This window comes from Homarus americanus, unplaced genomic scaffold, assembly GCF_018991925.1.
Source record: "Homarus americanus isolate GMGI-L3 unplaced genomic scaffold, GMGI_Hamer_2.0 scaffold6317, whole genome shotgun sequence".
NCBI lineage: Eukaryota > Metazoa > Arthropoda > Malacostraca > Decapoda > Nephropidae > Homarus > Homarus americanus.
In genome coordinates this window covers 5593997-5738175 of record NW_024730668.1, presented here as the reverse complement: position 1 = coordinate 5738175, position 144179 = coordinate 5593997, and positions in this window count along the sequence as shown.

Below are 144179 nucleotides of genomic sequence, written 5' to 3'. Positions count from 1 at the left end.
TTTACATGTACAGTATATTGCCACTAAATAGTTATTATCATAAATACCAATATTATTTTCATAATTCATATTCCTATTATCATCACTGTTATAACTGCACACATCATTATCATTCTCTGCATTGTCATTATTTTTACACTATTATAACTATCATCATCATTACACGATATCCAATGAAGTAATTGTCTTAGACCCACAGGAACACAATATGGTCGAAACTCTCCTTAGTAACCCCTCTGACCATCTTCAAACCCCAATCAAGGCTTGGTGACCTTGGACCAACCTCCCCCTTTCACCTCCTTTCCAGTCTCCACCCCTCCTCGCCTTCCTCTACCACTCTGATAAATTGATTACCTAGTTTCATTGGTGGCTGCATCCCCAAAAAGTTGATTTGCTCACCGACGGGAGGAAGAATGTGGTGTAATCCGATTGAGGGAGGAAACCATGGCGGCTAGGAAGACACTGGAGTGTAATGCCGAAAAAAAAACTGAAGAATTTTCACGTTGGATAAAAAAAAATATTGGACAAAAATTCCTCTTGGGTAAGATTTCTTTGGATTAACTTTTCCTCGACAAAACCCTATTAAACAAAATATCCACTGGATGAATAGGAACTTTGAAGGATTCAAAGGTCTAATTTTAGTGGTGGGGCGTAGCTATTGTGCAGTTTCTGCGCTTTGAGGTCCTTTTAGGAGAAGAAATGGGAACCACTTGAAGATTTTACCTTACTGAAGCAAGAGAATATAAATAAAAAAAGTAACTAATACAGGAACTTTATTGGTCATCCCTCACTCCATTTTCTGCAGTTGTCTCCAACACCCGACGAACAAACTACCACAACTGATCCATCCTCAGTATTTCAAGAGTAGATGACCTGATGCAGTTACAGAAAGGGGAGGGAAGAGGGAGACAACGATGGTACACTAGCTCCCCCCCCCCCCTAAATATAGACTTTTCAATACCTTCAAAGTCCCTATTTTTGTGGCTTTGGAACGTTCGCTAGTGTACCTGGACTTCACGGCAAGTGGAGGAGAACGGGTAGCTTTAGGACAAACAACAAAAGCAAGTCTACTTTGCCACTTTACCACTTATCCAGTTAGAAATGGTGGAGAGGTGCCCATAGCCATACACAATGTGTTATCGTGGTGCAGTGCTTGGCACCTCTCGCAAAAAGAATCTATGGATCCACACTGTCCCACTTCCATCACTCGTGCCAATGATCTTGTGCGTAGAAATGTAAGTAAATGCAACCCAGGATCGGCCGTATTGATGACCTCCTGTATAATGAAGGCAATATGAGCTGGAGAACTTAAGAACATAAGAATGAAGGAAACTGCAGCGGGCCTATTGACCATACTGGGCAATCCCGTTTACTCCCAACCCCTATCCCTCATATAACCATCCAACCTATGTTTGAAGCTATCCAGCGTATTCGAGTTAATGACGATGTTTGGGAACTTGTTCCACTCACCCACCACTCTATTTCAAAACCAATGTTTACCTATCTCGCCCCTAAATCACTCTACGCGACTCGAGGGAGTGCAAATTAAGGTATTTTAACCTGTCTCTGTACTCAAGGTTCCTAATGCCCGGAATAAGTCTTTTCATTTTCCTCTAAATTCTTTCTAGGGATCCTATATCCATTCTGTACTACGGTTACCAGAACTGAACCGCGTAATCCAAGTGAGATCTCACAAGAGCAAGGTATAGTTTTAGGATAACCTCGCTAGTCTTGTAACTATCGCTCCTTTATATGAACCCAAGTACTTTGTTAGCCTTGTTTCGAGCAAACACATTGTTGACTAGGTTTAAGATTCCTACTTATCATTACTCCTAAAGCTTTCATGTCATTACTCCTAATTAGGCAGTTAAGTGTCGTGCCAGACACACAGTGAGGATAAAATAGTTTCCTATAGTAGCTTGGATGTAAGCTCATAGTGCAGCCACTCTCTCGTTCTTAGCAAGTGAGGTTTAAGAGAGAGCTAGGGAGACGTGACATGGTCCGGGGCAAAGGATTTCCAGTTTCCATGGCGTTTCAGCGCCTTGAGCCGAGATGCATGAAGGCCCGATGCCAACGCAACTAGGAACAAGATTTTCTATTGACCATGTCATGGTCACCGTCGCACTGATAATATATTAACTCCCATACTTATTCATATTATGCTCTGTCGTCTATAAAACATGTGTGAAACGAGCTAATTACCCTGTGAGAGAAACTTGTTTTATGTAATAAAAGGTACAGTCTATTTCTATAAATTTCTGTATTTCTTCCCTGTATTGTAAATTTAAAATTATAATGCAAGATGAATGAGTAGCAGTTAATGATTTATACCTACCAGTAACTGAAACAGTCAATATGTTTATGTTGAAAGTTCAACTATGCAGAAATGTAGTGAAAATTGTACTGAGATGATGTTTGTGAATGCCCAGCCAAATCTATAATAAGAGTTTTTGGCCTCCTGTGAAGTTACGAGATATCCATTCAACACTGAAGCTAAAGGTCTTTGATTCACAGCCATCAGAGAATCTGATGACTGTATTGAAGTGATTATCATTTTTGTATTAAAGAAAGTCATTAATCATAAGAGAGAACCGGCCACAGCCTCCAGTCCTGAAGTCTAATGGCTATGGCTAATTCATTCCATATGTCTTTAACGCTGACTTCACAAGAAATGAGTATGCCAATCTGAGTATTTTGACCATTTTAATTGATGTATTTCATGTTTAAACACGAATTAGATTATAAGCATTTGCCGTAAGAATTTATGTAAACCCATACTACTAACTTGCATAAGTCAGTGTGTCCCATAACTGAGACCAATAAATGTCTGTAAAAAAATCCCCCAAATTTAACCTTGGGGTATAAAACAGAAGGAGCAAACCAAGAGAGCTCATTCACACTCGCCAGCCAGCCTTTGCCGTGATAGGACATCTCTCCAGACTCTTCACCACCAAAGCCAGCCAGCTTTGTCTCAAACTGTTGACGACCGAAACGTAAACAACCACCTCACTAACCATCACTTGACTCCACTCACCACCACTTAAACACTTGTGAAGCTTGTTCCAGACAACGCCTTTTCTGTGTCTCCTGACCAGATTGATTGATTGATTGATTCGTTTATTGATGTAAAAAAAAAATACATCTCAAAGGGATGAAGTGACATAAGTCATCCTCACCCCAGTCCAGGAATGTCCCTCTCAGAACTCACATAAATCCCTAATACAGGTTTATTTCATATAATCCATAATAGTACATAGTTATATTATAGATGCAAAATTTCTATATTTCTTTAATATTTCATCTATTTTCCTATTTTTAAACATCCACTCTATTTGCATGGGGACATTATTTATATGGGCATTTCTATATACATTAAGCAATGGGCATTCCAGTATATAATGTGGCAGGGTATGGGATCTGGATGTTCTACAAACTCTACATTCTTTATCCTGTTCACTTCTCTCATCTCCAAGTTCCTAGTAATATTTATATCCTTATCTTAACCTCATATACACTGAATCTTTCCACCTGCTCCTATCTTACCCAAATGTAAAATTTGTGTTCATGAGAACATGATGGTAATGTTTCACTTTTCTCATATATTTCATTCCTTTTTAAATTATCTTCTATTGGTTGTATTTTCCCTAATTTGCTCGGTAATTGTTTCAAAGTTTTAATACACATTAAGTCGATCTCGGCCGTTTCCGTGGCTCTTTTTGCTATTATATCTACGGCTTTATTAAGACCAATGCCCACATGTGAAGGGACTCATATGAATCGAACACTACAGGTATGACCTTTTTTCCTTATTGTATTTACTAATTTTCTATGTGAACCAATAATGTGTTCAAAGACTGGACTCCCGCTGCTCAAAGAATCCAAAGCTGCCCTACTATCAACAAAAAAATATGCATCTTTATTCCTCTTTACAACATTTTCCAATCCAACAAACATTGCATATAACTCAGCTTGTGTTGATATAAAATTGCTCAGCCCGAGTCAAATTTTGGTGTCATCAGTACCTTGTTCTGTGCACTGTCCTAAGCCCCGTCCACACGATCGAGCAGTGCCCGGCGGGCACGCGCTAAATGCCCGTTATCGGGCAAAATTGGCGGGCAAACCAGCGGATTGCCCGTGCCTGTCGTTGAGCGAAATCATGGTCTTCCTGCCTGGTGGTTTGCTGCCGGATATGGAGCGCCGACTTTAAGTACTGTATATGTTCCCCGCGCGGTTCAGATGTCCAGTGTATAACCAAATAAGCTTATGCAATGTACATTATTGGCGTGACAATAAACGGGAGATTGTTTATGTATTATGTGTGTGTTCTTCGTTCTTGCTGCTCTCCTCATTCTAGTCCCATAGCTTCCTGTCTATGTATATCATAATTCTAACATTATTCAATGAATTTTTATGTACTACAAATCTCACCTGCAAGTAATCTTCCTTGAGTACTTCATACATGGCTTGACAAGTTGCAGGTATTATGCGAGACAAACTTTGTTTTGATATCCTCGTTCTATACTGAAGTGACGTGTAGGTGCACCCAGTTGAAAGATATATGAGCGTTGCCTCTAGACGAGCCTCTGCAGATATACTCTCCCTCATATTGGTATCCTGTTTTTTTATATATGGTTCCACTTTCGCTAGAAGTTTGTAAAAGGTGTTGGGGTCCATTCTCATGTAATTGGTGAAGTCTTGCTCATGTCCATCTTGCAGTTCACGTAAAATCGTGGCATGACTTCCCAATACTTTTCTTCGATTTAACCACTCTTTGCACCATTCCCTTTTCTGCATTTGGTTCTTCTTTTTGCACATAGCAGCAATTATTATAGTACACAGCGCTATGCTCTTCACTTTAACTGTCCGGCGATTATTCCTGCGACACACCATGGTGATCGTACCGCACCGCTTTGCCCGGTAAACGGGCAAAGCCCGCCAGGCACTGCTCGATCGTTTGGACGGGGCTTAACGGACAGTGACCGTCGGGCTCGAGTGATGAGACCGTCATAGCACACTTTGTGGCAACTTTGACGGGCAAACTAGCTCACAGCCCGTGCCCATAGTTGGGAGAAATCAGCAGACTGCCCCATGGTTTGGCGCCAGGCATAGACCGACGACGCTGCCAGCCACAAAAAAGTTACACCTGGCTGTCAGTCTCTCACGGTCTCTGTCCTTACTTTTCTTTTTTACAAATACGGCAATTAATATGCTATACAGAACTATTTTCTTCTTTCCAACTGTGTTGCGCATGGTAATACCGCATTCAGGGGCTGTCGACCACCTACTGGCTACTGCCCGACTTTACTGCCTAACCGCCTACTCAGCAGTGTGGACAACATCACAGTCATGCCCGACAGACTGTGCCCGGTGAGAGCACAGTCTGCCAGTTACTGTCCGTTATTGTGGACGGGGCTTTATAAGGATCCCACACCCTGCCCTGCCACAACTGAAGCGTAACAATATACATGCAATGTGTTTATTTTAGGCAAATTACAAATCTAATTAACATATAAAGCCCTTAACTGTCCTGGTTTAGGTAATGATTTCTTCATTGTGAGAGACACTATGTCTAACTCTACTTCTCGTTCTTCCCAGGGTGGATCCTTACAACTTTGCTCAACAGCTGTACACCAGTCTGTCAGATTACATTTCTGAATAATATTTACTAATCCATTAATGTATCCTCTCTTGCCTTGCCTCCAGAAGGTCCTTTTATTTATTAAGCCATCATTTATATCTTGTACAAATTTACCCCCACTGTTCCCTCTCATTAATCGAACTGCTGCAAATGTCTTATTTCATTGACCCTCTGTGAAATGATCTGTAACCCTAGTTCCATTTTCATTATCTCAATCATTGCATTCTTTTAACATCCTAAAATTATTCTCATTGCTTCCCATTTTACATGACCTGAAGCTTCCGTAGCCTTCCTTCACCAGTACAAAAGCCTACAGGTGCTGCATAGTCTATAAGTGATCTTATGGTAGAAATATACCTCATTCTCAGTATGGGTATCCTAGCTCCTTTACCACAACAAGCTAGAGCCTTCAAGGGCTGTAATCTTGCTCTACATTGAGTGAGGACATGATATATTTCTGCCTCTTTACTCTCACTAGTAAAGCCAATATGCATTACGAATATTTATATTGACACTTTCTCAATATTTTTTTTTCCATTTAGGAAAAAGAGATTCAGTTTCTCTTCCTTTACATTCACACTTGTTTTTTTTCTTCAATGATAACTAAGCCCATCTTTTGAGAAAGAACACTAAAATTATCTAAAGCGATCTACAAATTGTTGACAGTTTCCTTGAAATAAGATGTCATCTGCATTAATGATGGTTACAACCCCTTTAGGACATTTGTGTGAGGCTATCTTGTTCATTAATACATTAAGTAACATTGGACTAAATACTACCCCTTGGGGGGTGCCTAGTTCAAGTGCTCTTTCCTCAGACAAACATCCCTGATACCATACTCAGGCTCTCCTTCCATGCAAGTAGTCACCTATCCAGTTTAACATCTTTCCTGATACCTCTAGTGCAGCCAGTTCATTCATTGTGAGCTTTATCAAACGCTCCTTGTAAAACCACAAAAACTCAACATCTGTCTGCATCATTTGATAAAAATGTTTTGACACAGTCTGAAGTACTTCCCCCCCCCCCAAAAAAATACAAATACATTACAAGTTAGATTATCCCCCACAATATATAGAAAGACTGTTTAATAATAATCTCTCCATCATCTTGGAAAAACAAGATGTTAAAGACACTGGCCTGTATCCAAAGGTTGCCTTAGGGATAGGAATGACTATAGCTTCCCTCCAGTCTGTTGGTAATCTACCCTCTGTATAGCTCATATTGAATAAATCTAAAAATTGACTATTTTCCATACCAACTAAACAGTTCAAAATTTTGTCACACCATCTTCGCCTGGCGCTGTAGATTTTCCTTTTTTTAACAGCATTTAGCAACTCATCTTGAGTAATATCTACACATGTTACATCACAAATATTTAGAGCTGATGAAATAAATCATCTTTCATTTTGCCGCTCAGCTAATACTTCTATTGTCCTGCTAGGCAGTGAGGCAACACCAGCAGCTTTAGCCCATTTGTCTACCAGTTTATTAGCTTCTTCCTCTGGGTGAGGATGATTCATAAAATTACTTTTTTTTCCTCTAATTTTGTTAATATCCTGTCATATATCTTTGAGATTTTTACTCTCCCCAATGTTCTGTGCAAAGCCTTGCCAATATTTCTCCCTTGTCTCCTTCCTTGCCTGCCCACATATTTTGGCTATATCCATGAAGGTTTCCCTATCTTCTTCTCTTCTACCATTCTTTACCCACTCTTTAAGTGCTGCCCTTAACATGTGTCCATCCCTTCAACATTTTGTTATTTGTATAGCAGTGTTTCCTAGCCCCATGTCTCTTATAATTTTTCTTTGTTGACTTGGTTAAATATCTTTCTATCTCCCCATCTAAGTCATAATAAAAGCTATCCATACAGACTGGTGTATAATTTCTGTACCATTTCCCTATATTTTGGTAAACGCTTTTGTGTCATCCTTGTTTAGTTCCAACCTCTTCCTCCTATATCTCACCTGTCTCTTCTTCCCTAATGGTAACTGAACATACACAACAAAATGATCACGGACTATATAGCTCCCTTATTATCTCACATTCTCCCTGGACTCCATGACTGCTTATCATGCAAGCATAATCTAATCTTCTTCTTTTAATGAGTCACTTCCCTATTTCCTAACAAGTATGCATCTGGGTGATCTTGTAAAAAATGCAAAAGTTTTATACCGTTTCCAGTCTTGATTTCAAGACAAATTCCAACAGTTGAGTCCAAACATGCAACCTGGTAGGGGTTGAGGTCAAACGGCCCAGAAATATATACAAATTTATGTTCAATTCTCCTTCCAAATATATCTTTATACATACACTTATTCCTTTGGTAATTTACCTGCTTCCAACTAGTTCCGCTGGTATGGAATTCTTAATGTATGTTGAGACCCCTCTTATACCTTCACCCGAATAGAGATGAAATCCCTTATATCCAGACAGTTTAAGCAGGTCGCCTTTCCTGTCCCCAGTCTCTTGAAGGGTAATTATATCAATATTATTTTTAAGGGTAAAGTAATGTACATCTGTCACTCTATTTCGTAGACCATTAACATTCCAGGACATTATCTTAAGGCTAGCTAGATCCACGATTAATATTTACACATTTTATATCCTTTCCAATCAGATTCTTTAAGAAGGTCCAATCCTCCTGCACAGATTCCCATTTCCTCAAAAGCTTTTCTTTATCAGCATCTTTAGCAACACCTTTAACAACGCCTTTTTAAAATGTTAAGTTGTTACTCCTTGATCTACACCAGTGGTTCTTAACCTTTTTACTACCACGCCCCCTCTAGGAATTGGTCCTTCCCTCCACGCCCCCCTTGCATCTATGAATAAAATTCCCTCCCAGATTTTAAAGAAAAATGAAAAATATTGTGTTTTTAGTCTTTTTATTGAGTATAAATTAGTGAGATACTTGACACTGCTTCTTAGCTACTAGATCTTGAATGCGTGGTTGAATGCCAGAGTGTGCACAACGTAAATCCCCTTCAACATTCAGCCTGTTTCTGTACTTGGTCTTGACAGCAACGAGCGTGGAAAATGCAGCTTTACAAAGATAAGTGGATCCGAACACAGTTAGAATCCGAAGAGCCTGATGTGAGATCAGAGGGTAAACAGGAAGGTACTTGACCCAGAACGTCTCAAGATCCAGTTCTTTGAAGTCTTCCTTAGCTGTGGAGTTGAACTTCAACTCAAGAAACTCCTCTTGCACTTCATCCGAAACATCAGCTACTTCACATTGAAATGGGTTCCTGATGAATTTCCAGGCTTCACGCTTCTCATCTATCTCTGGGAAGTGTCTGATGAATTCTGTTTTCAAGTCAGTTAGAGGAGTGATTATTTGTTTCTTTAACTCAGAATCAAGGTTACCGTGAATGAGAGCAGAATCCAAGTTACTAAAACTGGCTGTATTTCCCTGCTGAATTCGACACTTCCAGAGGTCGAGTTTGGCCTTGAAGGTTCGAATGGTGTCGTGGTGCATGATGATGTTGATGTTTTTCCCTTGTAGTTTAAGGGTGAGAGCATTCAACGCTTCGAAGATGTCCACCAGGTAAGCTAGAGATAGCTGAAAGCCTTCAGCCGTGCAAGCATGTTCCCCTTTGATAGCCATCGTACGTTCGTGTGAAAAAGCAAGGTTTCATGATCAGATTCCATATCCTTACACAGCAGTTTGAAGAGACGACTGCTTAAAGCTCCAGTTTTTATAAAGTTGACTACCTTGATAGCCACGTTCAGGACATCCCTCATTTCAGCAGGTAAGGTTCTGGATACTAAGGATTCACGATGAAGTATGCAGTGTATACCTACAACAGACGGATTTTTTTCTTTCACCATTGTAATGAATCCAGTCTACAGACCAAGCATGGCTGGAGCTCCATCAGTGCACACCCCTAACAGCGAGTCCCACGAAAGGTGGTTTTCCTGAAAGAAGTTTGATACATCATGAAAAATAGCTGCTGCTGTTGTACAAATTTCCATGGGGTGACAGAAGAGCATTTCCTCTTTTACACTGTTGCTTGACACGAAACGAAAATACATCAGTAGCTGAGAACAATGAGCGATGTCAGTCGTTTCGTCACACTGGATGGCAAAAACAGGAGAATCTCTTACTTGGTCGACAATTTGATCTTTGATGTCTTGAGACAATTCATCGATCCTTCCCTTGACTGTATTGTTTGATAGTGAAATTTGGGAACGCTTGTTTGCACTATCTTTCCCCAGAACAAGTTCTGCTGCACGGAGTATGCTTGGTTTTATGAGAAACTCTCCAATGTTATGGCTCTTCTTGCTTTTTGCAATCAACATGGCGATCTCATAGGAAGCCTCAACAACCTTTGAAGTTTGTTGCCGAAATGCCCCACTGCCATTCAACTTAACTTGCTTCAAGGAGTGTCTTTTTGTTTCAAAGAATGCCTTGGGCTTGTCAGCTAGAGCAGGATGTGTTGTCCTCAAGTGGCGTTCCAAGCGTGAGGGCTGCATTCCATCATTGCTCAGAGTCTTGTAACATATCACACACTGGGGGACATCTGTGTCACCCCTTTTGGAGAGACACGAATCCAAATCGAATATATTCGGCAAGATACTTCCGCTTCTTTGCACTCATTGCGAATTATTTTATGTGCAGTGGACAACACAAATCTGTGAGTAAGACATAAGGCACGTGTAAGGTAAGATAAACATCACCACGTGTAAGGTAAGATAAACATCACCACGTGCTCATGAACACCAAAACATCATGATAATCACAACCACCTGATCAATAACAAACATATGATCGTAAAGTTCGTAAACACTACAAGTGACTACAATCATACATGATCATAAACACCACCATATCATTAACAAACATCACATGATCATAAACACTACATGATTATCTACAAACATCAATGATCACATCATGATCATACGCACCACTACATGATCATAAACACCACCAAATAATTATTAAGTAAATATTAACAAACACCACAACATTATATTAAACACATCATGATCATAAACAATGCAGCCTCAGTCTGACTCCGTGGGTCATGCATGGCACTTCATACGCACGCGGCTCACTACTTGTATCTCTCCTATCCGTTAATAAATAGACTTCAGTGTTACCGGTGTTTCCCTACCCATCACTGCCTTCTTCAGGGAACACTTGGAACCTTCATGGCGCAGAGAATATGATTTGTGGACTTACAAGTGTTGTAAACAATGACGACACTCACGTCTGCCGGTAATGCGCGTGTCGACTCTAGTGTGTTGTGTTGTGTTGCGTTGTGTTTCGCCGCGACGTGCAGTGTTGCGCCGTCACAGTGCGTTTTAGTGACGGTGGCAGTGTTAGTGTCAGTGTATTAGTGTGTCTAGAGCTGAGAGTTGAGCATTGGCCTGTTTTTTGTGGTACCCACGAAGCACGCAGGCGTACACCCTTCTCGTGTGACATCCGGGGAGACACTAACGTTCTTACCTCCGTGGCGGCTCTAGCCACCCACATTAAGGCCACTGCGATTTGCTCTCTCCCTTACACACACACACACACACACACACACACTCACGGACAGAACAGTGGACCCTATGCGTTATTTCTGCCCTGTTTACGTCATATATATGTGATTCGAGCTGATGAGGCGCCACTTTATATACTAAACAGCGCAGTTCAAGCATACTAAGATGGGTGGTAAGAAGGGACAGTGTCAAGATGGGAGACAAGACTCCCCCACCTTCCCCTCTACCGGGCGCAGATGGAGCTTCTGCGCCCACTGCCTCTCATCCTCCACCTCCAGCGACGGACATTGCCACAATTCTGAGGTGGATGGACGACAGGTACGAGAGACGCAGAGAGATGGAATTTCAGAGGGAGAAGATATGAAGAGGAGGAATTTCAGAGGGAAGAGATACGAAGAGAGGAGGAAAAGGCGTGCTTTGATGCAATATTGGCGACCCTGGCGCTAACCCACCCTCCCTCACTCGCAGGTTTCGCGCACCAAGGCACCAGTACCCTCCCTCCTCCACCACACCAGCGTCCTCCAGGTACTCTTGCTACTCCAACAGCTCCCAAGGCATCTGTTCAACGCCCACCCGCCCTCTCACCAGACGTCACGTTTCAGCTTTTTCGTGAGTGGAGGCGGCGGTGGACAGATTACTCCACGATGGTGGACCTTGATAGCATGCCTCCAAACAAACAGCTCATCCAACTGCGGATGTGTTTGTCGCTGGAGACCCAGAGAGTTTTGGAGCACACGTTGCAAGTGAATCCCGATTCAACGTCTTCAGTGATGGATGTGCTCGACCTTTTACCGGAATAACAAGGCTTTCCATCGCTGCGCCTTCTCCAGCTGCAAGCAGGCGGAGAATGAATCCTTTGACGACTTTTTTGTACGTTTAAAGAGTCTGCAAGGCGCACAGCCAGGAATGTGAGGAAGCCTGGATCAAGCACGGGATCTTGACAGGTGTCAGGCAAGAAGAGTTGGTGCAGCGACTCATCCCCCTGGACGCTTCCTCTACACTCCAGGTGATAGTGACTGAATGTCGGTCATACGAGGCCACCAAGTCCGCCACCTCTGCCTTACGGGTCCCACCTGCTGTGAGAGCTATCTCACAGTACAAGAAGGGTAAAAAGGCGGCCAACAACGTGAACGCTGCCGCACGTTCTTCCACGCCTCCGCCTAGTGCTTCCTGTGGCAGCTGTGGAAAGCAGCATGGCCCCAAGACATGCCCGGCAGCCGACGCACTGTGTCGTGGATGTGACCGTAAGGGCCACTGGTCTAACACAGACAGGTGCCCTGCACGAGGCACAGGTGTTAGGCCTGTTGTCGCTATGGACACTACGACAAGTGCTGCCGCCAACCCAAGCCCAAAAGCCCGAGACGAGGAGGAAAGCAGCGCACTTCCCTCTCGGTGGTTCGCACACAGAAACCTTCAGATGGCCCACGCAGCCCCAAGCAGCAGCTGAGTCACATCAGGAGGATGGAATCGACCACACGCCCCAGGGCTACCCCTTCCCCTACCATCCCCGTCACACTCGGTGATGTGTCGGGTCACATCGAGGTGATACCTGACACCGGCGCTGATGCTACGGTGATAGGCCTGAAACACCTCCAGAAACTGGGCCTCACCAAACGCGACCTGGGACCACCGCCGCAGATGCTGTACTACAATGCGGACGGTTCCCAGATGCCGGACGCTGTGGGCTCCTTTCAAGCGTAGATCACCTACGGCGAGAGGTCGGGTCACGGATGGATGGACGTGCAGCCTCTCACTACACCCTGGTTGTCGTGGGAGCACTGCAAGGAATTAGGCGTGGTGCCCAGAGACTTTGCCGAGCAGATCCCAGCTGCTCAGTACATCGCCAGCAGGGTGCGCGAGTCAACGAGCGACTCGCCTAGCGCTGCCGCACAGAGCTGCCCAGAACCCGCGTCCACTCCTGCCCCGCTTCCACCCAAGTCACGGCTGCTTCCTCTTCACAGCGCGACGTCTCCTTCAGCCGCAAGGGCCTACTTCCTGAAGGAGTACTCGGATGTGCTGGTGACAAAGGAGGCCCTATGGACCGCGCCACTGAAGGCTATGGCAGGTCCGCCTATGAGGATACACCTGCGGGAAGATGGGCAGTCGTTTGCCATACACACTCCCCGGTTGATCCCTCTCGCCTTCAGGGATTCAGTCAAGAAGGAACTGGATTCCATGGTGGCCCAGGGTGTCATTGTACCCGTTGGTGACGACCCGTCCCCTTGGTGCCACCCTCTAGTCGCTGTGGCTAAGACTAACGGTGGAGTGCGGATTACTACCGACTTGTCTAAGCTTAACAGCCAGGTGACCCGTCCCGCCCACCGCTCACCCACACCTTTTGCAGCTATACGGAGTGTGGACCCGAAGGTACAGCACTTCTCGACAATGGACGCCCTCTGTGGTTACTGGCAGATCACACTGAAGAAGGAGGATCAGCCACTGACCACTTTCATCATGCCTTACGGACGCTTCCGCTACTGCCGTGGCCCTATGGGATTCGCTGCTACGGGGGACGCCTTCTGTCTTCGTGGTGACATGGCATTTCAAGGCATGACCAACTGCGTGAAGGTAGTGGATGACGTCCTCCTCTACGATGAGGACTACCTGACGCATCTTCGCCGCATCGACGAGGTACTGACCAGGTGTAGGACGTACGGCATCACTCTGAATGCCGAGAAGTTCGTCTTGGCCGAACCTGCAGTGTCTTTCTGCGGCTACCGACTCTCAAGGGATGGCATTGCTGCAGACCCGGAGAAAGTTTGCACCATAACGGACTTTGCAAAACCTGCCAACCTTACGGATCTCAGGTCTTTCATGGGCCTGGTGAACCAGCTGGAAGAATTTTCTCCTGACGTCTCCGACGCTGCCGGGCCTCTCCGCCCCCTGACGAGCCCCAAGAGGACTTTCACGTGGACCCCTGACCACGACCTCGCCTTTCATAAAGTGAAGGAGGCCCTGTCAAGTCCACCTATCCTCGCTACTTTCGACCCTGCGCTCCCCACCGTCCTCCAGACAGATGTCTCGCGCCTGTACTGGGTTGGTTACGCCCTTCTCCAGGATCACGGTGGAGGAAAGTACCTGTTCTTACTGTGTGGCTCTCGCTTCCTCACCGATGCCGAGTGTCGCTACGCTACCATCGAGCTGGAGCTGCTGGCAGTGGTATGGGCCTTATCGAAGTGCAAGTTTTACTTGAATGGCCTACAGCACTTCGACCTCATCACAGACCACAAGCCCTTGGTCCCCATTCTTAACCACTATTCGCTGGACGCCAACGAGAATCCCCGCCTCCAGCGCCTCAAAGAGAAGATTTTGGCCTTCGTCTTCACCGTGGCTTGGCGCCCAAGTAAGGAGTTGTGCATCCCGGATGCCCTCTCCCGCTCCCCAGTCAGCCGCCCGACACCTGAAGACGAGATGCTCAGCACCGAGGCCGGTTTCTCCGTCAGCAACATCGTCACTTTACAGGCCGTACAGTCCCTCGCCAGCACCCAGGCCTCAGTGTCGCCACCCGACAGCGATCTGGCCCTTGAGGAACTATGGACCGCGGCACGCGACGACTCCTCCTACACTCAGCTCTCGGAGAGTGAGGACTGGGTTCCCTCGCGACCGTTTTGACCTCCACAACGCCCTACGCCTGTATTGGAAGATACGTGAGGACCTCTACGCAGATGGGGACCTCGTCCTGTACGGTGGCCGTGTGGTCATCCCTGCAGCTCTCCGTCGTCGGGTTCTGGCCCGCTTACACGACAGCCATCGTGGAGCAGAGGCCACCAAGCGCCGCGCAAGGCAGGCTGTGTACTGGCCTGACATTGACGTGGATATCGTCAATACGGTCTGTGCCTGTGAGCCGTGCCAGATCATAAAGACCAGTCAACAGCAGGAGCCCCTCTTGGGCGATGACGAACCCACCAGGCCCTTCGAGTCCGTGTCGGCTGATTTCTTCAGCACAGCTGGGAAACATTTCCTAGTTGTCGCCGACCGACTCTCTGGCTGGCCTGTGGTGGTAATCTGTGGCTCGGACACGACGTCCGCGGCCACCATTAGCCACTTCCGGCACCTGTTTCGTGACCTGGGCGTCCTCGTACGTCTGCGGACGGACGGTGGGCCACAGTTCACCAGCCGGGACTTCACAGGATTCCTGTTGCGTCGGGGAGTCCGCCACATCGTGTCAACACCCCACTACCCACAGTTAAACGGCCACGCTGAGGCTGCGGTCAAGACAGTCAAGCACCTCATCTTCAAGGTGGCCCCTTCAGGCAACATAGACTGTGAGGCGTTTGACAAAGGACTCCTGGAGTTACGTAATACTCCCACCCACACATGACGCTCCCCTGCCTAGATCCTGTATGGTCACCCTCTCCGCTCTTACGTTCCTGCACACGCCAAGGCCTTTGCGAAGGAGTGGCAGACCAAAGCCGAGAGCTGCGACCGCCGCGCCGCTACACATGCCCAGGACGCCAAGGCTCAGTATGACTTCCGTGCCCACCCTCTTCAGCCGCTGGAGATTGGTGCCCTTGTCCGTGTTCAGGACCCGACGACGACAAGTTAGGACAACGTGGGCATAGTAATGGGCGTCGGCCGGTCGCGGGACTACAAGGTCAGGATGCCGAGCGGCCGTGTCTAAGACCTGATTCTTTTGCTGCATGTTTGAGTCTGCAACTTTGTTGTGATAAGACACTCAATCCTAGTGATTGTACTTACTCAACATAGTGACGGTGTAATTACCATCACAGATTGTACGGGAAATTCCAACTTTGGAAAAAACAAATATTTGGCCTACCCAAATTTTGACTACTACCCGTGCGTCTACGTCCTGGATTGGCCAATCAGTGGTGCCCCACGGTGGCGTGATACATGCACGTTTACTGCGGTGCTCTGATTGGCTAACCGAACGTGGCGTGGTAGGTAGGCTGTTTCTACTCTCTAAGTCCTCTTCTTTCCTTTTTTCATCCCCCTCATGCACTCCGTTCTTTGAACGGGAGGCGGACTTAGCGATACGGTCGATCCGGCAAGGGAACCAGTGATAGTGCAGGGCACCCCTTGTCCGGGGGTCACCGGTAGGTGGCAACTTTCTTAGACATAACTATAGTCACAGGTAACCTGGGTGCAGAACCCTACGAGCCCGACGCCCGTCCAAGAGGGGGGGGCGGGGTCACTGCTCCCAGGCAGGAGCCCTGTGTTATAGGTAGGATTAGATGTAATCAAGAAGATGACAACTAGCATTAGAATAAAACATAGAGATAAGGGACACTCTATTGGAAGGGGAAAAGTGGCAGAAATCACTTACAACAAACTGCAAGTCCCACTAACTAGAATATTCAGCACCAATGAAGGTTTTAAAGTAATCTGTAAAGATGACTTTGATTCAGATAAAATCCTTTCAAAAGAAGCAAGAGATATATTTTACAATGAAGGCCTTATTATTGTCATGCCACCAGAACAAAAAGCAAAAAGATCAGTTTTTGTTCGTCAAGTCGATCAAGAGATCGGGAGGAAGACATCGGAAGACCTGAAAGAAGAACTGGAACGCCAAAATAGGTGGATGAAGATTGAAGAAGTCATTAAGATAAAGGACTATACTCATGTTTTTAAGATTACTTTTGAAGAAGTGTCAATGGCTGAGAAAGTTTTACAACAGGGCTTTCTAATATTCAACATGTCAGTCACACCACATCAAATAAAGAAGGAGACATTCATCAGTCTGCAAACTTGCTTCTCCTGCTACAAATATGAAGAACACACAACGAGAGACTGTCCGGAAAAAGAAAAAAAGTACTGCTCAGATTGTGCAGGCGACGACCATACCTACACTGAATGTAAGAATACACATGTTGGCTGTCTCAACTGTAAGAGAAACGGGAATGTATACATAGGACATAGGACGTTAGCAATGGCATGCCCAATAAAAAAACACATGATAAAGTACAAGGAACAAGAAACAAGGAAAAAGGAACAAGACAAGAAGGATACGACATACGTCGAAATAGCAAAGAGAGCGGTCCAAGAGGCTCATAGACCAGAATCCACAGTATTAAACCTAAGTGAGCCAATACATGATAAGGTAATGATTAGTATGATCCATGCACATTTGCACAATATCATTGCACCCGGATCATACAACGAGGAATTAAGGAAAATGTTTAAATTGAATAACCTACCAGAGATGATATTTCCAGAGAATCCACAATCCGAAAAACTATTTCAGACAACATATGCAAGCGAACTGAGAGAAAAACTACATCAAGACGAACAAAGGTTTGAGCAAGGAGCAACAGCTGATACACAAGGAACACAAGCGACTGATAGAGATCCCAGACAAATGACTAGAAGTGACAAAGAGAAGATAGAAATAACAAAAGGACAGACTATAAGACAAAGGAGTAGGAGGAGAGAAGATAAGATGGAAACTGATCACAATATACAACCTGAATCTGCTGAAGAAATTGGATTAAAAGTTATCACTACAACAAAACATGGAATCCCAACATCGAGACCAACAGGAGGGACAATAGTAAAAAACTGTGAAGGAGGGATATACAAGTGGACATATCAAGAAAAATCCCTAAGTGAAGATTATGTCTGGTCACTAATTACTACAGACAAACTAAAGATTACGGCCAAAGACTTTAAAATAGTAGACCCGTCAGAGTATAGAAGAATCAGAAGCGGGAAACAGGATGATAGGTCTCCACTCCAACTGCCACAATCCAAGTATAAGAAATAATGGACAATAGACAAACAGTAAGAACTTTAAGAATAATACAACACAACGTAAGAAACTGGAAGACCGAGAGAATTAACCTAAGTAATATATATCGCGAAATTGACCCTGACATTATACTAATAAACAGTCACGGTGAGACAGAAAACAACAACATAAAACTCTTTAACTATTATGTAAACCAAAGAAATAAATCGGGCGAGAAAAATGACGGAGTAGCGATAGCGGTTAAAAGAAACTTAAAATTTAAACTAATTGATGACTTCCAGGATGAATTTCTAGCAATAAAAATAAATACAACTCAAGGAGACGTAATTATTGCTACTACTTATCTCCCACCGAGACGACCCTACTTACCTATAGAAGACCTATTAAAATTGGCTAACAATAGTCATCCGATGTACATCTTAGGAGACTTTAACGCCAGACATAGGATTTTTGACAATACAAATAATAACGTCGTGGGAAACGCCCTTAATCAATTAATAAATTTAGGGAAAATCAATCATCTGGGACCTAACTTTCCAACCTGGAGAAATCACAATACACAATCGACACCAGACAAAATTTTTACCAACAACAAAGCCTTTTTCAATTACCATATAATACAGGAACCTCTTACAGGCAGTGACCATCTGCCAATTATACTAACACTCTCAACAAGCCCCATACAGATACCAATAAAAAAGAGACTGAAAATGAGTAAAACAGACTGGGACAGCTTCAAAGATGACTTAAGTAATCACCACTCGATTAACCTACAAGGGAAAACAACAGAAGATATAGACTCAGAAATGGACAGACTGCACTCAGCAATAAAAACATCTATAACCAAACACACTCCTACTTCACACTTTAGAACATTACCCAACAACAGACTACCAGAAGAAGTTAAATTAATCCAGACCTATTACAATGAAATAAACAGGTATATGGAAAGACACGGCAGTAACAGATGGCTATATACGACACAGATAGCACTACAGATAAAATTAAGAGACGCATGTAAGGAAGCAAACAATAAAAAATGGAATGATATTATAATGGCGGCTGACATGACTAAAGACACAAAAACATTTTGGACTTCCATAAACAAGATGATGGGGCACAACAAGCAAAAAACACCATACATTAAAGACCAAAATGGAACAAAATTGTACGAGGAAAATGAACAAGAGTCAGCATTCAAAAGGGAATGGGTAAAAGTTTTTAAAATATCAGATGAGGAAAATGAAGATTTTGATAGTGAACACGAAGAAAGGATAGAAGAAGAAATGGGAAGACAATACATAGAATCACCCCAAGGCAATATATAGACTATAACTTATTACCTAATAATCAAATAATAACCATGGGAGAAATGATGCACTGTCTGAGGAAATTTAAGGAAAAAAGCCCTGGGCTCACAGGTATTACACGAAATATGATCATGAATCTACCTGAAAACATTTTAAATACACTATTAAACATTTATAACGCATGCTTAATAACTGGTTACTTTCAGACAAACTAAAATATGCTAAAATGATATTTATTCCTAAAGAGAGTAAGGACAATGAAATATTAAACTACAGGCCAATATCTTTATTAGAAATTACCGGGAAACTATTGGAAAAAAATATTAAATTCAAGACTTATAGCCTTTTTAACACAACATGGGAAAACTAACAACAGACAACATGGATTTATGCCCAATAGAAATACCCTAACTGCAATAGCTACAATAACGGAAATAATTGCAATAGAAAAAAGCAAGGGGAACCAGATCAATATAATTTTAAGGGACGTTTCTAAGGCTTTTGATAAAGTTTGGCATTTAGGCTTAAAATATAAAATATTAAAACTGGGACTTAACGAATACTTGCTAAGAATATTGTGTAACTATTTAGATGATAGGAGAGCACAAATTCAAATTGGAAACTTTTAGGAACTATGTTTAATCTTGAGGAGTGGAGTACCTCAAGGGAGGATACCTTTCTCAACACTATATACAATTTATACTACTTCAGACACACCTCAGCCTACCTTTAGTGAATATGCTTAATGTTTGCTGATGATATTACTCAAATATTATCATACCCAGGAAAATCAACTCAATTTATGGCACTCTACACGGTAAGAGCGATAAAAACATAAATGATTTTGAGAAAAATGGAAAATCAGGACAAATAAGAACAAATTCAAGATAATACCAATAGCCAAGATTAAAAACAAGTCCAGTAATAGTCGACCAGGAACTATACCCATACGACACTGAAGGTAGGATGCTTGGATTAAAACTAACAAAAAGGGATATATAACATACTTAAAAGATAAAGAACGACAGGCAAGAATAAGATTATCAAAAATAAAACGCTTTAAGAACCTTAGCATTAATAACAAAAGAAAGATTTATATTGCCCTTGTCAAATCAATTATGGACTACCCACCCATTCCATTGAACACCCTTAGTAAAACGTGCATTAAAAGGTTACAAACAGTACAAAATATAGCCCTCAGATTTATATATAACATAAAATATACAGACCACATTAATAATGAACAGCTACACAAGAGAGCAAACCTCTTAGCAATCAATGTAGATATACACAACAAAGCTGTAAATATTTGGAAAAAAGTGACTGAACTTAACACAGAAACATATCAAAACTGGATAAATAATATAGACAACGAAGAATTCCAAGAACACAGTTGGTTTAAATCAGCCAGGAAGAAAGTAATTGAACCATCTCCTGCCCCAATATACATATAAAACATTAATAGAGAGAATAAAAGATGAGAGTGACCTACCAGCTCCACAAGAACCTGGCAGGCCTCTCCATACAGTGTACCTTTAGACTAACATAACTAATATTTAACATTTAACATTTAACATTTAACATTGAACTAACATCTTAGTAAGAGAAAAAAAAAATGTGACTACCCTCCCAGCTACACAAGGACCTGGGCGGGCTCACTAACTCAAAAAAAAATAAATAAATAAAAATAATAATAATAATAATAATAATGTGATTACCCTCCCAGCTACATTAGCCAGGAAGAAGTAATTGAACCACCTCCTGCCCCAATATACACATTCACACATAAAACATTAATAGAGGAATAAAGATGAGAGTGACCTACCAGCTCCACTAAGAACCTGGCAGGCCTCTCCATACAGTGTACCTTTAGACTAACACAACTAACACTTAACTAACACCAAAAAAAAAAATGTGACTACCCTCCCAGTTACACAAGGACCTGGGCGGGCTCACTAACTCCAACAATAACAAAAATAATAATAATAAGCAGCATTATATAAATAAACCAATATTAATACAAAGGTCTGACGACCCAAGGGAGCAGAACAAAGACAAAACACCAATAAGAAAGATGAAGCGATCTGGTTGAGCCCAGATTCTTTCTACTCCTCCTGTATTTCAGTTTCACCACTTTTTCTTCAATTCCTAATAATCTTCTTTCACCTCTTAACTAATGACTTCGTATCATGTCGTATCGTGTCTGGTGGAGGAACCGCCGCTTCCTCCGGCCAGTCCCACCCCCTGCTGCTGGCCCCCTGACCGAGTACGAGTCCCCTACACCTCACGAGGATCCGCCCCACAGTGCACCTCGACGCTCGGAGCGACTTAGGACTAGGAAGTCCGCTTAAGACAAAGACTATGAGCGTGAGGGGGGGGTGGGAGATGTAGGTTAAGTATCTAAGCTACTGTGCCGAGTAGCAACCTTGTATATAAGCTACTGTGCCGAGTAGCAACCTTGTATATAAGCTACTGTGCCGAGTAGCATCCTTGTATATAAGCTACTGTGCCGAGTAGTTTCTATGTATGTAATTACGTGGCAACAATGCACGTGTTATGTGGCAACATTGCCCCGAGGCTGCCATATGGCAATGCAGCCTCAGTCTGACTCCGTGGGTCGTGCATGGCACTTCATACGCACGCGGCTCACTACTTGTATCTCTCCTATCCGTTAATAAATGGACTTCAGTGTTATCCGGTGTTTCCCTACCCATCACTGCCTTCTTCAGGGAACACTTGGAACCTTCAATAACCACCTGTTGACAGCACATGATTTTAAGCACCACCAACTTCTGATAAAATACAAACGGAATTCAAAACTTGCGAATAACAAACAGAGCAACACATGCGTGTTCACAATTCACCAATAAACTCATGGCTGCTTACTATTTTTAGGTAAATATAACAACTGGAATAAAACATAGCTCAACAGCCTTAACTGAATAAATGTGAGAGAAGAAGAATTATTGCCACGGACGTGTGCAGAAGACTGGGAGAGAACGGGCCTCACCAGTCACCAACAAGCAGTATACAGGTCGAGTTACCCACACCCCCCCCCCCCATGGGTTTCGAGGGATAAGGAGGGGGGGTCAATAAGTACAGAAAATGGTAAGCCCTAAGTAAAAAAAGTAGCCTATAGAAAACTAAAGTTATAAGGCGATACTTTTGCATTTTTTCATAAACTTCTCAATATTAGCCCACGTTCTTGTTAAGAGAATAAAAACTATCATTATAATTAGAGAAATTCCTACTTTTTCCCTAGGGCTTGCGGCCCCCTGGAAATTACTGACGCCCCCCTAGGGGGCCTTGCCCTCCAGGTTAAGAACCACTGCTCTACACAATCCATTATTTGCTTCTCCTTCCCTTTAATACTGATTTTAATCACTGGATTTTTCAAAACCTTGGACTCTTCACTTTCCTCTTTCCCTTCTAATTCTACATAATTCACTGCTTTGTTTTCCTTTTCTTTATTTCTCACTGTATCAAGTCTTTTCTCAACCATTTCTATTTTCTGTCCTAAATTTTGCTAAAGCTGAAACATCTTAAGCCCCGTCCACACGATCGAGCAGTGCCTGGCGGGCTTTGCCCGATTACCGGGCAAAGCCTGTGTGTTGTTGTACACACGGGGGTGGTTGGCGGCAGTCATAATCGGACGCCGGTAGCTAGTAGGTGGTCGACAGTGGCGGGTGCGGTACGATCACCATGGTGTGTCGCAGGAATAATCGCCGGACAGTTCAAGTGAAGAGCATAGCATTGTGTACTATAATAATTGCTGCTCTGTGCAAAAAGAAGAACCAAATGCAGAAAAGGGAATGGTACAAAGAGTGGTTAGATCGAAGAAAAGTATTGGGAAGTCATGCCACGATTTTACGTGAACTGCAAGATGGACATGAGCAAGACTTCACCAATTACATGAGAATGGACCCCAACACCTTTTACAAACTTCGAGCGAACGTGGAACCATATATAAAAAAAAAAACAGGATACCAATATGAGGGAGAGGATATCTGCAGAGGCTCGTCTAGAGGCAACGCTCATATATCTTTCAACTGGGCGCACCTACACTTCACTTCGGTATAGAACGAGGATATCAAAACAAAGTTTGTCTCGCATAATACCTGCAACTTGTCAAGCCATGTATGAAGTACTCAAGGAAGATTACTTGCAGGTGAGATTTGTAGTACATAAAAATTCATTGAATAATGTTAGAATTATGATATACATAGACAGGAAGCTATGGGACTAGAGTGAGGAGAGCAGCAAGAACGAAGAACACACACGAATGTCCTCATTACATAATAGATAAACAATCTCCCGTTTATTGTCACGCCAATAATGTACATTGCATAAGCTTATTTGGTTATACACTGGACATCTGGATCGAGCGTTGAACATACATGTATCACATTTGCAGTACTTAAAGTCGTCGCTCCATATCGGGCAGCAAACCACCAGGCAGGCGGACCATGATTTTGCTCAACGACCGGCACCGGTACTCCGTTGGTTTGCCCGCCAATTTTGCCCGATAACGGGCATTTAGTGCGTGCCCGCCGGACACTGCTCGATCGTGTGGACGGGCCTTAACGCATCTCTTCTCCCAGAATTTCTCGCACAGTTTTATCACTAACCTTGATGGCTGCACCACTACTCTCACTTGCTACTTGTTTATTACTCTGGTTGTTCCTGGCATCAACAACTCTTCCAGTCGCAAGGGCTGTCCTTATCCTTCTTGAATCTTCATGCCAGGCATTCCTGGGGATCACTGTCTGTGTGTTCTCCTGCTGTCTTGTCACTGGCATACCACTGTGTACTTCTTATGTGTTCTCTGAATAATTCCTTTGTTGATCATTTCTCAGACGTGGCCTCATCTCACATACAACTGAACTAAAATTGTGAGTTTTAGCACAGAGTTTTTACAACAACAAGGCTTCACTTTCTCTCCTGCTTTGATCTTGTCCTTACAGTTGCTGGATTCGTGCCACTTCCCACAGAATGTACAACGTGAGTCCAGTTGACAGCTCCAGGCCTTGTCCCCCCATCTGCAACACTTGAGACATATTGGTTCCTCCACATATAGTGCCACCTTCCTGTACCCTGCTCCCGTGATGGACACTTTGTCTGAAACCTTTCCTCTCATTAGGGCAATAACCTGGCTTCTCTCTTCGCCCCTTATTAAATGCCTCTTGACCCAAACAAATCTCCCGTCATCCAATAAGAATTCTGGAACCAGTATTACAGGGTACCTGAAGATTATAACCTTTGTAAGTTTGTCTCTCACCTCCGGCAAAACCACCATTAATCCCTTGTACCCAACAGTCGTCAACATTTTCACATCCTCCATGGTCCCCACTGTAAGATAAGGCTTGTGTGTGCCTTCTTTCAAAAGAGGCTCAAAGCTGCGATGCTCCCCTCCTAGTTGTACTGCCCATTTCAATTTTTCAAGGAAGGTCATCGTGCATGACTGTGGAAAAATCAATCTCTTCCTGACACGACCAACTTCACCTTGTGTGTGTTCTTGACTACTTTTTTTTCAAATTCCATATTTTGCTCTGATTTTTATCCATTTTCCACTATCTCATTTCTGTTATTTCCATTATTATTACCGCTCACACACATTTCTTGTCCTAGATTTTTTGTCTTCTCTTTCTTCGCTTTCCTCCTCTTGCCAGCTTGTCTCCCTCATTTTTTTTAGGAATTCTTTCTTGTTCACTACCTCTTGTTATAGCTGTATTTCCTCACTTCGTAATTTCCCTTGTATTTCATCATTCACATTAGACTCATCACTACTCGACTCAAGGTCTTCAAGAACTTCGTCCACTACTTTCTTCTCTTTACTCTTCCATGTAAATTTCTTCAGCAATAATTCACTTTCCATGAGGCAATGTTGACATCCCACAACACCCAGCCAGGAGTGATGGGACCCCGAGCACTTATTTTCGTATGGTAAATAGCCAAGTTCCCAACACCAAAGTTGCTTGATGGTACTTATTTTGTCCTTAGGTCCTTATACACATGTATGTGAAGTCTATATATATCCTACAGATAATAGAATATGCTTGAAAACATCCCAAATTTGGGATCTAGCACTCACAGCTGTGTTTACCGGTGCCCGTTTTCTGTTGTGATCTCCTGACCAGAGGCGGTTCAGATTGGGTGCTCTATAACGGCTTCCTGCAGCGGATTTGGGCCGCAATCCCACTGGTGTTACTTGCACCAGTTGCCTTTCTTCCTTTGTTCTTCCTTCTTTTTCGCTCTGGCCTGGGAAAATGCACCCTAGAGGTGTATTCGTCTTCACCTCCCTTTTAAGAGTTTGTGAACACGAAAGGGGGAAGGAGCAGAACCTATCCCTCCGCCGAGCTTTCCTGGGTAACCGTGATCGTGCGGGTCAACCTAGGAAGAGGGTCGCATTTCGTGAAACCTCCCCTGAATAGGTATACTAACTCACGTCTGTAAGTGAGCATTCATTAACACTAGGGAAGTAGGCTCCCATAATGGGGCTTCGGGGAGACACACGTAGGAACCACACCACGACCAACAAATGGCAGTGAGGAGTGTAATTCCTTTAAGTAGCTCTCATGGAATAGGTAGGATGTCTCTTACTTTTATTAATCTGCAACAGGACTGATGCCGTGGATAATGACCAGGACAAAATGACGAGGACTACTGGATATAGGATTCGGGTACGCTCCCTCCAGGGGGATGTATCCGAAAAACACAAGGAGGAACAGGGCATACTATTATGTGCCCAGCTAAACATCAAATTCGCCGTCTTGAGAGAAGCAAAAGACTCTTTCATAGTCCTTTCCCTTAAGGAAACGGACTTGGATAACATGCTCTCCGCCGATGCAATCAAGAAACTGAAGGGAAAAAACTTCGAAATAGCAATACCACCACGACTCCGTGCCAAGAAATCTATAGTCATAAAAAGGGTAGACAGGAGTGTATTAAAGGAAACCTTAAGTTACATAGCCAAGAATATAGAAGAGAAGAACCCATGGGCAAGAGTCTAGGTGATGGTGCTAGTGCCCAGTGCTCCTAATATGATGAAAGTCAGGTTTGCAGAGATTTCCATGGCTCAAAAGGCCTTAGAAAATGGCCTCTGCATCTCCCACTACCTCCTAACAAAACAACAAATTGAACAGGCAGAATTCTACCCAATAACACGCGTTGGAACAAAAACCAATACACCCATTTATCGGTAAACTGTCCCAAAAAGGATAAGAAGTTGTTCGGAATGCACAGCAGATGGCCACACATTCAGAGAATGTAGTAAAAAGACAACCCCAAGTGCCTGAACTGCAATTGGGACCACAGAACACTGCCAGCATGTTGTCCCCACAAGAAAAAGAGACAATTAAAAAACTAAAACCCCGGCTACCCATACTCCACCGACATGCCGGCACCTAAGGCCCATCTGTCCACGTCTGGGGTAATCAGTCTAATTCACCACAATGGATAGCAACGCTACAGGACTGCAGGTACTCACCTGGAACATAAACGGCTTGCAAAGCAAGTTTGGTGCCCTCAAAACCTACGTCTACACTGAAGACATCGACGTGCTGTGCCTCCAAGAAACGCGGTGTGCTGCTGGTACCTATGTGCTCAGTGGCTACACATGTGTTGAGAGCCCATCCACTCTTGTTCTCCGCATCGACGGACTACCACGAAGCCATGCACGTGGACTACGGATCTACGTCAAGAAGGATGTCCCCTACCAACCTCTCGACGTCCCCCTTGATGACACCACCGACGCACATGCCATCACAATCACACTAAAAGGTATGTCCCTCAATGTTGTCAATGTCTATGTGCCTCCCTCCACCTCTACTGTACCTATCCTACCACACCATATCACCTCCACCCCCACCCTCCTTGTGGGGACCTCAATGCCCGTCACCCTAGTCTCGGCTCCCAGGGGCCCCACTCAAACTCCCGGGGTAACCACTGATGACCCTGTACGTCTTCTCTGCCCTCCATCACCCACCCACATCGGGGGAGGGAAACTTGACTACATAGCTCTCTACTCTGACCCTCACCACCCATACTCCACCCGCATCCTCCACTCCCCACACAGTGACCATTTCCCTATCCACACTACCCTCCAGTATGTGAGAATACCCGCTCCACCCAAGGGCCCTCGGCTCAGCCTACCCCCTGCCAACATACCTGCCTTCATCACTACCATTGCTGAATGGTTTCAGGGTTACACTGTCACCACCGCAGACCAACTCTACCTTGATCTGTCCAAACAATGCACTGACCTCCTCCGCCCTGTCCCAAAACACCGCCGCCCTAACCGCCAGCTCAGGAGTCAGTGGAACGTTAACCGTGATCCTCATGTTAAGTCTATCCGAGTATGGCACCGAATAGCAGTCGACCAGTGGAAGAAATCTCCCAGCTCCCCTGACTCTCTACGCTTCCTGATGCGCACAAATAAAGAGCTCCAATCTGCCATCACTCTCGCACGAGAGAAGCAGTGGTTTGATTTTGCTTCTTCTATTGACCAGTCTACATCTATAGGTGATATATGGTGCACCATTAACCGTGCCCGGGGCACCAATGCTAGACCCGCGCTCCACCCCAGACCAGCTGCCCGAGCTGAGGCGCTCTCCCAGACGTGGCAGGAGGCCGCCTCCATTGATGCGCTACCACCCGCTGTACGAGACCTCACCCTCGCACTGCAACCACAACGCCCACAGCGCATCTTCGAGTACCAAGACCTAATTGCAGACACTGACGTGCCTTTCACACAGTGTGAACTACTAAATGCTGTTAAGCGTGATCGGTCCACCGCCCCAGGCGATGACGGCGTCACATATGATGTGTTAAATGCCCTTATTGCCACCCCTGGTAACCCCCTCCTCTGTCTATTTAACCTCTCTTTTGATACTGGTCAGCTGCCTCACTTATGGAAGACTGCCACCACCATCCCAGTCCCTAAACCAGGCAGAGAAGATGAATATCGTCCAATATCCCTCATCTCCTGCTTCTCAAAGATGATGGAGCGCATGATACGCCACCGCCTCCACTGGAAAATTGAAGCCCACCTGCACCCTGACCTCTATGGTTTTCGCCCCGGAAAGAGTACTGCTCACTGCATCGCTCACTACATGGCAAACACCTCCGCCAAAACCTCCCTCTTCGTCGACTTCAAGGGTGCTTTTGATAAAGCCAACAGTGAAGTGATCCTTGAGGGCCTCACTCACATGGATGTGAAGGGCAAACTCCTCACGTGGATTGCTGACTACCTCTCCCATCGACAGGCCCGTGTCCGTTTTCAGGGCCACTACTCTAAGATCAGGGACCTTGATCTTGGCACGCCTCAGGGAGGTGTACTCAGCCCTACACTCTTCAATGTTCTCATGAACTCCATCTGCCGTCTCAACGTCATCTTTGCTGAGCGCGCCCTAGACGGTCACATCATAAGCTACGCTGATGATATCCTCCTCCAAATTACTACAGTGTAACATGAACAACCTATACTCTCCACGTTCGCCCGGACCTGTCAAACACTCGGGCTAGTCATCTCACACACTAAAACCAAGTTCATCTCACGCTTCCGGCGTCAGACACCACTGACTCTGCAAGGACAAGACATCGATCAAGTACACACCTACAGGTACCTTGGTCTACCTGTGCGATCCACTACCAGAGCCACGACCTCCGCTGTCGCCGCCCACGTCATCTCCCAGTGCCGCCAACGAACGAGGCCCCTCCAGTCCCTCACTCACTGCCTCAAAGGAGTCTCTGTCAGGGTCCTACGTCTCATGTACATTGCCATCGTCAGAGCTGTCATAGATTATGCCTCTCCTGTCCTTGTAGTTGCCTCCCAGCGCGAGAAACAAAGCATAGAGAAAATTCCAAACAGAGCGATGAGACTCATCCTCGGCTGCCCTATGACCACCAGAATAGAAGTCATGCAGCGCGAACTAATCCTGCTTCCCGTCTGCGATCGAATTACTGCTCTCAATGCCATCCTTGGTGTTAAACTTCTTCGCAGTGAGCAACCGACTCCCCTGTCGCGCTCACTGAACTCACATCTTAACACCCTCCTGCGCCGTCCTGTCCCCATTACTTCCCCCCTCCCTCTCAACTCTGGTCCGTCCACACTGCTGCTGACATCCTGCGTTATCACCTCTACACCCCCTCGACCTCTCTCCCTCCCGAGTACACTCATCCGCCTCTACCGCCGTGGACTTTCCAGTGTGTTGATGTTGTCGTCCACACCTTCCCTGGTCGTAAATCCACCCAACTGAGGTATATGCTCAAACTTAACTGCCTTGAGCAGATTAATGATGTCGCCTCCTCTCTAAAGATCTCCCACCCTCCTATCCTCGTCTACTGTGATGGGTCTGTTACCACGCTGGGCAGCGCTGGGGCAGCTGCGTGGATTCCTGAGCGCCAGGCCTGCAGGAAAATCAGGGTCCACGACTGGGCATCCTCCACTGATGCTGAAAGCATAGCCATCCTCGCGGGCATTCATGAGGGGGGCGACCTATGCTCGCACTGAACGCCGGAACCTCCTTATAATCAGTGACAGCACTTCTGCGCTAGCGAGGCTCAAATTACCCTCCCCCTCCTCCCCTGCCGCCCAACACACCCAAGCCGCCGTTGCCGGGCTAGAACAAACTGATGACATCCGTGTCAAGTTTCTTTGGATCCCGTCGCATATAGGAATAACTGCCTGTGACACTGTTGATCGGCTTGCCAAAGAAGCTACACAAGAAGAAGATATTGAAGCCACCCTCGCCCTCTCCCTGAATCATCTCAAATCTCGCATACACGCCACACAACGAGAGGCATTCAACGAAAATTGGACACACCTGAAACAACGGGGTAGCATCACACTATGCCACTATGACGCTGTAACCGGTGACGACAACCGCCACTACAAAGAATATCAATCCCTGACTCGATCTCAACAGCTTATATACATGAGACTGCGCCTAGGGTACAGGTACCTATGGGAGTACATTGGCAACCCTGAGCCTCACCGCACTGTTTGTAAACTTTGTGGCCAACCCGACTCTCACACCCTCTCTCACTACATCCTCACTTGCCCTATAACCTCCTCCTATAGGTCCCCAGCCGTTACCAACACCTCTTCCCTCCCAGACCAGATATCCCTCCACCTAGTCACAGGCCTGGCATTTGACATTATTAGGGACCTGCCACTCTTTGCCATAAACAGATGAAATGTACCGGGAACTTTCCCCCACACACACTCATCATTCTCTCACTTTATGTAACTTGACAAAACCTATGACCCTTCAGGCTTTTACGCCTTTAATGTACGAGTCATAAAGGCAAGTATGAACTTTTCATACTTCCCTGTTGGGCGCTGTAAACGCTTCTGCGCTTCACCTTGCACAGGATGTAAGGGGGTGCCCAATAAACTAGCCCCCTCGGGGGCAAATCTGAATCTGAAAAAACTAAAAGAAAAGGAAAGTGCAAATAAGAAAATAGAAACGGACCCCAACAAAACATATGCAGCAATTGCAAAACTGCAAGACACTACCACAAAAGTCTTAGGAGAAAACTAAAGAAAAAAACCCATACAACCTACATACCTGAAATTGAGCGAAGGACTAACATTCACAAAAGCCAGGACGCTTCGGAAAAACGATCAGGGAAATGTTCGCTGCCAATAATCTGCCGGAGGTGAAATTCCCAGACCATGCCTCTTCAACAGAAATTTTCAAATTATTACCGAGAGCAGCTTGGGAATAACTAAGACTCGGGAGCAAACAACCCTCTTCTAAACCTCACTCGAGGATGTACAGTCAGCCCATAGGCCCATTAGATCAGAGGAGACCAAAATAACAGTTTCTGTTGACAGATTGGTGTTAGAAACAGACCCTTACCTTACCTTTCTGGCTAACATCTCCTGACAGGTGTTTTAGTATCACTGTCCCTTCAAAACTGGTTTAAGCAAACAGGCTCTTAAAAACAAAACATAATATTTATAAAAAAAAAAATCAAAGTAAACATGTACTCTCCATCCGTATACATACAAAAATGCCACAAATTAATTCACATAAAAGAATGTTGTCTACACCAAATATAATGACTCGCTATTACATCACTCTTTGAGCCATCATAAACATACTGCACTTTAGTTAACACCAAAATTAACCACGATTGCCCAGATAACAATAGATATATATACACCAACCAAAGATTGTCCCGTCCTATCTACCTCAAAGCCTAACCAGAGAGAAAACAAGACAAAAAACGTTCCAACACTTTTCTTGTTTCATCAACATAATTTTAATCTCTTTAATTCTATTTTTTACTTCGCAACTGCTTCTTATGGTCTCTCATAACTGTACAAAAAAGAAAAGATATGTTCTGTAAAGTTTACATAACGAAACAAATACTAATATTCATACTAATATACAATTAATCAATACATTTTTACAAGTCTTTACCTTAAGCTTTGAATTTAATCTAAGGAAAACAGGACAATAGAAACTAAATACGATGGGTAACTGAAACAAATATTGAGGGAAAAGGGAGAGATCACCGTAACATCCCCCTCCCAAAAGAGGATCGAGTCGGCTTCAGGATGACTCATGACTAACTGGAATACAGGACAATGCATCAACTACGACATTCAACTTTCCTTTCACATATTCAATAACCAAATTATAATCTTGTAACAATAAATTCCACCTTCTCAAACGTTGGTTTACATTTTTCATAAGAACATAAGAAAATACGGAGTCTGCAATAGGCCGGTTGGCCTGTGCATGGCAGCTCCTGTCGAGAGTCACTACCACTCTCTTATCACCCATGAATCTATCCAGCATTCTTTTGAAACTTTCCAGCGTTCCAGCACTTACTACAAAGTTGCTAAGCTTGTTCCACTCGTCCACCACCCTATTTGTAAACCAGTTCCTTCCTATCTCCCTCCTACACCTAAACTTACCCAACTTAAATCCGTTGTTCAATAGTCCTATCCTGCTCGGATATTATAAAAACTTTATCTATATCCCCTTTACTGATTCCTTTCACACACTTAAATACTTCTATCATATCTCCCCGCACTCTTCGTCTTTCTAGGGAATGCAAGTTTAGTTTCTTTAACCTATCCTGATATGGAAGGTTTCTAAGTCCCGGAATCATTTTCGTCATTCTTCGCTACACCGACTCTAGTGAATTGATATCCATTCTATAATAAGGGCACCAGAACTGAACCGCATAATCGAGGTGTGGCCTGACTTGCGCAAGATATAGTTGCAATAAGACCTCTGCACTCTTATTACTTACACTTCTAGATATAAAACCCAATACTCTGTTTGCCTTATTTCGAACATTAACGCACTGTTTTCTAGGCCGTAGGTCCGGGCTTACACGTACCCCTAGGTCTCTTTCACAAGTCGACTTCTCTAGGTTCATGATGTTAAGGCTGTATACATTGACAGTATTTGTTCTTCCAATATTAAGTACGCTGCACTTGCTGGTGTTGAATTTCATTTGCCATTTTTCAGACCACCCCTGCAGTTTATTTAGATCCTCCTGTAGTGCATTTGCATCCTGCCCTGAATTAATCTGCCGCCCTATTTTGGTGTCATCCGCAAACTTGCTTATGTCACTGCTGATCCTAGTATCTAGATCGTTTATGTAGATTATGAACAAGAGTGGGCCTGGTACTGACCCCTGGGGAACCCCACAAGTTACACAGCCGCACTCGGCTTTAACACCATCTACTATGACCCTCTGCGTTCTATCGGTGAGCCATGATTTTATCCAATTTAAAACTTTCCCCTCTATACCACGAGCCTTAACTTTTCTCAGAAGCCTCTGATGCGGTACTCTGTCAAATGCTTTGCTAAAGTCGAAGTAAATAACATCGTAATTTTGGTCATTATCTACTACCTCGAAGACTTTCCTTAAAAACGTCAGCAGATTTGTTAGACAAGATTTTCCCTTTGTAAACCCATGTTGAGAGTCATAGATTAATTTGCTTTTCTCTAAATGCGATCGGATGCTATCTGCTATAATTGATTCAAGAAATTTCCCCACTACTGACGTCAAACTGATCGGCCGGTAATTTGACGCTGATGCTCTGTCTCCCTTTGCTCTCAACAAGTCTACTTTATTTCATCTTGTGCAAAGAGCAGGGGAATTGTGATCCGTAAACACTTGGATTGGTTATACCCGACCCTCTCAAATAAACATCAAAATGGTTCAAACTTATAATCAGTGCCAATGTTTCTCTCAATTGTACTATCGTTTTTCTGATGCAAAGGAAACGTTGAAAAATAACAAATAGGATACTCAGCATTTCGCATTAAAACTCCACCAGCTACATAATCTCTAGCATCTACATGCAATTTAAATGGTTTATCATAATTTGGAGTAGAAAGTATGGGTGCACTTATCCGTTGCAATTTTTTAAAGGCTTCATCACAAAGAACACTACACACAAATTTGACTCTTTGACAGCAGATTGGTTAAGGGTACGGCAATGGTTGAAAAGTTCTTACAAAAACTACGATAATATCCACTCATACCCAGAAATTTTAATAATTCTCTCCTATTAATAAGTGCAAGAAATTTCACAATACTTTCCACCTTAACATTAATTGGTTTGACACTTCCCTGACCAACATCATAACCTAAATATTCTACAGTTCCTTCAGCAAATTCACCCTTCACAAGGTTTACAATCAAGTTTGCTTGGTTCACTTTGTTAAATACTTCTGATTAAATACAAATGTTCTTCCCAAGTTTTTGAATACAGTACAATATCTTCTATATACACAGAACAACCTTTACCATCATACAATACTTGATTAACTAATCTTTGGAAAGTACTACCGCTGTTTTTCATACCAAAGGGTAACACTTTATACTGATATAAACCATCCATAGTCACAATTGCAGACATTTCTTTTGCTCTTTCAGTCAGTGGTACTTCCCAATATCCTTTCAATAAATCCATCTTCGTTATAAATTTAGCTTCTCCTATCTGGTCAATACAATCATCCACTCTTGGAATAGAATACGAATCGGCTTTGGTTACATTATTTACTTTTCTGTAATCGGTACAAAATCAGTATGAAATACCATCATGTTTAATCACCAATACGCACTGTGAACTCCAAGGACTTGCTTCTTTTCTCATTATCTCTCTCATCTTAGGATTCACTCTATATGGGTGTTGCTTGATGGGTGTTGTATTTTCAACCTCAACATATGCTGTAATACCTCATTTCTCCTCAGAACAACAGAAAACAAAGGCCTAAACTCATGTGCAATTTGTATGATTTGATTTCTCCTCTTCTCACTTCCTAGATGATCAAGTTTCTTTTCTAAATTAATCAACACATCCGAATTGTTTAACAGTTTATTTTCTCATGTCACCAACTTCACATCATCTTCATCTACCACCTTTTCATCATCAGACCTGACACATACACAATTCACCTTAGTTAATCACATAATTTTCTGTAGAGTTTCTATCATAATATGGTTTTATCATGTTTACGAGACAATTGGTTTGACTCGTGTCTTCCTGGAGTATTTACAATATGGTTTAATTCCCCCACTCTTTTTTTCAATCACCCAAGGACCACAAAATCTGGCTTTCAATGGATTTCTGCAGCAATATCCCTAGCCCTAAACAATCTGTATTTGAAATCTGATACATACATCAATAACCCATGAGAATCACTTTTCCAAACTAGTTTTCCTTCAGCATACATAATGCACCTCTCACTTCATGTCCATATACCAACTCAAATGGGGTAAAACCTGTACTCTTGTACAACATCTCTGCAGTACAGACAACTTCTAACAATACATTATTAAAGTATTTTTTAAGATTTGGTGGAACTTCTCTACAACTCCTTGGATTTGGGTGATAAGCACTAGACAAATTTTGTGTTTTATGTAATCCCTTCAATATTTTTTTTAAATATTCCTTAAGTAAAATTACTTCCCTGGTCTTGACTGTAAAATTCCAGGCAGGCCTACCCAGGAGAAATATCTCTAACTTAAAATATTTTTAGAATGTATGCTACGTAATGGTACAGCTTCTGGAAATCTGGTAGACGCGCACATTATTGTCAAGAGATAATTTTTTCCCTTCCGTGTTTTAGGCAAAGGACTTACACAATCAATTGCAATTCTGCTAAAAGGTTTACAAAATGCAGGAATTGGCTTCAGTGGTGCCGTCTGTATAATCTGGTTGGGCTTGTCCACTTGACATATCTCACAAGCTTTACTCCGATACATTTTCTTCATATTAGGCCAATAAAAATGAGTTAGTACCCTGTTAGTTGTCTTCCTGACTCCCAAATGTCCAGACAAAAAAAATCATGGGATAAAGCAATAGCATGTCCCTTATATTCCTTTGGAACAACAATTTGTTTCATAACTCCCAATGATCAGATGCTGGAACATCAGCAGGCCTCCTTTTTGTCATTAACACACCACTCTGTACACAAAATCCAATTGATACATCAATCAACCCCATTTCTCTTGGCTTCACTCCAACATTCCCTCAAACTCTCGTCACTCTTCTGTAACCTTACTAATTCCTCCTTGTCCACAACAAAATCTGGTAGTACATCAATTTTTACTTCTACAGTACACTCCTTGTTATTTTCCCAAGTCTACTGTATTATCTCTGGTCACAACATCCTCCTTACCAAATATATCACCTACTCCCAAATCATCATCAAACTCTTCTCTTCTTTGACATTACCCTGGTCACAACACAAGCTGGGCACACAATTTCATTATACTGTACATCACCATGAGGTTTACACTTCTTCGAGTCATCCACCACATTTTCATTTGTCACAACATTGTTCACCTCTACAGTAGCCTCTTCATCAAATGGATTTTTACACGTAATAGACTCTGGGACTACCTTGTCACCAGCCAAATCATTACCCAATAACATCTGTTTACACCCAAATTACCCACGATTGCCCAGATAACAATAGATAAATATACACCAACCAAGCTTGTCCCGTCCTATCTACCTCAAAGCCTAACCAGAGAATGAAAACAAAAAACGTTCCAACACTTTTCTGGTTTCATCAACATATGTAATTCAATTTTCTACTTCACAACTGCTTTTTACGGTCTCTCATAACTGTACAAAAAATAATGATACATTCTGTAAAGTTTACACAAGGAAACAAATACTAATATACATACTATTTACAAGCCCGGCATACTTCCTAGGCGATTTGAATGCTCGACACAAAACCCTTGGACACAACAGAAATCCAGCTGGAGTAATTCTGCATAACCTAATTGAACAAGGTAGCATTACACACCTCGGCCCAGACTTCCAAAGATTTAGAACACCTAGAAAATCGGGGAAAGATGATATTATTCTGACCAACAGACACCACCATTTACACACATAAAACCTGGACCCACCAGCACCAGTGACCACCTACCTTTTTAGCAACGTTCTCCACATCGCCAATACAAATCCCCTCTATACCAAGATACTCATTCAACAGAGCAAACTGGGAAAATTTCAAAACGGCCCTCAACACCGACGACACATTACTACTCCATAACAAAAACGAGATCGATATTACCTTAGAAACCTGGTATAAAAAAATCACAACAGCCATGAAAACCAAGATCCCCAAAACAACATATCGCACACTGCCATATGCACAACTAACGCATGAAGTAAAGATCATCCAAACCAGATTCACTCACCTATGAGAGTTCATAAAAACACACGGATGGAGCCCACACACCAATGTATTATATAGAAACCTTAGAGGAATTACAAGAAAGGTGCAAAATAAAACAACGAGAATTGGAATCGACTAATTACCAACAGAAACAGACGACAAAGATCCATAAGCCTTCTGGACCAAAGTTAAAAATCTCATGGGAACCAATTCAGCAGAAAACATCAACAGCAAAAAAATAAGAACCAAAACTCAAAGGAACCAATATTTAGAACATTTTGGAGCGGTATTTACCAAATCATGGATGAGGACAACTGAAACTTCTGCAGAGAAACAGAACATATGGTGAAAACACACTTGAACCAAAACACAGACAAATGGCATCAATCCAGGACCATCAACCTCAACACGTTAGACAATAACAACCCACTAATTGCTCCAATAACCACGCACATAAAAAAAAAATCATTGCAAGCTTCAAGAATAAATGACCCGGATTAAGTCTCATAATTAAACCCGTACTGCAAAACATACCTCCAGCAATGATCAAACCGCTTGCATTTATCTACAATGCATCGATAGCAGCCGGATTCTTCCCATCAAAATTTAAAATAGCCAAATTAAGACTCCTTCCAAAACAAGGAAAGATCCCAACACAGGCAGAAAACTACAGACCCATATCACTCCTCGAAATACCTGGCAAAATCCTGGAAAAAAAATAATAAACCATAGACTATGAAACTACATAGAGCACGAAAATAAATACGACCAAAGACAACACAGCTCTAGGAAAACCGAGGCACCAACACTGCAATAGTCTTAATATACGAATCCATCTCAAATTCAGCCAGCAAGAGAAACCAATGCAACACAATACTCAGAGGTGTCAGCAAAGCCTTCGATAAAGTTTGGCTTAAAGGACAATTATAAGATCATCCAATTTAACATGCCACCCAACATAACGGCTCTCCTCTGCAACTTCCTCGACAACAGATAAGCCAAATTCATCATCGACAACTACATTGGACAAAATATTACCCTTCACAGTGGAGTACCCCAAGACAGCAACATATCACCAACACTATACACCATATATACAGCGGACATGCCCAAACCAAGAAACTCAGTACATAGTAGACGACGTAACTCGAATCATACAATACCTAGGGAAATCCAAACAAATGATGACAATCAGAACAGGCAGAGAGATCTAAACCATAAATAATTACGAAAGGAAATGGAAAATAAAAAACCTGCAAAAACTGAAAAAGAATTCATGTAGCAAAAACCAGATACTACCCCATCATTGTCAACAACCAAAATATACCATATGCAGAAAATGGGAAAGTCCTTGGCCTCAAAATTACAAGAAACGGCATATTTTCTCGTCACCTTGAACGCCTTTCTCTTTTGTCGAATCGCCAGTATGGCTTTCGCCAGGCGAGATCTACTGGTGATCTGCTCTCCTATTGCACCCATCTTTGGTCATCCTTTCTTAGGAATTATGGAGAAACTTTCGTCGTGGCCCTCGACATCTCCAAAGCATTTGACAGGGTATGGCACAAGTCTTTGCTATCTAAACTTCCCTCTTTTGGTTTCTCTCCCCCACTTTGTTTTCTAATCTCTAGCTTCCTTGAGAACCGATCCATGGCAGTTGTTTTCGAGGGATCGATCTCTCGCCCTTTCTCTACCAGTAGTGGTGTCCCATAGGGTTCTGTTCTTTCACCTACTCTCTTCCTTCTTTTATCAAGGATTTACTTCACACTACAACTAATTCTACCCATTCTTACGCTGAGGATTCTACTCTTCACTCTTCTTCACACTTTCCCCTTCCTCCTAACTCTCAACTAGATCGGTTTCTAGAGCTCATATCATTACTTCTATCAATGCGGATCTGTGTAGCATCTCTGAAAGGGGAGGTACAAACTTGATTACGTTCAATAGTAATAAAACTCAGTATTTACTAATTACACTTTGTAAATTAGACGATCTCCTACCAATTACATTTCAGGACGCTATCATTCTGCCAAATTCTGAAAAAAATATGTTAGGCCTCACCATTTCCTCCAATATGTCCTGGAAATTGCACATCGTTAATATAGCTAAAGCTGCCTCCCAAAAGTTGGGAATGCTGTACAGATGCCGTAGCTACTTCACTCTTGAGCAGTTGCTTCAAGTATATAAGGGATTGTCCTAATTTGGAGTACTGCTCTCATATATGGGGTGGCTCCTCTTCTGTCCAACTGTTAGATAGTGGAATTAAAGGCATTTCGTCTTATTAACTGACTCCTTTAGTTGATAATATTTCTTCTCTTTCTCTTCGCTGCAATGTTGCTTCACTCTCTCTCATTTACAGGTACTTTAACTGGCAATGTTCGGTGGATTTGGCAACCTGTGTACCGCTGGCAAGGCCGTGGCTTCTTAACACTCGTCTTGCCCGCGTAATCCACATCTGTAGATCTCGGTCACACTAGAATAACCCGTTATAGTATATCCCTCTTTGCTCACACAGCCAAACTGTGGGATGCTCTGCCTTCTTCTGTGTTTCCATACTCATAGAATCTGTCTCGCTTCAAAAAGTAGACTGCTGGACCCGGAGCTGTGAACACTTGCTTTTTCTGCTGCATGGTTGAGCAGTCTGCAACTTCGTTATGATTGGACACTCAATCCTAGTGATTGACCTTACCCAACATAGCGACTGTGCAATTACCATCTCAGATTGTGCGAGAAACATTCAAACTTCTGGAAAACATATATTTGGGCTCCCCAAAATTTTGACTACTCCCCGTGCGTCTACGTCCTGGATTGGCCAATCAGCGGTGCCCCACGGTGGCGTGATACATGCACGTTTACTGCGGTGCTCTGTTTGGCTGACCGAACGTGGCGTGGTAGGGAGACTGTCTCTACTCTTCAAGTCCTCTTCTTTCCTTTTTTCATCCCCCTCAAGCACTCTGTTCCTTGAACGGGAGGCGGGTCTTAGCGATACGGTCAATTCGGCAAGGGAACCTGTGATAGTGCAGGGCACCCCTTGTCCGGGGGTCACCGGTAGGTGGCAACTTATGTAGACTTAACTTACAGTCACAGGTAACCTGGGCGCAGAACCCTACGAGCCCGACGCCCGTCCAAGGGGGTGTCACCGCTCCCAGGTAGGAGCCCTGTGTTATAGGTAGGAGTGTGATGTAATTAGGAAAGATGACCACAAGCATTAGGATTAAACAGAGATAAGGGAAACCCTATTGGAAGAGGAAAATTGGCAGAAATCACTTAACAAATTACAAGTCCCATTAACAAGAATATTTAGCACCAATGAAGGTTTCAAAGTAATTAGTAAAGATGACTTTGACTCAGACAAAATCCTCTCAAAGAAGCCAGAGATGTTTTTTACAATGAAGGACTTGTTGTTGTCATGCCACCAGAACAAAAAGCAAAAAGATCAGTTTTCGTTCGCCAAGTCGACCAGGAGATCGGGAGGAAGACATCTGAAGATCTGAAAGATGAACTGGAACGCCAAAACAGTTGGATGAAGATCGAGTTAGTTATCAAGATAAAAGACTACACTCATGTTTTCAAGATTACCTTCGAAGAAGTTTCAATGGCTGAAAAAGTATTACAACAAGGCTCTCTAATATTTAACATGTCAGTAACACCTCATCAAATAAAGAAGGAAACATTTATCAGTCTACAAACTTGCTTTTCCTGATACAAATATGAAGAACACACAACGAGAGACTGTCCAGAAAAAGACAAAAAGTACTGTTCAGATTGTACTGGCGACGACCATACCTACACTGAATGTAAGAACACACATGTTGGCTGTCTCAACTGTAAGAGAAACGGGAATGCATATATAGGACACAGGGCGTTAGCAATGGCATGCCCAATAAAAGAGCACACGATAAAGTACAAGAAACAAGGAAAGAGGAACAAGAAAAGAAGGACACGACATATGTTGAAATAGCCAAGAGAGCGGTCAAAGAGGCTCAGAGACCAGAATCCACCATATTAAACTTAAGTGAACCAATACATGACAAGGTAATGATTAGTATGATCCACGCACACTTGCACAATATCATTGCACCCGGATCATACAATGAGGAGTTAAGGAAAATGTTTAAATTGAATAACCTACCGGAGATGATATTCCCAGAGAATCCAGAATCCGAAAAATTATTTCAGGCAACATACTCAAGCGAACTGAAAGAAAGACTACAGCTAGAAAAAAAGGTATGAGCAAGGAGCAACAGCTGATACACAAGAAACACAAGCGACTGATAGAGATCCCAAACAAATGACTAGAAGTGACAGAGAAGACAGAAACAACAAAAGGACAGTCTACAAGACAAAGAGTAAGGAGGAGAGAAGATAAGATGGAGACTGATCACAATATACAACCTGAATCTGCTGAAGATATTGGATTAAAAGTTATCACCACAACAAAACATGGAATCCCAACATCGAGACCGACAGGAGGGACAATAGCAAAGAACTGTGAAGGAGGGATATACAAGTGGACATATCAAGAAAAAATCCCTAAGCAAAGAATACGTCTGGACACTAATCACTATGGACAAACTAAAGATTACGACCTAAGACTTAAAATAGTAGACCCGTCAGAGTTTAGAAGAGTCAGAAGCGGGAAACAGGATGATAGGTCTCCACTCCAACTGCCACAATCCAAGTATAAGAAATAATGGAAAACAGACAAACAGTAAGAACTTTAAGAATAATACAACACAACGCAAGAAACTGGAAGACTGAGAAAATTAACCTAAGTAATATATATCAAGAAATTGACCCTGACATTATACCAATAAACAGTCACGGTGAGACAGACAACAACAACATAAAACTCTTTAGCTATTATGTAAACCAAAGAAATAAATCGGGCGAGAAAAATGACGGAGTAGCGATAGCGGTTAAAAGAAACTTAAAATTTAAACTAATCGATGACTTCCAGGATGAATTTCTAGCAATAAAAATAAATACAACTCAAGGAGACTTAATCATTGCTACTACTTATCTGCCGCCGAGACGACCCTACTTACCTATAGAAGACCTATTAAAATTGGCTAACAATAGTCATCCGATGTACACCTTAGGAGACTTTAACGCCAGACATAGGATTTTCGACAACACAAATAATAACGCCGTGGGAAACGCCCTTAATCAATTAATAAACCTAGGGAAAATCAATCATTTAGGTCCTAACTTTCCAACCTGGAGAAATCACAATGCACAATCGACACCAGACAAAATTTTTACCAACAACAAAGCCTTTATCAATTAATATATAAAACAAGGACCTCTCACAGGCAGTGACCATCTACTAATTATGCTAACACTGTCAACAAGCCTCCTACAGATACCAATAAAAAAAAAGAGACTGAAAATGAGTAAAACAGACTGGGACAGCTTCAAAGACGACTTAGGTAATCACCACTCGATTAACCTACAAGGGAAAACAACAGAAGACATAGACTCAGAAATGGACAGACTGCACTCAGCAACAAAAACATCTATAACCAAACACACTCCTACTTCACACTTTAGAACATTACCGAACAACAGACTAACAGAAGAAGTTAAATTAATCCAAACCCATTACAATGAAATATACAGGTATATGGAAAGACACGGCAGTAACAGATGGCTATATACGACACAGATAGCACTACAGATAAAATTAAGAGACGCATGTAAGGAAGCAAACAACAAAAAATGGAATGATATTATATTGGCGGCTGACATGACTAAAGACACAAATTTTTTGGACTTCCATAAACTAGATGATGGGGCACAACAAGCAAAAAAACAACATACATTAAAAACCAAAATGGAACAAAACTGTACTTGGAAAATGAACAAGAGTCAGCATTCAAAAGGGAATGGGTAAAAGTTTCTAAAATATCAGACGAGGAAAATGAAGATTTTGAGAGTGAACACGAAGAAAGGATAGAAGACGAAATGGGAAGACACATACATAGAATCACCCCAAAGCAATATATAGACTACCTAATAGGGTGTGTCAATTTTGTCAACATGTTAAAAATCAAATTTGGTAGTCAAAATATTGTGCCTCTTTATGTCTAAACTTGAGATTAGCAAACAAAAATGAATTGAAATAACCCTCACCTACATCAATTATACCTTAAAGTTTCAAATATCAGTATTTCAACAAATTAATGAGACTTGATTAGAATTATTCACTTGATATTAACTAATCTCATGTAAGCATATGGATTATGGAGTATTTTATGGTTCTATAGCTTGTGTACAATATGCATGTCAGAACATGAACATGAACAGGCTCTCCGTGTGGGACAGTTTAATTCTTGTTTTGACTTGTACCAAGCGTGAGGATAAGGCGCCCGGCTCACTCTCCTTCTAGATATCATAGACGGTGGTTTGCTCTCATTGCACTTGCACCTACTCTACCAGACGAATTCTACATTTTAATTATTGTAAGTAGGGCATATTGATTGTCGCAGTTACTTATATCATTGTATAAAACATTATGTTCTAAGAAATTATTATGTTATTTCTGTTACAGCATTTTTGATAAACAAATTGATATTTTTGGAAACAACAATTGAATTATGAAACATTGAAATATTTTTCTATTTGTCAGATAGTGTGAAGATGTCAAAATTGAAGACAAGAAGTCAGTTGTCAACCCACTTGAGCCTGCTAGTTGGTAAAGGGAAGGAGCTTCCTGTATCAGAACTTCCAACAGTGAGAGACATGCTAAGATTAGGGTTACTCCTTCGAGAAAAAAATGCAAAGGACAGAAGGAACTATACAGATAAAGAACTCATAAATGACATGATAGTCCCTCTTCTGCATCAATGGACAAAAGCTAATGCACTATTCAAACCACCTGTGATTAATCAGTGTCGAACTATTGAGCTAAAACTAACGAAATTATGGCACAAAGCAGTTGAAACATCACTTGGTAAAGGAAACTTGGCCAGGAAAAATGAATTTCTGCACACACTTGATACTCTGTTTGACATTTTGACCTGCAAGTGCTCCATACAATTATGTTCTGAATCCAACTGTTCTCACTCAGGTAAGAGAGAAAATAATTCCCACATTGATTGTGGTTGTCCTCGTGAAAAGAAGATCCCTGTTTTAGAGCTTGAATTTATAAAGACACAGAGGACAAAGGCAGAAGGCCAAGGAAGTATGCAAATGGGTTCAATAGATTATTCAGAAACAAAGAAGCAGATTGCTAATGCCAAGAAGAGAGAACAAATCCGAGAGAGGGAACAAAAGAAGAAAATGAAGAAGCCATCCAAAGAGAGGAAGAGCTGTGTCAAGATGTTTATCACTTCTTTGATAGTTCTTCTGATGAACAGGAAGCAACATCAGATGATAGTTCCAAAGAGCCATCTGAACCTTTACCAAAGAAAATGAAATACAACACAAGAAATATTTCAAACATTGCTTTAGCTAGTATTCGCCACCATGCTGGACTTCGTGAGGCTGCAGAAATTGCAACTGCCGCTTGGATAGATGCAGGCCTCATCAGCCGAGAGGATGTATCTTTGGTGATAGATCATAATAAAATTAGAAGAGCACAAGAAAAAATAATGAAGGAAATATCTGGTCAGCATGAAAAAGATTTAAGCGAGGGAGGGCTCTCCTGTCTTTTGTTTGATGGAAGAATAGATGACACAAAAGTTTTGCTAGAAGTAGAGGGAGTGAACAGAAAGTTTCTAGGTCTCATCAAAGAAGAACACTACTCTGTCTGTTCTGAGCCTGGTGGTCGGTTTTTGTTTCACTTTGCTCCCGAAACTGAAGTAGAAGGGAAGAAACATGCAGAGGTCATTGCTGATCATATTTTATGTTGGGTTCAGGAGAGAGGACTTGGCAGTTCACTGCAGGCTGTTGGTGGAGATTCAACTGCAGTGAACACCGGATGGCAGGGGGGTGTAATGACGCATTTAGAGAAAAAACTAGGAAGAAGACTTGTTTGGATTGTATGTGATTTACATACAGGCGAGCTACCTCTTCGTCATCTCATCCAGGAACTTGATGGTCCTACAAAGAGCAACAACAAGTGGTCAGGTCCCCTTGGCATCATGCTGGATGAAGCAACACAACTAGAAATAAATACAGCCTTTCCAAAGGTCGAAGTTGGCCCTCCCCTTCCGGCGTTGTCTGAAGGAGTCATCAAAGATCTCAGCACAGATCAATCCTATGCTTATCGTATTGCCCAAGCAATAAGATCAGGAGAAGTGCCTCAGTCATTGGCTCTCTTGGAGATTGGACCTGTCAGTCACAGCCGTTGGTTAACTACAGCTCTTCGTTTCTGCAGGATTTGGATTTCCAAACACGAATTGAAGGGCAAAGTGCTGAAGAATTTGAGGTTAATTGTTGAATTTATTATTGGAGTTTATCTTCCCCAGTGGTTTAGTGTGAAACTTAATCCTATGTGGGTGGATGGGCCCAATCACCTTTTGTTTCAATTGCAGCTAGTAAGAACACAGAGGAAGGTAGTGAGGGACATCGTGTTACCTGTGGCAAGAAGGTCCGCTTGGTATGCTCGATCAGAAGCAGTTTTGCAAGCAATGCTTTGCAGTCAATGTACCAATCTCCGAACCGAGGCTGTAGAAGTCATTCTAAAGATTAGAGGAACGCTAATAGATGACGACCAGTTGGGAGACTGTTCGTTTCATTCAAGAAAAGTTCCCCCAATAAACGTCAATGCCACCAAATTGTCAGAATTGGTTGACTTGAGTTTGGAAGTCTTAGAGCCACCATTGACAACAACTCTAACTAGCCAAGAATTGAGAAACCTTAAAGAGACTCCAATGCAGGTGCCGAAGTGGCCTTCCCACACTCAAAGTGTGGAGAGATGTGTGAAAATGGTCACAGAAGCAGCGGGCCATGTTTACAGCCACGAGAGGCGAGAAGGTTACATCAAAGCACAAATAGCAAGCAGTCTACTGATGACAAGAAACCAAAGCAAAGAGTATGAAGGCATTGGTTACTTTCAAATAGACTACGGATAATAAAATATAATAATTTGAAACTTGAAACAGTAACATGTGTGCAAACGCTGGTTATGTTATAAATTCACAAATATGTACATTTAAAAATCCATTTGATGTAGGTAGGATTTATTATAAAAAAAAATTTATGCCAGAATATTGTTTTGCATGCTTAAAGACTTCAATAAATTGCTACCAAATTACTCGATTTTCAATTTAGCCAGTTCACCCCCTAAATTGACACACCCTAACGATCATCAATCTTACCTTCCTGTCTATCATGAAAAAAGTGAACTTAGGTCTATCACTATTCCATATTTCCTAGACCCGTTTGGGGACTGAACGATCTTGAAAAGCAGACTGGTGATGACAATGATCCATCATTTGGTCCACAGACTTTTACCGCCTCAATCCTTTCTCCCCCCTCAGTATCTCACTGTTACTGTGTAAACTCCTCTCGACTCCCCTTTCTTTCGTTTCGTGAATTTTACAGACATGTCAGTGTTAGTCTCAGTCTTTTGTGTTTAATCACTATAGGTCAACAAAAAATTAACTTGTTCGAGTCCAATATTGATCCTAGTGACAGAAATGCTGACAATCAGGCGGTTTGCCACGGTATCTTCGGATACATGAGGAGGTGCTTCAGTAGGTGATGTGTGGTTGTGACAACATATACACTGTCAACGAAGGAAGCGGGCACTGGCAGGGAAATAGGAGTAGACTAGAAGGATCGTGCTCGGATGGCTTGCAAGAGGAATGGTTTTGTGGTGTGAATAGGAGGCCGGTTCGCTTTCAGCGGTTGTGAGTAGCAGTGGGCACCAGAGGGACGGCGCATAGACCCACTGGCATATGGACACGTTCTGGCGCCTACCAACAATTGCCCAGCTGCCTTGTGGATTAACCTTCGTAGGTGTAAGACTACGGAAGTAAACCCCGAACGAATAATCGGTGGTGGAACCCCGCATCAGGCAGACATGCTTACAGAGCTACCAACAAGACCCCAACGGCTGAAGAGGTGACCACCATGGGAACCCAACGACTACACCGACAGACAAAGGCAAGACCTGATGGACAGGCTACCAAGGCGAAACCCAACAAACTGGGCTATCGGCAGTCCATTGCAACTCTCCCTCTCCCCAGTCGTTGCAACACTTGCACCACTGGATCAGGAAAAGGGAGAACAAGGTGTGTGGTTGCAGCCTGAGCTTCTGACTCGCCACATAAATCAACTCACGGGCACCCATCATCCAGCTCATCAATCCTCTCATCATCATCAAAACCCATATACCCCCAAAGTCCGATGGTGACTCCCTGGAGTCTCTAGTCAACTCTGCACATGGGCGGCACAAATAAGATGGTCGTTTATGCACTGGGATCTAGGCAGCAGTGCAATCCGGACCTGTCTGAGCGACTAAGCAGCCCTTTCGAGGAGCCACTGCTCACCCCACATGGGGAGGGGGCTAGAAAAGGTGCCCTAAACATAGCCTGCCTAAAAACCAACCTGACAGGCAACCGCACCCAGTAAGGTCATCCTTATGCGGTCGAAAACAATTAAAATCACAGATTCAAACACAAACAAACTATACAAGCTCTTATGGTAGCTGAGTGGAGAGTCAGGACCCTTCTGGATACTGGCACAAATGAGCATTCTGAAAGAAGAGCTGTCTAGGTATAACATCGACATAGCCATTAGGGAGTCCCGGCTCTCAGGTGACGGTCAACACACAGAACGGGGATCTGGTTATACCTTCTTCTGGAAGGGTAAGCCTGCTGCGGATTTATGGAGTTGGCTTTGCCATCCGCCAACGTATCCTAAACAGGCTAAATGAAATGCCTATTGGGATCAACAAGCGCCTCATGACGCTTCAAGTCCGACTGAATCACTCACGTCATGCACTTTTTCATCAGTGCCTACACCCAACACCGGATGCAGAGGAGGGCATCAAGGAGGCCTTTTACGCCGACCTCGACAGATTGCTAACCTCTATCCCCGGAGAAGACAAGGTTGTGCTCCTTGGTGACTTCGATGCCAGAGTTGGCAGAGGCAGACATTTGGCAGGGAACTATAGGGAGAAATGAACAAGGCAAGTGCAATACCAACGGCCTACTACTCCTCAGCAAGTGTGCTGCACACAACCTAACTATCACCAATACTTTGTTTAGGCAGGCCGACAAGTTCAAGGGTTCGTGGCAACATCCACAATCCAATCACTGGCATCTTATCGACTACATCATTGTCAGAGAAAGAGATCGCCGAGCAATGCTTAACACCCGTGTCATGCGTGACTCGGACCACTGTGATACTGATCATCGGCTCGTCAGAGCCAAGCAATCACTTCACGTTGCCCCAAACGGCAAAGGAAGCAAGCCTCCATAAGAGATCTTAACACTAAGCGTCTGGAGGATCCAGCTGTAGCATATGGGATGATAAACAACCCATTAACAAAAAAAGCAAATTCCAGTGCCGAATGTGATATTCTCGACACTCATGACAAAAACCTGCACACACACACACCCTGGTTTAAAAATAAAACCCGTGAAACAAAAATTTTCAGATCAGCACAAGATGCGGGAATTTTTCAATTCCACCAAAACATTTTATGGGACAATCAAGCGTGGCGCAGCACCCCCTCCGCTCATCCCACCGGTCAACACAATTTTTCTGGCACAAGGTTGTTAAACGGATTTTAAGTAAATTTGGGGTGCAGAATCCAAATATGACTTTGGTTTTTGTCTATCACATCAGGTTTTTGAGATATACCATATTGCACTTTTGCTGGGAAACAAACTTTTGGATCAAAATTGACGGTTTAAACATGTATACATAAATTTTTTCAGCATTATAATTTGTATTTTTCTATAACCAAAAATTGTTAATATAAAATTGGAAAGTTAATGCATATATAACATTTAAATGTAACATTGAAGGGTGAAAAAAACCAATTAATGTACGGTAGAAATAGTGCAAGTATTAAGATCAAGTTACAGTTACATAAACTTCCTCTTTTTGGCCGATCTCTTATGTACAGCTTCTGGAATGTCTCTCATCAAACTCCAGCAGTAGTCCGCCATCATGTTCGAGTCCCATCGACCTTGGTAACGTTCTTCCATTACTTTAATGTCTTGATGAAAGCGCTCCCCTTGCTCCTCGCTCACTTCTCCCAGATTTTCTGGAAACTCGTCCAAGTGACTGTGTAAGTAGTGAACCTTGATACTCATTCTGCATCCAAGTGCTTGTAAACTCAAGAGCAGCTCTTCCACAATTTCTTGATAGTTGTCCGCTTTCTTGTTCCCTAAGAAGTTCCGCACCACATTAGAGAAAGCATTCCAAGTTCTTGCCTGTGCCTCAGTCATTGTTGCAAGGAAGTGTGGATCTCTGAGTAGTGTTCTTATTTGAGGTCCATCAAAAATCCCTGCCTTTTTCTTCTCGTCGCTAAGACTTGGAAAGGTTGAGCATATATATCTGAAACACTCCACTATGATCAAGAGCCTTGACGAATTGCTTCATGATACCAAGTTTTATGTGCAGAGGAGGAAGGACAATGTTTTTCCTGTCAACCAGAGGATCGTTAATGATATTCTTGTCAAACTATGTTTTGGTGGCCAATTCTTTTTCACCCAATGGTCTGCTGTAGCCCTGCTGTCCCAGTAGCACAGAAGACAGGGGTATTTTGTGTACCCTCCTTGCTGGCCCAATAGAAAGTTTACCATTTTCAAGTCCACACAAATTAACCATTCATGAGCATGGTATTGCAACCTCTCTAGAACAGTCTTAATGTTTTCATACTCTTCTTTAATTTGTACAGAATGTCCGATTGGAATTGAACCATACTTGTTTCCGTTATGAAGAAGAACACATTTCAAGCTCCTTTTAGAACTGTCAATAAAAAGTCTCCAATCCTTACTATCATATGCTGGTAGTCCCATGGAGAGAAGAAGTCCTTCTACATCATTACAAAAAACAAGCTGGTCATATGAATGAAAGTACTTCCGCAGTTGCTCTTCTCTGTTGCGATAAAAGGAGACACTCGTGCCAGGTTTTAAGAGTCGTTTCTCTTGAAGCCTGGAAGCTAACAATTCAGCAGACTGTTTTGGCAAATTTAGATCTCTGACCAAATCATTCAATTCTGACTGAGTAAACAACGTTGGCTTTTCAAAATCTTCACCAGATGGCTTGAAAAGATCAGTCTCTTCATCTTCAACAGTAGAAACAGGTGAATTCCGGTCTATATCCTCAATCTCTGGTAGCTCAGTAAATTCTGGCACGTTACGTGATGGAGCAAATCTGAGATCAGATTTGGATTCAGCACCTTAAAGTTAGTAAAAAACAGTTAAAAGGTTTCATGCCAGAAAATAAAATATTTTTTGTAGACCAGTGTAATTGTAGACGATGAAGGCCTTCAGCGCTGGAAAGAGCACTACCATTCACTGCTCAAACGAAAAACACAGATGTGGATGTCCTGACTACCCAGCAGGTCCCTCAGTATCCAGCGCTGTCCCACATGCCAGAAAATAAAATATTTTTTTGTAGACCAGTGTAATTGTAGACGATGAAGGCCTTCAGCGCTGGAAAGAGCACTACCATTCACTGCTCAAACGAAAAACACAGATGTGGATGTCCTGACTACCCAGCAGGTCCCTCAGTATCCAGCGCTGTCCCACCTCAGCTATTCTCCTTCCCTGGATAAGGTAGCTACTACCATCAAACATATAAAAAATAACAAAGCCTCAGTGCCTGATGGAATCCCAGCCGAGGTGTATAAATCAGGAGGACCTCTGCTTTCCAGCCGTCTCCACTCATCTGGACAATAACTGTAAAAAGAAGGAAATCCCCCACCCACCTCCCAAGGCTCTTAAAGACACCTCTATCGCCTATATTTATAAGAACTAGCGAGAATGGTCAGACTGTGGCAACTACCGAGTACATCGATGAAGAGATTCAGCATCGGATCAGATGTGCATCTCAAGCCTTTGGCAGACTCAGAACCCGTATCTTCAGCTGTAGAGCTGAAATTATCTCCAAAGTTACACGTATATCGAGTAGTGGTCCTCCCCACCCTCCTATATGGCAGGGAGACATGGGTCACATACAGGAGGCACCTCAAGGCATTTGAAAACTTTCACCAACGTAGTCTACGTTCCATTCTCCGTGAAGATAAGAGAACAAATGCCAGTATTCTTGCCGACACCAACTGTAGGAGCATCGAGGCTATCATTATCCATGAACAACTACGTTGGACTGGCCATGTTACCCATATGGACGACAGTAGACTGCCAAAGCAGCTACTTTAGTCACCTAACGAATGGTAAACGTAACACCGATGGGCAACTGAAAAGGTGGAAGGATCATTTTAAGACAAATCTGAAAAAGTGCCAAATCGAGCTCCTCACCTGGGAGACGATTCCTCCACATCGTAACGCCTGGAGGAGCACCACACGTGAAGGTGTCAATACTTTCAAGTTAGCCCGACTGCAAACCGAGGCAGACAAGCGCCAACGCCGTTAAGATGCTGCCACCGTCCCTCCTGTACTAGATGTAGCCTTTCACATATGCAACGAATGTGAACTAATGTCTGTCCGGTTTCGGCCTCCTTAGTCACCTCAAAAATCATCAACGAAGGTGACATCCCTAATAACTCATATCATTGTATCATAGCTGGATGATCGTCATACTCTATTTCGAGTGAAAACAAAGTAGTAGTAACTGGTTAGCAGCTCCAAGTCCACTAAATGTCCTCATTTGACAACCCTTCTGGCCTACGTGCCCTACGACCAGGCTTCTTGCTAGCCCAGCAGCCGCCCATTAGGAAGTAGGTCATTGCTGCGTCTCATGATCTGATGCTGCTCGGGGTTTTGTAGATTGGAAGCCTGATGATTGTCGTCACCGGTCCCCTTGCAGCCGCTGGGTTATACCGAACGAACTTGTTCCTTTGGAGTCATCGTTGGTAGGAACCCGTTGTCGTGTCCCTCCTAGCAGTGCCGAACCAAAAAACGGGCGAACCTATTTGCCCTGCGAGGCACTAGGCTTAACCCCTGAAGATACACCCACTTCATTTCAAGTGAAGATAACCTTGCCTACCCTAAGTCTAACCTTCGAAATCATTTTGCCTGTCTTTGCCAGTGATCATATATTTTGACCTCTCCAGGAACCAAAACTTATTTACATTCATCCATCTCTGTCTTCAATTGGACCTACTGACCTCAATTTTACTCCCTAATATCGTTCCATCTGAAGAGCTAGTCGCCAGATTATTTTACACGAGGGTTGACTAACCTAACGGTACCCTAACTTAATCCCTCTCAAATAGCGTAAGAGTGGTTAATTTTTAGATGAAATAAGCTAACCTAACCACCTAAATTTATTGTGTCTTATCTTTGCATTATAGGTTTTACAGCATTATTTGTTGCAGAAAAAGACATGCGCCCGTATTATTAAACAACATCTTCCCTTGAAGAGGGTCGTCGTGTTTCAATCCGAGTTTTAAACTAAAAGAGTCCTGAGGGACACCGCAGTACAGTACTTAACGGGGTGGTGTGGCGGTAAAATTAACTAATTCCAATAAAATAAATCAATTTTATTGGAATTAGTTAATTTTACCGCTACACCACTACGATAAGTACTGTACTGCGGTGTCCCTCAGGATTCTTTTAGTTTAAAACTCGGATTGAAACACGACGACCCTCTTCAAGGGAAGATCTTGTTTAATAATACGAGCAAAAATATCGTGGAGACTGGCAAGTGTGTGTGGGGGGGGGGGGAATATAAGTGTGTCAAGTAAAAGTATCATGGACGTGAACTAGGATTTAATACGATATATTAACCAAACTTTTAATTTAAATTATAAAATTCTTCTAAATACTTCTTTGGGGGTCGATAGAACCTAAAAACAATGTCTCCTGGTGTTGGACGCTGAGTGAGCCAGGCGACTGTGGTGTTGACCTTGACACCAACGGAGAGGATGGCTTTCAACTAGTTCAGTCTAGGAACAAGCGGAAGGCCGAAAAGGCAGAAAGACTTAGAGACCATCAACTACAACCTCAACCCCCCATGAGAGTTAGATTATACTTCCCTGAAGGTACATCACCTGAAGACAAGTATCTATGGCTGAACGATGCGGAAGACAAACACCCAGATGCTGAGTTTCAGTTCAGAGTCGGTACACAAGATCATGTTCTGATTAGGAACGACCCAGCAGTCATACAGGATCTCCTCACCAATAGCATAAGGGGAATAACCATGGAACAATCATCCCAACCATCGAGCAAGAAAACCATCTTAATCACAGGGCTCGACCAGTACCAGACCCCTACACTACTAGAAGCTCATCCCTACATCAGAAGGACGAAGCGACTCAGGGGCAAGAATGCACTCATTGCAGACTGGGTTGGCTCGGAAGACCCACCCAAGACCATTCGAGTCCGTGGTGCCTATCGGACTCTGAAGGTAACTCTATCAGCCCCCTAACCGGAGGTGTTACAACTGTCAGCACTGGGGCCATGTGGCTCGGTTATGCCCCTCGACTAAGCCGTGGTGTGGTCTCTGCTCAAGGCAACATGCAACACAGGTTTGCAGAGATACAGTTGCTCAAGGGGGTGTCATCCAACAGAAGTATATTAACTGCAAAACAGTTGGAGTTCCTGTATGGCACCCTGACTGTTCTAGAGCTCCTACACCCCTTCAGCGCCCAGACCCGCCACCCAGGCAGGTCTCAAGAAACACTAATGCTGCTAGGGTACTCCCTACGGCCAACCCCTGGCCCGCCCTCCCCACCAAAGCTCCAGGATCATCACCAGCAGTCATCGAAAGATTAGTATGGGGCAACACAGACGTACCGACACAACAGGTAGCTGCCAACACACTCCATGAACACGCACAACGTGAAGAGATCAATGATTTGAAAAATGAAATTAAAGAACTCAAAGCTCAGTTTACAGCTCAAACTGAAATGTTAAGGAGCCTCTGTGATACACTAGAGGGAAAAACACCACATACACAGTGCAGCAGCTACGGAAAAATTACAATCAAACTGAAGACATTCAGATGTCAGTACCAGATGTGGAAACTCAAGACCCACCAGGAACTAGTGTCCACGCAGAGGAAAATAGTGATACTGGTAACAGTTCTACTGATGCCTCTGTGGACATGGTCAGTGAAGTTGAACAAGCACAAACAGAAAATGGTGGTGATGTCGAGTGTAACCAAAGTGTGTTGTTGTCTGCCACTGAAATACAACAATTGTTGAGCCGTACATGCTCCAGAAATGTTTCAAAAAGGTTAACTGGCCTACTGCCTGCCGAAGGGACAAGCAGCGCAGAAAAGAACAGTATCATACAGTGCCTTTTGCTTCTTTCCAAATACATTTTATAATGGCCAGTGTTAATACCAGACAAAGTTCCAAATACATTTCATAATGGCCAGTGCTAATACCAGGCAAAGATACGGAGCGGTGAAGGTGATGAGTTGGAACATCTCATCCCTTAGAAAACGATATCCTGACCTACACCACAAAGTTGTGACCGAGGACATCGATATTGTGTGTCTGCAGGAGTGTCCCACACCCAATGGTAAGCCCCCACCCAGTCTGCCCAATTATGTGTATTATGATCCTAGTTCTACTCACACTTGTTTGATGTATGTTAAGTCACTCCCGCATGTACCTCTTGTATCCAAAAAGACTACCAACCTTCAGTACCATGGGATCACTATCCACCTGGGCAACTCCACACTCAACTTGCTAAACGCCTATGCTCCCTCAGATCAGCTTCAGTACACAGATCTCCCAGACTTTTTACACACTGAGCCCACTGTCCTGATGGGTGACCTGAATACTAGACACAAGAAATTAGGTGACTCCACCACTAACACCAATGGTAGGAGACTTATCTCACTTCTCAGCGCATATGAAGATGTTCAAATTATAGGTAATAATGAACCAACACACATCTATGGCGGGGGTCTAGACAAATGTATTGGCTTTAATCTATCATACACAACTCATAGCTCTGATGTTGTCACTGATCTTATGTCTGACCACAGCCCAATCCAAGCTAGTATACATGTAGCCAATGACACCCCCACTGGTGGTAAACTCAACAGACGTAGAATCACAGTCAAGCAAGAACATGAAAGCCAGTTCATAGACTTCATCCATGACTGGTACAAGGACTACAAGCCTGACAACTACCAAAGTTTCCATGACGATCTGATAGATAGGACTTATGCATACTTCACCAACAATGCCTCCACCAAAAAAAGGAGAAAACGTGGTCAGCATAATGGGAACAGGCAACAGCAGTGCTATAATGACCCTGAGCTGAAAAAACTCAGGGCTAGGGTCAGGAGGGTGGGTAAGGGTTACAGACAAATTAGAACACCTCAAATGTTACAATTGTATCAAGCTTCCCTTGCTGCTGTCAGGGAACGTGTAAACGAACTCAGACAAAATGCATGGGAGACATATGTCAACAGCCTGAACCAACACACATCCCTCAGCAAAGCCTGGAAAGACATAAACATAATCAGAGGTAAAAACAGAAGACACGTCTCCCATCCAAACCCTCTGCAAAAGTCGAATGAGCTAATAACAAAGTGGGCTCATGTGTCGAGCTATGACATGTTACCAGCTAGGACTCGGGGACTCCTTGATGCGAAGTCTGTAGAGAGAAGTAATCTTATTAGCTTTATGCTGGGCAAACAGCACGATGAGTGTGATGTTCCATATACTGAGTGGGAGCTTGACGCCGCCCTCGCCAGGGGTAGGTCTACTTCCCCTGGAGAGGACGGAGTCACCTACAACATCATTAGACTACTAAGGCGCGTGCCAGGCAATCCATTGTTGGTATTGTACAATATGAGTCATGCCGAGGGCCAACTACCCACATCATGGACCAGCAGTATTGTTGTACCAATACCGAAACCAGGACAGCCTGATGCCTTTCGTCCCATATCACTAACCAGCTGCCTGTGTAAAACCTTTGAGAGGATGGTTCTTGGCAGACTCTTATATAGAATCAGAGAACACATGTCTCCTAACATAAATGGCTTCACCCATGGTAAAGGTGTACATAATTGCATCACCACATTCCTAACTGTGCATGGTGATGAAAGGCACAGATACACCACATTTCTTGACCTAAAAGCTGCATTTGATATTGCCAATAGGCAACTGATATTGTACGAACTAGCCAAAATGGATATAGGAGGTAGGCTGTTACACTGGATAAGTGGTTACCTAACCAACAGAAGGGCTGCTGCACTGTTTCAGGGTTACAAAAGTGAAGTTAAAGATATGCAACTTGGTACCCCTCAAGGTGGAGTGCTTAGCCCCACTTTGTTCAATGTTCTTATGAATGCATTATTAAATTTAATACCAGACAACCCCAGCAATATCTCAATCAGCTATGCTGATGATATTCTTATACATACTAAAACTCATCGTGAAATGCAAACCACCCTGAACCATCTATACGCAGCCTGTGAACACCTCGGTCTTATTATCTCCACTGACAAAACTAAGGTGTTCAACAAACAAGCTGGTAACCGCAAACGCGGCCCCGCCAAGTTCAAGATAGGTAACAACACTATTGACTATGTTTCTTCTTTTAAATACCTTTGTGTTTCCGTCCCTTGTACCCTACCTGCCATACAACAGCTAACCCGCCAATGTACTGACAGACTGAGACCTCTTAGAAGTGTAGCGGGGTACAGCCCGCTCTATGGTGCTAATATTAGAATTGTTAAAACAATGTACCTAGGCTATATAAGATCTCTGATAGATTACCACGCACCAGCCCTGGTCATTCGTGACGGGAAAAGCGTTGACAAGCTCGAGAAAATGCAAAATAAAGCCCTCAGAATTATCCTAGGATGTCCCATGAGCACTAAAGTACTTAATATGAGGAAAGAACTAGGTGTACCCAGTGTTAAAGATAGAATAATTGAAGTCAACCTCATGATAGCCCTGAGGCTTCTGCGTGGTGATCCTGATAACATTGTTTCCTTAAAATTGCTAGAATGTATGAACCATGGGACTACTGAGTCTAAATGGATCCAAACTACAGCTACACATATGAAGATGTTTGGACTAGACCACCTGTACAAAGTTGAGACACAACAGCGCTTCCTGCCACCCTGGTAGACAGTTCCCTTCGATATCACAATACCGACGTATCCGCCTAAAAAATTAATTATACAAGGCATTTATCTCCAACACACTGCCAAATTGAGAGCCCTTGAACACATACACACTCTACAGACTGATGATAATATCACACAGACCATCTACACTGATGGATCTCTAAACACCGCCTGTGGGAGGGCTGGAAGTGCTATTGTTGTGACTCAACCTGACGGTAATATAATTGAGAAAGGAGTTAGAATTAACAACTGGGCATCCACTCTACAAACTGAATTAGTTGCCATACTCAGCTATTAAATTCATTGAAACCACTGTTACTGACAGTCTCATCATCACTGACTCTCTATCCTCACTACTTGCCCTTGGCACCCTCGACTCAGGTTGTCACGCTCTTGTCTCTGAAGCCAGACACAAATATGCGTGCCTTGTTGACCGGGGTGTCAGGGTCAAACTGTTGTGGATCCCCTCTCACATAGGCCTCATAAAACATGACAGAGTTGATGCCCTCGCCAAACTCGCGTCTAACAAAGACACCGTTGAATACAATTTGGGTCTGTCAAAAAGAACCCTTAAAACTGTAATTAGGAAAGAACTTATTGATGAGTTTGACGCAAGTAGACAAGTGCAAACAGGCACTAGTCGATCCATAGGTTACCATGATGAGATGTATCAAGTGAAACATGTATATGGAGCAAGTAACAAGAACACTAGATAACAAGATGTTGTAACCGCTAGATTAAGGTTAGGATATAAGTACTTTGGCAGTATGTTCCTCAAGCAGATGTAAACAAAACTAAATGTAAAGTGTGTGGCCATACATATGGCCACACACTTGAACACTACGTCCTCGACGGTGTGAAGATAGAACCTTTTAGAGACAGGTCCAAGCACACTGTGTGTGAAATGGCACAACACTTCATCTCGAATGGCAAGATAGCCGACATATTAAGATTGTATCCACTTTTTTGCACTTAGTAACTATATCAGTTCTCATGTACAGAACCTAATACGCAATGTGCTTGAATACCTCCCACGTAAATGTGAATAACAAAGTGTGAGGCCAGACATACTGCCTCACACGCCTGTACTCACGCATTTGTGAATAAGTTACCCTTTATGTATAGAACTAAACAAATAATGTAAATGAAATAATGTGTAACATTCAGTGCCATAATATCCTGACAACGGGGGTTAATTATTATGACCCTTTGTAAACCCTACTCTAATCCTTTTGCGCTACCGCTCACAGGATGAGTGTGGGGTGCACAATAAAGTAGCCGCTGCAAGCGGCAAAATCAAAATCAAATGGTGTTGGACGGCAAAAAAAAGAAAAAAAATCATAATGACTTGTATAGATCTGTAGCCAAGACTGTTCATTCGTGTAGTTTTATCCTTCCCATTACTGCATTTTTGTAGTCTAAATCTTTCAACAGGTACAGTAGACTTTTCAATTTCGTTGCCATTTTCAGAAAACGTACATTTAATTTTGTAATATCGTCACAAGTACACTTTCATTTGTAAAATCACCTCCTGGTATTAGCTTTTAACATTGTCAAAATAAAATAACCGATAACTTTTTTTTGCGTAAGAAGGTCATCAACCTTTAGTCTGTCTTGTTAAACGACAGAGTTGCATCAGCAGTAGAGGGGTGGGGAGAAAAACCTACAAACCACCGAGCATCTAAGCCAAGGCTCGGCAGTATTTTAAAACCCTCAACTAAAGTTCTCACAGTATAAAAACAGACAAAGGTTTAAAGTTAAGTTTCTTACAGATACATTAGCATGAACTTTTAGTACTGGTGTTAAAATATTCCTACATCATCTATACCGCCATACAGTACAGTGAAAGTTGTAGTCGTTCACATGTAAGTTTCTTCAACCTACCGTAAGAAAGTGTCTTGTGTCTCGAGTGCGGCTTCTTGTAGTCTTAAATGCTCCTTCAGGAGAAATTTTCAAACAAGAGGAAGCCCGTGAAGGTAGTGTAGGCTGCATTCCATGGGTACTCGTAGCTTCTGCCCTGTTGAAGTAAGAAACCGTCACCTTGAAACAGCTCCAGGAACACCGAGTTGGAGCCCTGGTTGTAATCTTCTTTTGTACCATAAGACGTCACCTGATACTGCCGTTCTTAATCAACGACATCCTGAAGTATTAACACAAACTATTGATGAATACTTACTAATAGAATGAATCTATATTTAGTAAAGTTCTCGTTTCACTAGAAAAGTAGTTCTCTACTACTTGTAGTTCTCTTTACTAACCAAGAAGTATGACAACGATGGAAAGTTTACTATAATAAAATAACTAGCATATTTACAAAATAAAATTCAACTCACGTGTAGTCACTGCCTCCAGCAGACACGGAGTGGAAAGTGAAGAAATAGCCGCTGCGGAGAGGTGTTATAAACTCTGTTGACCGCCTAAATCCATTCCCACGTTGGTCAAGGCTTCCTGTATGTGGAACAAATAACATAGGCGATGGACTTTTTGGGGAAGGGGAATGTGGGCTAGGGACTGGAGGAGAGGTCGCTTTGGGTCGCGTCGTTTAGGGTCGCTCTATTAAAGGATTTTTAAATCTCGGCGCTTAAAGTAGATCTAAATTGAGTGTCTTTTAGAAGCGCGAGCTTTTAAAACAAATACAAGTTTAAACCAAATATATCAAAAGCTTTTACAACAACGGTAACATTTGCAGAACTCTTACCTGGAATCTGACGTTGGTAAAACCACCGAGTGACCCAGCAGCTTTCCTGGCGCCGAAGGCCCCGCGGCTGCTTTGGGAGGAACAGATTTTATTATTGCTCGTACGGAACGCGTAACAAGAACTTTAATTCAAAAACAGTAGATGACCCTATTAAAGTTCATCAAAATAAAAAATCCAAGTTATTATTATTGCAGTGTTATTTTTATTGTTATTAGTTTATTTTCATTTTAAAATTTACTTATCTGAATTATTATTATTATTATATTTTCGCCCCCCAAGCCCGGATGTGGGTCAGTAATATGTGCTCGGGTGGGCTAATCCCCGTAAAAAAACCCCAAACCAGCTGATCTTTTACCTCAAAAACAAAAATCACGAGACCACACATGTACGAAATATAACAAACACTTAAATTTTAGTATTTTTTTTTCACTACTTGGCTACAAGATCTGCAGCTTGTAGTGGACGAGCCAGTAACGAGCTTTGGTTGGCGGGGCATCCAAGTAAATATTCGTAGTTTAACAGAGCTCCGAGCATTTTATTGGGAATTTTTACATTAGGTTTCCAGTGCCATCCAGGTATGTAATTAGTGCAGGTATCACTACATTATCTAATTTTTTCCGGTGTTACGTGAAGAAAATTAACTGGGGAATGTGGATCTAGTTAATGGTTGTCCTTTAAACAGTGTCTGCCAAGGTGGCGAAGAGTCTACATCGGAGCTCCGAGGTGGGAAGTCATTCTTGGAACTCTGAGGGAGGGCCGCTTAATGTTTGCCTACTTGACTCCCAGCGAGATAGGAGTCAGCATTGCTGGCAAACAGAGTTTGATGAGGACCCAACTGGGTCGTCGTCACGACTCGATATTGAGAAAGGACTCCTCTCGTCTGACAGTAGACAGACATTCGGGTCGGGCTGGAGGTGACCTCCCGGCCCGAATGGCAAGACACGAGTATAAGACCTGGTATAAGAAGACCGAGTATAATAGACCCAAACAGCCGAAAGGCGAAGTGGCCAGATTTCCTAAAAAAAAAAAAAATAAGTTAAAGGTGGCGATATGAGCAATCACTTCCTGTACTTAAAACCTATCCAACTATGGTTACTGGAGATTTTCCTGAGATTAAATGTACAGTCTTTATCACTGAACTTACAAGAGTGCTGCAGCACAGACTCCCACGTCTACAACTTTGTTCTCTAACCATACTTAGCCAAATAGTACACTTAAATTTACATTCCGGTTCACCAATTCTAGCATCTGTCGCTAGTCAATCTCCATATACATAATTAATCATTTTCCTACAATACTTTCATGTTTTTTCACCATTAAAGTTAGTATATAGGCTTTCTTCATTAATCTAACTACCTACAACTTACGTACACATTCGTTACTAACAGGTTTTTATGGCATCATTAACAAAATTTACCGAGAACATTAATCACAATGTTACAGTCTCGTCAACTAGTAAGAATTTTTTCCAGTCACCTATATTATGAAAAGCCTTAAATGCACAAGAAAAAACCCCTCAAAAGTGTGGATTACACTCATGCTCACTACATGGACTACTCATTTTTTTTAAGTCTTTAATACATTTAGCGGATTAACAGCTCATTCAATGTCAGGAGATATTCTAAACAATCCTTGTATCGACCCTAAGAAACGCTCAGGTCTAAAAACATTTGGGGTATTAGCAGTACAGCGTTAACGCACTCAATTTCACCAATATGTCAAAGAGTTGCCAAGGCTTGGCCAAGCACATACTGTAAGGGCGTTATCCAGTTTGACCCTGACAAACGTGACAGGTTTACCGTACTCCCATTTCTTCCTCTATGAACTCTAGAGCGACCAACTGCCCGGACGTTTAATTTGCTTATTAATTGAAAAGGATTGGAAAAAAAATTCTTAGGTCATTTTACAGTTAGAAGTTGCCCCCGTAAACAAACTCATGGCTTGATAGAGGGATTCGGAAATACACCTATCAGTAGTCTTTGGCATCTCCAGGGAATAAACTTTAAAGAGAATTCTGGAAATCCAAAGAAAACGGGGGCGAAATTTCAGTCATGCACAGGTCTCTCTCTCTCGTTATTAGTATGTTTTTTACGTAATGTTTCAACAATTATAAGACCTTTTTCTTCTACGATATTTCCGCCGGAAATTAAGGATAACCGAGATATTCATTTTTCAATATTTTTAGATTTGGTCAGTCACAGTGTCGCCATTTGTTGTTTACTTCTTACAGAAAGGTCAGACCACCCATCGCGCAGCGCTCCTTACCTCCGTGTTGGCTTCTTAAGCGTCTACAGATCATGTGGGGGGTGGTGTGGGAGTTTCTTATTGGCTATAGCGATAGGACACTTATAATTGGGCAACACTTTTTTGTCTTAGCCAATGAACAATGCGTGGGTGCGTCTGGAGCGGAGATTTGACTTCTCAGTTCCAGAATAACCAGATATGGCATGACAGGTGGAAAGAGCTGTGCCGACATTGCGATAGATTATTTTACGTCAATTGCAGAGTTTCATCAGAAAAATAGTGTTAGGTTAGGTATGTCAGGTTTGGTTTGTTGAGATTTTGTTTATGTGATTTACTCGAAAGAAAAAAAATCGTTAAGAATGATGGGTATGGGTTCTCAAAACTATGGATTTCCAGCTAAATTGAATATCAAATTCGTTCGAAACTCCTCAAATAACATGGGAAAAACATTTTTAATATCCAGACAAAGACAGGTGTACAAGTGAAATTTGACCAAAGCGGGATTTTCTTTGTTCACAAAATACTTTCATATCGTTACACCAAATGTACATTACATCGTTCTGATGAAACGCTACCTACAGTTTCGTCACCAAAAGACTTACCTGGGAGGAGGTGGAGGACAAGGAAGTTCGACATCACCACTGCGATTTCACTCCCTGCAGACACCACCGCTGCTACCATCACCACAGCAACAACACCGCTCCTACACATCTGTTATAAAGAACATTTGTGTTGAGTATGGCTACATCAGTTATGGATACATAATTTAGGGAGCCAAGTTAAAGTTAAGAGTTATTGACTTACAACTATAATTCTATAATTTTTAGTTAAAAATCTTTAACTTTTTTTTTTAACTAATAAAGAACTTCACGAAATTTGCCAGGAATACAGGACAAGTCAAGACGTTAAGATAAAGTACACTAGGGTATCGCTGGGACAAACTACTGCTCCCTAGCTCTACTGTACATCAACCCCTTATGTTCCTGGAAAGGAAAATAAACTTATTGACCGAGGAAAATCCACAGTAAAATACGGTTTCTGATAGAGTGACCAAATTAAGACTGATTACTTTTAAAAAATCGAAATAATCAAAGCCATTAGGAAATTTGAGGGTAAAAGACGTTTTTATCCCATTTCCCCTAATTGGTAGCAAATATTTTTCTAGTGTATTTTGGGGGGGTTAATGGATTCTTGGGGAAATGAGCAGTTTATAATTTTTTTCGATTTTTATGAGGAAACTAATGACACCCCAAAAATGGTCCATTTCCACAAAAAACGACATTCAGAAACATAAAAAAAAAGTTCATACAAAAATCGGCTAACATCTCTTACGGTCCTGTATGTGCAGTACCTATTTGGGGGGGAGGTGTAACCTAACCTACTATTGCCAAGTACTGCACCTCTCCGGGAATTCAAATTCAAAATATTTATTGACAAATGCATCAAAAGGAGCTGGTTAGCATGCTAACTAGCCTACCCAAAACTATTCTTAACAAGAGCTCTTTAATATTGTACTAATCATAAAATCAGATATGTATAAAACAAATAGATATGCATAAAATCTACAATCTTATGTTAAACTTACAGAATTTTTTCATAATATTCTTAATCATATTTGTGTTTATTAAATAATAAACTATCTCTGTAATAATAGTAATACCATCACCCCTAACTATCCGGGAATTGCCACAGAAGAAAATCTATTCGCAAGTAAAAAAGAATCTTCGTGATAATGGTAAAAAATACGAAATACATATGGTGATAAACACGAATATTAAACAATTTAAAACACTTCCCTCATTCTTACCTACAGAAGGAATCCAACACTTCAAACACGAAGAAAGCACAGTGTTAGATTGCTACACCTCCCGTCTCAGTCAGGCAGGAACTGATGTAATGTCACCCACTGGCTGGGCTGACGCACACACCTGGTGACCGCTGCTGAAGTATAACGATTCCCTCTGTTTACTTATTTCTTTTAGTAATATTGAGTGAAACAACACACATTGTACTGATAAAAATATGTAACTATTAAACCATACTTGAGGATGAATTGCTACATATTACATTATTTGGTCAATGAGTTAGATAATGAGTAATAAGAGCGCAAGTGGTCGTTCTCAGGCGGATTCGTAGTTCAAGACGACTAGAGAGCCAATCATCAGTCAGTTCATCATCTTATAAACCAGACTACTATATACAGTATTCCAATATAACCTGAGGTGTAACTACGGCCCTATGATACTAGAATCAGTAGGCTGTTTTAAGGATAACATTCGTGACAGGTAATTTAGTCAGTTTCACAACGACAGTAATTCTGAAAGAGCGCCCGAGAAGTTACTCTACCAAGTTTGTAGAGAATGCGTTATATCGGTATCCAATAACTTCTGGGACACCCTATATTTAACTCTCTCTAATAGGCGAAGCCCCCCACCCAAGTCCATTCGAGTCCATGGTGCCTATCGGACTCTGAAAGTAACTAACTCTCTATCAGCCCCCTACCCGGAGGTGTTACAACTGTCAACACTGGGGCCATGTGGCCCGATTATGCCCCTCTACCAAGCTGTGGTGTGGTCTCTGCTCAGAACATCATGCAACACATGCTTGCAGAAATAAAGTTGCTCATGAGGAAACTATTCAACAGAGGGGTGTTAACTGCAAAACAGTTGGAGTTCCTGTATGGTACCCTGGCTGTCCTCGAGCTCCTACACCCTCTCAGCGTCCAGACCCGCCACCCAGGCAGGTCTCAAGAAACACTACTGCTGCTAGGGTACTCCCTACGGTCAACCCCTGGCCCACCCTCTCTTCCAATTCCCCCTGATCATCAACAGCTGCAGCGAAAGATCAGCATGGGGCAACACAGACGTACTGACACAACACAAAATGAAGAGATCAATCATTTGAAAACTGAACCCTACATAGGTAATGATATAAATGTGTCTAAACCCAAGGTAATGGGGGGTCCTACAAACCCCAGAGGAAAAAAAGAAACACCAAAAATCAGGAAGTTACTTTTAATGAAGTTTAAAGGCATATACAAACATTTAAAGGTCTTAGCTAGGCTTTTGAGTGAAAAAAAAATAGCTGAGTATATGAAAATAGTTTGATTTTTTCTACCCTCTTACACCTATGTTCACTTAAGTTCGGCGTGGGGATTTTGGACCCCATATTACATATTTGCAGCTCAAAGTGATATATTAACGAGCTCTGCGATGCACTACAGAAAAAATAACACCATCAACGCAGAGCAGCAGCTATGGAAAGATTACAATCAAACTGAAGACAATCAGATGTCAGTACCAGATGTGGAAACTCAAGACCCACCAGAAACTAGTGTCCACACAGAGGAAAACAGTGATACTGGTAACAGTTCTACTGATGCCTCTGTGGACATGGTCAGTGAAGATGACCAAACACAAACAGCAAATGGTGGTGATGTCGAGTGTAACGAAAGTGTTAGGTTTGAACGGGTAGCCGAGCTGCTTGGTGTGGACCAAGATAGCTATGCTTTAAGGTTGGGTAGCCTACTGAGTGGTAAACCTGTAGAGATTTATACGTCCCTGTCTGCCGATATCAATAGAGATTACTCTTTGCTGAAGCAAGCTCTCTTGCGAGGATTTAACAAGACTTACGTTAGGTGCTACCTGCGTTGCCTCTATTTCACTGGTTGGTCTAACGTGGAAAAAGCTCCCATTAAATTCGCTAGTGTTCTCATTGGTAATGTTCCCGGAGTTCGTGACCCGAACGACCCGGAACCTTTAAACTCTCCTCGCCACCAGCGCCAGTCTCCTCGCCACCAGCGCCAGTCTCCTCGCCACCAGCGCCAGTCTCCTCGCCACCATCGCCAGTCTCCTCGCCACCTGCCGACGTCGCCTCGCCACCCTCACACGCCATCTCACCTCCAGCAAAGGTCCAAGCTGTGGAGACACGGTTGGCGAAGGTGAAACGACTGCATCCCCTGATTCTGCCGAATTTGTTGCCACTGACTGTGACGCCCAAGGAGTTCGTCAAGCTTCAAGCCTCTTGTACCCCTCTGACGCGGGGAAGGGAGAAGGTGACTTCCGGGGAGGAGGATCAGGTTAAAGATGGGTCTGTTTTCAAGTTTGTTTGTATTAATGGTCTGTTACACAGGTCTTGTGTGTCATCCAAGCGACCAGCCAGAGTAGGTCGGTTTTTACTTGTTGTCCCTGCTGATTGTCGTAGTAACATTCTCTCTGTATCTCACAAGAGCCCTCTAGCAAGACACTGTTCTCGTAGGAAAACTTATAGAAAGGTTGCTGATCAGTTTTACTGGCCAGGTATGGGAGCGGAAATTAGAGCTTTTTGTAGGAGTTGTGATCAGTGCCCCCGCCAAGGGTAGAGTCTGTCCTGTTCCACTTGAACCCTTACCCGTCAATACAGAACCATTTTCTCAGGTAGCCATAGATTTTGTTGGACCGTTCTTACCCCCTTCCTCTAAGAAGCCTAAATTATATCAAGCTAATTTGTTAAGGAAATATAATTGCAGTACCCACATTGCTCGTGTCCTTGACGACGTTCCCAAGCTGGAGACAGTCGAGGCACTACCCTGCAAGAGTTCCTCTGAAGTTCAGGCGCCACAATCGGATGATCTCGGTTGCCAGTTACCGATAACACCGGACGGGATAGAAGAATCCTCTACGACTGGAAATAGGCCCAAACTTAAACCTGGACTGAAGTGGATCCCACGTGCAGTTCCTTGATACGGCCTCACGATTTGGACATCAAGTTACCACTTATTCTTTTAATGTGACCATTCTTTATTTTGTTCTGTGTATTTAAACATTTGTTGTAGGATGATTATGCTGTGTGTACTAATCTTAAGTTTTAATCTACCTTACAGTAGATTTTTGTTGGGGGAGCTGTGTCAGGGCTGTAACGAGCAGGATGATTGTTCGCCGCTCGCTTGCTTGTTTGCGTCCCCCACTTGGGTGGGTAGACGGAGATGAGAACGTGACAGCACAGCTGTACTTGCACCCCGCTGTTTGTTCAAATTCTGGTTGTGATCTCATCATGTGTCCTCGGCTCGTGGGCTGATTCCCCAGACCTTCACAATTCGACTGTCAATCTCCGGACACCTACCCCAGCTACTACCGCGGCTGCCTCGTTATCGCCACTTCCTCCACCGTCTGTGCCCCGGTGTTTCTCCTGTGTAGCAAGACATCGCCCGCCGAGGCCAAGTGAGGAAGCTGACTTGACCTTCCCCCTGAGAGTGGATCACTGCTTTCCAGAACCTTCCCCAGGGCTGCCGCTGTAGGAAATATCTGTAAATTGTTTGACTCCCGTAATTGTTTGATTCTCTTAATTGTTTGATTCTCTTAATTGTTTGATTCCATTAATTGTTTGACTCCCGTAATTGTTGACTGGGGTGTTAAGATCAATCTGTTATGGATCCCCTCTCACATCGGCCTCAAAGAACATGACAGAGTTGATGCCCTAGCCAAACTCGTGTCTTACAAGACACTGTTGAATAGGGTCTGTCAAAAAGAACCCTTAAAGCTGTAATTGGGAAGAAAATTATTAATGAATTTGATGCAAGCAGACGCAAACGGGCACTAGTTGATCCATAGTTTACCATGATGAGATGTATCACGGTGGTTAGTTATACTGACCTTTTGTGAACTCTACTCTGTAATCCTTTTGCGCTACCGCTCACAGGATGAGTATGTGGTGCACAATAAACTAGCCAAAGTCGAAAAAAAATCAATCCCTGACCTCCCTCACAACTAAGCTGTTCACTGTGTAGACAACATAACAATATCCATTAAATCTTATTAAGTTATACTCAGACTGTAGGACCAGCTGGTAGTTAGTTCTACGTTATTTGCCTCTCCATATATACCCAATCAGCTGTACCTAAAAACTTTATATGGGGGTACTCACCATCTGCCTAGTGAACTGCACCTAGTAACTTTATACCAGGGTAATTAACTTAATAAAATCGAAAATACATTAAATGAAATGATATCGATTCTATTAATACTAACTTGTAATTATCTCCCAAGACACGGACCTTCCTCTGCCAGCTCCCCTCCCCGGTTGCTCCTGTAACACTGTAGGAGAAAGTGAAGGATATTTCTGATCACCTAAAGATTAGACACCCAAGCTTATTTCAACTGATTAATTATTATTAACCATCTTAGCGCTATTCTCTGAACGCTGGCCGTACTGGTAGGATGTGTCAGCCTTGTACTCTGTAACAACACTGCTGATTTTCACTGGCTGCCTAAGCTTTGCACCCTGCCTGGGGCAAGTGGTGGGCAGAAACTTGTGTAGGCTTTGGCTAGAGAAGAAGATATTGCACTACAGAACACCATAGAAGACGACCTGCAGCTTTCAAGTAGCGAATCAGAAGCAGATGATCCGCGGCCAACAACAAAGGAGGTGATAGACAGTTTTCAAGAGGTAATTAGTAAGAAATAAAAGAAGAGGCGACAATTGCCGAAAAAAGTGAAGAAAGTGATAGTGATGAGATCATGAATGATATAGACCGGTGGCCAGATACCGAAAAGGTCCCCCCCTCACCTCCGTCTATTTAACTGCTGCTATAATTTTTGGTTAGTTGGTACCAATATCTTCCAAAAACCGTCTGATATACACTCGATGTCTGGTTGCGGGTACCCGGTAATGGGAAGCAAAGATGGCAGCCATGCATCGTCAGTAAAATTTGAAAAATGTAACTTTTGATACAGTTGGCCTACAAACATCTTTAAGGCCTCAATTTCTACTAAGTTGAGGTTTTAAAATTCACTGGTGACATTACTTTTGCATTTTGATGCCATCATCATGCTCAGAAATACAAAATGGCCGCCGGAAAGTCTAAAACTGGCAATTCTTTTACCAAATCATTCATCGATTTTTTCTTATTTTCACTCAAAATTATCATATTATCTTAACTTGTCTTTCAGTTATATGTGAAAATGGCGGACGAGAAGCCACTGAAACTCAAAATTAGAGCTTAAGAAGAAGAATACACTTGACTACATCATATGCTTTACACAACATCGAAGGAGAAGACTCAATCCCATTAGCCAAGAAATATTTAGATCAATAAGAAAAGCTGCAAGAATCCGTCAACTAAGTGGAAAACTGACTCTGAAAGGTGCAATGAACTGTGTAAATCTCTTCCAGATGCTAATGTCCATCACCAACGTGGATATCACCGAAAATGATTTCATCGATTCACCACTACTAGTAGAATTACAAAACTTCAGCATGATGAAGTAGAGGTGGATGGTGAAGTCCAAAGTCCACGAAAAAGGAGGAAATGTAATTTTTTTTTCTTTCTTTTTACTGGATTAGATCACCAGGGCACAGGTCAATGACCTGCATCAGGGCCTGGGGGCGAAATTATTATAATAATATTAATAATAATAAGAATAATAAGAATAAAGGACCATAAATAAATACAAAATTTAAAAAAATTAATAGTGAGAAAAAATATATGTATGTTGTGTTGTCAAAGTTAGAGAGACAATTGAGACCCTGTAATTGTGTGTAAATGAGGCAGAAAGAAAGATCAGCAACCTGGGACTTGGTCACAATTTTTGTGATGCCATATGGCAGCAGGGTCTAATACTAGACAAAACATTATGCTTCCTATATCTTCCCAGGCGGCAGTACCTCTCTGTTTGATAGCTGCCTACTACCTACTACCTGTCTCACCAACTACAACTCTTCCGCCCAAGATCAATGCTTTATATGCTCAAAAGGGGTCAAGAAACATAATCAGAAATATGATCCATTGATGAAGCTGACATCAAGAAGTCGAGAATCTGATATAAAGGAGAAAGCTCAACTTATACACGACCATAAAATCCTGTGTCTGCTTGACCTAAATCTCGTAGCAAAGGAAGCAAAATGTCACAAATCTTGCTATGAAGCATACATCTCCCCAGAGAGAGGGTCCACATCTATACCAACTGGTGTGGAGGCTCATGTCAAAGAAGCATTAGTTACCCATGAAGCTGCGTTCCAGCATATATGTGAACATGTCGAGAAGCAGATCATCCAAGGATGTAATGTCGAAAGAATCACACTGTTACGAGAGAGATATCTTCAGTACCTGCAAAATCACCATTCACAGTTTTATAATCCAGATTACAAAACATGTAAACTCAAGGCAAAGTTAATCAACCATTTTGGTCGCTCTATTGAATTTTGGCAACCAAACTACTGCAGTGAACTGGTGTATTCATCCAACATTGCAGAAGGTAAGGCAGTAGAAGCTGCATTCGAAGCTGCTCCGTCAGACTCGGACGAAACACTACACATAGCACATATTGGTTGATATTTCAGGAGAAGCTTGCCATAGAAGGCAAGGAGGAGCCATTTAGGGAGGCAGTCAGTATCCCGAAGACCAAAGCAAGATCAGCTCCACTTGAACAGAAAGGACCTACATCCATGTTATGTAAAGAAGAAGCCTGAACCACCAAAACTAAATGTGCCCTTGGATGTAAATGACGACGTGCTTGTGGCAGCTCATCCGTCTGATACACTGTGGATACTGTGTCGTCGAATGTCAAGTGTCCCCTTACAAATAGTGCCTGGGTATTTGCCACCAATAAACGCGCCAATCACTGAGAACAGTACAATTCATGAATGCCTCACACAAGCACAAGCCATGACGAAAGCTTTGCACGAAAGTTGGACAATCATTACCTTTGATTTAGCTGCTGCAATAAAAACCTACAAGATGACATGGCAGTATGGAGTTAAGTTTCAGGTGATCGTCCGATTAGGTGCCTTTCACACTATCTGTGCTACTTTGGTGCAATATTTAAGTACATGGAAGGCAGTGGGCTGGAACATATCATCATCCAAGCAGATCTGTGTGCTAGTGGGTCCATCACAAAGGTCCTGGAAGGGAAACATTATAATCGAAGCCTGTATGTACTGAAGACTTTGCTGGAGGCCCTTGTGCGACTTATCATTGAGCAATTTGAGAGTGCAAAGGGCAATGTCTCTCACAGCACTGTCTCCATCCTCCAAGCACTGGCCAGTGAGCCCCACAATTTCAGTGTCCGAAAAATCATGACTGGGTCATTGAGCGAAACTCACTCCGGTTCGAGTGGACCCACAGTGAGATGATGCCGACAGATCTGACGGAACTGATGGTCACCAACCCTTCTACGGCAGATGACAATGATGGAGATGAAGAAGAGCCTCCAACATGCAATTTTGAAGATACATATTATGAGATGGACTATTAGTATTCCTAGTTACCCTACTCTATCGATGGAGTTTTTCTTGTTACTGAACTCTGTTTTGAATATGTCGCTTTTATAGACATTTTAGCAACAATAGTAGGAATTCTAGCGTTTAATTAACCCTTATTGAGTCTTATGTTAGCCTTTTAGGTGCAAAGTAGCTATCATTCATTTCTCTACTCAGGTATTTGCAATGAAACATGATAAATTTAGCAAGCAAAGCATGAATTTTACAAAGTGTAATGTCTAATTGCGTTTTTAATTCCTACAAGGTGAAATGACTGTAACGGAAGGGTGAAACAACATGGACGTTTGAGTTTTATCTTTTTTTTTTTAGCCTTCTTTATTACTAATTTGGGTGTTTGGGCATGAATATGCCAACAAAATTCAAAAGAAATGTCACCAGTGAATTTTTCATCCCAAAATTAGTGGAAATTGATCCCTTAAAGATGTTTGTAGGCCAACTGGATCAAAAGTTACATTAATATTAAATTTCACTAACAGCGCATGACGGCTATCTTTGCTTCCCATCATCGGGTACCCGCAACCAGATATCGCGTGTATATCAGATGGTTTTTGGAAGATATAGTTACCAAGTAACCAAAAATCATAGCAGCAGTTAAATAGACGGGGGTTCTGGTAGCCCTTGGACTAATAGGAAGAAAAGGACGACACACACAGAAGAAATCAGAAAGAATTCAACTGGGAATAAAACGCAGCAGGTTGGTCGAATGGATAACAGTACCAATGTGCCGAGCAACCCGGGTGGTGGAAACAGCTCAGGTAGGAGGAGGTTGAACTTTCCAAGTGATTTACGCATGTCATTCTATGTGCGGTTGCTGTGGGCTGCTACACAGGGAAGAGAGCATAAAAAGTTTGAACCCCTGCTTAAGGAAGGTCGTAATAATTCCTGTCTCACTGTAGCTGGGGATGAGGCGGTAAAGTTTTTGATGACGACACAATTTAAGGAGGTGATAATGACGATGCCTCAGGACACAGAACAACACACCAAGGTGATCGTCTTCATGTACCCGGTTATACTGGATCCTGATTTTATTCTTGGTGATACATGATTCGTATGGGCAAAGCGACACGAAATCAAGGGTGAGAAGAAGAACCAAGTGATAGCTTTGATGAAGGGAGACGTTCCGGAGAAGATATTCATTTCTGGAATAAAATATAGGAGAACTGCAAAGTTTATTAAACAATCTGTTTTGTGTTACAAGTGCAGCAGGTGGGGCCATATGGCCTGGAAATGTCAAAGTTAATGTCGGTGCCGTTACTGAGGAAAAAATCATAATTCAATGGAATGTGGAAATAAAATAAAGTCTGGGCAACATATTGTGCCATGCTGTTGCAATTGTGGCAGAGCGCATAATGCAGGTTCCTCAATTTGCAATTAGAAACCACAAATGTGTGGTGCACTGTGGCAGAGTATGGGAAAATGCAACAGACAGAAACGGAGGAAGGACGAGGAGTTGCAGGTGAGACAACTCTACCTTCAACTGAGAACGTGTGGAAGAAGAGGATGGAACAGAGTGACACGTTGAAGGTAACAGGAAATGGTGCAAGGGTTGCACCGAAAATTGTTCCAGAAGATAAGGTAATTGACTACTTTGGTGATGTGTGTAATGGGCCCCTGTCTCATCAACAGAACATATTATATAAATGGGTCAATATATTTGATATTATATTCAGATTCACCACCCTGTAACTTTCCACTGTCTATGAGTAAGACATGAGTTGTACACGTGAGAGGGCAACTCTCCCAAGAGGGAAGAAGCCCATACTCAGCATCCAATGTAAGCCAGCACTGCGGCGCCCTTACCAGTCAGTCACTCACAGCAACTTATATCGTTTGGACATGATCTAACGTTAATATCACATAAACGCCGTCCCTTTCTCATTCACTCATATGTAGTGGAACTTACGGTCGATCTACACTCAGGAATTATAGATACAATCCTTTTATAATAAAACAAGGAACTACAGTTGGGTTTCGTTACTTAAACCCAAATAATAAATATATGTGAACGGCCTGGTTAATTGGACAATCCAGCCGATTCATGTGTATGTTGTAGTAGTTCAACTCAGGCAAGAAATTCAGATGCTTAGGAAAAGGTAGAGGACAACCAGAAGGTAATTGCCCATTTTTGTGAACATATAAATGTGGATGTTGAACTAATAGGAAAGAAGGTTCAAAATAATACAGTAATAAAATCTGACAAACCATCCTCGCTCTGGGGGACCGGAAATGTGGACATTAAGGAAGATATAACCCGGAAGTGGGGTGATATACCCGAAGTATTACATGATAAGGTAGTAGCTCGAGTGAAAGAATTAATGGAACAGTTTATTAATGAGAAAATAAGGTCAATTTCTGTTGTTAATAAGGAAAATGGAGGACACTAGTTTAAGTATACTTTCCTGTTGAATTGGTAATTGCTGACAAGCAGAATGGGGTTGAAAGTTTGTGTATTAAAATCTACGTCCAAGGGAGGTCTATATATATTGTTAACACATATGTACATCCTCAAAGTTTGGTTATTGATGACATGCCTGAGTGCCTATTTAATGATGCTAGTGTTTTGGTTGGTGATATTAATGCTAGACATAGACATAAGTCCTGGGTACTATGGGACCCAGTAACATTAATGGAGGAGTTTGTTGTATAAAGTGGAAAATCTCTTGGTGTCCAATTTACATGAATTTATGAAAGAGAGAAGTACTGCAGACTGTGTTGTAAAGTGTTTGAATAACTCCAAGTCTACATGTAGGACTTTTGTAAACATAAAAGGGGTCTTTCAGAGGGCAAATAAAGACGCCATACTTTCGGAACTAATTAATTTAAGGGTTTCTGGGAAGTTGGTGAAATGGATTGTGTATGACTTGAGTAACAGAATGGCTAGAGTATGGTTTCAGGGTTGGTACTCAGAAGAAAGAGAGATGGAGTTGGGGACTCCACAGGGAGGTGTACTTAGCCCCACTCTTTTTAACATATTGATGACATAATGACTCGCTACGAATTTCCTGGAGACACACAGGTTATAATATATGCTGATGACATACTTTTATAGTGTAAAGGTATGAAAAACATGCAAGAGGCTTTAGATGCATCGAGTACACTTTGTTGTAGAATGGGCCTTGTAATTAACAATGAAAAACTAAATATTTTTTCAGGTCAGAAATTATAAAAAAGGGGATTTATTTTTTGAATGGATTAAGGCTAGAAAAAGTTGATGCTTACAAATACCTTGGGATGTAAATTGGGTATAAGTCCAACAGTAAAGTAAGTGAGATGCAATACCTTGAGAATACATGCAAAGCACGTAAGACCTATAAGAGCTTTGACATAGAAGGGAAATGGCGCAGGTATTCCTATGCTATTGCACAGAATTACAGAAGTCTACATTAAGTCACAAGAATTTAATATAAGGTGGGTCTGTGAATGCGTGTGTGTGTGTGTATGGCGGGAGGGGAGGCTTGGCGAGCGCTGGCAACTGGGCAGAGTCAGCGCGCTGTCCTCAGTTACCCTCTGACCAGAGGCGGGGCCGCACGTACTGTTGGGCCGCTCCCTTAGTCATCTGACCGCAACTTGCACAGACAATTCTGATTAAAATACACAACACAGCACTTCACAAAACACTTCACTTCACAGCACAGCACTGTACACAGCATAGCACTTCACAACACTGTAAGTCTAGAGGCTTGTAGTCTTGCTGTAAATCCTTGGTGACGCTGAAGACGAGACGCCATTAACACAGTCCGGCGGGAAGGCTAGGTCCACTGTATCTCACTGAAAACTATTCACTGCGCCATCTATTTTCGTCTTTAATACCCCCAAAATGTTCTACACTACTGAGGGTATACACAAACACTTGTTATCTTAAAATATAGGTTCTTATTCTCGTACGGGAGATATACAGAGATGGACCAAGAAACTCTCTTCCACACCATAAGGACTGGTGGTCTTCACTACATGTATCACTGCGCCCTGGCCTGTACAGATGCCAGCATTCACAAGCTGAATACATAAAATATAAATATAATAATTCCTAAACATAACATGGTGCATAATAAATGGAAATATTACATAGGATTAATACATGTTCTGTAATACTTTACTATACATAATTAATAAGAGTAATATAAGTATACACAGCTTAAGGTACTACTTCGTGTCCATATTATACAACTAGTCACTACTATCTCGCTTCATCTATTTTCTTCACTATACCTGTATAAAGTCGGTGCCTCGGGAATCATGTTTAAACTTTCGGTGGTGAAAACTGTTGAAAAATAATTATTCAGACTATTGTTCATTTCTCCGTCGTTATCCGCTAGCTCGCCGGTATTTGACTGTATTGGTCCAATTTTGTCTCGTGTTTCAGTTTGATACATATGATAGAATCCCTTGGGGTTTGACTTCGCCTCCCTTGCTACCTTCAGTTCATTATTCCTCCTTGCTTTTCTTATTTCAGTCTTAACCATACTGTCCAATACCTTATAATAATCCTGGAGGTAAACTTCACCACGATTTATTCTCCTACTTATAGCCTTCCTTTGTCCAATAATATTCTTTAAATAATTATTTACAAATTTCGGGTCACACACTACTACTACTACTACTACTTTGCTGTCACTCGGAATCGACTATGACTATCATCTAGCTATGATAAATTGATATGGGTTATTAGGGGGCGTCACCTAGATTAGTGAGTTTTGAGGTGACTAAAGAGCCCGATACGGGACCGGCAGCGTCGTCCACATTCGTTGCACATGTGGAGGGCTCCATCTACTGTGGGTAGCAGCGTCTATCCGACATTGGCGCTTATCTGCCTCAGTTTGCAGTCGGGCTAACTCGAAAGTATTGACACCTTCCCGTGTGGTGCTCCTCCAAGCGTTACAGTGTGGTGTAATCGTTTATTATTCGTTAGGTAACTGTAAAGTAGCTGCTTTGGCAGTCTACTGTCGACCATGCTGGTAACACGGCGTCAAACGAAGTTGTTCATGGATAATGGTTGCCTCGATGTTCCTACAGTTGGTGTCAGCAAGAATGCTGTCATTTGTTCTCTTGTCTACCCAGCGAACTCGGAGGATGGAGCGTAGACTACGTTGGTGAAAGTTTGCAAGTGCCTTGAGGTGCCTCCTGTATGTGACCCATGTCTTACTGCCATATAGCAGGGTGGGCAGGATCACTGCTCGATAGAAGTGCAGCTTTGTGGATAATTGCAGCTCCCTACAGCTGAAAACACGATTTCGGAGTCCGCCTAAGGCGTGAGATGCACATATGATCCGATGCTAAATTTCTTCATCGATGTCTGCTGTGGTGGACAGGTGGGAACCGAGATACCGAAAGTGGGCAACATTAGAGAGTGTAGTACCGTTAACCTGGATGGATGGTGGAGGTGTGTCTGAACCAGGGGCAGGTTGAAAGAGAATCCGAGTCTTCCGTACATTCACCTCAAGACTGAAGTGTGCATACGCGTCTGCATGGGTGTTCAGGATCTCTTGTAGGTCGTGTTCAGTGTGAGCAACAAGGATGAGGTCGTCTGGTTACTGAAGTTCAGGAATGGAAGCTGCCGACACCTTTGTTCTTGCTTGGAGTCGTCTTATGTTGAAAAGACCCCCGTTACCCGGTACTCGATGTTCACCCCACTGGTTAAATTGGCACTGGCACGAGTAAGGAAGGCAGCCAAGAAGATGGAAAAGATAGTTGGTGCCAGTACACACCCCTGTTTAACCTCCGTTTGGATGGGGAAGAACTCTGACTGGGTGCCGTTGTGCAGGACACTGCCGTTCATGCCATCGTGGAGTTACCTCAAAATCGCGATGAATTTTAGTGGGCAGCCAAAACGGCTGAGGGTCCACCAAAGGGCTTCCCTGTTGACCGAGTTGAAGGCCTTGGTTAGGTCGATGAAAGCCATGTACAGGTCACGACGCTGTTCTCTGCACTTTTCCTGTATCTGGCGGGCAGCAAAGATCATGTCAGTGGTGCCACGTGATGGTCTAAAACCACATTGAGATTATGGGAGGAAGTTTTCCGCCTCAGGAAGAAGTCTGTTTAGGAGGACTCGGGCTACAATATTGCCAGCTACGGAGAGCAGCGAGATCCCACAGTAGTTGCCACAATCTGACCGGTCATCCTTGTTCTTATAAATTGACAATGGAGGCATCTTTAAGAGCTTGGGGTATTTGCTCCTTTTCCCATATATTCTCCAGGAGAGAGTGGAGATGGCTGGTAAGTAGAGGTCCTCCTGCTTTATACACTCGACTGAGATTCCATCAGGCCCTGAGGCTTTGTTATTTTTCATCTGTTTAATGGTAGTAGCTACCTCATCCAGGGATGGAGGATAGCTGAGGTGGGAAAGCTCTGGATGCTGAGGGACCTGCTGAGTAGTCAGGACATCCACATCGGGTTTTCGTTTGAGCAATGAATGCGAGTGCTCTTTCCAGCGCTGAAGCCCTTCGTCGTCTTTAATTATGTGCTTACAGTCAGATGAGCGAAGGGGGGTTATGCCACGAGTGATTGGCCCATAAAATGGTTTAGTGGAAATTAAAAATTTGTGTATCTTGTGCTTATCTGCAAGATTTTGTGCTTCACATGCTTTATTCTTAAGCCAGTCTTTCTTTAGATTTCAAAGTTCCCGCTGGGCCGCCGCTTTCTTCTTGCGGAAGGTATCAGCTTTTGTCCGAGACTGAGGGTTGTTCTGCCAGTCAGTAAAAGCAGCACGTTTATCATCGAAATATACTTTGATTGCCTCGTGATTTTCATCAAACCGGTCCTTTTGAACTGGCCAAGGGACTTTCTGCAGGTCTTTGTCATTACAGTATTAAGAGTATCCCATTTGGCACTGTTTGCTGTTGGGTTGTTTATAAGCCCATGTTCGAGCTGCTCTCTGAAAGCATGTGCTACCGCTGGATCCTCCAGACGCTTACCATTAAAACCTCTATTGGAAGCTTGCTGCCTTCGCCATTTTGCGGCAGCGTGAAGTGAGAGCTTGGATCTAACAAGTCGATGATCAGTGTCACAGTGGTCTCAGCCACGCATTTCACGGGTGATGAGGACATCTCGGCGATCTCTTTCTCAGACAATGTAGTCAATGAGATGCCAGTGTTTGGATCGTGGGTGTTGCCACGATCCCTTGAACTTGTCGCCCTGCCTAAACAAGGTATTTGTGATAGTGAGGCTGTGAGTAGCACACTTGCTGAGAAGGAGTAGGCCATTGGGATTACACTTGCCTAGTCCATTTCTCCCTATGGTTCCCTGTCAAATGTTCGCATCTCTGCCAGTTCTGACATAGAAGTCGCCAAGGAGCACAACCTTGTCTTCTCTCGGGATAGAGGTTAGCACTCCGTCGAGGTCGGCATAAAAGGCCTCCTTGATGTCATCCTCTGCATCCTGTGTTGGGGCGTATTCACTAACTAAGAAGGCGTGACGTGAGTGATTCAGTCGGACTCGAAGCGTCATGAGGCGCTCGTTTACCCAAATAGGCATTTCAGTTAGCCTGTGTAGGATGCGTTGGCAGACGACAAAGCCAACTCCATAAATGCGGTTGCTCTCCACAGCAGGCTTACCCTTCCAGAAGTTGTTAGCCACACACCCATTCTGTGATTGGCTCTCATCTGGGAGCCGGGACTCACCGATGGCTGCTAAGTCGATGTTATACTTAGCCAACTCTCTTGCCACAAGGGCAGTTCTTTTTCAGGACACTCATTTGTGCCAGTATCCAAAAGGGTCCTGACATTCCATGCAGCGACCATAAGAGGTTGTATGGTTTATTTTTGTTTGGATCTGTTATTTTGATTGTGTTTTCGACCGCATAAGGATGACCTTACTGGGTGCGGTTGCCCAGTTAGGTTGGGTTTTTAGGCAGGATATGTTTAGGGCACCTTTTCTAGCCTCCTCCCCGTGAGCAGAGTGGCTCCTCGTAAGGGCTGCTCAGTCGCACAGGCAGGACCGGATTGCACTGCTGCCTAGATCCCTGTGCATAAACGACCATGTTATCTGTGCCGCACATGTGCAGAGTTGTGACTAGAGACTCCCGGCAGTCATCTCTGCCTGTCACTGTCGCCACTCGTCTGTCGCTATAGGACTTTTGGGGGTATAAGAAGTTTGATGATGATGAGTGGTATGATGAGCTGGATGATGGCTGTGTGTGAGTTGGTTTACGTGGTGAGGCAGGAGCGCAGGCTGCAACCACACATCTTGGCTCTCACTTTTCCTGATCCAGTGGTGCAATTGTTGCAACGACTGCGGATAGGGAGAGTTGCAATGGACTGCAGATAGCCCAGTTTGTTGGGTTTCGCCTTAGTAGCCTGTCCATCAGGCATTGCCTTCGTCCGCCGGTGTAGTAGTTGGGTTTCCATGATGGTCACCTCTTCCTTCTACACTGCTGTTGGGGTCTTGTTGGAGCTCTGTAGGCATGTCTGCCTGATGTGGGGCTCCATCGCAGATTTTTCGTTCGGGGTTTACTCCCATAGTCTTATACCTGCCAAGGTTAATCCGCAAGGCATCGGGGCTGTGGTTGGTAGGCCCCAGGACGTGTCCACATGCCAGTGAGCCTGTGCGCCATCCCTCTGGGGCCCACTGCTACTCCGAGATCCCATGCTGATCTAGCCTGGGCCCACGAGGCACCCAATTACCGTGTGTTACCACGAGGAGGCGGCAGAGCAGGAGTCTTGATGGTGAGGAGGCGGTGTACTGGCAGGGAAAGACTTATGCAAGTTGCTTCCATGGTCGCCACGAGGGCTAGCCAGCGAAGGCAGCTGAAAGCGAGATGGAGCAAGAAGTTCTTGCACCTTAACACTAACATAACGCTGCCACCCTAGATGCATTTCACCACCCTGTGTAGTGCACACACACACACACACACACACACACACACACACACTCACACACACACTCTTTGTCAATAAAACATAACCACAGTGTGTCAGCTGGACTATTATTGGCAATCTTGACATTTACTTCTTCAGGTTATCTTGCCGAAACCTTCCTCTCTGATTTTTACGTCTGTTAAGCCTTTACCATCTCCTTTAGTTTCTTTTTGTGCCAATTACTTGTTCTTCGTGAGTGTTGCTTGTTTACTTAATCGTATTTTCGGTTATTTTATCAGTTATTTCGGTTTTTATTCATTATAATGTTCTTGCTTATTTTTTCTCTTCTCCATTTATCGTACAGTACCTTTGTTTATCGCTTTCAGTTTCACCTGTTTATCTCTTTTATCTCTCCCTCTCTCTCTTATCCCCTTCGCCATCCTGCTCCGGCTAATCTTAAAACACATGCTCGCTGTCATTCGCTGTTCCGAAATCAACAGGAGTTTCACAAAAGGTGTGTTGTTCTTCTCTCGTCCGATTGCATCACAGTGTATGAAGGGTTAGGTTAGGTTAGGTTAGGTTAGGTTATTTAAGGTTTGGGTAGGTTTTATTTGGTTAGGTTAGGATTTATTAGATTATATTAGGCTATATTAGGTTATATTAGATTAAATTAGGTTAGGGTATGTTAACTTAGGTTAGGTTATATTAGGTTAGGTTAGGTTAAGTTAGGTGAGGTAAAGTTTGGTTTGGTTAGGTTAGTTTAAGTTAGGTTAAGTTAAGATAGGTAAGGTTAGGTAAGCGCTGAGATTGAAATTGAAATACTTTATTGACAATAAAACTATTACATCTACAGGACAGGGTAGCATACTACTCCCACCCTCACCTTTGCCATCCCCTTCTGGGGCTTACAGAAAGTTATATATGTTATAACAATAGACGTATTATTTTTACATCAATGAAATAGTTCATTTTGACATGAACACTGTACTACATTAAAAGAACAGAAAATGTAATCTTACACAAAGTTAAATGTCACTTCCTTGGAGCAAAATTTTTATACATTGCAGGTATTATTTTAATCTTTCCATTATTTATCATCCAACAAACTTGTTTCCTTAAAGTAGTGATCTCACTGTTGTAGTGTATGTGCATCCCTAAGATGACACAGTTGACAAGGTTGGCCAGCCCCTCCACTTATCTGTCTCATAAAATAGTATCAACAGATGGTAAGTTATTCCCGTAAGTTACATTGGTGTTTTTTAAAACATACAAATAATGCTGAAAACTCTCGCTACATGTGGCCATCACTTCTCTTTTTCCCATTCCTCTCTTTTTCTTTTCATTTCCCTCTTTATCGTTATAATACTTACATTGCTAACAATATCTATATACATCTTCTCTGTAGCTTTTTTGGCCAATTTGTCAGCCATTTCATTGAAATGAATCCCCACACGTGATGGAATCCATACAAACTGCACAGTGCATGCCATTTCTTGCATTACTATGACAAATCGTTTACAGATGTTAACAATATAAAAGTTACATGGATTTTTACTCTGCAAAAGCTTCCAATGCACATTTACTATCAGCTAAAATATATGTTTCTTTACATTTCTCTATAGCAACCCGAGGTCCTTTACAAATTGCGTGTAGTTCAGCCAGCGTGGATGAAGTGTTGTGACTAATTCCATTACAAACTGTTGCATCTGCATAACACTCATTGATAGAATATTCCCTTATAAAAACACTACATCTCACGTGACCGTTACTTAATACTGATCCATCACAATATATATGTAGTGTTTCGTCTAGGAAAACTATTTGTTTTCTCTAAAAAGACATTTCGTAGGTAGCGAGGATTCCAATCTTCTTTTTTCCCCCCAAGCAGTAAAATATCTACTGTAATGCATCCTTCCTGCCATGGTCTAGACCTTAAATAAGTTTGTAAAGAAATACAATATTTATCTACTCCATACTCCATCATAATATTATACAATAGCCTTGCATACTTGGACACATTGCCAAGATCTGTTATTTCATTTAAGACATTATTGTACGGGACAACCTATTATCTCCTCCTCTCCTAATGGTGCTAAGAGTAGCGGCTACAGCAATTTCCTTTACTCTATGTTCTATACCTGGTAAATCTAACTTCATTCTCATTATTTCAATTCTAGTGTTCCGTTGACAACCTAAACGATTTTTATGGCCTAGTTTTGTATCACTTGAAGCTTTTGAATAACTTTCTTACTATACATTATAAGGATGGGAGCTGCATAGTCAATAACTGAACGTATAATACTGATATAAACCATCCTTAGCATAGTAGGGTGTGTCATAGGAGGAAAGATCAGCTAAAACTAATGGCCCATCACTTTTTTGGTAGATTTTAGTGTATATAAACAGAAAATAATTTCAGTTTCAATATTTTGCAACCTTTTGCTAGGTAAATTTTAGCGTGAAATTTATCGAAAATCTAACGTACAGCTGCATTAGTGCATTACAATTAAATAGTGAACATTGCTTTCTGACTTCATTCTTTAACAACCCAACTAACAATATTTTTTTCTGTTTCAGATTCTGATGCATTTATAAGTTGATAATATTTGCGATGGCTGCTTGTGTCAGGACGAGGAACCAAAAATCCAGCCATCTCAGTCACTATCTTGGGTCTGGGAGAGAGCTCCTGAAGTCGGAGTTGCCTACATTGAGAGATGCTTTGAGATACGGTGTTTTAATCAGGCAAATCAGTGAAAAGAACCAAAGAACTTACACAAACAAAGACATTGCCAGTGATATGACCAAAGCTGTCTTGGCACAGTACACTCTGGCTAACGCTCAGTTCAAGCCTCCAGTCATAACAAGTCAGAAGAAGATTAGTGAGAGACTGCTAGCCAGTTGGGAAAAGGCAAGAGATATCTCTCTTGGGAGAGAAAAACTTGCAGTTAAGGACAGCTTTGCCAAGCAACTGGACCAGTTATTTGACATAATTACTTGCAAGTGCCCAATTGTTCTCTGTCCTGAGTTTGGATGCGATCGTGACTGTAAATCCGAGGCCCACATCTCCTGTATTTGCAAGCGTGAACTGAAGATTCCTGTGATCGAACTGGCATTTGTCAAAGCACAGAGAGAGAAGACTGGCAGTATAGGGGCTCTCATGATTTCTAGCCAAGATATTCCGGAGTCCAAGAGACAGGAGGCTGCCACAGAGAGACAGAAGAGGAGAAGAGTTGCCGAGGAAAAGAGACTTGAGAAGGCCCAGGGTGAGGTAAAAAAGGCCGATGATTGGAGTCAAGCTGATTCAGAGTTTAATGACTTCCCCATGGCTGATCCGAGTGCTGACCAGGAGAATGGTGACTTTGTCCCTAACCCAGAAAATAATGATCCCAAACCTTCCAGGCATAAGATTCGAAATGGGAAAGATATCCTGAGCATAGCTCTGGCCAGCATGTGACACCACACTGGTCTCAGAGAAACTGCAGAGATAGCAACAGCTGCCTGGATTATATATCGATGTGTATGTTATGAAAATGGAATCAATTGTTTCATTCTTTGATGGGAGGTATGGATGACACTAAAGTGTTCATGAAAGTTGGAGATTCTGACAAGTTGTTCCCTGCCATGGTGAAGGAGGAACACTACTCCTGCTGCAGTGAACCAGGAGGGAAGTATTTGTGGCATTTCACTCCAGAGAAAGATGACATCAGGAAACCAGCTGAGATAGTGGCAGATAACATTGTGAACTGGCTCAGAGAGAGGAACGTAGACCAGACCCTGCAGGCCATTGGAGGGGACAGCACCAACACGAACACAGGGTGGCAAGGGGGGGTCATACAGTGGATAGAGCGGAAGATTGGGAGGAAGCTGGTCTGGATTGTTTGTGACCTCCACACCAACGAGTTGCCACTCAGACATCTGATCCAGGAGCTGGATGGCAAGACTCTTTCAAACAACAGATGGTCTGGTCCTCTTGGCAAGATGCTGGACTCTGCCACTGAGTTAGAAATAAATCCGAGCTTTGAAAAAATCACAGTTGGCCCTCCACTCGTTGAGCTTGCACATACTGTCATTAACGACCTGAGTACTGACCAGTACTATGGTTACATAATTTGCAGTGCCATCAAAACTGGGGTCATGCCTGATAGACTTGCTTACCTGCAGATAGGTCCAGTCTCACATTCTAGGTGGCTCACAACGGCTCTCAGGTTCTGCAGAATTTGGGTCGCTCATCATAAACTGAAAGGGAACCAGCTTCACAACCTGAGACTTATTGTCCAATTCATCGTGAGTGTCTACTTGCCAAATTGGTTCAACACCAAGGTCAAGTCATCGTTTTCCGAATGTCCGAGGCATGTTTTCTTCCAGCTTGAGCTCCTGAGGAGTCAGCCAAGGAAGGTTGTTCAGATTGTGGAGCAGGCTGTGAGGAGATCTTCCTGGTATGCTCATCCCGAGGCAGTTCTGCAGACAATGCTCTGCAGTAAGGATGAGGAGGAGAGAAGAGTGGCAGTCAAAAAGATCTTGGATATGAGACTTATGAGAGGATCTGGGCATGACGAATCAGTTGGTGACGATTCCTTCGGGGTCAGGAAGACTCCTGAAGTCAATCTAGGTGCCAAGACCCTCACTGATCTCATAGATCTGGATAACATCCAGGCTGGCAGAGAGCCCCCTCTTACCTGCAGCCTCACCAATGTTCAAGTCAGAGTTTTCCTGGACAACCCCATGCATGTCCCTGCCTGGCCCTCGCACACCCAGAGTATAGAGCGTTGTGTACAGCAAGTGAGCGAGGCCAGCAGTCACGTGTACAGCCAGGAGAGGAGGGAAGGCTACATCCGAGCTCAGGTGGTCAGCAGGAGGTGATGAGTAGAAACAGAAGCAAGAAAGACATGTTCTCTATGGTGTGCAGCAACACCGGGTCGTAGTAGTAAAACCGGTTTTTGTATTTGATGATTTTGTTTTCTAAAGGAATATTAAATTTAATAAATGTGTCAAGATCATTCGTTTCACTATTCTGGATCATTTTCATCCTAATAAATTAACCTGATACATTTACTTTACTTTAAATAAGCTATTTAGTGGTGTTGGTAAAAGGGTGGGAATACTGAATTTTCATAAGATTTCAAGTTAAAATTTACCTAGCAAAAAATAAAAACTTTTCAAATCTGAAGATATCACATGATTCTGCACATAGAACTACATCATTAATACCATGGGCCGATTTTTCAAACTCAAAAAAAAAAATTCGCCTCCGTATGACACACCCTACTGTGCATAGATTACGAGAGGCTGACCCGGTCTTTTGCACAGATAGAGTACAGAAGCTGTCGGCATGTCTCACAGGGATCAAAATGATACCCTGGACGATGGAGTTACGAGTTTTAGTCTGGGAGACCTCTCTCCACCCACACTCAGGCCCCACGCTCCCCACAGTGACAACGCCCAATCACCCACAGAATCTCCTCGTTCGTCGCGAGCAAGCTCTCCTGCGATGCATGCGTCCACAGATCTCCTTCAACTGATTAAGTGGATGGAAACTTCTCGACGCCAGGACGATATTGCAAGAAGAGAAGAGGAAGAAATTCGGTACAGACAGTCTGAAAGACGGCGCCACGAAGAGGAACAAATAGGCAGAGAACTAGAAGATATACGTAGAAGTGAGGATGACCTGAGAAGAAGAGAGGATCAAGCCAGATTTGAAGTCTTGATTTCTCTGTTAGCCTCCCCACAACGATCTACTGTACAAGATTCCTCTGCTACTACTAACGCTGATACGACTAGAGGTACTGGTACCTCATTTCCCAGAGTCGATTCAACAACTCCTCAAAAGGCTGCAGCACAAACGCCTCCCTCTCTGAAGTCTGACGCTTCCTATCAGATGTTTCGGGAATGGCGTCGACGTTGACAAGACTATGCAACAATGGTTGACTTGTCAAGTTTACCACAGCCTAAACAGATGATACAGCTTCGTATGTGCTTGTCCTTAGAGACACAACGTACTCTCGAGCACACACTTCAAGTGCCTCCTACGACAACTCTGACTGTAGAGGCCGTGCTCGACAAGTTACAGGAACATGTTAAGGGACAGCGCAACGAAGCACTCAGAAGAGAACTCCTCCAATGTAAGCAGCTTGATGGAGAATCTTTTGATGAATTTTTTGTAAGACTCAAAAGATGTTCAGAGGAAGTTGATGTTTGTCCTGGAAATTCTCAAGTCTGTGAAGAGACACAACTCAAGACAATTATTTTAACGGGTGTTCGAGATGAAGAGCTAGTTCAGCGTCTCATTTCACTTGACCCCACTTCCTCCCTTCAAGATGTTGTTACAAAATGTCGAGCGTACGAGGCCGCCAGGTGTGCGACTTCAGCTTTACGCTCACAACCTGACCAGGTGAGGGCGGTGTCTTCCTACAGAAAGGGTAAGAAGCAGTAAGGTAACCCCACCCCTCACCCTCCAGCTACACCTTCAGCAGCAGCTTTGTGTAACAGCTGCGCGAGACAGCATGATGCCTCCCAGTGCCCAGCTGCTCAAAGCGTGTGCAGAAGTTGCGACCGCCAGGGTCACTGGGCTTACCCAGTCAAGTGCCCTGCTAGCAAAGTTCAGTGCAGACTTTGTGGTCGTGTGGGCCATTATGACAAATGTTGTCGTAAGAAGACACAGAAAGGACACCACCTAGGATCCAAGAAGTCATCCTCAGGTAGTGCTGGCGCGCCCCCTCCTTCTGGCAAGCATCAAGACGCTGTGTCCAGTCGTTCCTGCCGTCGTGTGCATTGTTCCACAGACACGACGCCCCAGCACATCAATGTCGTCATCTCTCACGGTAACTTGTCATCCAGTCTTCAGATGTTACCTGACACCGGTGCTGACGTCTCAGTAATTGGTCCACAACACTTAGCAAGTTTGGGAATACTCCGGAGCAACCTACAGCCCCCTCCTCAGACAACGAAACTGACAGCTGATGGTTCCAAGATGGCTCCAGCTTTGGGATCTTTCTGGGCTACTCTTACCTTTGGTAAGCAGTCTTGCTCAGCCCGGATTGATGTTCATGATGGGATCCCGACTCCGCTTTTATCATATGGCCATTGTCAAGAGTTGGCCATTATTTCCAAGGAATTCCCCAAACCTATTTTAAAGGTCACCCATGTCAACAGGTTGAAGAAACTCCCTATCTTTACTAACACGTCCCCTTCTGATGCAAGAACTTACCTTCTCAAAGAGTTTGCTGACGTGTTGGTTACGAAGAAATCTTTAGGATCCACACCACTCAAGCCGATGGTGGGTCCACCTATGAAGATTCATCTTAAGGATGGTGCCACACCTTTTGCCATCCACACCCCTCGTTTGATTCCTCACGCCTACAAGGAGCTTGTTAGGCACGAGCTTGACTCCATGGTTGCTCAGGGAATCATCAAACCGGCCGGAGACGAACCTTCACCTTGGTGCCACCCTCTCGTCCCCGTCGCCAAACCTCGTGGTGGAGTACGGATCACCACCGATCTGTCAAAACTTAACCAGCAAGTTTCCCGTCCACACCCACACCCTTCGCAGCTGTTCGAAGTGTGGACCCGAAGGCGAAGTTTTTTACAACGATGGACGCCTTATGTGGTTATTGGCAGATCGAGTTGGCCGAAGAAGACCAGTATTTGACTACATTCATCACACCATATGGAAGATATCAGTATTGCAGAGGCCCCATGGGATTTGCCGCTACGGGCGATGCATTCTGTCAACGTGGTGACGCGGCCCTTCAAGGAGTCACGAATTGTGTCAAAGTGGTTGATGATATATTACTCCATGACGAAGACTACTGTGCCCACCTCTCCCGAATATATGAAGTTCTCACCAGATGTCGAAAGTACGGGATTACCCTCAACGCTGACAAGTTTGTAGTCGCCGCACCATCAGTGAACTTCTGTGGGTACACTCTCTCAGCATCAGGCATCGCAGCTGACCCGGAGAAATTAAGTGGAATCAGGGATTTTCCAACCCCTGCCAACCTGACAGACCTCCGTTCTTTTTTGGGTCTGGTCAATCAGCTGGCTGAATTTTCACCTGACATCTCCGCCGCAGCCCAGCCTTTACGCCCCCTGCTGAGCCCCAGGAGGACATTCCTGTGGACCCCAGATCATCAAGAGGCCTTCCAGCGAGTCAAGCAGGCCCTCTTTAGTCCACCTGTCCTCGCCTGTTACGACCCAGCCCTACCCACTGTCCTCCAGACTGACGTCTCCAGACTCTACGGCGTTGGTTACGCCCTTCTGCAGGACCGTGGTGGTGGACAACTCCGCTTAATTCAGTGTGGATCCCGGTTCCTGACGGACGCCGAGACCCGATATGCCACGATTGAGCTGGAGATGTTGGCTGTTGTCTGGGCGATGGCGAAGTGCCGCTTCTACCTGATAGGACTTCAGCACTTCACCCTCTTCACGGATCACCGCCCTCTTATACCTATTATCAATCACTATTCTTTAGATGCAGTAGAGAATCCTCGCCTTCAACGTCTGAAAGAGAAGCTCTCGCCTTATCTCTTCACGGCTGTGTGGCGTGCGGGTAAGCTGTTGTGCATCCCGGATGCCCCACCCCAGAGGACGAGATGTTGTGTTCTACAGCTGCTGCATCCCTCAAGTCAGTAGTTTCATTGAAGGCCGTCTTCACATCAGAAGAGTCTACAGCATCGGATGCAGACAAGACCCTTGAAGATCTCCGCACCGCAGCCCGGGCCGACCCTTCCTACATCCGGCTCGTCGACTGTGTGTTCCAGGGATTTCCATCTAACCGATACGACCTTCATGAATCGCTACTCCCGTACTGGAAGATACGTGAGGACCTCTATTGTGACGGAGACCTCGTCTTGTATGGTCCACGAGTAGTCATTCCTGCTGCCCAATGCCGCCGTACCTTGACCCGCCTTCACGACAGCCATCGAGGAGTGGAGGCCACCAAGCGACGGGCGAAGCAGACTGTATTTTGGCCCGGAATCGACGCGGACATTGCAAGTACCGTCCTTGCCTGTGAGCCGTGCCAGATTCTGCAACCCAGCCAGCAACAGGAACCTTTAATGTGCGACGATAACCCTTCAAGACCCTTCGAGTCTGTGTCGGCCGATTTCTTTGCAGTGGCAGGGAAGTCCTTCCTCGTCATTGCCGACCGACTGTCTGGATGGCCTGTTGTCGTCCCCTGTGGTAGTGATACAACGGCTACTGCTACCATCCGGAATTTCAGGCATTACTTTAGAGACGTTGGTGTTCCCCTCCGCCTCAGGACTGATGGAGGACCCCAGTTCACCAGCCACGAATTCCGGGACTTCATGGACCGTTGGGGGAGTCCGTCATGTCGTGACCTCGCCCCACTACCCCCAGGCGAATGGACACGCTGAAGCCGCAGTCAAGACTGTTAAACACCTGATCCTTAAGGTGTCACCCTCAGGAAATATCGACTGCGAGGACTTCGATCGAGGTTTGTTGGAGTTACGCAACACCCCGAACTTCACCGGACGCTCCCCAGCCCAGGTTCTATACGGACATCATCTCAGGTCTTGTGTTCCTGCCCACCCAAAGTCTTTTTCTCAAGAATGGCAGGCCAAGACTGAGGAATGTGAGCGCCGTGCAGCAGAACGAGCCGCAGATGTCGCTGCTCGGTACGACTGTCATGCCCGCCCCCTTCCCAGGTTGAGTATCGGCCAGCAGGTCAGGATTCAAGATCCGGTATCTCACCGCTGGGACAAGGTTGGGGTTGTCATGGGTATTGGCCGGTCCAGGGACTACCAAGTGCGTCTTCCTAGTGGTAAAGTATGGTGGAGGAACCGCCGTTTCCTCCGACCTGTGGAGCTGCCTAGTGTTGACCCTTCCCCAGTAGAGTCCCCTAATGCTGATGTCTTTACAGTAAATCCATCCCCACCTTGTGTTTCTGCCCCGGTACTCCGCAGGTCCGAGCGACTCAGAAACAAAAGGTCCGCTCAAGATGAAACTATGAGCGTATAGGGGGGAAGGAGGTGTATAATATGGACACGAAGTAGTACCTTAAGCTGTGTATACTTATATTACTCTTATTAATTATGTATAGTAAAGTATTACAGAACATGTATTAATCCTATGTAATATTTCCATTTATTATGCACCATGTTATGTATAGGAATTATTATATTTATATTTTATGTATTCAGCTTGTGAATGCTGGCATCTGTACAGGCCAGCGCGCAGTGATACATGTAGTGAAGACCACCAGTCCTTATGGTGTGGAAGAGAGTTTCTTGGTCCATCTCTGTATATCTCCCGTACGAGAATAAGAACCTATATTTTAAGATAACAAGTGTTTGTGTATACCCTCAGTAGTATAGAACATTTTGGGGGTATCAAAGACGAACATAGACTAGTAACGACGTTAGTAAACAAATAGACAAGCTAAAGCCTAATAATTCACCAGGTCCCGATGAGATATTTGCCACAGCATTAAAGAAATGTAAGGAAGAGCTTAGTATGCCCTTAGCAATTTTTTTTAACATATCATTTAAAACGGGTATAGTACCAGAAACCTGGAGGATAGCGAATGTGATACAGATTTTCAAGAAAAGAGATAAATCACTATCCTCTAACTACCGTCCAATCAGTTTAACATCAATTGTAGGCAAATTGCTGGAAGTTATAATTTCAAACTCTATTCAAAATCACTTGGAGAAGCACAAGTTGAACAATGATTCCCAACATATCTTCACAAGTGGGCGTTCATTTCAATTCAATTTCAATATTTTATTCTTTGATAGAGAAAGCGGGATCCTAGTGCTGTCACTAGGTACCCCTGTACAATAACACCAGAAGCATCTGGCAAGACTCACAAGTGTATATAAATATTATAGAGGGGCTTACTAAAGCCTAAGGAAGGAAGGATATTCCTTCAACACATCATCAATATTATTTACATAATATCTGGCCAGTATGGGGAGGATCATCGTGTCTCCATGAGGGGGTCGTGGAGTGGTGGTCCAGCAGGCGTCGCGGTAGCGTTGTGTGTGGTGACATCTTTGGAGGTAGTGGACAAGGGTACGACTGTCGGGTTTTCTGCATAATGTACAAGCGCTTTACTCAGGGGAGGCGGGGATGCCAATCTCCCAAGCGAATTCGTACCCAATGATGATCTGGGCAGCAATCACGTCCCTTTTCCACGACCCTTTCCCATAGACGTACGAGAGGTCAGGAAGTTTATGGAGGACATCGTACCAGGTGGGAGGGGAGTCCAAGGGTATGGCTGCTACCCGAGCTTCTCTCTGTTTGCGGCGAATTTTGGGTCCTAAGCTGTAAAAGTGTTCGAGGAACAACGTAGTCAGGTGTGTGGCCTTGGTACAGGTAGTCTTGGCAAGGCCATCTGCTGCCTCATTAGCCAAGATACCGACATGACCGGGTATCCATATGAATGTCACAGGACGACCTGCATCCTGAAGTGTGGATGTTAACCCTCGTATTCCGAGGATGAGGTCCTTATTTTCTCCTGATCCAAATGCGATCCCGTCGAGAGCAGACCTGAAATTGCAGCAGACAAGCAAGAGGCAGAAACCATCGGCTTCTTCCTCAGCGAGAAGGGCAGCAAGGAGGGCTATCAGTTCAGCCTGAGTGGAGGATGCCCCTTCAGAAACTCTGAGAGAGAGTTTGATAATCTCAGGGGCATCAGGACGGGAGATGTAGACACCAGCCCCGTCCCTACCTGTAGTGGGGTCAACAGAGCCATCAGTGTAGAGGACTACCCTACCTGGGGACCAGTGGGCGATCCTGGAGAGGTGGTATTTGCAGAGAATCACAGGATTCACGTGGGATTTCAGGAGCGGTCCACCGAGGGCTATCACTTCAGGTTGAAAATCCAGCTAAGGAGAAGGAGACGAATCAACAGCAGAGGTAACAACAATATCAGGCAGGCGGTCGGGTTCCTGAAGGGCTCGGATGAGTGACCCTCGCCACTGTCTTCTAGATGAAGGTCGGCCTCGGACAGCAGGAGTCAAGTTGGCTTGGACATAGTTGCCCCGAGGATCCCGTCGAATGGAAACGGTAGTCTTTAGGTAAACTCCTGAACACGATCCTGTAAGGGGAAAGATCAAGTTCGGTATATAAAGAAGTAGAACGTGTCCACTGAGGGGCCCCAAGGATGATACGAGCAGCTTTCCTCTGGATAACTTCGAGACGGTTGAGAGCAGTTCGACTAATGTTGACGAGGGCAGGGGCGGCGTAGTCAACACAGGAACGGACATAGAACTTGTACATGGTGAGAAGTACAGGGATGGTGGCACCAAGGAAGCACCTGCACATGGTAGAGAGGGGAGCGAGACGCCGAAAGCATATGTCTCGAAGATAGCGGACTTCAGGGATCTGACAACGTGTGCGAGTTACATACACACCCAGGTATTTTGTCTCATTAACCCAGTCCAAGGGCGTTCCTGATAAGAGAAGGGGTGGAGGTACAACACGACCGTGCCACATGGCCTTTGTTTTCGCAGTTTAAAGACAGAAACCAAGTGAATCACACTCTCTGGAGACCAGATCAAGGGCTTCCTGCATGCTGAGGTAGTCAGGGGCTTGGAGGAGAACATCGTGGGCATACCCTGAGTGGACAACTTCTGTCGGCCACGGGAGAGATGCAATGGAGTGCATGAGAGTGTTAAACAAGGTGGGACTCAGGACTCCTCCTTGGGGGGTGCCGAGATTCATTTCTTGAACAGGAGATATAGAGCCTTCAACGCGAACTCGGGCCTGACGTCCAGTGAGGTAAGAGGCGATCCATTGAAGAAGTCTCCCTTTAACCCCTAACCGCGCAAGTTCAGCTAAAGTGAGGGCAGGCTGAGCCGAATCAAATGCTCCCTTGATATCAAGGAAGACTGAGACGCGGGCAGTCTGATTGCAATAAAAGGAAGCAATGGAGTGTGCTGTGCTGCGATGTTGTATGAAACCATTGAGAGAGTTGTGGAAGCTGCCTATGATGTGAAGAAGGCGACGATGGAGTATCCTCTCCATCATCTTGCAAACACAGGAGGTAAGACTAATGGGTCGATATTTCCCGGCTTAGTGATGGAGATAATAGTGGCATTTTTCCAGTTAGACGGGAAAAGCCCATGTTCATAAGACATATTGTAGAGAGCGAGCAAGGGGCCATTAGGAATATTAGTACAGGCGTTGAGGACGGAGTAGGTTATCTGGTCATCCCCAGGAGAGGTGTCTTTTCCAAAGCGACGAGCACTGTCAAGCTCGAACTGTGTGATGGGATGATCAGTGGGGGCAGGGGAGGTAAGAGCAGCACGAACAACAGGCTCAGACGCATCGATGCGGGCCTGCACTGCCTCCTGCATCGGATTTGGAAGTGCCTCAGGGGAGGAAGCTCGTGCCCAGTCCTCCATTAAAGAGCAGGCAAGGGAGGCGGGATCAGGGTGAGGAGGAGGCCTCCGTCGAGTACCCTGTATAGCATTAATTCGATTCCAGACATAGGAAGGTGACGACTGGAACGATAGAGACCCCGAGAAGGATATCCAGTCCGCCTCACGAATCCGACGACGCTCAGGAGTTTCAAAGGAACACCAGTTTTTTAAGTCTTCCTAATCCTCTGGAGAGCGAGACCTCCGCATGGCAGAGTGGAGATCACGGACTCCTGGCAGGGATACGATACCAGTAGCTGGTGGTACTTCTGGGGTGACGGGGAGGGCGTGGAGGGGCAGCGCGATTGACAGAGTCATGCACAGTATCAACAAAATCAGCGCTATAAGAGTCAAGGGACTGAGGGACGACATATGAATCCGCCCAGGTAGAAAGGTATTGGATAAAGGCAGGAACAGCGTCTTGTGTGAGACGAAGGCGAGGGGATCGATAAAGAGTTGATGTAGGAGCAGAGAAGGAGAGTCTGAGATGGGTAGTAACGGCAAGATGGTCACTATACAGAGCAGGCTCGGTGCAGACGGTAGGATGAAAGGAGGTATGACCGTTCAATAGAAAGCCAACATCAAGGAAATTATGGGGGAGGCGAGTAGGATCGTCAGAACAAAGAAAGCGAACATTATCATCCCCATTAAGAAACTGTGAGAGATGTGATCTGTTAAGGGTACATGGAGTGGGATGATCTGGAATAAGAGTGGGATGGCGGGCATTAAAGTCGCCAAGAACAAGAGTGGGAACCCCATCATGGAGGTGGTGAAGAACCTAGGGGTCCAGAGAATCATTCTTGAAATGAACATTGACTACACGAAGGGTCCGGTCACCAAGAGTAAGGGAGACAGAAAGTAATTCAGACGGGGGTCCTTGTGAGTCAGGTGAAGGGAGACGAACAGATGGAATGGTGTTACCCACAAGGGTGAGGAGGCCAAGAGCCTGTCCACGGTACCGAGGCATGGTGTAAATAGTATAGCCAGAGAGGCGGAGTGGAGTAAAATCGTCTGTGATGGTTTCCTGAAGTAAAGCGACATCTACTTGATGGGAGAGCACAAACTGGGAGAGGTCTAAGTCCCTGAATGTTCCATTGTAAGAAGAGGAGGGAACGGCCTCCGGTGTGAGATGAAGAGTCGGTGGGGATAGACAGGGCTCCGGAGGAGGTACCAAATTCTGTTGAGGATATTGGAGAGGGAGGAGTGGGAGAGCAAGGGATGGATCCTCCATCTCGGGAGAAGGAAGGAGGCGGGTCAACAGGGCTTGCAAAGTGCGCCCCTGTTGGGTGACGGTATCCAGAATAAGTTGTTGTTGCCTCTGCACAGTCGCAATTGTCTCCACAAACGAGTTGAGTTGGGCAGAGAGAAGGTTGATTTGCTTGGAGTGGTGATCCAGACGGAGAGTGATTGTTTCCATAGAACCAACTTGGTGTACCTGTGCAGGAGCTGGAGGTGGCGGCTAGGATTGGCGAGGGCCCGACTGGGCAGGTGGTGGTGGTAGCGACGGAGAGGGACGGTGAGGGTTCAGGTGAGCAAGAGGTGGTGGTGCTGGTGGTGGTGAGAGACAGCGGGGGTCCGGGTGGGCAGGAGGTGGTGGTGACGGAGAGGAAAGGTGAGGGCTCAGGTGAGCAAGAGGTGGTAGTGCTAGTGAAAGACAGCTGGGGTCCAAGTGGGCGGGAGGTGGTGGTGACTGTGTGGAAGGGCCGGCAACGACCTTGTTCCAAGAATGGTAGGGAGAGGGAGGGAGGGGAGAAAGGATGGGTGGTAGGGGGGATGCTAGAGGAGAGGAGGTCAATGGGAAATCCTTGGTGGATGGAAGAGGCGGTGGTGGATAGGAGTGAGGTTTGGTTGACAGGGGCTTCGTCAGAGATGAGGGAGGTGGAACAAGGTAAGTTTTCCCTGTGCGAGTGCCAGGACGCTGTGGGCAGTTGGAATTCCATGTGTGGTGACTGCCATGGCAGTTGACACACCGTGGAACAACTGGGATTTGGTTCTGAATTTTCTATTTGCATTCCACTATGTCGTGAAAACCTGCACAGAAACAGCAGGCGACCATCCTCGTGCACTCCCAGGTGCGGTGTTCGCACGATGGGCAACGACCACAGATTTTCGGGGTTCCGATAAATCGGTCGAGAGAACAGTTATGAATAGGTCCTACATACACCTTCGGGGGTAGGAGGCCAACCCACCAGCCGAATAGTTCGTTGGATGGACGTTTGGAGACCGGGTTGATGCGGCGCTCCATGTCGAGTAGTTGTAGGAGAAGAAGGAGAAGATCGTCGATAGGGATCTCCCAGGGTACGTGGCGAACCTTGGTACGACGATTTTCTGGGGTGATGATGGTGAACTTAAGCATCACCTCCCCCGGGGAGCAGGAAAGCCCACTTGAAAGAGTATAGAGACAGGTTAAAGCATCTTAATTTGCACTCCCTCGAGAAACGTAGAGTGAGGGACGACATGATCGAGGTATATAAATGGAAGTCAGGGCTAAACAAAGGAGATACAACAAAGGTACTCAAACTATCCAACCAGGAGCGAACTCGTAACAATGGTTTTAAATTAAACAAACTTAGATTTAAGAACATAAGGAGTCTGCAATAGGCCGGTTGGCCTGTGCATGGCAGCTAATGTCGAGAATTACAACCACTCTCTATCGTCCATGAATCTATCTAGCATCCTTTTAAAACCTTCCAGATAGGTAAACATTGGTTTGGAAATAGAGTAGTGGATGAGTGGAACAAATTACCAAACATCACCATTAACTTAAATACGCTGGATAGCTTGAAACATAGGTTGGATGGATATATGAGCGATAGGGGTTGGGTGTAAACGGGACTGCCCAGTATGGGCCATTAGGCCCATTGCAGTTTCCTCCATTCTTATGTTCTTATGTTCTATGTCTCCTCTGTTTTTGTCTCTCTTTCTTTTGTGTTTTCTCCCTGCCTCTAAATTATTCGGTCTCTTACAAACACACACACACACATACACATAACTTCCACCACCTGCCAATATACACCTACACCACATTCATTCACACCTACACCTCTCATTACCCCTTTACTCACAACTACACTTCTTAACATCTGCCAAGTCACACCTACACCTCTCATCACCCCTTTACTCACAACTACACCCCTTAACATCTGCCAAGTCACACCTACACCTCTCATCACCCCTTTACTCACAACTACACCCTTTAACATCTGCCAAGTCACACCTACACCTCTCATCACCCCTTTACTCACAACATCTGCCAAGTCACTACACCTCTCATCATGACACCTGCCAAGTCACACCTACACCTCTCATCATCCACTTTAACTCACACACTACACCTCTCATAACTCACAACTACTGCCAATTACACACCTGCTCATCTCTCATCACACTTCCCAACACACCTACTCTACTCTCACAACTACAAACATAAGTCACACCTACACATCACCACTCACAACTACTCTGTACACCTTCTCATCAACTCACAACTACACTGCCAAGTCACACCTACACCTCTCATCACCCCTTTACTCACAACTACACTTTTTAACATCTGCCAAGTCACACCTATACCCCTCATCACCCCTTTACTCACAACTACACTTTTTGACACCTGCCAAGTCACACCTACACCTCTCATCATCCCTTTACTCACAACTACACCTCTTAACATCTGCCAATTCACACCTGCACATCTTAATACTTCCCAACACCTCTCTACTCTCAACTACAACTATCAACACCACCCAACACCTCTGTACACTTCCTAACTCACACCTGCAATTACAAATCATTCCCTCTCTCCTACACTGTAAAGGCCTGGGACTTAGGGATAGAAATCCCTTACCAGACTAATCAGGATCTTTAAAAAAGGAAAGTCAAGGACCATAGTTTTCTGAGGAATAACAAACAACCGTTTGAGATTGACATCTCTTTACTATAAAAAATATAACAAAACTCTAACACCACTCAACGAACATCAAGTAACAATTACGGGAGTCAAACAATTAATGCAGTCAACAGTTAAAGGAGTCAAACAATTAAGGGAAGCAAACAATTAAGGGAAGCAAACAAATTAATGGAGTCAAACAATTAATGGAATCAACAATTGATAGAATCAAACAATGAAAGAGGAGTCAGCAATTAATGGAATCAAACAATGAACAGATATTTCCTACGGCAGCGGCCCTGAGGGAAGGTTCTGGAACGCAGTGATCCACTCTCAGGGGGATGGTCCTCACTGGAGAGACAGCGGCCGATGTCTTGATATATGGCAGGAGAACACCGGGGCACAGACGGTGGAGATGAACTGACGGTCGTGGTATGGGGTACATAGGATTGATAGTCGATAGGTGACGGTCTGGGGACACAGCCCACGAGTCCAGAGCCTTTGATGAGATCACAGCCAGAATTTGACGAACAGCGGGGGAGGTAGTGACTGCACTCACGGCTGAGTAGGATCTGCCCCGACGCTGGTAGCAGCGCCGTTCTCGCCTCTGTCCAACCCCCCAAGTGTTGGTCGCACCAGCAAACGAGTGAGTGTGCAGCGGTAACGAGCAGGAAGATCGTTTCCGCCCTTACATACACCTACACCCAATTCACTCTTATCTACACCCTCTCTACACCCTATTTACAACTCTCTCTCTCTCTCTCTCTCTCTCTCTCTCTCTCTCTCTCTCTCTCTCTCTCTCCATGTTTACACCCAGTCGGTTTCTAACTCTATTAAAAGTCACATTTTCAAGGTGTATTTTCTTACCTGGTTTTTAACTTCAAATTCCTTTACTTGTAATTAGTTGGAGTAAAGGTGAGTATTTTTTCCACCTTGTTATAATGAGTTTGTGCTGGTGTCGTGTACCGTTATACGGGGGTTAACAAGTGTCATGTACCGTTATAAGGGGGTTAACAGGTGTTATTTACCGTTATAGGGGTTAACAGGTGTCATGTATCGTTGCAAGGGGATGTTGTCAGGTGTCATGTACCGTGGTAAGGGGGGGTGTCAGGTGTCATGTAGCCTTATAGGGGGATGTTGTCATGGGTCAAGTACCGTTGTAAGGGGAAGTGTCTGGTGTTATGTACTGTTGTAAGAGAATGTTGTCAGGGGTCATCTACCGTTGTAAGGGGATGGTGTCAGGAGTTATGTACCGAGGTAAGAGGGTGGTGTTCGGTGTCCGGTGTAAACGGAAGGATGGCGGGACGGAGGAGGGAAGAAAGAAAGATGGGGAGGTGGAAGAAGGGAGGGGGTAATTGGGAATGGAGAGAAGGAAAGTGAAGGGGGAGGGAACAAGGTTAAATAGGAGGGGGGAGGAGGAAGAAAATAGGGGAGGAAGAGAAGGGGGGTTAGGAGAGAGGGAAAAAGAATGGAATAGCGGGAGAAGTAAGAAGGGGGACAGGGGGAGGGGGACAAGGGAGAGAAGTTCTGGCAGGGTTGGTATTGTACCGAGTTCTTAAGTTGGGGTACCGGGGATCGATACCCCTGGTGACTGGCCAGAGCTGGGATGGTGGTGTGATCAGAAATGGGTGACCTGGGTTCGATATCTTGCATATGGTAAGATTGGCGGAGTACTACTGTGCCTTCGACTCTCCTCATTCGCCAACACACTCTTCTCACTCTATTTGCACACTAACACACCATACACACATACACATACTCTCTCTCCCACATATACTCCACCTTCCCTCCCTTCCCCATTCCCCCACTGTCCCCATACACTCAATCCTCCCACCCCTACTACCCAACACACCCCACCTTCTCTCATCCACCCTTCGCCACTCCTCCACACAATTAAGTACACTTCCCCTCCCCTACAATGCCATGTTTTTAGAGTAAATTGTGTCATGTTTTAGAGGAAATGCGTAAGAAAATTCACCTTAGACAAAGATTAACCGCCATTACGCCTATACGACAGTTTTCCCGCCGAAACCATGAGTGCCAAGAAGCCTGAGGCATTAGCCAATCACAGTGGCCTGTGAGTGTGTGATTTTTTTTTCAGGGATTAGCCCACCCGGGCACAGGTTACTGACCCACATCGGGGCCTTGGGGGGGAGGGGGGGGCGGGATGTAATAATAATAATAATAATAATAATAATAATAATAATAATAATAATAATAATAATAATAATAATAATAATAATAATAATAATAATAATAATAATAATAATAATAATAATAATAATAATAATAATAATAATAATAATAATAATAATAATAATAATGAAGAACCATAAAGAAATACAAAATGAAAAAAAATCAATAGTGAGAAGCGATATATGCACACTTGTACAGTAAGTTGTGTTATCAGTAGTATGAAGAACACACAACGAGAGACTGCCGAGAAAAAGTACTGTTCAGATTGTGCTGGCGACGACCATACCTACACTGAATGTAAGAACACACATGTTGGCTGTCTCAACTGTAAGAGAAACGGGAATGCACATGTAGGGCACAGGGCGTTAGCAATGGCATGCCCAATAAAAAAGCAGAGATAAAGTATAAGGAACAAGAAACAAGGAAAAGGAATAAGAAAAGAAAGACACGACATTGGTTGAAAAAGCCAAGAGAGCTGTCCATGAGGCTCCACCATCTTAAACTTAAGAGAACCAATACATGACAAGGTAATGATTAGGATGATCCACGCACATCTGCACAATATCATTGCACCCGGATCATACAATGACGAGTTAAGGAAAATGTTTAAATTTAATAACCTAACGGAGATGATATTCCCAGAGAATCCCGAATCCGAAAAATTATTTCAGGCAACATATTCAAGCGAACTGAAAGAAAGACTACTGCTAGGAAAAAGGTATGAGCAAGGAGCAACAGCTGATACACAAGAAATACAAGCGACTGATAGAGACCCCAGACAAATGACTAGAAGTGACAGAGAAGACAGAAACAACAAAAGGACAGACTACAAGACAAAGAGTAAGGAGGAGAGAAGAGAAGATGGAGACTGATCACAACAGACAACCTGAATCTGCTGAAGATATTGGATTAAAAGTGACCACTACACCAAAACATGGAATCCCAACATCGAGACCAACAGGAGGGACAATAGCAAAAAAATGTGAAGGCGGGATATACAAGTGCACATATCAAGAAAAATCCCTAAACGAATAATACGTCTGGACACTAATCACTATGGACAAACTAACGATTACGACCTATGACTTTAAAATAGTAGACCCGTCAGAGTTTAGAAGAGTCAGAAGCGGGAAACAGGATGATAGGTCTCCACTTCAACTGCCACAAACCAAGTATAAGAAATAATGGACAGCAGACAAACAGTAAGAACTTTAAGAATAATACAACACAACGTAAGAAACTGGAAGACCGAGAGAATTAACCTGAGTAATATATATCAAGAAATTGATCCTGACATTATACTAATAAACAGTCACGGTGAGACAGACAACAACAACATAAAACTCTTTAACTATTATGTAAACCAAAGAAATAAATCGGGCGAGAAAAATGACGGAGTAGCGATAGCGGTTAAAAGAAACTTAAAATATAAACTAATCGATGACTTCCAGGATGAATTTCTAGCAATAAAAATAAATACAACTCAAGGAGACTTAATCATTGCTACTACTTATCTGCCGCTGAGACGACCTTACTTACCTATAGAAGACCTATTAAAATTGGCTAACAATAGTCATCCGATGTACACCTTAGGAGACTTTAACGCCAGACATAGGATTTTCGACAATACATATAATAACGCCGTGGGAAACGCCCTTAATCAATTAATAAACCTAGGGAAAATCAATCATCTAGGTCCTAACTTTCCAACCTGGAGAAATCACAATACACAATCGACACCAGACAAAATTTTTATCAACAAAAAAGCCTTTTTCAATTACCATATAATACAGGGACCTCTTACAGGCAGTGACCATCTACTAATTATACTAACACTGTCAACAAGCCTCATACAGATACCAATAAAAAAGTGAATGAAAATGAGGAAAACTGACTGGGACAGCTTCAAAGAAGACTTAGGTAATCAATCACCATTCGATTAACCTTCAAGGGAAAACAACAGAAGACATAGACTCAGAAATGGACAGACTGCACTCAGCAACAAAACATCTATAACCAAACACACTCCTACTTCACACTTTAGAACATTACCGAACAACAGACTACCAGAAGAAGTTAAATTAATCCAAACCCATTACAATGAAATATACAGGTATATGGAAAGACACGGCAGTAACAGATGGGTATATACGACGCAGACAGCACTACAGATAAAATTAAGAGACGCATGTAAGGAAGCAAACAATAAAAAATGGAATGATATTATAATGGCGGCCGACAAGACTAAAGACACAAGAACATTTTGGACGTCTATAAACATGATGATGGGGCATAAAAGCAAAAAACACCATACATTAAAGACCATAATGGAACAAAACTGTACGAGGAAAATGAATAAGAGTCATTATTCAAAAGAGAATGGGTAAAAGTTTTTAAAATATCAGATGAGGAAAATGAAGATTTTGATAGTGAACACGAAGAAAGGATAGAAGAAGAAATGGGAAGACACATACATAGAATCTCCCCAAAGTAATATATAGACTATAACTTACTACCTAATAATCAAATAATAACCATGGGAGAAATGATGCACTGTCTGAGGAAGTTTAAGGAAAGGCCCCTGGGCTCACAGGTATTACACGAAATATGATCCTAAATATACCGGGAAAACAAATTAAAAACAGTACTGAACATCTATAGCGCATGCTTAATAACGGGTTACTTTACAGACAAATTAAAGTATGCTAAAATAATATTTATTCCCAAGGAGGGTAAGGACAGTAAGGAAATATCAAACTACTGATCAACATCTTTATTAGAAATTACCGGGAAACTACCGGAAAAAAATTTAAATTCGAGACTTATAACCTTTTTAACATAACAGGGGAAAACAAACAATAGACAACATGGATTTATGCCCAATAGAAATACCCTAACTGCAATAGCTACAATAACGGAAATAATGGCAATAGAAAAAGGCAAGGGAACCAGATCAATATAATTTTAAGGGACGTCTCTAAGGCTTTTGATAAAGTTTGGCTTCTGGGCTCAAAATATAAAATATTAAAATTGGGACTTAACGAACACTTGCTAAGAATATTGTGTAACTATTTAGATGATAGGAGAGCACAAATTCAAATTGGAAACTTTATGGGAACTATGTTTAATCTTGAGAGTGGAGTACCTCAAGGAGGATGCCTTTCTCCAACACTATATACAATTTATACCTCAGACACACCTCAGTCCACCCCCTTTAGCGAATATGTAATGTTTGCTGATGATATTACTCAAATAGTATCATACCCAGGAAAATCAACCCAATTTATGGCACTCTACACGGTAAGAGCGATAAAAAATATAAATGATTGAGAAAAAGTGGAAAATCAGGACAAATAAGAACAATTTCAAGATAATACCAATAGACAAGATCAAAACAAGTCCAGTAATAGTCGACCAGGAACTATACCCATACGACACTGAAGGCAGGATGCTTGGACTAAAACTAACAAAAAGAGGATATATAACATACATAATAGATATAGAACGACAGGCAAGAATAAGATTATCAAAAATAAAACGTTTTAAGAACCTTAGCATTAATAACAAAAGAAAGATTTATATAGCCCTTGTCAAATCAATTATGGACTACCCACCCATCCCATTGAACACCCTTAGTAAAACGAGCATTAAAAGGTTACAAACAGTACAAAATATAGCTCTCAGGTTTATTTATATGATAAAATATACAGACCACATCAATAATGAACACAAGAGAGCAAACCTCCTAGCAATCAATGTAGAAATACCCAACAAAGCCGCAAAATTGGATAAATAATATAGATAATGAAAAATTCCAAGAACACAGTTGGTTTAAATCAGCCAGGAAGAAAGTAATTTATCCACCTCCTGCCCCAATATACACATAAAACATTAATAGAGAGAATAAAAGATGAGAGTGACCTACCAGCTCCACTAAGAACCTGGTAGGCCTCTCCATACAGTGTACTTTTAGATAAACACAACTAACATTTAACTAGCACTTTAGCCCCCAAATGTGACTACCCTCCCAGCCACACAAGGACCTGGGAGGGCTCACTAACTCCATCACAGTAAAAAAAAATAATAAAATAAAAAAATAAATAAATAAGTAAGAAGTACAATAAGCAGCACTATATAAATAAACCAATACTAATACAAAGGTCTGACGACCCGAGGGAGCAAAACAAAGACAAAAAAAAACAATAGAAAAGATGAAGCGATCTGGTTAAGCCCAGATTCTTTCTACTCCAACTGTATTTCAGTTTCACCACTTTTCTTCAATCCCTAATAATCTTCTTTCACCTCATAACTCATGACTCCAAAGCCAAAGCATCAGTAGTTAGATAAACAATTGAGACACTGCAATTGTGTGTAAATGAGGCAGAAAGTCAGATGAGCAACCTGGGACTTGGTCACAATTTTTGTGATGCCATATGGCAGCAGGGTCTACCATTAGACAACACATTATGCTTCCAATATCTTCCCAGGCGGATAGTAACTCCCTGTTTGGTAGCTGCCTACTGCTTACTACGTCACATGCCTCACTGTACTGATAGGCTGGAAGCTGAGTTCGTGCCCCAGGAAGACGACACTCGGTTTTCAAACAGAGAGTCTGTGTTGGATTTTTGTGTAGAGAAGTGTGGGGCGAGTGTGGTGGCGACATGGCAGGTATTTGGGTGTATTCTAATTGGTAAATCCTTAAGTTCCCATTTGTTGTGAGATGCGTGGTCCCCATTTAACTAGCTAGGAGAATAGGTCTATTGTTTTAAAGTGTAAGTGCCTAATCCTAATAGAAAGTGCTCAATAAATACAGTAACCAATAATAAGTGAAATAATTTCTCAACTTCCCTTATTGAGAAAAGTTGATTCATTATAAGTGTCTTGGTGGTATGCAGTGGCACAGTGAGTCCTGAGTAACAACATAACTTTTACATATTTCCCTTAGAATATATGTTAGTGCAGCCTCCGTCTCCCTCCCACATTGTGTGAGGGTGGCTGTATGACCACAAACACACCCCCCCCTCCTCCCGCCTACCTCACTCCTTCTTCCTTACCTTCCCTTTTCTCACTCGTATAAAGATTGAAGGACTAAGAAAAAAGAAAACAAAAGAGCTAAAAACGAATAGTTTATTACACACTCTACCTTCTCGTTCTCTCTTCCTCTTCTTCCCCACAGATTCCACCTTCCTCTTTCCATTCTTCCACTCCCCTCCACACATTCCACTTTCCCTCCCGTTTTTACCACGCTCTACCTTTCCTTCCACACTGCCTCTCACACACTCCACCTTCCCTCCTCCACCCTACTCCCACGACCCCACACACCCCATCTTCCCATCCTGCATCATTCCTCCCCCACACTCCCCCACACACACCCCTTCTTCCCAGGTAACAGATGAATGCCACTGACAATGTTGTGGCGGCGAGAGACAACCACATCTAGTGAACAGTGTTGGTCTCTCTCTCTCTCTCTCTCTCTCTCTCTCTCTCTCTCTCTCTCTCTCTCTCTCTCTCTCTATTATAACTTGTGTCTATATGCAAATACCACACCAACCTCCCGAACCTCCGCACTTCCTCCTCCTCTTCCATACCTCATACTCTATACCTACCCCTTCCTCCATATTTGTTCCTCCTCCATCATATCTCCTCCTCCAGATCTCCTTCTCCATACACTTCTCCTTCATACGTCATACCTGCATACCCCCGCCTCCTCCTCCTCCTCCATGTCTTCTCCTTTACATTATCCCCTGAACATCTCCTCCTCCTCTTCCAGACTTTCTTCCTTCTCCCAACCTCCTGCTCGCCACCACCTCCTGCTCGCCACCACCTCCTCCACACTACTTCTTCCGAACCTTCTATCGCTTCCTTCGTATCACTTATCCTTCTCTTCTTTCCTCCTTCCTATTCTTGTTTTCTTTCCATCTATCTCCTGTCCACCTACCACACACAACTTTGAGAGAAAGAGAGAAATAAAGAGAGAGACAGTGAAAAATAATGAGAATAGGAGAGATAGAATAATGAGAAAGAGAGAATAAGAAAATGATGAGATTGAGAAAAATAATGAAGGAGAGAGAGAAGGGTGGGGGGAGGGGAGACGGCCCTCTTGACGTGTGAATGAAACACCCAACAATTTGCAGAGGGAAACAGGCATTTAATTACCATTAATCTCACTCGACTTCCTCTTCCCCTCTTCGTCCCCTCCTGTTCCCCTCTTCCTTATTCCCCCCTTCGTGCTTCCCAACCGTCATCCTTTCTCCTCTCCCCTCACTCTCTCTCCTCACATACGTCTTCAAGCACTTTTTTCCTCTCACTTCACTCGCTTCCGTCACACTTTCAGGTACACTCTTCTCCTCTCACCTTACTTCCCTCACTTCTTCACACTCCTTCTTCCTCTTTCCACAGTCTCTCCTCACATCTTAACGCATCTCCCTCCTCTCTTCTCCGTAACTTCCCTCACATCTTCACGCACCTTCTTCCTCTCCCCTCACCCTCCTCAAAGGTTCCCTCGTCTCGATGTGTCTCCCTTCAGCACCCAGTTCCTGCCGTCCTTAGATGCGCTAGTCAGCTTAGTGATTGCACGTTCTATTTAACTGACTGGCTGACTGAGTAACTGTTTGACTTATTAATTGACTGACTGGCTGATTAACGGACCGAGAGAGGTATGGAGGTGAGATTTAGAAGGAGTGAGAGGGAGGTAAGGTGAGAAGGAGATGGAGGTCAGAGTGAGAGGTAAAGGGAGAAAGTGAGAAACATGTAGTTAGGAGAAACTGTGCGCGAGTGTGTGTGTGTGTGTTCACACACAGGGTGGTGAAATATGTATAGTGCGGCAGCATTATATTAGTGTTAAGGTGCAAGCACTGCTTGCTCCTTCTAGCTTTCAGCAACCGCCGCTGGATTGCCCTCGTGGCGAACAGGGAAGCAACTTGCATAAGTCTTCCCCTGCCAGTACACAGCCTCTTCACCTTCAAGATTCCTGCTGTGCCTCCTCGCGGCAACACACGGTAACTGGGTGCCTCGTAGGCCCAGGCTAGACCAGCAAGGGATCTCTGAGCAGCAGTGGGCCCCAAAGGGACGGTGCATAGGCCCACTGGCATGTGGACACGTCCTGGCGCCTACCAACCTTGAGGATTAACCTTAGTCGGTAAAAGGCTATGGGAGTAAACCCCGAAGGAAAAATCTGCAGTGGAACCCCTCATCAGGAAGACATACTTACAGAGCTCCAACAAGACCCCAACGGCGGTATAGGCAAAGCATGATGGACAGGCTACTATGGCAAAATCCAACAAACTGGGTAATCGGCATTCCATTGCAACTCTCCCTCTCCCCAGTCGTTGCAACAATTGCACCATTGGATCAGAAAAAGGGATAGCCAAGATGTGTGGTTGCAGCCTGTACTCCTGCCTCACTACATAAATCAACTCACGCGCAGCGATCATCCAGTTCATCATACCGCTCATCATCATCAAAACCCCTATATCCCCAAAAGCCCTATGGCGACGGACGAGTGGCGACGGGGATAGGCAGAGATGACTGCCGAGAGTCTCTAGTCACAACTCTGCACATGAGCGGCACAAATAACATGGGCGTTTATGCACCAAGATCTTGGTCCCAATGAGATATTTGCCAGAGTATTAAAGGAATGTAAGGAAGAGCTTAGTATGCCCTTAGCAAAGTTGTTTAACATGTCCTTAAATACAGGTGTAGTACCAGAATCCTGGAGGATAGCGAATGTAATACCGATTTTCAAGAAGGGGGATAGATCACTATCCTCTAACTACCGCCCAATCAGCCTAACATCAATAGTAGGCAAATTACTTGAATCAATCATTTCAAACTCTATTCGAAACCACCTGGAGAAGCACAAGTTGATCAATGATTCCCAACATGGCTTCACAAGCGGGCGTTCATGTCTAACCAATCTATTAACATTCTTTTCATCAGTTTTCGAATCTGTGGACGAAGGGCACAATTATGATGTGGTATATCTCGACTTTAGCAAAGCCTTCGACAGAGTCCCCCACGAAAGAGTAATTAGAAAGGTAGAAGCACATGGCATCAAAGGTAATATCCTTAAATGGATTAGGGCGTGGTTACAGGACAGGAAACAGAGAGTGAGCATTAACGGCACTAAGGGCCGTATTGATAGTCATTACGACGATAATGACGATCAAGATCATCATCTCGATGATCGTGTGTCGGGATGCAACCACCCAACGCTGAGTGCCATATTCCTAGGCACTTACATGAGTGTGTAAACACGGCAGCTCGTGTCGGATGGCAAAATTTTTTTGGGCCATGCGCTTGTGCCAAATGTATTATTTCACATAATTAGAAAGACGATTTAGAGAGATGTTTAGTTGTTATTTTATACCGGCACAATAATATATTGTAAAATATATTTTTTATAAAATTGAACTTTATTATCTGTTCGAAACAAAATAGATAATTTTTTCATCTGAGTACTTGGCAACAATGTTTGCGCGCGTGTTATCAAACATGGAGGTAGTAAGAAAACGTTCTGCAGCTCTGTCTGAAACCCAACGCATGGCACTTTTGCGCCATATTGAGCAAAGGCCAATCAGTGAGGACAGGTCTACAAGCAACACCATAAATGATAGGAAAAGAAAGGCCTGAAAATATCAATTGTAAAAATTAAAAGTAAATAGATTTTTTTAACCAAAGAGTGGTGTTGTGTGTATCATTAAAACTGTGATGTAGCCGAGTATTGCAGAATTTTAGAGCAAATTATTTGTATTGATAGTAAGCTGTACTTATTCTTTATTTTATTAGTGACAGTAAATATTTAAGTTAAAGAATAAAGAAAATGAAATCTAATGCTTACTTATGTCGTCATATTTCTGCCTGACACACACAAGACATTGTAGATCGTAAACCTTAGCTTATGTCTTGTTGAAAATGAATATTAACGTTTATACTAAACTATATTACTGGACCAAAAACTGTGATATTTTCCTTGCTAACTCAAGATAGAGTGAGCTCACTTGGCTTTTTTTTTCTTTTTTTTTAAGGGGATTAGCCCACCTAGGCACAGGTCAATGACCCACATCGGGGCCTGGGGGGCGAAAATTTAATAATAATAATAGTAATTCATAGTAAATAAAATTTATAATTAAAAGTAAAATAAAATAATAATAACAATAATAACAATAATAACAACACTGTAATAATGATAATAAAGAAAAAATAATAATAATCAATAGTTAGAAACGCTATATGTACAGTATGTTGTCTTGTCAATAGTAAGAGAAACAATTGAGATCCTGCAATTGTGTGTAAATGAGGCAGAAGGACAGATCAGCAACCTGGGTCTTGGTCACAATATTCGTGATGCCATATGGCAGCAGGGTCTACCATTAGACAACACATTATGCTTCCAATATCTTCCCAGGCGGTAGTACCTCCCTGTTTGGTAGCTGCCTACTACCTACTTGCCTCATTCCAGAAAACATAAGTGAATTTCGTGGTTCAGATGGTTGAAATTTTATTACTACTACGACAAAAATATTGTATGAATGAATAAAGATAAGAAACATACCTTAAATGATAACAGAAGTAATTGTTAATTGAAGATGAGGCTCACAGCACAGACAGCAGTCGTCATCGAAGTCGGAGCTGTGATGTCAACATTTCAATAATGTTTCAAGTTCATAACAGTGTTGTGAAAGTTCATTTATCCGTATTAACACTTCTTTTAATTGTTCTTATCAAAAAAATAATATAATTCGACGTAGACATCTGTAATATAAAGTACTGGAAGAACTTTCATAAAATATAATGATGATTATTATTTGTCGTATGGCAGCTATCGGGTGGGGGTAGCCACCCGATGTTGTTTCCAACATTTCAGGGATATGCTTACGGTTCCCTTCCGATACCTCGTTTATCTGGATGACTATTAATAGACCAGGACGAACACTATCAATTGGCATTGTGCTTCGTAATGACTATCAATCCGGCCCTAAGTCCCATTGGGGCAACGTCACTAGTGGAGTTCCCCAGGGCAAAGTACTTGGACCATTATTATTTATTATATACATAAACGACATACATATCTGCATAAACAGCAACATAAGTAAATTTGCTGATGACACTAAAATAGGACGTGTTATTAAATCTGACAAGGACTCTGCAAAACTACAGGAAGATCTAAACAAATTTTTCGAATGGTCTGAAAAATGGCAGATGAAATTCAACGTGGACAAATGTAAAGTACTCAGTATAGGAGATGTAAACAGGGAAACCAGATACCAGATGAACAACGATGCCATAGAGAAATCCGACTGCGAGAGAGATTTAGGAGTAATGATAAGTAGGAACCTTAAGCCAAGTAAACAATGTGTTTTTGCTCGTAACAAGGCTAATAAAGTACTTGGGTTCATACAAAGGAGTGTTAGTTACAAGACTAGCGAGGTCATCCTAAAACTGTACCTTGGGCTTGTGAGACCACACCTGGATTACGCAGTTCAGTTCTGGTCACCGTATTACAGAATGGATATAGAATCCTTGGAAATAATTTAGAAGAGAATGACAAGACTAATCCCGGGCATTAGGAACCTTGAGTATAGAGACAGGTTAAAGCATCTTAATTTGCACTCCCTCGAGAGACATAGAGTGAGGGGCGACTTGATAGAGGTGTATAAATGGAAGTCAGGGCTAAACAGAGGGAACATTACAAAGGTACTCAAACTATCCAACCAGGAGCGAACTCGTAACAATGGTTTTAAATTAGACAAATTTAGATTTAGGCGCGAAATAGGTAAACACTGGTTTGGAAATAGAGTAGTGGATGAATGGAACAAGTTACCAAATATCATCATTAACTCGAATACGCTGAATAGCTTCAAACATAGGTTGGATGCTTATATGAGCAATAGGGGTTGGGTGTAAACGGGACTGCCCAGTATGGGCCAATAGGCACGCTGCAGTTTCCTCCATTCTTATGTTCTTATGTTCTTATGAATCACTCACGTCATGCCCCAACACTGGATGTAAAGGATGACATCAAGGAGGCCTTTTACGCCGACCTCGAAATAGTGCTAACCTCTATACCTAGAGAAGATAAGGTTGTGCTCATTGGTGAATTCAATGCCAGAGTTGGCAGAGATGCTGACATTTGGCAAGGAACCATAGGGAGAAATGGACTAGGCAGGTGTAATCCCAATGGCCTACTCCTACTCAGCAAGTGTGCTGCACAAAACCTCCCTATCACCAATATCTTGTTTAGGCCAGGTCGAGATGTTCAAGGGTTCGTGCCAGCACCCACGATTCAAACACTGGCATCTCTTTGACTATATCATTGTCAGAGAAAGAGATCACCGAGATGTCCTCATCACCAGAGCCATGTGTGGCTCAGACCACTGCGACACTGATCATCGGCTAATCAGAGCCAAGCTCTAACTTCAAGTTGCCCCAAAACGGCGAAGGCAGCACGCCTCCAGAAGAGGTTTTAACACTAAGCGTCTGGAGGATCCAGCAGTAGCACATGCTTTCAGAGAGCAGCTCGAACAAAAACATGCAGAAAGACCCTCGGCCAGATCGAAAGAATACAACAGGACTGGTTTGATGAAAATGACCCGGCAATCAGTGTACTCGTCGATGATAAACATGCTGCTTAAACTGACTGGCAGAACAAACCTCAGTCTCAGGCCATATATTCTCCAGCCGTCTCCACTCTCTCCTGGAGAATATATGGGAAAAGGAGGAAATCCCCCAAGCTCTTATAGATGCCTCCATTGTCAATATTTATAAGAACAAGGGAGACCGGTCAGACTATAGCAACTACAGCGGGATCTCCCTGCTGTCCGTAGCTGGCAAGATTATCGCCCGAGTCCTCCTAAACAGAGTTCTTCCTGAGGCAGAAACTTCCTTCCAGAACCTCAATGCGGCTTTAGACCATCACATGGCACCACTGACATGATCTTTGCTGCCCGTCAGATACAGGAAAAGTGCAGAGAACAGCGTCGTGACCTGTACATGGCTTTCATCGACCTAACCAAGGCCTTCGACTGGGTCCACAAGGAAGCCCTGTGGTGGACCCTCAGCCATTTTGGCTGCCCATCAAAATTTCATCGCCATTGTGAGGCAACTTCACGATGGTTTGAACGGCAGTGTCCTGCACAATGGCACCCAGTCTGAGTTCCTCCCCATCTAAACGGGGGCTCATCAAGGGTGTGTACTGGCATGAAGTCTCTTTTCCATTTTCTTGACTGTCTTTCTTACTCGTGCCAGGGCCAATTTAACCGGCTGGGTGGACATCGACTACCAGATGAAGGATCTTTTCAACATAAGACGACGCCAGGCAGGAACAAAGGTGTCGGCAGCTTCCATTACTGAGCTTTAGTTGCAGACGACCTCACCCTTGTCGCTCACATTGAACAAGGCCTACAGGAGATCCTGAACACCTACGCAGATGCGTATGCACGCTTCGGCCTTGAGGGGAAGGTACGTAAGACTCAGATTCTCTTTCAGCCTGCCCCTGGTTCAGCCACACCTCTACCATCCATCCAGCTTAACTGTACTATCCTCACTAATGTTACCCACTTTCGGTATCTCGATGAAGAGATTCAGCATCGTATCAGATGTGCATCTCTAGCCTTTTGCAGACTCCGAAACCGTGTGTTGCGCTGTAGGGAGCTGAAATTATCTACAAAGTTACACGTATATCGAGCAGTGGTCCTCCCCACCATGCTACATGGCAGCGAGACATGGGTCACATACAGGAGGCACATCAAGGTACTTGAAAACTTTCACCAACGTAGTCTACATTCCATCCTCTGAGTTAGCTGGGAAGACAAGAGAACAAATGCAAGTATTCTTGCTGACACCAAATGTAAAAGCATAGATGCAACTTAAAAGGTATAAGGATAGTCTTAAGACGATTACTCCAGTCCGTAACGCTTGGAGGAGCCACCACACAAGAATTTGTCAACACACAGGTGTGTTCTGACCTCACTAGGGGGAAGGTCACGGCAGGGTTAGCTCCCGATGGATAATTATCAGATATGGTCAGTGCTATGTGTGGTCTGGGGTGTGCGAGTTTGTTGACCAAACTGGAGTGGTCCATCGAAGAATTGGTGAGGGCCAAGGAAGAAATTGAGAGGGCCACGTTGGAGAACCTGAAATTAAAGGAAGAGCTGGCGAGGATAAAAGGGGAGGCAGGACAGGGAAAGCCAGTGTCTGACGAAAACTCAAGCGAGTGGAAGGTTGTGAGGAGAGGGAAGACCAAGCTGGTGGTGAAGAAATACACCAAGGATACGACAGCAACGACAACAACAGCTAAGTGTACCAATTCGTTCAGTCCCTTAATAGATGAATTGGACGTTAGTACAGTCAGGGACAGGGCTGACACGGAAGGTATAAAAACTTTAATTGTTGGTGACTCACAGGTAAGGTACTTGGATAGGGCCTTTTGTGGTAAAAACAAAAATAGGATGAGGGTGTGTTTGCCAGGAGCTGGGGTGGGGGATATAATTGACTGGATGGACAATATCTTGTCTGGTAATGGGAACAAACCCATTATCTGCCTCAGTGCAGGAGGCAATGATATTGGCCGGTGTAGGAGCGAGGAGCTTCTTGATAAGTTCAAGGCAGCTATAGATCTTATTAGGTCTAAGGGAGGGATCCTTATCATATGCGGTATCCTGCCTAGAAGGAGAGTTGGCAGTGAATGGTTGTCAAGGGCGGTTGGTGTCAACGACCGTCTTGACAGATACTGCAAGTCAATATCAGTCCCATTCATTGACAACTGGGACAACTTCTACGGCAGAAGGGACCTTTATGCTAGGGATGGGGTGCACCTGTCTCGGGATGGGGTGCCAACCCTGGCTGGGTCTCTAGAGGGGGCAGTTCAAAGGATATCGAAGTCTTTAAACTGCAAGGGGAACATATGGGCACGGGGGTGGGGGAAACTGCAGTGGTAGCGGGTAAACAAAGTAAAAGATTACAGGGAAATAGTGTTAGGAATGATGACAAAACTAAATTAAACAGGGAGATTAAAACTAAACGAGGTAAAGGGAGTACTCAGAACACGACTACCTTAAATGTCTACTACGCGAACAGTAGAAGTATGAGAAACAAAATGGATGATATTAGGGCCTTGGTATGTACCGAAAAAATCGATATAATAGCATTCACTGAAACATGGATCAATCTAGACTCACGTGAGTTGCCGATCGAATACCAAATTGCGGGTTAAAAATTGTTCCATACCGATAGGCAGACCAGGAAAGGAGGCGGAGTAGCAATCTATGTTAGGGATAATCTGAAGTGTGAAATAAATAAGCAAATAAAAACTGAGCGGAATACAGAAACAATTTGGATAGAATTAATCGACGGTAGGGAAAAATTAATCACAGGAGTAATATATAGACCTCCCAATCTTGATAGAGTCAATGAGCGACTTAGCTGGGATGAAATGCGCAGGGCTTCCATACACAACAAAGTCTGTATAGTAGGCGACTTTAACCTTGGCCAAATAGATTGGACTGACCTTACGGGTAACTCAGAATCAGAGGATTTTCTCGAGACGATCCAGGACTGTTTCTTAAGTCAACATATAACCGAACCCACCCTGGGTAATAATATACTCGATTTAGTTCTGTCGAACAGAGAAAACTTCATTAGCAATGTCGAAGTAGGGAACGAACTTGCAAACAGTGATCACAAAGAAATTAGATTCCAGTTGATTTTCAGGGCAAACGTAAGGAAAATTACACCAAAGTACCAGATTTCAGAAGGGCACACTTTGACAGTTTAAAGAGGCAGCTGAGAGAGGGGGTGTCGTGCTTGGCCGTGAACCTGACAGATGACTCGGACCTGATAACGAGATCTAAGATTGCCGAATTCCACGACAATTTAAATAATGAGTTACTTAATGCACAAAGGCAGAACATACCATAAAAAAAACTCAGATCAGACAACAATGACCCTAAATGGATAAATAATTATTTAAAGAACATCATTGGCCAAAGGAAGGCTATAGGTAGAAAGATAAAGCGTGGCGAAATTTACCTCCAGGATTATTATAAGATATTGGCGAGTAGGGTTAAAACCGAGATAAGGAAAGCCAAGAGGAATAATGAGGTAAGGATTGCAATGGGAGGCGAAGACGAACCCCAAAGGGTTCTATCAAATGTATCAAACTAAAACACGAGAAAAAATTGGACCAATACCGTCAGATACTGGCGAGCTCACTGATAACGACGGAGAAATGAGCAATAATTTGAATAAATATTTTTCAACAGTTTTCACCAACGAAAATTTAAACATGATACCCGAAGCACCGACTCTATTCAGAGATAGTGAAGAAAACAAATTAAGCGAGATAGTAGTGACTAGTAACGATGTTAGTAAGCAAATAGACAAACTAAAGCCTAATAAGTCACCTGGTCCCGATGAGATATTTGCCAGAGTATTAAAGGAATGTAAGGAAGAGCTTAGTATGCCCTTAGCAAAGTTGTTTAACATGTCCTTAAAAACAGGTGTAGTACCAGAATCCAGGAAGATAGCGAATGTAATACCGATTTTCAAGAAGGGGGATAGATCACTATCCTCTAACTACCGCCCAATCAGTCTAACATCAATAGTAGGCAAATTACTGGAGGCAATCATTTCAAACTCAATTCGAAATCACCTGGAGAAGCACAAGTTTATTCCCAGCATGGCTTCACAAGCGGACGTTCTTGTCTAACTAATCTATTAACATTCTTTTCATCAGTTTTCGAATCGGTGGACGAGGGGCACAATTATGATGTGGTATATCTCGACTTTAGCAAAGCCTTCGACAGAGTCCCCCACGAAAGACTAATTAGAAAGGTAGAAGCACATGGCATCAAAGGTAACATCCTTAAATGGATTAGGGTGTGGTTACAGGACAGGAAACAGAGAGTGAGCATTAACGGCACTAAGTCCCATTGGAGCAACGTCACAAGTGGAGTTCCCCAAGGCTCAGTACTTGGACCATTATCATTTATTATATACATAAACGACATAGATATCGGCATAAACAGCAACATAAGTAAATTTGCTGATGACACTAAAATAGGACGTGTTATTAAATCTGACAAGGACTCTGCAAAACTACAGGAAGATCTAAACAAATTTTTCGAATGGTCTGAAAAATGGCAGATGAAATTCAACGTGGACAAATGTAAAGTATTCGGTATAGGAGATGTAAACAGGGAAACCAGATACCAGATGAACAACGATGCCATAGAGAAATCCGACTGCGAGAGAGATTTAGGAGTAATGATAAGTAGAAACCTTAAGCACAAGTCAACAATGTGTTTTTGCTCGTAACAAGGCTAATAAAGTACTTGGGTTCATACAAAGGAGTGTTAGTTACAAGACTAGCGAGGTCATCCTAAAACTGTACCTTGCGCTTGTGAGACCACACCTGGATTACTCAGTTCAGTTCTGGTCACCGTATTACAGAATGGATATAGAATTCTTGGAAAGAATTCAGAGGAGAATGACAAGACTAATCCCGGGCATTAGGAACCTTGAGTATAGAGACAGGTTAAAGCATCTTAATTTGCACTCCCTCGAGAGACGTAGAGCGAGGGGCGACCTGATAGAGGTGTATAAGTGGAAGTCAGGGCGAAACAAAGGGGACATTACAAAGGTACTCAAACTATCCAACCAGGAGCGAACTCGTAACAATGGTTTTAAATTAGACAAATTTAGATTTAGGCGTGAAGTAGGTAAACACTGGTTTGGAAACAGAGTAGTGGATGAGTGGAGCAAGTTACCAAATACCATCATTAACTCGAGTACGCTGAATAGCATCAAACATAGGTTGGATGCTTATATGAGCAATAGGGGTTGGGTGTAAACGGGACTGCCCAATATGAGCCAATAGGCTCGCTGCAGTTTCCTCCATTCTTATGTTCTTATGTACCTTCGAGTTAGCCCGACTGCATAACGAGGCAGACAAGCGCCAACACCGGAAAGACGCTGCCGCCGCCCCTCCTGCACTAGATGTAGCCCTCCACATGTGTAACATCTGTGAACGACTTTGCCGGTCCTGTATCGGCCTCTTTAGTCACCTCAGAACTTGGTGACACCCTCATAACTCATATCATTGTATCATAGCTGGATGATCGTCATACTCGATTCCGAGTGACAGCAAAGTAGTAGTAAGTAGTAGAGAGAGAGAGAGAGAGCGGTGACAGGAGGTTACAGGGAGACAGTAAGTGTGACAGAAAGACGGACAGGTGAGGAAGATATGTAGAGACTCGGATAAGGTTGGCGCTCATAACTCACACTGTTGATCTCACGTCACACACACACACACACACACACACACACTCACTACATACCTTGTCACATTCTCTTACTCACCCCTTCTCCACCTACCACTACACTCCCTCATTCTCCCCCTTTCTCACCAACACCCCTTCCTAACCACCCCCATACCCCTCTCCCTCCCCCAACGTATTCAGAGCCCTTCCCCCTCACTACCACACACCTTCCCTAATCCCCCATTTCCTATTCTTCTCGCCCTCTCCTCCCCAACGTTCCTTACCAAATCTCCCCTCTCTACCCATCCTTCTCCAGCTTTCCCTTCCCACCCTTCCCTCCTCATCATCCCCTACACACCAACATTCTCCAACATCCCCAACACACCAAAACTCCCCAACACCCCCACACACCAACACTCTCCAACATCCGCCACACACCAACACTCTCCAACATCCCCAACACACCAACACTCCCCAACACCCCTACACACCAACACTCTCCAACATCCGCCACACACCAACATTTTCCAACATCCCCTCATACACCAACACACCCCGACATCCCCACACACCAACACTCTCCAACATCCCCAACGCAAGCCAAGATTCCCCAACAGTAACACCTGGTGGGGAACTTACGACTGCAGCAATTTGGTTAATGTAAACATATGTCAAGTGTTGGCGGCGACCTACCTACCTGAAGAAGGGGGCGCGCCTGCAAGGTATACACTGACATAAATTATACCTTGGTGGGGAGAGAACCTTCCCCGCCGCAGCTATCCTGGAGGAGCTGAAAACTGCGGTGACCTGACCATTAGGTGTGGGGGGGCGGGGGGGGTGAGGGAGTAGGTGAGGGAGGAGCATGAGGGTGAGGGGAGAGGTGATGGAGGGGAGGATGTGGGAGGAGCAAGGGAAGGGTGGAGGAGAAGAAGGTGAGGATGAGAGGAAAGAGAGAAGGAGGGGAGCAGTGATGGAGGGAAGAATGAGGATGGAAAGAGTGTAAAGGGGGATAAGGGGATAAAAGATGAGGTCAAAGAGAGACAGACAGACAAACAAAGACAGAGAAAAAAAATTGACGCACATCCACAAAATTGTATATACATACCTCACCCTCATCACACCCTCATCTATCCCCACCAGTTCTTCACCACTCCCCACACAACTACTTCACCACCCCCACACCACTACTTCACCACCCCCACCACTCTTCACCACCCCCCTCTTCACCACTCCCACCACTACTTCACCACTCCCACATCACCACCACTCCCACACCACTACTTCACCACCCCACACCACTACTTCACCACCCCACACCATTACTTCACCACTCCCACACCACTATACCACCCCACACAACTTCTTCACCACTCCCCACACCACTACTTCACCACTCCCACACCACTACTTCACCACCCACCACTCTTCACCACTCCCCACCACTACTTCACCCCCACCACCTACTTCCTCCCCACCTCTCTTCACCACTCCACCACTACCACCACTCCCACACCACTACTTCACCACTCCCACCACTCCACCACCCCACACAACTTCTTCACCACTCCCACCACTGCTTCACCACTCCACCACCCTACTTCACCACTCCCCACTATCTCCACCACTACTTCACCACTCCCCACACCACTACTTCACCACCCCCCACCTTCTTCCTCCCACAACCACTTCACCACTCACCACTACTCACCACCCCCACTGCTTCACCACTCCCACCACTGCCACCACTCCCACCACCTTCACACTCACCACCCCTCCCACCATTCTTCACCACTCCCACCACTACTTCACACTCCCACACCACCTACTTCACCACCCCACCCTCTTCTACCCCCACACCACTACTTCACCACTCCCACACCACTACTTCACCTCCCCACCACTACTTCACCACTCCCCTGCCTACTTCACCTCCCCACCACTCACCCTCCCCACCACTCCCACCACTTCTTCAACACTCCACACCACTACTTCACCTCCCACCACTACTTCCCCTCCCACCACTACTTCACCACTCCCACACTCTTCTCACTCCCCACACCACTACTTCACCACTCCCACCAATCTCTTCACCCACCCACACTACTTCTCTCACCACTCTTCACCACTCCCACACCACTACTCCACCACTCCCCACCACTACTTCACCACTCCCACCACTACTTCAACACTCCCACACCACTACTTCACCACTCCCACCCTACCTCACCACTCCCTCACCACTACCTCCTGCCTCCACCACACCTTCCCACCACTACTTCACCACTCCCACACCACTCTTCCCCTCCCACCACTACTTCACCCTCCCGCTCTTCACCACTCCACCACCTTCACCACCCACCCCACCACTACTTCACCACTCCCCACCTCTTCACCCTCCACACCCCTCTTCCCCTCCCCACCACCCCCCTACTTCACCACTCCCACCTTCTTCACCACTCCCCACCACCTTCACCTCCCCACACCTTCACCCTCCCCTACTTCTTCTCCTCCCACCACTATTCACCCTCCCCACACTACCTTCTTCACCACTCACACACCACTACTTCACCACTCCCCACACCACTACTTCCACTCCCACACCCTTTCCTTGCCTCCCACCACCTCACCACACCACCTTCTTCTCACCCACCCCACACCACTACTTCACCACTCCCCACCACTACTTCACCACTCCCCACTACTTCACCACTCCCACCACTACTTCACCACTCCCACACCACTAGCCACCACTCACCACCACCTACTTCACCACTCCACCACTACTTCACCATCACCCTCTTCACCACTCCTCCTACCACCACTCCCACACCACTACCTCACCCACTCCCACACCACTACTTCCTCCCACACCACTACTTCACCACTCCCACCACTTCCTCCACCCTACTTCAATCCCACCACTACTTCACCACTCCCACACCACCTATTCTGCTCCCACCCCTCACTCCCCTCACACCACTACTTCACCCTCCCACCACTCTTCACCCTCCCACCAATACTTCACCACTCCTGTCACCACTCCCCACTACTTCCCACTCCCACACCTACTTCCCTCCCACCCCCTCTCCCACCCTACTTCACCACTCCCCCCACTACTTCCCACACTCCCACTCACTTCACCACTCCCACACCACTATACCACCCCCTACTTCACCACTCCCACACTACTTCACCACTCCACCACTTCACCACTCCCACCACTACTTCCACCACTACTTCTCACTCCCCCCACCCTCTTCACCACTCCCACACCCTCTTCACCACTCCACTACTCTTCACCACTCCTCTCCACCACTCACCACTACTTCTTCTCCTACTACTTCACCACTCCCCACTACTTCACCTACTTCACCACTCACCACTACCACCCTCCCACCACTACTTCCTCCCACCACCTACTTCACCCTCCCACACACTAACTTCACCCTCCCACCACCTTCCCTCCCCCAATACTTCACCACCCCCACACCCACTTCACCCTCCCCCACTACTCCACTCCCACACCACTACTTCCCACACCACTACTTCACCACTACTTCACCACTCCCACACCACTACTTCACCCTCCCACCACTACTTCACCACTCCCACCACTACTTCTCTCACCACTACTTCACCACTCCCACCACCCTACTTCACCACTCCCACACCACTACTTCACCACTCCCACACCACTACTTCACCTCCACACCACTACTTCACCCTCCCCTACTTCACCTCCCACACCACTCCTCCCCACCTACTTCACCACTTACCACCTACTCCTGCCACTCTTCACCACTCCCACACCACTATTCCCTCACTACTTCCTCCCCACTTCCCCCACCTTCCACCACTCCCCACACCACTATTCACCACTCCCACCCACTACTTCACCACTCCACACCACTACTTCACCACTCCACCACACTACTTCACCACTCCCACACTACTTTACCACTCCACACCACTACTTCACCCTCCCACGTTCTAAATCACTCTATGGAAACGCAATTTTTCGCTCACTTACTTTCACTCCGACAATAATCGAATCCAGATTACAGATCCCCGCTTGAGCCTTGGAGGGGAGATTGGTGATTGTGGTGAGAGGTAGTGAGATGGGAGAGAAGGAGGAGGAAGAAGGGAGAGGGAGGGAAGAATGGATTCAGTAAAATTAGAGAAAAGGGAGGAAGGAATCGAGGGTAGTGGAGGGAGGGCGGAGGATAGAATCAAAGAAAACTGAGGAAGGGAGGGAAAGAGCAGTGAGGGATTATGGAGGAGCAGAGGAAGGGAGTGTGGAAGGGAGGAGGGAGGGAAGGGAAGCGAAGGAAAAGGAAAAGGGAGGGAAGGAAGGAAAGAAAGGAGAAAAGGGATGGAGAGAGGAAGCAAAGGTGGGAGGGAGGGAGAGAGAGAGAGGGGGGGAGCAGATGAAGGGAATGGGGGGAGGGAGAGAGAGAGGTATCGAAAGGAGGGAGGAAGGAGGGATGGAGAGAGAGGTAGGGAGGGAGATAGAAGAAGCAGAAGGAGGAAGGTGGGAAGGAATCAGGGAAAGCAGAGTGAGAGAGGGAGGAAGGGAAGCGAGGGAAGAGGGGAGGGAGGGTGGGAGGGAAGGATGAAGGGCGATAGATAATGAGAAAGGGTGATCATAGGAAGAGAGGGATGGGAAATTCAGGGGAAGCAGAGGTGGGAGTAGGGTGGGAGGGAAAGAGAGGAAGCAGAGGGAGGGAGGGAATCAGGAGAAGAGGAGGAAAGGGGGAAGGAGAGAAGAAAGGGAAGCACGGAGGAGGAAAGAGGCAGGAGGGATGGGAGGCCGAGCTCAAGTTAAGAAGCAGCACCAGGAAACAATTAATAACGCCAGCAATAAGAAGACGCAAGAGAAGGGTTCAAAACTTGTGTCAATTTCCTGAAGGTCTGATGAGTCTCAAGACAACACACAAGACATCAAGACCTGGTGAGCTCCTTGGGTCTTTAGACGCTCTTTAGCTATTTAACTCTTTGTATTGTTTGTATATTTTGGGGGTATGCAACTTCATCTAGTGACCGAATTCGCGTTACCTTGTCGTGGTGTAGGGGCTCGAATGAAACACCTTCAAATACCTGGGATGAGTATAAAGTTCAAATCTTGTAACCTAAAATGAGGAGGTTGAAACTGAAAAGTCGCTAAACACGCAAGTTCACTTCTTCACAGGTGAGGCATGAGTGACCTCTACACCCTGTAGTTCATTCCCAACTTTACCTACTTCCTTTGATTAGTCTACTGATGAGAAAACTTTTGTGGCATCCATTCTCATTAACTTCATCTCTTGTCCTTGAACAACCATGAACAGACACAAAATGATTTTCGGACGTTCCTGTTGGATCTTCGTCACCAAAAGGTCCAACCACATTACAGTACCTCCCTTGCTTTCTTTTCTGTTCTTTTTTTTTCTTTTTTTACGGGGAACAGCCCATCCGGGCACAGGTCATCAACCCACAACGGGCCTATGGGGCGAAAAAATAAGAGTAAACAGAAATTAAAAATAGAAAAGAAAAAGATTATATTAATCTACACCACAAAGATGCCAGAAAACCAGCTTTTTGAAGTGAGAAAGATTATATGAATATGGAAACACAGAAGAAGGCAGAGCATTCCACAGTTTGGCTGTGTGAAGAAAGAAGGGTGTACTATAACAGGTTATTATAGTGAGACTGACATCCACAGAGAAACGGTGGGCATGGCGGGCAAGACGAGTGTTACGAGCCCACGGCCTTGCCGGTGGTACACAGGATGCCAAATCCACCGAACATTGGACGTTAAAGTACCTGTAAAAGAGAGAGAGTGAAGCAACATTGTGGCGAGGAGAAAGGGAGAGATTATCGACTAAAGGAGTAGAATTAATAACACGAAATGCCTTTGATTCTACCCTATCTAACAATTGGACAGAAGAAGAGCCATAAAGATATGAGAGAAGTACTCGTACTCCTAGTTACGACGAATGACTCCCTTATACACTTGAAGCAACTGCTCAGGAGTGAATACTGTAGCTACGGCATCTGTACAGCATTCCCAACTTTCGGGAGACAGCTTCCCCAATGTTGTGGATGTGTGGCTTCCATGACATATTAGAGGAAACGGTGAGGCCAAGCATATCTATTTTAGAATTTAGCAGAATGATTGCGTCCTGAAATGTGATTGGTGGGAGATCATCTAATTTGGAAAGTGTAATTGGTAAATACTGTGTTTTATTGTTATTGAATTTAACCAAGCTTCTACCTCCCCATTCGGAGATAGATGAAATGATATTAGCTCTAGAAACAGATGTAGTTTAAGAATTAGGGGAAAGGTTTAGTTTAGTTTAACAAATTTATTGACAAAGCCTGGAGTACAGTTTGCCTATTTTGAGTAATTCAGTCAGGTCTTTACACTGAGGGTAGCATCACTTCTCACTGCCATGCAGGACAGAGGTTCATACACAAAGGAATAAATCTTATTCATTAGCAGTATATATAGGTCAGATTCATGTGGGTTGATGTCGCTGTTCACTGCCACGCAGGACAGAGGTTCGTACACAAAGAAATGCCTCATATTCATTAGCAGTATATATAGGTCAAAGTCATGTGGGTGATGTCACTGTTCACTGCCATGCAGGACAGAGGTTCGTACACAAAGAAATGCATCATATTCATTAGCAGTATATATAGGTCAGAGTCATTTGGGTGATGTCACTGTTCACTGCCATGCAGGGCAGTGGTTCATATATATATTGGACGTCATATTCGAATTGAAGACTAAATTAGTGTGGGCAAGCAAATTTGGGATAAACAGCAAGAATGTCCCCAAGCAACCCCTGATTCAATGTAGTAATTACAAAGTTTATGATACAATAAGCCAGGTGGCCTGAAGTCTTTGACAGTGTCACATTCAATAATATAGTGTTCAAGTGTATGCTTTAAAGGTTTATCACAAAGTTTATATGCTGAGTGTTCCGGTATGGTGCATTTACTGTGCGAGATGCATGTCTGGCTGGAACAGGCCTCTCTGCATTTCTCAGTTCGTCTAGATCAGAGTTCATGATTCTGACTTGAATGTTTTTAAGTACAGCATTGGACAGGCCAAGGTCACGGTCAACATTTTCTTTCTTACTTGCCTCATTGGCCAGTCTATCAGCACGGTCATGATATCTGATTCCAACATGGGACGGAATCCACACAAATTCGATACGAAAGTTGTTCTCATTGGCAGTTATCACATTCCTTTTAATATCACATACAACTTTAGACATAGAGCCTGACGGGCTGTTCATTGATTTCAAAGCACTTTGAGAGTCACAGAATATCACCCCACCTCCATTTTATTTGAGGTAGTCTGTGGCTAAGTAGATTCCAGTTAGTTCAGTTTGTGTTGTGCTGGCCCAGTTGTTCAGCCTTTGCTTGTTTGACACTATCATCTCTTTTTCTTTATATAGTACAATTGCACAGCCTGTTCTACCTGTGTTTGTCTGCACAGAACCATCAGTAAAAGCATAACATTCACTTGATTTAATACTCTCTACGTGTCTGTTAATAGTTTCTAGTGTGACACATCTCATCACATCAGTGTTTAACATTTGCTTACTACCAACAAGAGTATAATTAATAGGAATTGATATATCCAGCCAAGGAGGAATGGCATTAATGGGTTCGTCTGGGGTGATTGGGATATTCAGTTTCAAGAGATCTGTAACACTTTTTTGAAGCCACGCCCCAAAGAGAGTCTTTTGTGGAAGGTTAGCGAGATAGTTGGGATTACTTAGATAGAACATTAACTCAGTTTGAGCTGTAGTTTTGTTCCTCAAAACTTGGACAGAAAACATGGTATTAAGTAGAGCTATCCTCTCAGATAGGGAGGGCAGCCCGAGCTCTTTCCTCATGTTTACAATTCTGGTGGATTTTGGGCATCCTAGAATGATGAGCATGGCTTCATTTTGCACTACCTCAAGGCTGTTGAGTTGTTTAGGCTGAATAGTCACAAGATGGAGAGCATAATAGTCAACTACAGAACGAATGAAGTGAAGATAGACAGTACGAGCATAGGTGATGTTAATTCCATAGCCCTTGCCAACAAGGGTTCTGCGGGATTTAATGAGCTGCATTAGTTTGGCACGAAGGTTGCAGACAAAGTTTGCATCATTTACACAAATTCCAAGATATTTATAAGGGCTACATAGCTCCAAGGGCATGCTGTTAATGTTAAAGTCAAGAGGCAGAGGGTGAGCAGGACGAGGATTGAGGACCCTCGTCTTGTCAACAGATATTATGAGACCACATTCCACAGTCCTCTGAGCAAATACATCCAGCAAGGCTTGAAGCCTGGGCTTGGTCTGTGTCATAATGCAGATATCATCAGCATAGCATATTACAACCTCGTTTGGCTGAACTGGAATGTCAGCAATAAGCAAGTGTATCAGTATATTAAAGAGCACAGGATTTAACACTCCTCCCTGAGGCGTGCCCAGCTCAAATACTCTCATTCTGGTACTTTTGACTCCCCGAAACAGAACACTGGTATACCTGTTGGACAGATAACTCTTTATCCATGTCAAGAGGTTACCTTAGATACCAAAATTAGCTAGTTGCTCAAGTATAAAGTCTCTATTAGCTACATCAAAAGCTGATTTAAGGTCTATAAAGGCTGTTTGTGTCTTATCTTTTGAATGAACAAGATATTCTACAAAGCATGTCTGTATGCTGTGCCCGGGCATGAAACCCATACAGATTAGGGGCCAATTTGTCTTTGAATTGAAACATGAGACGGTTGAGAACAACTCTTTTAAGGACTTTACACATACAGGATGTGAGAGAACTGGGCCTGAAGTTTGGAGAGTTAGCTTTAGGGATTGGTACTATGTTTCCTTGAGTTCATGAATTTGGCCGAATACGCTGTGTGAGGCTCATTTGATACAGGTCAAGCAGTGGATGGTTAGGGAACTCATTTAGCAATCTCAGGGTGTTATAGGTTATGCCATCCTCACCAGGGGAGGTTAATTCACCTTTTATTAGTGTTGTTGTTAGTTCGTGGTGCGTTATAGAAAATTGGTCGGTAAGGTCTGGTGAGGAACAGGCTATTTCAATATTGAAACCCCTATTAATGTGTGTGGCTTTAAGATATTGCTGTATGTCAGGAGGCAGGGAAGTGATTTGTGACACACTAGACCATTGGTCTAATAGCATATTTTGCAGGGCTGTGATGAAGTTAGACTGGGGTGGGTGACTTGCTAACGGCTCTAATTTTGTTCCACACTTCTGCTAGAGTGGTTGCTCTATGAATTCCCAGTAAGAATTGTTCCCAATAGGTGTTTCTCACCTGACCTTTGAGTTCACGAAATGCTTTGTTAGCGTTGAGGAATACCAGGAGGTTACCACTAGTTTTATTTTGCTTATAAGTGTTGGCAAGCTGTTCTACTTTCTCTCCTTCTTTGGTGAGGATGGGGTCATGTGTCCACAGAGGTAGTTTAGTGCTGCCCCCCTTTCTCCTTGACTTAACCCAGGTGGTTTGATACGTGGTAATGACATTTACAAGATCACAGCAAAATTCATCCACTGGCCCAGGTGTATATCCAGCGTACCTTCTGTGGATGTAGGCCTTGAAGTGCAATTTAAGATTATCTGGGATGTTAATTCTGAGCTTAAGATGGGGTTCACACTTGACATCAGCCACAGTGTATTCCGTAAGTATTGCATAATGATCACTAACTAGGTGGTCTGAGATGACCTTAGCCTTGACATTACTTTCTACTAGGTTATACCTAATCACATAATCAAGTCTGCCACCCATCAGATGTGTCACTTTGTCTGCGTCGTATACAGTGATATTATGATTATTGATGTAATTCACGAACCTATCCAGGGGCATATTGTGTGTCAGACCAATTCCCAGTTAAGAGATCAGTGAGGCTAAAACTTCTAATACTAAAAATAAAAAACAGTGGACAAAATCAAATTGGATTAAAGGAAGCTCAAAACAGGAGCAAAGTTAGAATATGAAACTGAAACCAAAAGCAGACTTTCATTATTGCTAGAGAGTGACTTTGATGAACAAGAACCAGGACATAGGAGGAACGAGGCAAAACGTGAGTGGATCAAAATTGAAATTTTAAAGAAAATGGATATAAGAAAAATATGATAATAGTGTTATATGGCACCAAGTTGCCCTACTCATTCAGTAGGTAGGGCTATATTTTATACGACTCACCCCGCCAGGACTCGAACCCACGATCTTACATGTGTGACCGGGGAACGCTACCTCTAGACCAACAGGACACTAAAAGCATTCTTAGACTTTGTTATATTTCACACAAAGCCTGTTCATCGAGTTTATGGCGCCGTGAACCTCCAATTGGGGAATACCCATGCCTCTTAGGTGATCAGAGTAACGTTTTACCAAATCAGGCTTCGAAACACGAGGTTCCATATATATTTCATTAGCCCATAAAGCGCGCGGACTTGGAGGTTCACGGCGCCATAAGCTCGATGAGCAGGCTTTTTGTGAAATATAACAAGGTCTAAGAATGCTTTTAGTGTCCTGGTGGTCTAGAGGTAGCGTTCCCTGGTCACACACATAAGATCATGGGTTCGAGTCCTGGCGGGGTGAGGTTGTTAATTATATGTAGAGGTCCGCGTGCTTTATGGGCTATATATATATATATATATATATATATATTGTTATGCCATAACTTGAATTACGTTAAAGATTATATGCTAATGAGGGCACATATGGCACAACAAAAAACAAAACAAATTGGCAACTCAGTCACGGCCCTCTCTTTATCCCAACAGTTCAGGAGTGAAGGTTTGGAATTATACGAATTACAAAAGATTCAATTAAAATTTCATAACAAAAATTTCCCCAAATAAGTGTGTAGGTTCCAAAAGATAGATTAAATCAAGAGAATAAAGAATAAACATAATCCTTAATAAACCACTAATATATGCACAGTAAATAAACCATAAACTACTTTGTAATATCACCATTCATTGTACTATACACAAGATAAATAATAATAGAGCAGCACTGAATAGCTAATACTCAACTAAACCCTATTTGAAAAGGTATCCACCACTGACAAACTGAGACGTTCATACTCTCCCAAGGCCAGCCAGTGTATGACATCCCCCCATATTCCAGGGGACTACAACCCTAATACTAATCAACTCCCACATTAAGCTAATAAATACCTGCATACACACAGAAAATATTTTAATGTATCAAGTACCATCCCTGCTCACACACAATTACAAAACAATATCTTATTTACACTACTTAAGGGTAACATGCCTAAAAATATTTCACTATGCACAGAGCAACGCACCACTGTACATTACGCCATGCATAACATAAAATATATATATTTATTTATTTATTTATTTATAATATCTACATATTAAGTAAATATGACTAATATTGTGTATTAGTTAGGTAAGATAATATGATAATTGGCGACCTGTTATCAGCACTGTGTGGGTCACTGATCCACCATCTCAGTCGGTGAGTGCAGGGAGGCAGACGAGTCTTGGCTGGTGTTAGGGTGTGGCCCAAGTGAGGTACAGTTGGTTTGGACTCAGGATACATATACAGGTATATGGAAATAAGTCAGCTATTACACAGGGAGGTACTTCCGCCTGGGAAGATATTGGAAGCATAATGTGTTGTCTAATGGTAGACTCTGCTGCCATATGGCACCACGAAAATTGTGACCAAGTCCCAGGTTGCTGATCTGACTTTCTGCCTCATTTACACACAATTGCAGGGTCTCAATTGTTTCTCTTACTATTGACAACATAGCATATTGTACATTTATCGTTTCTCACTTTTGATCTTATTTTTCATTTTTTCATTTCTTTTTGGTTCTTTATTATTATTATTAGTATCATTATTATTTTATTATTTTATTTTTATTTTTTTATTATTAATTATAAATTTAATTTGCGGTTCTATGAATTATTATTGTTTTTATAATTAATTTGATTTATTTATTTTTATTATTACCCTGTATTATTATTACATTTTGTCCCCCCAGGCCCCGATGTTGGTCAGTGACCTGTGCCCGGGTGGGCTAGTCTTCGTAAAAAAAAAAAAAGAAAAAAAGTGATTTATGCTTTTGTACTGTTCAAGTGTATGGCAAGGCTGTTGTTAGGGTTTAAGTTAATTTAGGCTGTGGTGGTTGTATTTCACTTGTTCTTTTAATTGTCCTTGGAAATACGTTCCCTATTTTTATTATATTAAGAAATTATGCAGTGTATGATTCCTCCTCAATACGAGTTAATCTGAGGCTTATTAAGAACCTGGTGGATATAATATTAGTCATTATAGTGTTTACCCTGCTTGTTGTTGTGACCAGTAGTGGCAGGGGTCTGTCTCTTTATGCTGTCACCATCAAGCCTCGCCTCTCATTTGAGCAGTTGCAAATTCTTGATAAAGAGGAGTGATGGCTCAACAAGTGGGAGTGAGGCTTACATCGAACTTTACAAGGAAATGACTGTAGACAGACCAAGGAAGATGATATAAAAAGGAAATGCAAGGATATTGAAGATGATGACAGAAGGCATAACTGTAGGGAAATATACAAAAAGATTAAACAAATGATCAAGAAAAGGGGAAATAAATGGGGTGGGACTATTAAAAGCAAAGACAATAAGATCCTCTTTGAGGCAGAAGAAGTAAAAGAGAGATGAGCAGAGTATGTAGTGATGAGGTTAGACTGGCGGTAAGAAACAAAAAGGAAACATAGATCAAACTACCATTTCTGGAATGTGAAGTTGAAGCAGCTGTGAACAAAATGAAAGATGATCCGAATTTAGAAAGCAAATGGGCAAGAATTGGATAAATATTTTATAAAATATGAAATTCGATATAATTCAAAGGAGACCTTCCCAGTGATTTAAAAGAATGAATATATGCATTATTACCTAAAGAGCCGGGAGCCTTAAAGTGCACCCAGTTTAGAATAATAAGCTTAAGTCACGTCTGGAAAGTTTTCTTAAACATAATTTTATGTAGGATAAATTTTAAAATAGACAGTGAGTTGTCTGAACATCAAATGCATTTAGAAGGGAAAAGGGAACTAGAGAAGCTCGATTTGGTTTGGGAATTTTAAATCCACAGGGCTTTAGAAGACCAAAGATTATGTTTATACCTCTTGATTTTGAAAAAGGTTTTGATAAGGCCTTAATGAAGGAGATATTAGAATTCTAATATAAAAAAATTTCGTGTTAATAAATAATGAACTTACTATTTTGTTCAAAGTTAGACATTGTAATATTGTATAATATATATTCACAATTCTTTATCAGAGAAGTTATATGTAACAATGAAGAAATAAAATCTAATGGTAAAGTAATATCAAGTAAACTCCATGCAGATGATACTGCTCTTATCACGGATTTGTAAAGATGCGTTACAAAAAGTGGTCAACAGATGAGTGGAAAAGGGTGCTAGAATATGGGTTAAGAGTTAATGGTGTAAAGACTAAAGTAATGTTTGTTTCCAAATTGTAAATAAATCTTAAAATAAAGTTTACGGTAGACAACAGAGAACTTAAACAAGTGAATTATTTATGTATTTGGGAAGTAACATTAAATATGCTGGTAGATTTGCGAAAGAAACCATAACAATATTAGCTAAAGCAAAAACAGCATGTAATTATCTAAAAGACCTGATAAAAAGGGATAGTAACCTAACCTAACCTAACCTAACATAACCAAATGTAACCTAACGTAACCTTCCTGTCTTAACCACGTGTCCTGATCCTCTCCACTCTGATTTCAACCACAGTGTGTGATGGATAATAGAGGTGTAAGCCATTCCCCTTGTGTTAGGGGGTGTTGAGGAAAGACATGGAGGCTCAGGTTCAGTTTCTCCCCTCCTTTCCCCTTCCTCTGGGGATGTTGAAAAGAGGGGAAATAGTTGTTCACTCCTAGACTTCCCCTATCCTTCCTCCTTCCCTTAGGAGATGCTGGGAAGGGGGGGGGGGAGGAGGGGAGTAGAAATCTATCCCCTACCCTTACTTCCCCTACCTAACACTTCGGGTATGTTAGGTAGAAGGGAAAGAATATATAGAGATCGCCATCCTCACCCTTTCCGAACTTCCCAAACGCTTTAGGGTGTTAGGAAGTGAGGGCAGGAATAGGAACGGCAGGAAGGGGAACGGCAGGAAAGGGAACGGCAGGAAGGGGACCGCAAGTAAGGGGAACGTAAGGAAGGAGAAACGTAAGGAAGGGAAACACAGGGGAGAGAAACGTAAGGAAGGGAAACGTAAGGAAGGGAACTGAGGAGAGAAACGTAAGGAAGAGCATGGAAGGGAACATAAGGAAGGGAAACATAGGGAGAGAAACATAAGGAGAAGCGTAAGGAGAGAAACGTGGGGAAGGGAACATGGGGAATAGAAACCTGATCCTTATTCCCCTTCATAGCCCCTTCCTTCGAGAGATGTAAGGAAAGAAGGGGAAATAAGAAAAGAAAGAAGAAAAATAGCAATAGAAATCTAATATCCATTTTTTTCTCTCCATTCCTACAAGAGAGGAGGGAGGAACTAGATGGCAAACTCTCCCATCCTCCCTCTTTAATCACCCTCTTTTCTTCCACCTCCCCTCATCATACCAAAGTTGTTTATACATACCGAAGAAAATGGGAGGTGAGGGAAAGATATGACGAGGGGGACTTAATTACATACATCATATCCCGCGCAGAGTTCAACTCGTATGTAATTGGAAGCCTAACATCAGCTCCTTTGATCTACGTCAGGTTTTTTCAATTGATCATCTTTTTATTTTATTTTTGTTTTACACAAGGATGACTTGTATTGACTTGGTGGTGTTATTATATATTGAGATGACAGTGATTTATTATATATATTGAAGGATGACGATGGTGGTATTTATATATTGAAGGATGATAAATGGTGTTATATATGAAGAGATGACTTGGTGGTGTTAATATATATTGAATGACTTGATTTTTATTATATAATGAAGGATGACCTGATGAATTGTTATTATATGAAGGATGACGATGGTGTTATTATATGAGGATGACGATGGTGTTATTATGTATTGAAGGGATGACTTATTCGATGTTAATATGTATTGAAGGATGACTTGATGGTGTTATTATATATTGAAGGATGACTTGATGGTGGTATTATACTTGATGGATGACTTGATGGTGTTATTATATATTGAAGGATGACGATGGTGTTATTATATATTGAAGGATGACTTGATGGTGTTATTATATATTGAGAGGATGACCTAATGGTGTTATTATATATTGAAGGATGACAGTGGTGTTATTATATATTGAAGGATGACAGTGGTGTTATTATATATTGAAGGATGACTTGATGGTGTTATTATATATTGAAGGATGACCTAATGGTGTTATTATATATTGAAGGATGACCTGATGGTGTTATTATATATTGAAGGATGACTTGATGGTGTTATTATATATTGGAAGGATGACTTGATGGTGTTGGTATTATATATTGAAGGATGGCCTAATGGTGTTATTATATATTGAAGGATGACTTGATGGTGTTATTATATATTGAAGGATGACCTGATGAATTGTTATTATATATTGAAGGATGACTTGATGGTGTTATTATATATTGAAGGATGACAGTGGTGTTATTATGTATTGAAGGATGACTTGATGGTGTTATTATATTGAAGGATGACAGTGGTGTTGTTACCATATTGAAGGATGACGATGGTGTTATTATATATTGATGGATGACTTGATGGTGTTATTATATATTGAAGGATGACAGTGGTGTTATTATATATTGAAGGATGACAGTGGTGTTATTATATGATGAAGGATGACCTAATGGTGTTGTATATATTGAAGGATGACCTAATGGTGTTCATATAGTGAAGGATGACCTGATGGTGTTATTATATATTGAAGGATGAAGCTTGATGAATTGTTATTATATATTGAAGGATGACTTGATGGTGTTATTATATATTGAAGGATGACCTAATGGTGTTATTATATATTGAAGGATGACTTGATGAGTGTTATTATATATTGAAGGATGACTTGATGGGTGTTATTATATGTTGAAGGATGACTTGATGGTGGTTATTATATATTGAAGGATGACGGTAGGTGTTATTATATATTGAAGGATGGCCTGATGAATTATTTATTATATATTGAAGGATGACTTGATGGGTGTTTATTATATATTGAAGGATGACTTGATGGTGTTATTATATATTGAAGGATTGACCTAATAGATTGTTATTATATATTGAGGATGACTTGATGGTGTTATTATATATTGAAGGATGACTTGATGGTGTTATTATATATTGAAGGATGACATAATGGTGTTATTATATATTGAGAGGATGACTTGATGGTATTGTATATATATTGAAGGATGACCTAATGGTGTTATTATATTTTGAAGGATGACCTAATGAATTTATTATATATTGAAGGATGACCTGATGGTGTTATTGATATATATTGGAAGGATGAAGCGATGGTGTTGTATATATTGAAGGATGACCTAATGGTGTTGTATATATTGAAGGATGACCTGATGGTGTTATTATATATTGAAGGATGACCTGATGGTATTGTATATATTGAAGATGACGATGGTGTTATTATATATTGAAGGATGACTTGATGGGTGTTATTATATATTGAAGGATGACTTGATGGTGTTATTATATATTGAAGGACGGCAGTGGTGTTATTATATATTGAAGGATGACTTGATGGTGTTATTATACTATTGAAGGATGACGATGGTGTATATATTGAGAGGACGACTTGATGGTGTTGTTATGTATTATTGAAGGATGACCTGATGGGTGTTATTATATATTGAAGGATGACGATGGTGTTATTATATATTGAAGGATGACTTGATGGTGTTATTATATATTGAAGGATGACGATGGTGTTAGTATATATTGAGGATGACTTGATGGTGTTATTATATTGAAGGATGACCTGATGGTGTTATTATATATTGAAGGATGACAGTGGTGTTATTATATATTGAAGGATGACTTGATGGTGTTATTGTATATTGAAGGAGGGACTTCATGGGTGTATTATATATTGGAAGAGGATGACGAGTGGTGGTATTATATATTGAAGGGAGGACTTCATGGTGTTATTATATTGGAAGATGACTTGATGGTGTTATTATATTGGAAGGATGACTTGATGGTGTTGTATATATTGAAGGATGACTTGATGAATTGTTGTATATTGAAGGATGACGATGGTGTTATTATATATTGAAGGATGACTTGATGGTGTTGGCTATATATTGAAGGATGACGATGGTATTATATTGAAGATTGACCTGATGGTGTTATTATGTATTGAAGGATGACGATGGTGTTATTATATATTGAAGGATGACTTGATGGTGTTATTATATTGGAGGATGACTTGATGGTGTTGTATATATTGAAGGATGACTTGATGGTGTTATTATATGATGGATGACTTGGTGGTGTTATTATATATTGAAGGATGACTTGATGGTGTTATTATTATATATTGAAGGGTGGCCTGATGGTGTTATTATATATTGAAGGATGACGATGGTGTTGTATATGTATTGAAGGATGAAGCAGTGGTGTTATTATATAGTGAAGGATGACTTGATGGTATTGTATATATATTGAAGGAGGACTTGATGGTGTTATTATATATTGAAGGATGACTTGATGGTGTTGTGTTATATATTGAAGGATGACCTGATGGTGTTATTATATATTGAAGGATGACGTGGTGTTATTATATATTGAAGGATGACTTGATGGTGTTATTATATATTGAAGGATGACTTGATGGTGTTATTATATATTGAAGGATGACTTGATGGTGTTATTATATATTGAAGGATGACTTGATGGTGTTATTATATATTGAAGGACGACTTGATGAATTGTTATTATGTGAAGGATATTGACCTGATGGGTATTATATATTGAAGGATGACGATGGTGTTGTTATTATATATTGAAGGATGACGATGGTGTTATTATATATTGAAGGATGACTTGATGGTGGTATTATATATTGAGAGGATGACGATGGTGTTATTATATGGTAGGAAGGGGATGACCTGATGAATTATTTATTATATATTGAGAGGATGACTTGATGAATTGTTATTATATTGAAGGATGACAGTGGTGTTATTATATTGAAGGATGACCTGATGGTGTTGCTGATATATTGAAGGATGACTTGATTGGTGTTATTATATTGAAGGAGGACTTCATGGTGTTCATTATATATTGAGGATATTGACGATTAGGTGTTATTATATATTGAAGGATGACTTGATGGTGTTATTATATATTGAAGGATGACAGTGGTGTTATTATATATTGAAGGATGACTTGATGGTGTTATTATATATTGAAGGATGACTTGATGGTGTTATTATATTTTGAAGGATGACTTGATGGTGTTATTATATATTGAAGGATGACCTAATGGTGTTATTATATATTGAAGGATGACCTGATGGTGTTATTATATATTGAAGGATGACTTGATGGTGTTATTATATATTGAAGGATGACTTGATGGTGTTATTATATATTGAAGGATGACCTAATGGTGTTATTACATATTGAAGGATGACTTGATGGTGTTATTATATATTGAAGGATGACTTGATGGTGTTATTATATATTGAAGGATGACTTGATGGTGTTATTATATATTGAAGGATGACCTGATGGTGTTATTATATATTGAAGGATGACTTGATGGTGTTATTATATATTGAAGGATGACTTGATGGTGGTATTATATATTGAAGGATGACTTGATGGTGTTATTATATATTGAAGGATGACCTGATGGTGTTATTATATATTGAAGGATGACTTGATGGTGTTATTATATATTGAAGGATGACTTGATGGTGTTATTATATATTGAAGGATGACTTGATGGTGTTATGATATATTGAAGGATGACTTGATGGTGTTATTATATATTGAAGGAGGACTTCATGAATTGTTTATTATATATTGAAGGATGACTTGATGGTGTTATTATATGTTGAAGGATGACTTGAAGTGGTGTTATTATATATTGAAGGATGACAGTGGTGTTGGTATATGACGGAAGGATGACGATTGGTGTTATTATATATTGGAGGATGACGATTGGTGTTGTTATATATTGAAGGATTGACCTGACTTAGGATGACATGTTCCCTTGATTACTATGTACAATGACTTCATTCATCTTATTCACTGGGTTAAATTATCGTTCAAGGTTAAATTAGCGAACTCAAGAGTTATATCATTGTATTCAAGGGCTCAGTCATCGTACTCAAGGGTTAGGTCATCTATTTCATCGTTGACTCATCGAAGTCAAAGTGTAATTTTTTAGTTAACTCATTGAGGTCAACGTGTTAAATCTTCGTCCTCAGGTTAAGTCATCGGACTGAAAAGGTTAACTCATCGTAATCATGGAATTAACTCACTATATAAGGATTAATTCATTTATTTAAATGCTTACCTCAACGTACTCAAAGGCATAAACTGACTATGATTAACACCAACACATTTACCAAAATATATAAAAAATATATATTTGTTCTTTCATCTCCTGTAAGTTTATACCAAGTAATTATCCAAAACCTATATATATATATATATATATATATATATATATATATATATATATATATATATATATATATATATATATATATATATATATATATATATATATATATATATATATATATATATATATATATATATATATATATATATATATATATATATAAATGTTTACTAAAACACAAGAGAATAGAGAGTGAGAAATAAAAAAACAGAAAAGTAGAGAAACAACAGAGAGAGAGAGAGAGATTTTATTATGCATTTGGTCCCTGGGATATAGTGACTTTCACCAATTATCCAAAGCTTTTGTATTCGTGATCATTAAAGGGACCAAATCTAAGGTCGCTTAACATCCTAAAATTCTCATCTTGGCCTCAAACTTTTAAAAAAACATCAACAAACTCATTTCTGGTCGTTGGCACCACAGATGCAATTTTAGAGGCTTTTGAGAGAAGGATAGAGCGATATTAGTACCCACGAGCGTACAAGTGCAAGCTTTTGAGAGTGATATTACTACCCAAAACAGCACAGAACTGGGGGGTAAGCTTTGAGGGTAGACATTACCTACAAGCGTACATGAACCCAGGGAAAAGCCTTTGAGAGTGGTATTACTACCTAGAAGCATAGGAAGCTGAGAAGATGTTTATGATGGATATTGGTTTTGAAGGAAAAAGTGGTTCCTCAATTAGTAACTCACAGGTAACTAAAGGTCATTCCAGGTCACGTATCGTTATAGTTATCCTCTCTTGGTTAGTTAGAGTTACTCACGGTCACTTATGATATTGCTATTTACTCGTTACTATTCAGGTACTCAGTATTGTCGCAATTACTTTTGGATTTCTCGCTAACTATATCAGACTAACTCACTGTAATGCTGCTTTTAAGTGTTTCAACCGTCAGGTGATTAAGCTACGTTCATTATTGTTGTTATTATTCTTATTATTATTATTAATATTATTATTATTATTATCATTATTATTATTATTATTATTATTATTATTATCATTTATATTTATCGATATTAGGCAATAATAGTCAGTTTATTGCAAGGCCAATATTTCGACCTATGATTCATCGAACAACCCAGGCTTGACCTTGTGAGATGTACCAACTGAATAGATCTAATCAGGGTACTAGTTCAGTATATTCCGCCAGATTTCAATATTTATCGGCGAACACTGAAGATACCTATTTCATAGATCGTCCGTTTTTATCTCCTATAATTTTAACTGTTGATGCAACAATGACTATCTAACCTCTTTACGATGAAAAACTTTATTTGTTGAAGGGCAATAACATTGTACAACACACACACACTACTACTACCAACATTACTACTACTATTTTTTTCAACGTGCCTCAGCTCCCCAAATAGCCACACTCGCCACCATTTTATTACCTTAATATTATATCCAATACATAAGTAGCTATCCTAGCAATGGCATCTGTAAATTCTTGTTTATTGAGACTAATACTACTACTACTAATACTACTACTACTTTGCTGTCACCTCGGTGTCGAGTATGACGATCATCCAGCTTGACACAATGATATGAGTTATTATGATGTCACCTTCGTTGGGAGTTAAGGAGACTAAAGAGGCCGATAGGACCGGCAGGATGTTCACAATAGACTCACCACCCGGCCCCATATAAACTTATCATCCATCAACCAGCCAAATAGACTCACCATCCAGCCAACAACAGACTCACCATCCAGCCACAATAGACTCCACCATCCAGCCGCTAAATAGACCCACCATCCAGCTAACAATGACTCAACAACCAGCCACAACAGACTCACCATCCAGCCACAAACAGGACTCACCAACCAGCCACAAATAGACTCCACCATCCAGCCACAAACAGACTCACCATCCGTTACAAACAGACCTTCCTGCCACACCATCCAGCCATAAATAGACTCACCATCCAGCCACAAATAGACTCACCATCCAGCCACAAATAGACTCACCATCCAGCCACAACAGACCCACCATCCAGCCACAACAGACTCACCATCCAGCCACAACAGACTCACCCATCCAGCCACAAATAGACTCACCATCCAGCCACAAATAGACTCACCATCCAGCCACACAAATAGACTCCACGCATCCAGCCAACAACAGACTCACCATCCAGCCACAACAGACTCCACCATCCAGCCACAACAGACCTTGCACCATCCGGCCACAAACAGACTCACCATCCAGCCACAAATAGACTCACTCCATCCAGCCACAAATAGACTCCACCATCCAGCCACAACAGACCTCACCATCTAGCCACAAATAGACTCACCATCCAGCCACAACAGACTTACTCATCCAGCCACAACAGACTCACCATCCAGCTGCCAAATAGACTCACCATCCAGCCACAACAGACCACCATATCCACAGCCACAAATAGACTCACCATCCAGCCACAACAGACTCCACCATCCAGCCACAACAGACTCACCATCCGCAGCCACAAATAGACCTCAAATTTATCCAGCCACAACAGACCCCACCATCCGGCCACAAACAGACCCACCATCCAGCCACAAACAGAGACTCACCAACCAGCCATAAATAGACCCACCATCCAGCCACAAATAGACTCACCATCTGGCCACAACAGACCTCACCATCCAGCCACAACAGACTCACCATCCAGCCACAAATAGACTCACCATCCAGCCACAATAGACTCACCATCCGGCCACAAATAGACCACCATCCAGCCACAAATAGACTCACCATCCAGCCACAAATAGACTCACCATCCAGCCACAAATAGACTCACCATCCGGCCACAACAGACTCACCATCCAGCTGTCAAATAGACTACCCCGGCCACAAACAGACTCACCATCCAGCCAAGGCCAGACTCACCATCCAGCCACAAATAGATTCCCTCACCATCCAGCCACAAACAGGGATTCCACCATCCAGCCACAAATAGATTCCACCAACCAGCCTGCCAAATAGACTCCACCATCCAGCCAAATAGACTCACCATCCAGCCGGTTAAAACAGACTCACCATCCAGCCGTTAAATAGACCCACCATCCAGCCAACAACAGACCTGTCAGTCCAGCCACACAAACAGACTCACCATCCAGCCACAAGACAGACTCTACCAATCCAGCCACACACAACAGACTCACCATCCAGCCACAAATAGATCTACCCATCCAGCCACAACAGACTCCACCATCCAGCCACACAACAGACCCACATCCAGCCAAATAGACCCCACCATCCAGCCACAACAGACCCACCATCCAGCCACAAGAGACTGCCCACCATCCAGCCACAACAGACTCACCATCCAGCCATAAATAGACCTTCACCATCCAGCCAAGCAACAGACCCACCATCCAGCCACACAACAACAGATTCCATACCATCCAGCCACAAATAGACCCACCATCCAGCCACAACAGACCCACCATCCAGCCACAAAATAGACCCACTCATATCCAGCCTGGGCCAAATAGACCTCACCATCCAGCCACAAATAGACTTTACCATCCAGCCACAAATAGACTCACCATCCAGCCAACAAATAGGGACCCACTAACCAGCCACAACAGATCCACCATCCAGCCACAACAGACTCACCATCCAGCCACAACAGACCCACCATCCAGCCACAACAGACTCCACCATCCAGCCACAACAGACCCACTCCATCCGGCCAAGCAACAGACCCCACCAACCAGCCACAAAATAGGACTCACCATCCAGCCATAAATAGACTTGCCCATCCAGCCACAAATAGACCTTCACCATCCAGCCAAATAGACCCATCCAGCCATAGTAAAACAGGACTACTATCCAGCCAAGGCTAGACTCACCATCCAGCCACAAATAGGACCCCACCAGCCAAGCAAACAGACCCACCCATCCCAGCCACAACAGACTCCACCATCCAGCCACAACAGACCCACCATCCAAACAGAATCACCATCCAGCCACAAGAGATCACTATCCAGCCACAAATAGACCCACTATCCGGCCACAAATAGACCCACCACATCCAGCCACACAAGGACTCACCATCTGCAACAGACTCACCATCCAGCTACAACAGACCCACCAACCAGCCACAAGAGACCCACCCATTCAGCCAAATAGACTCACCATCCAGCCACAACAGACCCACCATCCAAAGCACAAACAACAGACTCACCATCCAGCCAAATAGACCCACCAACCAGCCATGCTAAATAGACCCACCATCCAGCCAAATAGACCTCCAACATCCAGCCACAATAGACCCACCATCCAGCCACAATATCCACCATCCAGCCAAGAAGACCCACCAACCAGCCAAATAGACCCACCATCCAGCCAAATAGATTCCACAACCAGCCACAAATAGACCAACCACAGCAACAGATTCATCCAGCCACAAATAGAACTTCCACCATCTGTACAACAGACGTACCATCCAGTCACAAATAGACCCACCATCCAGCTTGCTGTGTCAGAGACCCACCATCCAGCACAACAGACCACCAACCAGCCACAACAGACTCACCTATCCAGCCAAGCAATAGGACTCATCATCCAGCCACAACAGACTACCCATCCATGCAAAGAGACCCAACAACCAGCCAAATTAGACTCACCATCTGGTGCCAGCAATAGACCACCATCCAGCCAGCAAATAGACCCACCATCCGGGCCACAAATAGACTCCACCATCCAGCCACAAATAGACCCACCAACCAGCCACAAATAGACCCACCATCCAGCCGCCAACAGATTCACCAATCAGCCGGCAATAGACTCACCATCCAGCCACAAAGAGACCCACCATCCAGCCACAACAGACCCACCATCCAGCCACAACAGACCCACCATCCAGCCACAAATAGACTCACCATCCAGCCACAACAGACCCACCCATCCAGCCATAACAGACTCACCATCCAGCCATAAATAGATTCACCATCCAGCCACAAATAGACTCCACCATCCAGCCACAAATAGACCACCATCCAGCCACAAATAGACTCCACCATCCAGCCATAACAGACCCACCATCCAGCCACAAATAGACCCACCAACCAGCCAATACAAATAGACTCACCATCCAGCCACAACAGATTCCTCACCCAACCAGCCACAAATAGACCCACCATCCAGCCACAAACAGGACTCCACCATCCAGCCAAGCAAATAGACTCACCATCCAGCCACAAATAGACTCACCATCCAGCCAAGCAACAGACCTGCACCATCCAGCTACAACAGATTCACCATCCAGCCACAAATAGACTGACCAGCCACAAATAGACCCGCACCATCCAGCCAACAAATAGACCTGCACCACCATCCAGCCACAAAATAGACCCACCATCCGTAGCCATAAATAGACCCACCAACCAGCCATAAATAGACTCACCATCCAGCCACAAATAGGACCCACCATCCAGCCACAAACAGACCCCACCATCTCAGCCAACCACAACAGACCCAGGTACCATCCAGCCCAAATAGATCTACCATCCAGCCACAAATAGACTCACTATCCGTCACAAATAGACTCAGCCCATCCAGCCACAAATAGACCCACCAACCAGCCACAAATAGACCCACCATCAGCCAAATAGACCCACCATCCAGCCACAACAGACTCCACCATCCAGGACACAAATAGACCCACCATCCGGGCCACAACAGACCCACCATCCAGCCACAAACAGGACCACCATCCGGCCACAAACAGACTCCACCATCCAGCCACAACAGACCCACCAACCAGCCAAGCAACAGACCTGCACCATCCAGCCACAAACAGACTCACCATCCAGCCAACAGACTCACCATCCAGCCACAAATAGACCCACCATCCAGCACAACAGACTCCACCATCCAGCCACAAATAGACTCATACCATCCAGCCACACAAATAGACTCACCATCCAGCCATAAATAGACCTCACCATCCAGCCACAAATAGACCTCCACACCATCCAGCCACACAAATAGACTCACCATCCAGCCACAAATAGACTCACTTATCCAGCCACAACAGACCACCATCCAGCCACAAATAGACTCCACCATCCAGCCACAACAGATTCACCATCCAGCCACAAATAGACTCAAGGCACCATCCAGCCACAAATAGACTCCACCATCCAGCCACAAATAGACCCACCATCCAGCCACAACAGACTCACCATCCAGCCACAAATAGACCCACCCATCCAGCTTTTTTCACAAATAGACCCACCATCCAGCCACAAACAGACCCACCATCCAGCCACAACAGACCCACCATCCAGCCACAAATAGGACTACCCATCCAAAGCCAAGCAACAGACTCACCATCCAGCCACAAACAGACTCCACCCATCCAGCCACAACAGACCCACCATCCAGCCACAACAGACCCACCAACCAGCCACAAGGACTCACCATCCAGCCACAATAGGACTCTACCATCCACACAAATAGACTCCAGCAATTAATCCAGCCACAACAGAGACCTGCACCATCCAGCCACAACACCCACCATCCAGCCACAACAGACCCACCAACCAGCCAAGAAATAGACCCACCATCCAACATAAATAGACTCACCTTATCCAGCCACAAATAGACTCACCATCCAGCCACAAATAGACCCACCATCCAGCCACAAATAGACCCACCATCCAGCCACAACAGACCCACCATCCAGCCACAATAGACCACCAACCAGCCACATAAATAGAGACCATCCAGCCAAGCAACAGACCCACCATCCAGCCACAAATAGACCCACCATCCAGAAAGCCACAACAACAGACCCACCATCCAGCCACAAATAGACTCACCATCCAGCCAACAAATAGACCCAACGATCCAGCCATAAACAGGACTCACCATCCACAGCCACAAATAGACTCACCATCCAGCCACAACAGACCCACCACCAGCCACACAACAGACCCACCAACCAGCCATAAATAGACCCACCATCCACACAACAGACCACCATCCAGCCACAAGCAACAGATTCCACCCATCCAGCCACAACAGACCCACCATCCAGCCACAACAGACTCACCATCCAGCCACAACAGATTCCACCATCCAGCCACAACAGACCCACCAACCAGCCACAACAGACCTCACCATCCAGCCAACAAATAGACCCACCATCCAGCCAAACAAATAGACTACCATCCAGCCACAAATAGACCCACCATCCCTTCATAAACAGACTCACCATCCAGCCACAAATAGACCCACCATCCAGCCACACAAATAGACTCCACCATCCAGCCACAACAGACCCACCAACCAGCCATAACAGATTCACCATCCGCCACAAATAGACCCACCATCCAGCCACAACAGACCCACCATCCAGCCATAACAGACTCCACAATTATCCAGCCATAAATAGACTCACCATCCAGCCACAAATAGACCCACCATCCAGCCATAACAGACTCCACCAACCAGCCACAAATAGACCCACCAACCAGCCATAACAGACTCACCAACCAGCCACAACAGACTCACCATCCAGCCACAACAACAGACCCACCATCCAGCCACATAAATAGACCCACCATCCAGCCACAACAGACCTTCACCATCCAGCCACAAACAGGGACCCACCAACCAGCCATAATAGACTCCACCAACCAGCCACAAACAGACTCACCATCCAGCCACAACAGACCACCATCCAGCCACAAATAGACTCACCATCCAGCCATAAATAGACTCACCATCCAGCCATTACAATAGACTCACCAACCAGCCAAATAGGACTCACCATCCAGCCATAAATAGACCCACTAACCAGCCATAAATAGATTCCACCAACCAGCAAATAGACTCACCATCCCAGCTTGCCA